Source organism: Mesocricetus auratus, unplaced genomic scaffold, assembly GCF_017639785.1.
Source record: "Mesocricetus auratus isolate SY011 unplaced genomic scaffold, BCM_Maur_2.0 Super-Scaffold_6730, whole genome shotgun sequence".
Classification (NCBI taxonomy): domain Eukaryota; kingdom Metazoa; phylum Chordata; class Mammalia; order Rodentia; family Cricetidae; genus Mesocricetus; species Mesocricetus auratus.
The window spans coordinates 81,805,515-81,949,693 of NW_024429184.1; the positions used below are offsets into that span (position 1 = coordinate 81,805,515).

General features: G+C 41.6%; 2 protein-coding genes across 3 annotated transcripts; one reads left to right on the forward strand and one right to left on the reverse strand.

Annotated features, from left to right (window-relative positions):
• The first annotated feature begins 11,316 nt into the window (after window positions 1-11,316).
• On the forward strand, window positions 11,317-74,614 carry Smad4 (SMAD family member 4). Of its 2 annotated transcripts, XM_040737637.1 has the most exons (12): window positions 11,317-11,430; window positions 27,185-27,560; window positions 29,328-29,502; window positions 30,069-30,098; window positions 40,364-40,576; window positions 44,373-44,492; window positions 44,600-44,716; window positions 46,040-46,090; window positions 49,894-50,077; window positions 50,843-51,011; window positions 67,334-67,472; window positions 68,799-74,614. In XM_040737637.1, exons 2-12 carry the CDS (start codon window positions 27,312-27,314, stop codon window positions 69,008-69,010), a joined length of 1,659 nt encoding a protein of 552 aa, XP_040593571.1. In that variant the 5' UTR covers window positions 11,317-11,430; window positions 27,185-27,311; the 3' UTR covers window positions 69,011-74,614.
• A 45,044-nt stretch (window positions 74,615-119,658) lies between these two features.
• Mex3c (mex-3 RNA binding family member C) lies at window positions 119,659-135,506 on the reverse strand. Its single transcript, XM_005074608.4, has 2 exons — window positions 134,711-135,506; window positions 119,659-122,655 (listed from the first exon to the last, which is right to left on the reverse strand). The coding sequence occupies exons 1-2, from the start codon at window positions 135,447-135,449 to the stop codon at window positions 121,430-121,432; spliced, it is 1,965 nt and encodes a 654-aa protein (XP_005074665.2). The 5' UTR covers window positions 135,450-135,506; the 3' UTR covers window positions 119,659-121,429.
• Window positions 135,507-144,179: the final 8,673 nt, after the last annotated feature.

Sequence of the window (144,179 nt, forward strand, 5' to 3'; positions counted from 1 at the left end):
AAACAGTGAAGATGGAACCTTTGCTCCCCCCATTTCTCTGTTTCCTTTCAAACAGAAAAAGAACGAATGGCTTGATGGTCAAATGCATTTCCAAGTGGCCCTAAGAAATCACCTCCTGGGTATGAAACCAAAGATTACTGAAGCACTTGCTGTCTAGGCTATCAATGTTAAATCACTGAAGGACACACTGGGGTTATTATTTTTTAAGACATTGGATTAAAGGGCTAGGCGTGGTGGTGCAGGCTCACCATCCCAGCATGTGTGAGGATGAGACAGACGGATCTTAAGTTCAGTGCCAGCCTGGGCTACATACATAACTCTGTCTCAAAAGACAACTGGGCTAACATTAAAATATATGCTTGGAGTTAGTTAGGCTGTCTTCCATGGCAGAGTTCACTTTTGCTCCTTCCCAGAATGGGTGGCACTATGGGGGCTCTGTCTCTATCCTCCTGGAGTGTATGGGCTCTGTCTCTATCCTCCTGGAGTGTACGGGGTCTGTCTCTATCCTCATGGAGTGTACGGGCTCTGTCTCTATCCTGGAGTGTATGGGGTCTGTCTCTATCCTGGAGTGTATGGGCTCTGTCTCTATCCTCATGGAGTGTACGGGCTCTGTCTCTATCCTGGAGTGTATGGGCTCTGTCTCTATCCTCCTGGAGTGTACGGGGTCTGTCTCTATCCTCCTGGAGTGTACGGGGTCTGTCTCTATCCTCCTGGAGTGTATGGGGCTCTGTCTCTATCCTCCTGGAGTGTACGGGGTCTGTCTCTATCCTCATGGAGTGTATGGGGTCTGTTTCTATCCTCCTGGAGTGTATGGGGCTCTGTCTCTATCCTCATGGAGTGTATGGGCTCTGTCTCTATCCTGGAGTGTATGGGCTCTGTCTCTATCCTCATGGAGTGTATGGGGTCTGTTTCTATCCTCCTGGAGTGTATGGGGTCTGTCTCTATTCTCATGGAGTGTATGGGGCTCTGTCTCTATCCTCATGGAGTGTACGGGCTCTGTCTCTATCCTGGAGTGTATGGGGTCTGTCTCTATCCTCATGGAGTGTACGGGCTCTGTCTCTATCCTGGAGTGTATGGGGTCTGTCTCTATCCTCCTGGAGTGTACGGGCTCTGTCTCTATCCTCCTGGAGTGTATGGGGTCTGTCTCTATCCTCATGGAGTGTACGGGCTCTGTCTCTATCCTGGAGTGTATGGGGTCTGTCTCTATCCTCATGGAGTGTACGGGCTCTGTCTCTATCCTGGAGTGTATGGGGCTCTGTCTCTATCCTCCTGGAGTGTACGGGCTCTGTCTCTATCCTCCTGGAGTGTATGGGGTCTGTCTCTATCCTCCTGGAGTGTACGGGCTCTGTCTCTATCCTCCTGGAGTGTACGGGCTCTGTCTCTATCCTCATGGAGTGTAAGGGCTCTGTCTCTATCCTCCTGGAGTGTACGGGCTCTGTCTCTATCCTCATGGAGTGTATGGGCTCTGTTTCTATCCTCCTGGAGTGTACGGGGTCTGTCTCTATCCTCATGGAGTGTATGGGGTCTGTCTCTATCCTCATGGAGTGTATGGGCTCTGTCTCTATCCTCATGGAGTGTATGGGGTCTGTCTCTATCCTCATGGAGTGTACGGGCTCTGTCTCTATCCTCCTGGAGTGTACGGGGTCTGTCTCTATCCTGGAGTGTATGGGCTCTGTCTCTATCCTGGAGTGTATGGGGCTCTGTCTCTATCCTCCTGGAGTGTACGGGCTCTGTCTCTATCCTCCTGGAGTGTATGGGGTCTGTCTCTATCCTCCTGGAGTGTACGGGCTCTGTCTCTATCCTCCTGGAGTGTACGGGCTCTGTCTCTATCCTCATGGAGTGTAAGGGCTCTGTCTCTATCCTCCTGGAGTGTACGGGCTCTGTCTCTATCCTCATGGAGTGTATGGGCTCTGTTTCTATCCTCCTGGAGTGTACGGGGTCTGTCTCTATCCTCATGGAGTGTATGGGGTCTGTCTCTATCCTCATGGAGTGTATGGGCTCTGTCTCTATCCTCATGGAGTGTATGGGGTCTGTCTCTATCCTCATGGAGTGTACGGGCTCTGTCTCTATCCTCCTGGAGTGTACGGGCTCTGTCTCTATCCTGGAGTGTATGGGCTCTGTCTCTATCCTCATGGAGTGTACGGGCTCTGTCTCTATCCTGGAGTGTATGGGGTCTGTCTCTATCCTCCTGGAGCGTACGGGCTCTGTCTCTATCCTCCTGGAGTGTACGGGGTCTGTCTCTATCCTCCTGGAGTGTACGGGGTCTGTCTCTATCCTCCTGGAGTGTATGGGCTCTGTCTCTATCCTGGAGTGTATGGAGCTCTGTCTCTATCCTCATGGAGTGTACGGGGTCTGTCTCTATCCTCTTGGAGGGTCTAGAGGTCCGTAGTCATCTCTCCTGGGAAAGCTGCTGTTCCTAGGAGAGGAAAGACCCCTTAAGTTACAGCAGTGCAGCACGAATTCTAATTGTTCTTAATAATAAAAACCCAGAGACAGATAAAGCTGAAGATCAGAGAAGCAGAGCAGCCAACCACTAGTGAGTTCTCACTTCTACCAATGCTTGATGGAAAGGGACGATCCTGCCCTCAGACTGCATCTCCAGACTGCACTGCTCTCCACCAAACCTCAGACTACACTGAGCTCCTGTCTCCTCCCACCTTAAATTCCTCTCTAGTGCTGGGATTAAAGGCGTGGGATCCCAAGTGCTGAGATCATCTTTGTGTGAGCTCTATTTCTCTTTAAGACTGATCAATTTCATGTAGCTCAGGGTGGCCTTGAATTAACAGAGATCTGTCCATCCTCTGTCTCCTGAGTGCTGGTACTAAAGGTGTGCAGCGCCATTGTATGACCTCTATGGCTAACTAGTGTGGTTGCTGGGATTAAAGGTGTGTGCCATCACTGCCTGCCTCTATGGTTAACTAGTGTGGCCAGTTTTGTACTCTGATCATCAGGCAAGCTTTATTCATTAGATCATATACAAAATATCACCCAACAGCAGGAACACAGCACTTTGAAGCCTCCGCCTGTACAGGTCAGAGATGGGGGTAGGAATAGAGATGGTTCATGCAGGAGAGTCCTGTAAAGTGGTGGTTTGGCTCTCTTTGAGTGCTTCGGGGCATTGGTCTCCAAAATGACTTCCTTGCTCGACTCATAAACGAAATTTGAGAAACTGTGTTCCTTGTACTTCTAAAGGTCATATCTAAAATGTTTCATCATAACTTTAAATGATGGTAAGCTTTATTATTTCTGTCATATTATAAGTATTGGCATTTTAAAATAAGACTATTACATCATTCCTTAAGTATATCCAGGGGAATCTACATATCATAACGCATCTCCCATCCATCAAAAAATATATGAACAAGCTTTTCTTTAAAGGAAATTTTATATCACTGTATCTGATCTTGTATTTCTATTACACTTGTTTCTGAGAATTTTACGGTAATATTTTAGGCTGGAAAGTCTTTTATTGATCCACTTATAGTATTTCTCTATGATTTAAGAAAATCCTTATAAAATGGAGTCTCAGAGTCCCTTAAGGTTAAGAAACCCCATCGCTTTGTTGTTGTTTCTTTCTTAAGACAGGGCCTCTCTATGTAGCCCCCAGCATGCCTGGAACTTGTGTAGATCAGGTTGGCCTTGAACTTACAAAGACCCACCTGCCTCTGCCTTCCAAGTGATGGGATCAAAGGCATGTGCCACCATGCCCAGGAAGAAAACCTATCCTCATTGTGTAATGAGTACAATGTGTACTAGTTACTTTTCTGTCTTGGTGATATAACACCATGACGAAAATAAACTTACAGAGGAAATTTCTTTAGGGGTAGGTTTATTTCCAGAGGAAGCATTCATAATGGTGGGGTAGGTATGGCAGCAAGCACCAGAGCAGGATGCTGAGAGATCACATCGGCAACCACGAAGGAAGCAAGCAGAGTGAACTGGACTGGGATGAGGCTACAAACTCTTCAAGCTTTCACTGTGATGTTCTTCCTCCAGCAAGCCTATACCAGCTAAAGCACCACCAACCATAGACCAAGTGTTCAAATACATAAGTCTGTGGGGGGACATTTATCATTCAAATCACCACTAATAATTAATACAAACGATGTAAAATACTACTTAAAAACAAAACTACAGGTCTCTCTGTGTAATCTGGAACTATCTTTGTAGCTCCAAATGGCTTTGAATTTACAATAGTCCTGAGTCAGTCTTTCAAATTCTAAGATTACAGGCATTTGTTACCACGCATGGTGAACAAATTTTGGCATATACCCTTAAAATAAGCATATAGTTGTTGGAGAGATTTCTCAGTGAATCAGGACACTTGCCACCAAGCCCAATAGCCTGAGCTGTCTTTGACCTCTATACTCATGCAATAGTATAGTATGCATGTCCCTGAAACAAACGTGACACTTGAAAATATTAGCAAGTACTATAGCTAAGTCTCTGCCCTTACGGAGCTCATACTCTAGTGTGGAGGGATGACAGACAACCAATAAACAAGGTAAATGCTACGGGAAAAGAGAGAGCAGGGTGACAGTATAGTTAAGATTGGGGATATAGGCCAGTGATAAATGGCTCACCTAGCATTTGCAAAGCCCTGAGTCTGACCCCTAGCTTTCCAGAAAAAAAAGAAAGAAAAAAAAAAGAGGAAAAGAATGGGTTGTGATTTTAGAAAAGTCATGGTGGACCCCATTGAAAAGGTGATTTTTGACCAACCAAAAAAGGCAGGAGTTAGAAATGTAGGTCTCTGGGGGAAATGAGTACCAGGCAGAAGACACAGCCTGTTCAGAGGGAATAAGTGTGGTGTCTTCTACCAGGAAGGTTGGATCAGACTGATAGATGGTGAGAGCAGAGAGACAATAATTAGGGGTGGCCGTGCCAATCTTACAGATCTCTTAGAAGGATGCAGAGTTTTACTCTGAACAAATTGAGGAATACTAATGAAGAAATGAATTGAGATTTTGTTATTCATTTTGGTACCGAGGATCAAACTTGTGGCCTTGTGTATGGTAGACAGGTGCTTTACCACAGAGCTGCACACACAGAAGCAGCCCCTACTCTCTGTGACTATCTCCCTATTTAGCTCAGGCTGGGCTTCAGCTCTCCAGCCTCCTCACTGGTGGGATTATGGGGGGGTTGCCACTATGTTTGGCTGGCAGTGTTGTTTCTAACTATTTTGTTGAAAAAGGGAAAGAACAGAATAGAGACGGAATCGGGTTTGAGGAAGAATAACGTCCAGTTTGTGACATGTGAAGTTTGTGATGTGGCAGATAACCACAATCTGGAATTCAGATAAAAGGGTGAGCTGGTGATAGAAATGTAACAGATGTTATCATGTGATGACATCATATAGCTGCAAAGGTACTGAAAGTCAAGAGACTGGATGAGATCACTGAGAAAATACATATAGATTCTAAAAAAGATGAAACTTAAGGAATGAGCCTGAGGCCACTCAATGAAGGTCAATGGTTTGAGAGAAGAGGTGAAACAAGCAAAATGAGAGGAAAAGTTGCACTGTGGAAACCAATAGGTTGGAAAAACAAAAAACAACAAAAAACAAACCCAAAACACGTCTCCCAACCCAGTGATGAGCTGTGTCATCTGTCATAGAAAATATGTCAAGATGGGACTTAGCCATGGGGTTTAGGCAAAATGAAGCTCATTATTAACCTGGCCAAAAGTAGTAAGGAGTGAAGCATGATGGGACTCACTGAAGGGAGGGTGGAAAACCTATCACTCCAGCTGACAAACAAAAACAAGGTTCATCTATGACTTCATGTGTGCAGTCTTGTGTGTGTGTATGTGTTTGCAGATGCATGTGTATAGAACTATATGTACGCATCTGTGAACATGATTGTGGAAGTCAGAGGTCAGTCTTGGTGTCTTTCCTTAGGAACTGTCCACGTCATTTTTGGAGAAAGGGTCTCTCATTGGGACTGCAGCTCAACTATTAGGTTAATTTGGTGGTTCGGTCAGTAAGCCCTGGGGATATTTTTGTCTCTTCCTTCTCAGTGCAGGATTACAAGAAGATATTACAAGACATCCATAGCTGGCTTTTTAGTAGGTGCTGGGTTCTCAAGTGTCTCCCCAGCTCTTATGTGTTAGTCTTATCACATTATATTACTAGTTCTTGGATTTTATAAGGCAGTGTTATATTCTATGTATGCCACTGAAGAATGGGAGAACTAGGACCAAAGTATTATTAGTGGAACACTCTCATAGGAGTTTTGTTGCAAGTGAAGCAGAGAAATGGTAGCTGATTTTACAAATGGGGCAAAGAAAAGCCCTTGTAGGAATGGGAAAATAATGGCTGTTTGTGGGCTTATGGAGTGACCAGCAGCGAAGGAAACACTAATAGTACAGAAAAGAGGGAATGGTCTGAGTGAAGCTGGTGGATGACTTGGATTAGGTAAGAAGGGATTGGGACCCGCCATCTTTAGTGGAGAGTCAGTATGTGTAGCAGCTTTCTCTGAATTCAAACATTCCCTCCAAGAGGAGGGAGGAGGCTCATGCAACTCAGATGGTAAAATAAAACTCACATGTCTAGGAAAGCGGAAACTTGGAAGATTCTTTTTATTTGCTTTTTTAAAAAATTAAAATTACATCATTTCTCCCTTCTCTTTTGTAACCATTCCCATATGCGATTTTCTTGCTCCCTCTTGAATTCATGGCATCTTTTTCTTTGATATATGTATGTATGTATGTACATATATATGCTTAAATAAATACGACTTGGTCAGTCCATTTTACTAAATACTTTCTTGAAGGTTATGATTTCAGGACTGACCACTTGGTATTGGATAACCCGTTAAAAGACTCAGCCCTGGAGAAGACTATTTTCCTGCTCTCAACATTTATTGTCTATAATTCTCTCTTTAGGGGTAGGGCCCATTGATGTTCCTCTTCCATGTGAGCATGTCTATTGGTGTTATACATGTTCAGGTCTTGTTTAGGCAGCCATATAGTTGAAGTATCATTGTGAAGCTTCCCTGACATTTCTAGGAGACACGATCTCACAGCAGCCTTCCTGGTCCTCTGGCTCTTGCAATCTTTCTACTCCCTCTTCCTCGATGTTCCCAGAGTTTTAGGTGCAGGAATTATATCATAGATATGTCAAATGGGGCTAGTAGTCTATGATCACTCATTTTCTGCATTTTGACTGGTTGTAGTTTTCTGTAATGGTCTTTGTCTATTACAAAGAGATGGTTTTTGTTTGTTTTCGATCAGGGGTGGGAGCTACACTGATCTTTGGGTATAAGAATAAATATTTAGATGTAGGTATGGATTATGCTGGTTTGGTAAAGTGTTGGTATGAGGTTCTCCTCTAAGATCCATGGTCTCACTGGCCCTGGGTAATTGGCTGGGTTTCCAGTACCAGGCATGATTTCCCTCCTGCTGATCAGGCCTTAGACACAATTAGACAGCTGTTACTTACCTCCGAGACATGAGTGCCACTGTTGAGCTCTTGTAGTTACCGTGTCATGCTGGCTGATGTTGTGGCTCATAGAAGTCACAGATTGGTAGAACCGATGGTTGCTTCCCACCTTTGGAAGCTTGCACAGCCCTTCTGGGACTATGGAAGCTAAACTTCAGGCTTTCAGATCAGATCCAGCTCAGAGCTTCTGGGTTTGTGCCTGAAGTGTGTGATGTCTTCTGCAATAGCAACCAACCTTCAACCTCTGGGAGGTAACCAAGGGCAACAACAACAGCCTGTATTGTTTTGGGAGTCTCTTGGACCAACAACTTGAAAGAAGGTTTCACATGCCTGGCATTAAGAGTTTTTGTTAGCTTTAGATTCTTGGTATGTGTGTGTGGGGGGGAGCACTGTCAACTCAAGTGGGAAAACTTCATTAAATTACATATGTATATGTATATATATAAGCTTATATGTATATTTATGTTTAGATAAATAATAGTGATTCCTTGTGGCTTTTGCAGACACCCCCTTCCTCCCTCTCTTTCTGTATTGACCTTGTTACTTCCTCCTCAATTAATGCCCTGCCCCCTTTATCCAGTTTCCCTCTTCAAATCACATGTATCCTCCTAGTCCCTCTCCTAGTGCTTCCCACAATCCCTTTTAACTCTCCTGCTTGGAATATTCTTGAAGGCCGCTTTCCAGGTTTATAGAAGAGAATACAAGTGCTGGAGGAGGATGCTCTGACCAGCTGAGCTGTGGAGAGGAAAACTTGAAGAGTTGTTGAGCTGCTTGCAAGCTGTGCATCGAGTTCCAGGGTTGCAGCTTTTGTGAATCATCACCGGTGTTGGGGGGGGGTGGACTTTTCCAGAAGTAACTTCTCATCCACTCATCCATGCTCCGGTTAGTAACCCCAATACAAACTCCTTGGTTCACCATGTTGGATTGTGTGCAACAGTTACTTTGGTCATTCCTGGGATCTCTTTCTGCAGTGAGTAGATATGTATGTCATTTCTCCCCAGGAGAAGTTTCTCACACAATAGCTGGGTACATGGAAATCTAATTGTGTAATGAGGGGCAAGGCAGAGAGACAGGGCTGGTATGTAGATGAGGGTAGATGTGATTTCTGTCTCACTGCTTCAATGTCCTCAATGAAATAGAAAACAAGGCTATTCCTTGAAGAGGAAGACATATAGATTGGAAGACACAGAGAGTATGGAATCTAGAAAATATGGAGGGGGGAGGCAGCAACCTGAGATTCACAGTGATACAATGAAAATAGAGATTAAGTATTGTGTTTTTCTATAGCTATATTTGGATGCTTGGGTCCTGATGGACAGCCAGCTTGAATCACAATTGTGTTTTCGCTGAACTCAATGAAAGAGGCAGAAAAACAAGGGGCTGAGGTTTTGTGCAAGAGTGACTATAATGGCTGGCCAGAAGCTAGAGGTAGGCAAGGATTTGAGAAGGCAGAGGCAAGAGTTGAGAATTCTTGAGAACTTGAAGTAGTTCAGAGAGTGATCTGAAACAGGAGGTAGTGATCTGAGAATCAGCTGCTTGAAACTGTGGTTATGAAAGTGGAGAGTTTGATAAGATTCCCATAAATAACACCACAGGAGTGCATGGCTGAGTTAGGGCAAAGGTCAAGGAACCAAGAGGTTGGGGAGCAGGGAGCCTTGCTTTGCAGAGGACCTAGCTGAGCTGTGGTTAGACTTGGGAGCAAACAGTAAGTGTGTACTGCTTTAATCCTCTAAACTTGTGATAACGTATTTTGCAGACATAGATACCTGACACAAAAGTTTGATGGTAGCCATGATATTCCATTTTAACATTCTTCTTTCAGAAGTGCATCCTGAAAGATTCACACATTGATCTACAACCAATCAGTGTTAACAATCTGCCAGTTGACAGATCTTCCTTCCATCTTTCAACTGTATTCTTGGGGCATTGCACTGTATATAGTTCTTATCCACCCCGGCCTTCCCTATAGCAGCCCGGGACTCCCCAACCCTCATATCCCTCTCCCCACTTCATCTCCTCCTCTTCTCTTTTTAGCCTACCAAGTCCAATTTGTGCTGCACCCTTCAATTTTGATGACAACAAAGTATTGGATTTGCAAAGGAATTTACTATTGATTCATTTAAGTAACACATTTTCTCATCTCAGACACCAATTTTTGAATCCCTTTGGATTCAAATCCCTAGTCCCTTTGACTAGGCCTGGGGTTTTACATATTGGGCCACCTGAATAGTGGGAGAGAAGTTTGGCTTTTGTAAGGTGTAAGGACAGTCTTGAAAGGAAATGTTGCCCTCAACTGCTTTGTCAAGACCAGGAACTTTAGAAAACAGTACACATGGTAGTGTAGGATCTGGAAATTAACTCTCTGAATAGTCTTGAAAAGTCTTCAGACACCTCAGGGGTAAGACCAGTTTCAGATGACAGCTTCAGGGGCTTTCTGGTTGAAGGGGCTTAACCCAGACTGGGATAGTACAGACAGTGGAAGGAAGGGGCAGAGAGTGTGAACCTCAGGGTATGTGTGGTTTCTCCCACAGGACTTAAAAAATGACTTAGAATGGTCCACTAGCTTGTCTTGAAGGAATCTCAATGGAAGCATTTCCAGGCTGGTGAAAAAAATGAAACAAAAAGAATGTGTAATTTATGTTTCCTGGGATGTCTAAATTAATTATTTTTGAGATAGGGTCTCACTCTTTAGGTCCTGGCCTGAAATTTGCTATGTAGACCAGGTTGGCGATCTCTCTGCCTCTGCCTCCCAAGTGCTAGGATTGCACGAATGTGCTATGAACCAAAGTCAGGGGTATATGGTAAGCCTGTGTTCTGATTGGTACAAAATTCATAAACTTAGAAAACAATTAGAAAGTCAAAATCAAGAGATGAGCCTTTTGCCTCTGAGTGACCAACTTTTGTTTTGACTTTTTGAGGTGTGGTGCTGGGATGGAAACAAGGCTTTGTCCACAGACACCAAATTTTGAATTGTCCCCTTAGGTTTCCCTGGAGGTTTTAGATATCCGGCCACCTAACGAATGGGAGAGAATTTTGACTTTTATTTTGCAATGTGTTAAGTTCTGAAACTGAGCCATACGTCCCTGCTTGCACAACCTACTCGGCAGGTGTAGAATATAGTAGGTCTTGAAAGTCGCCTCTAACTAGAAATTCCGTCTCTTTTCTAACTGCTCACATTTGGTCACACCGGCCAAGGCCCCTGCATGTGTGATTCCTTGGCCGTCCTGCGCGCCTCCAAGTTTAACCTTCGGGGCTCGATTCCGGGTTGGTGGGACGAAAGGGACAAACGCGGTTCCCATACCCGCCCTACAAAGTGAACTGCTACAAACACGGCAATTAGTGCGGCTCTGTCCACCAAGGTCTCCAAAATCCCAACCCAACCGATCGCTCCTCCCAAGCTGTCCCACGCCGCTTGGGTTCTCTTTAAACTGTCCCCGCGAAACAGCAACTCTCCTCCGCCGCCGCTCTGCGCACACAGCCAGAGCCGGCCCTGCTGGGACTAGGGCAGCGCGCAGACCGCTGCTGCCCGCGGGCGCCTGCGCACTGGGACCCTCCCTGATCTGGGCGGGAGGCGGGGGCAGCCGGGAGAAAGGAGCGCTGCGGGGGGAAAAGGGCCAAACCCTGAAATTACCCGGATGTGGTCTCCGCGCGCGCATGCTCAGTGTCCTTCCGACAAGTTGGCAGCAACAACACGGCCCTGGTCGTCGTCGCCGCTGCGGTAACGGAGCGGCTCGGGTGGCGAAGCCCGTGTTTGCGCCCGCCCGCCGTCCTCGGGAGGCCCATCCCGCGTCGCGCTCCGCTCCGCGGCCGTCCCCGGGGCGGGAGCGCGTGACGAGAGCCGGCCGCCCGCGAGCGAGGCCCCCCGCGGCGGGGCGGCTCCGGAGCTCCAGCGGCCCGGCCCGCGCGGTCCTCGGCGGGGAGAGGGGGCCGCCTGGGCCGGACGCCGCGGGCCGGACCCGGGAAGCGACGGCGCGGAGCGGCGCGGAGCCCAGGTAACGCACGGTCCTCCCCTACCCGGGCCTCGGCGCCCGCGCTTCCCCGCCCCGGGGCGGGCTCCCGCGGCAGCCGGCGCGAGCGCGGGCCCGGCGAGGCTCGGGTGGGTCGCCCCCCGCGCGCCGCAACTCCGCGTGCTCGCCCGTGGGTCCCGGGCCGCAACTCCACTCGCAGTTAGGTGAGCGGTCCCGGGAACTCGAGCGCCTTCCGCGCCGCCTCTCTTTGTTGTTCGGGAGGAGTTTGGCCGCGGCCCGGGCCGTCGCGTCGGGCCGCCGGGAGTGCGGTTGTGTCCGGGGTGCCCCGGGTCGGTCCGTCCGTCCTCGTGCCTTTTCCCCAGCAGCAAGTGTTTGTTTTCTCTTTGTCCCCACTTTCTCTTCCTGGTTGTGTCCCTTCAGTTTACGTTCGTAGCTTTGATTTGTTTACTTTTTGGGTATTGTGGGTGATGGCGGCGTGCGGGAAACATTCTTAGCGCCTAACTGAACCACCTCCCTCCCCTAATAAAACGTGTCTCCTAATAAAAGGCATAGTTTATTTTATTGTTAGGGCTACATGCACAGAGCGTGAAATTGGTGTAGGGTGGAGGGCGTTGGCTTCAGCACCCCAAACTGCTGTTATGATTTCTCAAGCCAGATTTTCAAAGACATGGGCGTGTTTAGTTAACTTGAAAGGTTCCTTTGCGAGTTAGGGAGGCTTTAAAAAGCCCCGTTGATTGATAGCTCCTCCCCACTGCCCCCACGAAGGCCGGAGTAAACTTTAAAAAATTTTAAAGTTGGTTTTTTTTCTGTAATTCATTTTAAAATTACTTTTCTTTCAGTGCCATCAGATTTTGATAATTTAAGGTGGGGTTGTCACTCACTTAGAAATGAAGTAACACGATGAAAGAGGGAGTTATTTAAAGTACCCTGAGTTCATGTTCTGCAGGCTTCTAATCTTGGTAAATTTTTTTTAATAATCTTTGACTTTTGCCAGAATTAGCATCTTCCTCAAAGTAGCAACTTGATTGTTTTGATCGTTTTAGGAATTAGGTTGAGGACTTTGTGCTGAAAGGCAAAAACCGCGTGGAATCTTAATTGAAAGTACAGAAATGTATACATTCCACAAAGTAATTAGATTTTAAGCACCGCATTTGAATACTTTTTTATTATAGATATCATGAATTTAACAGTATTTAGGACCTGAATTACTTGCAGTTGAAATGTAGCATAGGATATTCTAACGTAACTTTTTCCTACTATTGTAGACTCTTGTCTCCATTAGGAAGACCTGATAGGATTAATGCGTGCTGTTTCGAAGTGTAAATGATTGATGTAATAATGTATATGGCTTCCTGTCTTCTTGGACTCCTAATAGTCCTTTCTCAGCCTCCTAAGTGCTGGAATACAAGATTGGGACAAGGTGCCCACATGCTCATGAACTTGTTACAGACATGCACAGAGGCAGACTAATACCCATGACTCGATGTAGCTTCAGGTTTTGATGTTATGAATTATGTAGGAATTAAAACCTTTCTGAAGAGAATTGACATAATGTTGACTGTAGTAATAATACAAGTGACTTTTTTCTTTGTTTTCTAGGCTTTTGAGTTCCATCAGATTTGCCTTAAAGAGTTATTGTGTGTGTGTGTGTGTGTATTGAAGTAGTTCATAGTTTTGATTAAATGCTTCCATTGTAAATATTAAGTTTGAAGGAAGAATTAAAGTTGTGTTTACAGAATTAATGAAAATTCTGCTAAGCAAGTCAGTGAAAGTAATTTGGAATATGTTTTATATGGACCTGAGCTTTCCTGATGACTTTACTCTTGAAACAAGATCTGGGTTACAGATCTTGTTTTTTCTAAAGTGACTGTTTCATTTATGCTATCTGTTAAAGTATTTCTGTTTGTGAATTTTGTTTCTGGATTCCTCTACTCTCTCTCTCTCTCTCTCTCTCTCTCTCTCTCTCTCTCTCTCTCTCTCTCTCTCTCTCTCTCTGGATTCCCCTACACACAAACACGAGAGAGAGAGAGAGAGAGAGAGAGAGAGAGAGAGAGAGAGAGAATATTAAGAAGCAAGTATTAAACTAAGAGAGAGAGACAGAGAGAGAGAGAGAGAGAGAGAATATTAAGAAGCAAGTATTAAACTAATTTTTGCAGACCAGTCACACCCCGGCTCAATTAGAACCTATTTTTTTCTGATTGAGCCAGAGTTATAGTAGCATTGGCACACACTCTTCTAATTGAGCTGTTCATGGCTCAGGCAATTAACTCTGTAGAGTCTGCAGAATTGGTTAAATTTAAAATGCATATTTGGGCTTGTTTAAAATTTTGCCTCTTTTGGTGAGGACATACAGTTCTTTTTCTGAAGTTAAAATATTACCCATTTCAGTTCTCTTTTGTCCCCATCTAGTTGATGCCTAGGTTCTTGTTTTTCTTTTCATTTTTCATTCTTCCAGAGTGGATGTCTCTTTAAGCAACTTGTAATAGCTTTTTCAGTGCTTCATTGTGTGGGTGGATACCCCCACCCTCCACTGTATTTGGTTAAAGCCATGAGCAAGAGTGACTTGGGTGAACAGTAATCATGTATGAAACTAACCTGACAAAATGGTTTCATTGTTTTCTGTGCTAATGAAAGTTAAGGAGTTAGACCAGAATGTCACCTTCAGTATAGCTTTGTCAAATTATTTAGAAGTTTGTTTTATGTTGTTTTTGCCTATCAGTTGATGAAGATTCATTTGCTGAAGATGAGACATTCAGATAACTGATAAGTATTGTAGATAGTATGCAAACGAGCCACTTTTGTTACACTGTGGGCATCTTGGTATCTGTCCTCAGCTTATGTTAATAAGTCACAGTTAGAATTGTTGAATTTTTTCCCTTTTATTTTAAAATGTGCAATTTTGGTAATGGAAATTTTGGCTGAATACCAGTTTCTCAGAAACAAGATATTTTAGATTGTGTCACCTTGACACTGTTACATGGTGCAATTGGCATCCAGGAAGATTTATTTTGAATATGAAAGTGAATGAGGACTGAGGTGGTTAAGGACTAGGTGGTTCTTCCTTATGTAAAAGGAAAATGGTGGGTGATCAGATGCTTGATTGCAATTGATTTCCCCTTATAATTGATAAAGTTCATAGGTCAGAAGTTACTGAAGATGATTGTATTAATCAATTTGAAGATGATTCTAAGTCTCTTTCAATACAAGGACTGCATTTTATTATTCATTCTTTAAATAGGATTCTTCCCCCCCCCCCCCAGTTTGGACCCCCTCTTTTTAATTGCCCTCCACTGTTGCTAGGGATAGAACTTAGTCCTCATGAATGCTAGGCAAGTGTCCTGACACTTAGCTATGCTCTCCCAGCTCTTTTCACTGCTTTTTAGTTCCAAGGTTTCAGGGCAGTGATTTTCAGCCTTCCTTGAACATTGAGATTTCTTGGAGAGCTTTACAAAACACTGATGCCTGACTAATACCCATACAAATTTTGGTTGGGTTGCAATGGGCTGTGTAGCCAGCTTAGAAAAGCACGATAGTTGAGCCTTAGGGTGTTTTTAATCTGTTTCATTGTTGGCCTTACATTGTTTTCTCTCTCTTTGTTGTTTGTTTGGGAGAGGGATCTCACTATGTATCTGAGGCTGGCCTTGAACTTTGGGTTATCCTGCTGCCTCTGCCTACTGAGTAATGTGATTACAGGCCGGTTGTCCCATGCTCATTCCACTTTACATGCTTTTTAATGTAACAGTACATCCATGCAGAAGGTAATCATTGCAGGTTTAATTTAGTGGGTCTTCTGAAGGTCCTGCCTTCCTCTCCTTCCCAACCCTCTTCCTGCTTCCCCCCCTTTCCTGGTTTTTCAATGTATTTGTTTTGTTTAGTAACAACTTTTAGGAAGCTGCATTCCTTATGATCTTGAAATTGATCTCTAAATTAGCATCTAAATTCCCAATGAAATTTGATTGCTTTTTAAAGATTTATTTTTATTAATTAAGAATACATTTTAGCCCGGCAGTGGTGGCACGTGCCTTTAATCCCAGCACTCGGGAGGCAGAGGCAATCGGATCTCTGAGTTCGAGGCCGGGCTGGACCGACAGCCTCCAAAACAATACAGAGAAACCCTGTCTCGTAAAAACCAAAAAAAAAAAATTTTTTTATGTATATGGGTGTTTTGCCTACTTGTGACTGTATCACTTGCATACCTGGTGTCTCTGGAGTCCAAGAAGAGAGCATTGGATCTCTGAAATTGGAGTTACAGATGGTTGTGAGCTGCCATGCCAGTGCTTGGAATTGAATCCAGGTCTTCTGGAAGAACAGCTAGTGCTCTTAACTGCTGAGCCATTTCTCCAGCCCCCTATTAATTTTTAACTACACTTATGTGTGTGCCTCTGTGCTGGTGACTAAGGAGGCCACATGCCCAAAGTGTGTGCTGAGAAAGAACCAAACTCCAGTATCTTTAGAAGAAATAGTGTGTTCTCTTAACTGTTTAGCCACTTCATCAGCCCTGGAATTTAGTCATCCTTAGGGGTTAGTCTGCTTGGAAGTGACACGGTTTTCTAACCATGACTTTACTGGGCCTGTAGAGGAAAGTTGCATTGATTAAACCTGGACAGTTGAGGGTTTAATTTATGCATTGTGAGAAAGTTGCTCAACTAGCCCAACTAGTTGGCAGTTGTGTAGAGACATCATTTGGGCACATGTTCTCTTTTTATGTTTTTCCTTGCTGCTGCTGGTGATTGAATTTAGGGCCTCACACTTGGTTAGAATAGTGCTGTCCCACCGAGCCTCGGCTCTACTTTATTTACTCCATCTGAAGTCTCTCCAGAGTGCTGGTCTATAAAGGTAGCTGCATCTCTCTTTTTTGGAGGGGGGGTTTGGTTTTTTGAGACAGGGTTTCTCTGTACTGTTTTGGAGGCTGTCCTGGAACTTGCTCTGTAGACCCAGGCTAGCCTCTAACTCACAGAGATCCCCCTGCCTCTGTCTCTCGAGTGCTGGGATTAAAGGCGTGCGCCACCAACGCCCAGCCAAGGTAGCTGCATCTCTTGTCTTTGGAAGAAGTATTTATGAATATATAACTTTATTTGCGCCCTAACTTCATGCGCGCGTGCGCGCACACACACAGAGTCATTCAGAATGGTAATAGAATGGAGGAGGCTTGGTAATAGCTGTTAGGGAAGAAAGTCCCCCCCCCATTGTGAAGGTTTTGGTTATTTATGCTGCTTATTCTTATTTCTGATTTCGTTTATACCTTTTGATCATCAATATTTTGAGTGTATATGTTTTCAGACAAGGTCTTGCCACATAGCCTTGAATTTCAGGTCATCCTCCCTCAGCCTCTTGAGTAGTGGAATTACACATTTGTGTCCCACACCTGGCTTCAAAATATATTCATAATATTCTGAACTGGATTAAGGGTATTTATTAGTGGTAACTGGCTGACTAGTTAATTATAGTGAGGTTAATATGGCCGACAGTCATTATATCAGTTGACAGAATTAGTGCTCAGTGAGCCAGCTGATACACTGTATCTACTGTTACAGACTCTGTTAAGATCAACTGAAGAGGGGGATGGTGGTACAGTCTTTATAATCTCAGCATTTGAGAGGCAGAGGCAGGAGGTTGTCACAGAGTTCCAGGCCAGCCAAAGCTGCATAGTGAAACCCTTTTTCAAAACAAACAGAAAAAACAAAAAAGATAAACTTAGTTGAAAGAATAATTGTATGTGTTTAGGTATTGAAGTGATACCTTTAATCCCAGCACTTGGGAGACAGAGGCAGGTGGATCTCTGAGTTTGAGGCCAGCCTGGTCTACAGAGTGAGTTCCAGGACAGGATCCAAAGCTACACAAAATCAAAACAAATAAAAAAACCCACTTTGTTATTAGACTTTTCAATTTAGGTGTATTTATTCATGGTGTCATTTGTTTTGCTATATTTTTGGTAATCTGTAAGTTAGATGAATGCTGCGCAGAATTGACAGTACTTGAGACTTGTGCTTTTAAAGGTAAGCCTTCACCTGCTGGAGCCTCTTTGAGCTTCTGTGGAATTCCAATACTGTCCTCTTCCCAGTTGCCAGGTATTAAAATTCAGCTTCCTTTCCAACCTTTTGAAATAGTGGTTCCCAAAATATGCTCTGTAGACTTCTGGGAAGCCCCACGATCCTTTTATTAAAGAGGTCATGAGCTCAAAATGATTTTCATAATAAGGCAGAGACATTATTTGGTCTTTCTCTATGTTCGGCTGTACTATGGTACAGACAGTAGTGGATAGACTTGTGGCTCCTTGGCGTGAATTAATTAAGACAGTTTCTTTCTGTTTTTCACCAGATATATGTTCAGCATTTGAAAAAAAATCCCTTTCACTTAAGAATGCCCTTGGTAAAGAAGTAAACAGTTTTAGCTTTTAAATTGTCTATTTTGTGTGATTCAATAGGAAGTGTGTATTAAGCAGTTTTGCATGTCCAAGTACACTGTTCATGTCTAGGAAATCACTTATGTGACTGAGCTGCAGGCTGGATGCTGCTTTTGAAATATAGTATCATTTTTATTTTTATTTCACAGAATGCCTGTAGATACACTGTGGTCATTTAGACCTAACTATTTGGTGAAAATGAATGAAATGAGCCCACCACTTCAAGGAAAATAACTTAGTTGTCAGTGATAAAGTCAAATCTTTCAAATGAAAATTAGAATTTTGGAAAACCTGGGTCAGCGTGAATTTGCTAGTTTCCTAATACTTTTTTCTAATGATATTGTTGTGTGTGTGTTTTTTTTTTTTTAAATACAAGTATTCTACCTGAACATTGTTGTGCCTGTAATCCTAGTATGTGGGAGATCAAGGCAAAGATTATGTTGGGTTTGAGGCCAGTCTGGTGAGTTCGACAGCCTGTGCTACTGTTTGACCCTGTGTCAAAACAATAAACAAATAATAAAATATTCCCTAAGGAGGATTTGGAAAATCTGAATAACTCACTGAACCAGTGTTTTCCTAAATGAACAATTCTTAATGTTCTAAAATGTTTCCAGAGTTAGATGTAGTGTGTGTGTGTGCATGTGTGCTCACGCTCCTGTGTATTGTGTGCAGGTTCCTGTGTGTGTGGGGGGTACTTCTGTGTATTGTATGTAGGCTCATGGGGAAGCAGATGATTATCTTGGCTGCAGTTTATTAGGAGCGGTCTACTCTGCATTTTTGTTTTCTTGAGTTTGCTTTCATACTCAGCCCCAGAGATTTGTCTGTGTTTACTTCCCAACATTGGTATTAGAAGCATGGCTACCATGCCCAGTCCTTTTTTTTTTTTTTTTTGGTATGAGTTTGGGGTGCAAATGCAGGTCTTCATGTTCATGCACTGAGCCACCTTCCTAGCCCCAACCCACTGGGTTTTTCTACAACAAACCCAGAATCTCAGAATTCAGATTCCACGTAAGTAATCTTCATTTGTTTCAAGTTTTGGCATTGAATAAAAGATGAATATCCATTATTATCTGAGAAGGGTATTAAAATATTCTTTCCAATTATACATATCTCTGTGTCACATTTTCTTCCTGCACTTTAAAATCCACAACAGATTGAGTGCTAAAGAAGGTAGGAGAATGCAGCTGTCTTCAGTTAATCTAGACAGTAATTTACACAGATGTAAAATAGTGTCATTCTTATAACGAATTTTTGTATTCTAGAAAAAATTGTTTTTCATAAAAGTTATTTAGGTTAGCATTAGTGGGCCTGTTGAAAATGAATTAAAATTTACTCATTTTAATTTGTAATGATAAATATTGATGTAACCTATATTAAAAATTAATGTCAGAAAACAGACACTATATAAATAAAGGGAATCAGAAAGCAGTTTGACAGGTGCGGTTTTAAAGTAACTAGTTCTTCATTTTTACTATGGGATATATTACTCATATGTTTTCACTTGGTATTTCTGAGATGGCTACTAATGTAAGTTTTGTTCAGTTCTTGTGTATTCAGGAGCACAGTCAAATATAGGTAAGAAGGGACCTCATAGATGTGACCTCAGATTGCTGGATTCAGGATTTCAACCACTATATCAACACTGCCTTTTAGATTTGATTCCCTGTTCTTTTCTGCTAAACTCTCAGGTTAACTGTTCTCAGCATTAGGTCCAGCATAAAAGGGACTCCCTCCCCTCCTTCCTTTTTAAAGAGGGTCTCATAGATACCAGGTTTGTAGCCTGCCCCAGCTCTCCAGTGTAGGGTTTTAGGCATATGCTACAATACCTGACTTAGGTGGTCCTAGGGACAAAGCAAGGGTATCTTGCTAGGCAGACAATCTATTGACAAAGCTCATCCCTAGCCTTCCTGGGGGCTCATCTTCTTTTCTAACCTCCCCTCACCCCCATTTTTTTTTTTTACCAGAAGTTATGTCACTGGCATGAGTTCTTTCTGTCCCTTGGATGGCAGTGTGGCCAGGGTTTGGTTCTCTGCACTCTGGTTGGGAATGGTCTCACCTGCCTAAGTAAGATTTTTTCCTGGAAAACCAGACTTATCATTGCAAAAGGGGAGGTATATGCTGGCAGATGAAGTAGATGCTAGCTATGGTGTTTATTCATCCCTTTTAAGTGGTATATTTAAACAAGCTCTCTGTGTAGCCCAGGTTGGTTATGAACTTTCAGTGCTTCTGCCTTAAACTCCCGAGGGTGGGGATTACAGGTGTGTGCCACCATGTTAAACTACAATTTCAACTTACTAAACAGAAGGTGTTTAATTCTTTTTTTCCCCTGAAACAAGAGCTTATTCTGTAGCCCATAATGACTTTGAATTTATGGCAATCCTGCTTCAGCCTCCCAAATGCTGAGATTACATATATGCACAATCTATTGTGCCTAGCTTTATAACATGCTACTTTTTTCTGTCTTTTTGTTTTGCTTTTCAAGACAGGATTTCTCTGTGTAATAGCCCTGACTGTCCTGGAACTCACTCTGTAAACCAGGCTAGCATTGAGCTCATAGAGATTCCTCTGCCTCTCTGCCTCTCTGCCTCTGCCATGCTGGGATTCAAGGCATGCAACCCCACTACCTGGCCAGAACGTGCTAATTTTAAAATAAGATTATTTGATTTAAAGCTGGTGTCATGAAAAACATTTAAATCTAAGACTTTGAATAAGCAAAAGCATATGTCCCTATTGTCTCATGGTTCACCCTAGAAGTCATTCATTATGCAAACACTTTTTGTTACATTGGGTGCATTTTTAATACTTAATGCTTTTGGGTGTTCTAGCTACTCTCAAGAGGAATCTCAACATCAGTGTAGCATCTAGGCTGTAAACTTGTTCCAGGGAGCTGAGTTAAGCCTGAACAACTGTTTTACTTGTTTGTGAAGCTAATGTCTAGAATTTCTTCCTAGTTACATCTCAGTAAGCCAGCACCACCACTTCTGCAAAAAAGCAAATGTCTTGATCTTTTTAAAAAATATTTTCATACTAAGTATTGGTTTTATAATCACTCACCAAAACATAGAAAATAATATGCTTGGTATGTGTAATGCAGTTCTCTTTGTCGCTTCTCGCCTCTCCCCCTAACCTGGGGCTGGTGCTTCCATGGAGCTACATGCCCAGCTCTGGAAGTCTATTTGCTATGGTCTGTTGCTTTTACTCCTCTTTCCTAACTAAGCTTGTTCTAGACAAAATATTTGACTCTTACTTCTGTTTTGTTTCCTGTGTTCCCCCATTCCTGTTTAGCCTGGCAGTTCCATTTTGATGTGTGCAGACAGTACTATCCCACCAAGTATTCTGATGGCTCTCCCAGCATGTGATAGGATTAGCTTCTTTTTCCCTTTATTACTCCCTCTCCTTGAAATTTGTGGTAGTATAGGAGTCTTAGCCCAGTTCTTTTGGGCTGCATAGTTTCATTGTTTTGAAGGATGTTTAGCAATGACTTACCCTTTACTGTTAGACGACCACCAGTATTCTGCTTCTCACCTTCTCTTTCCATCTGTGACCATCAAAAAATTCTCACTAACCAGGCCCCACCCTGCTTGACTTGTGATGTCAGGTTCAGGCACATTCCAGGTGTTTCTCTAGACGAGTCGCCAAATATCCCTTATGAGACCAATTCCCTGCTGGGAATCACTGGTATGGCCATTTGACTTTGGCCAATCAAAAGCCAGGAGAATAACCTTTAAAAGATAATCTGTGAGCTGTCCTTTCCCTTCTCCTGCTCCTTAATCTGGAAAGATAGTGCTTCTGTCAGTCTCTAAAGAGGAAAGTAGGTAGGACCACCAGGTGATTTGTGATGAATGAAGAGCTTAAGCAAAATAAATCTTTAAACTTGGGTTTTTGGGGAGTTATAACTGTAACTTGACTTATATCAAGATAGGAACTTTGCATGTTGTTCCATTCACTTTCGTGTCTCTTTTTAGTTCTCACTACTTTGGCAATATGCTTGGGTTTTCTGGATTTGGTGTGCACACACATACTGTAGGGATTGAACCCAGTACTTCGTACAACATAGGTGCACTTTTCACCACTATCTGAAACCCTCGGGAGGCAGATGCAGTCTCTCAGTTTGTCAGCCTGTTCTACAGTGTGAGTTCCAGGATGGCTAAGAGAAATTTGCCTCAAAAAATGAAAAAAGAAATAGATTTTTTTTCTTTTTTAATTTTCTGAGTTGGAATCTTGCTATGTTGCCCAGGTCAACCTTTTAAAACTTTCTGTATTCATGACATGTTTATTTGATTTGGATATAAAAGCATATAAAATAGGTATATGAGACATTTACTGATAAAGCATTTAAAAATTCTTTGCTATACATAAAATTTGACATTTATTGAATATCAAAGTAAATGCACACTAATAGGATGAATGTGTTTGTTGAGTTTTACATAAATAATTAAATCTTTGCTGAATATTCAATGCTGCCAGACAGAACATGTTTAGTATTTTTCAGAATTGGTCAGTGTTTTGATCTTTTGATCAACAGTGCCTAGAACACTGCTTCCCATGCATGCACAGTACAAGTTGGAAGAAGTATGTTTAGGCCATCTCAAAATTATTGGAAGTTTAATCCTAATCCCAAACCCAAATTCATTAAGCAAGTAACTCAAATGACAGCTTTTAAAATCAAACATTCTAAAATAACATAATCCGAAGTTAACACTAACTTGATTGATACATGCTGAAGAATGCTGGTAGGAAGGAAAGTCTTAAGTCTTTGTCCTCTGTAATTAAACCATTTAGTAAAAGCTGGAGACTGCAGTAAGAACACCGCAGTGTATAATAGTCGTCTGCAGTCTGTGTGGCTGCAGTGAAGTAACACATTTAGTGTGGGGAAGCACCACCAGAAACACCTTGGGTTTATTGTTTACCTTGGGTTTATTGTTTTTGTGTGGGTCCAGAAACCTCTTAACTACTGTTGCTTTTTTTCTTTCTTTTTTTGGTGACCTCCACATTTAATTACAGCCCACCCCCCACTACCCCCCCATGGATCATAACTTAAACAGTTTGAGAAACTGTGGCCAGGTGGTTTCCTGTCTTAGCTAGGGCCACTGGTGTGCTCCACTGCATCCAGCCAGAGTTAGTAGTTCTTACCAAGTTAGCAGTGCTCTTTAAAGGGTGTTGTAGAGAGTTTTGTGAGCGGTCCTTGTAGCTGGGGTCTAAGAGATAGTAAAATTCCCATAGGAAAGCATAATTAGTGTCTAGTACAATTCTAGCAATTCAATTTTTTTTAATTGAAGCCTTTTCTTTGGAGGTTTATTTTCACCATTTGAGAAAAATCAGTGTCACCAACATGTGCCAACATAATGTTTGTCTTAAGACGTCTGGATATGGAACTGTCATGTTTATGAGGTTACATAGAATACAAGCATCTTAGCTTCTTTACAAAAGAATTGGGTTCCAGAGTTTAACCCATGTTAAAAACATATTCTGCTGAGCTACTTTCTGGCCCTTAGCTTCTTTATTTACACTTTCTGATTCGTAGATTAAAATGTAGATTTTACTATGTCTTCCTCCTTTATCTAAAGTTAGGACACAGTTGTGTTTCTTAAAATGTATAGATTACATTTTAATTTTAAGCTATCGAAGGAGGTTCCATAGATTGTTACAGAAATGGGACTTTGGTCTGAGAGAATACTTTTTAATACATGCCTACTAGTCTGTCTAGAGCTTTTGCAAGTGTAGATAGACTGTTTTAAACAATTATGGCTCCTACTTTGCTTTTATATACATTGTTGCATTTTATTACTCAGGTAGTCTGTACTGTGGGCAGGACAGATATTGTGCCCATTTCATAAATGGGACCATTGAGAGAGTTAAAGAGATCATTTATGTTGCTAGAATTTCAATCGGAACATAGTTTTATTTAGATCATGTCAGTATTTGCCTGTGTCTATCACATATCCATAATCCAAAGACATATAACGTAGCAATACATTTATATATCTCTGCTGTTATTACTTTCTTGTAAGAAACTTCTAAATTATATTGAAGATCCTTATGATCCAAGGAATAAAGTCCCAGATATCAAAAGACTGTTTTTAAGAAAACTGTTATTTTTGTATTCAAAGAAACTTATAATTAGCCGGGTGGTGGTGGTGCACGCCTTTAATCCCAGCACTCGGGAGGCAGAGGCAGGCAGAGGACCGATAGCCTCCAAAACAATACAGAGAAACCCTGTCTCGTAAAACCAAAAAAAAAAAAAAAAAAAAGAAACATATACTGTCAGGCCCCAAACAGCTTAAGTTTAACAAAGAATGACCCTTAATATTGACACTGTGGCAAAATAAATCCAGATATTTAAATTATGCATTGGCACAAATTTATACTAATTGTGGAATATAAATATGGTTAAATTCATTCCAAGACAGTTCCACAGAATAAAAATCATATAGTCAGTCTGTAAACACTTGCTTGGTATGTTTCCATCCTAGTTACTTTTTTACTGCTGTGACAAAGCACCATGGCCAAGGCAGCTTACAAAAGAAAGCATTTAATTGGGGGCTTGCTTACAGTTTGAGACGGTGAGTTCATGCCCATCATGGTATGCAGGCAGGTAGACAGAACACTCAAGTAATAGCTGGGAACTTACATGTTTAGACAACAACCACAAAGCAGGTGGGGTGTATGTGTTGGGTGGGGGGTGGGGACAGGTTGTGGAAAGAACAAGAGAACACTAAGTGGAAACCTCATGGCCCATCCCCAGTGACACACCTCCTCCAACAAGATCATAAGTCCTGGTCCTTACCAAACAGTTCTACCAGCTGGGGAACAAGTATGTAAACATAAGAGTCTGTCAGGTCTTTCTTATTCAAACCTCCACAGTCAAGAACTGCAAGGTGTTGGGGATTTCTAAGGTGAGATTTTGGCTTGTTTCTTGACCTTCTAAATTTGTGTTGTTATTTTTTTTTTTGAACTCTTAGGACTGAGAGACATATCCAGCGAAATTACTGTAATTTTATTTGTACAGTATAATAAAGGCGTGCCTTAAATTTGAGGGAGGAGAATCAAGTAACATAATAAGAAACAAACATTAGGGAAGTAATTCTCTGGAATTGAGAAGCAAGGTGACAATATAGTAGGGGGAAACTCGGGAGCAATTACAATATTTAAGCTGTAATTTGGAAGGAAGCCTAGGGCTTAAACATTGAGTGGTTAAAATAGGGGTGAATGTTTCAGGACAAAGAAATAGCTATGAATTAAGCTTGTGAAACACAAAATTGCACTTGTTGGCCAGTATGTGGGACTTGTCTTAGGAATGGGTATATAACATTGAGGATGACTAACTAGTTCAGTCTCAGTTCACAGGTGTCTCAGTCAGTGTTCTATTGTTGTGAAGAGACACCATGACTATGGCAGCTCTTATAAAGGAAACATTTAATAGGGGCTGGCTTATAGTTCAAAGGGTTAGTCCATTATCATCATGGTGGGTGCATGGGGGCATTCAAAGAGCTGGAGCAGTAGCTGAGAGCTCAATCCCGTTCTGCAAGTAGAAAGAAACTCTACATATGGTGTGGGCTTTGGAAACCTCAATGCCTACGCCCCAGTGACACACTTCTTCCATCAAGGTCCTCCTAATCCACTCCCTGGTGATGAAGCATTCAAATATTTGAGCCTATGGAGGGCATATTTATCAAGACACAACAGGTGCTTGTAATACAGGAATTAAACTAACAGTGAGAGATACCAAGTCAGATGGAGGGTTTCCCCCTCCTGCAGTCTGAAGATTGACTCTTGGGTCTTGAGCATGCCGAGCAGGCACTTATTACTCAGATATATCCTAGCCTTAATAAAGAGGGGTGCGTGTGTGTGCTTGCACGTGTGTGCATGTGCATACAGCTCAGGTAGATAGCTCTTCCTGAATTGTTCAGTCTGGCATTGAACTTATGATCTTCCTGTCTCCGTCTCCCGTGTAGCTGGGATTATAGATGTTCACTACTTTGCCTAGCCAAGATTTATGCTTACCGTTTTGTTTTCCTTTTCTTTTTTGACCATACAGTGAATTATTTTTTCACCTTTCCTTTTCCCTATGAATAAATTGTCACTGCTTAAAAGTAAGACTTTGTACACTGGTACATGGCCGTTTTTCATTTTTTAAGTTCACAATCTAGTAGCAAATGCTACTTCTGGAAGAGAATCATAGCTTTCTAAGTTAGATGGGGTTAGCTGTCCTTTTACCTAACCTTCTGTTATATGCCTTTGGAGTGTGAGTGGTTACCTCTGTCATTGCCCTTTTATATTTTCTATAGTATGTTTTATTGGGAGAAAATGCAAACAAATGTATAATGTGTTTAGGATAATATACTTTAAAAACAAATGTCTTTGGGTTCAGACAGTAAGTACTTAATACTGAATACTGAGTACTGTATGCAGCATACTTCATATTGCTTTTTCTCCTTTGAGTTCTCCTTTTACTTCCAGATTCAGAGTTTACCTAATTTTAAGTTTAATTGGAGTCCTACTCAGATCTCTGATTGCATCCACCCATGTGCAAATGCTCTTTATCTGGAAAGTGTCTCTTCAGTGACTATTTATTAGCTGGGTATAATCTCAGCACATGGGAGGCTGCTGTAGGGGTGTTGCTGTGGGTGGCAGGCCAGCCTGGGTTACAGAGAAAGATCTTGTTTCAAAACCAAACCTTCCTCCATCTTTTTATTTGTATTTATGCATATGAATAAGTGATGACTATTGACATGAAAATTTTCTGCTTTATGTGGAAATATAATACATTGAGAGAGACATTTAAGAAATAACTCCGGAGGGGTTCTCAACTTGTGGATGACGACCCCCTTTGGGTTGAATGACCCTTTCATGGGAGTCATGTATCAGACATCCTGCATATCAGATGTTTACATTACAATTCATAACAGTAGCATATAAAATAGCAACAAAATAATTTTACCATTGGGGGTCACCACAGCATGAGGAACTGTATTAAAGGATCGCAGCATTAGGAAGGTTAAGAACCATTGCTCTAGAGGAAGTAAATGTTAAATACCAATGATTAACCTGAATTTCAAGATGGCTCAAAATTGCAGCAGTGGCATAGAAAATAGAAAGGGTACAGAAATAACTAAAGAAAGATTTGGGGGTAATGTTATGTTTGGTAAGACTTGATTTAGTGTGCCTTTGCATTAATGAGAAGGGCTGATTTTTTAAAAAATTTTGGAATACCAAAAGAAGCTACATTTTATAGTTAAACTGTTTCGAACTTTAAACATTTTTAAAACTATGAACTCTGAGTTCTTTGACTTAAGTGGAACAGTTTTTCTTTCCCCAGTAGTTGCATCTACCTTGTGAAATGCATTGTCCTCTCTATTTCTCTCCCTCTCTCAGATTACCCTGCTCACCAGATGTCTGGCAGCTCTTCTTGCAGCATTGGCCATTGGTTTTCACTGCCTTCACAAGATCAGAATTACTCCAGAAACTGGAGAGTTTGATTTAAAAGAACAAACTTGAACAAATGGACAATATGTCTATAACAAATACACCGACAAGCAATGATGCCTGTCTGAGCATTGTACATAGTTTGATGTGTCATAGACAAGGCGGAGAAAGTGAAACGTTTGCAAAAAGAGCAATTGAAAGTTTGGTAAAGAAGCTGAAAGAGAAAAAAGATGAATTGGATTCTTTAATAACAGCTATAACTACAAATGGAGCTCATCCTAGCAAATGTGTCACCATACAGAGAACACTGGACGGACGACTTCAGGTTAGTCTTAGAGTTTGGTGTGTCTTCTGTGGTAGAAGAGTAGTAGATATTTTTAAATTTCCCTGTAAGTTACTGCCAATTTAATGTGAGTTCCATCTCTTTATATATTTATTTCATATATTTAATGATTTCTTTTTATTACTTACATATGTATCTGTACATGTGTATGTACAGATACGGACAGAGGCCAGAAGAGCGTTTTCAGATGCTAGGATCCTGCTCTGCTCCTCATAATTGAGCATCAGGTATTGCTAATGCTGGGCCATCTGTCAAGCTCCATAGCTCTGCCTCTTCATACTGTGCATCTGTTGCCAGTGTGTGTGATGAGAGTATGTGGAAGAATACTCCAAAGGTGTGTCGTAGGATTTTGTTTTGTTTTTTATGTTCTTATTCAAAAACAGTTCAATAAAGAAAATTTGAAAAATGAATGAGAAGCCCTATATCTTGAGAACTACCTGTAGCACTGTGGCATTCATCACTTAGGTCACACTCCCCGTATCTGCCAACCTTTTTTGGTATTGTAAATGCCCAAACTGATACGTTGGACTCCTGTAATTTCGGTATGTTGTATTTCCCATTGGTATGAAACATTCACTGGTCATATTTTTTTCACGTAAAGCAATATCATTTATGTGAAGAAGTGTAGAAATATGATGTTAGGTTTTTAGAAGTTTGTCTCTAGATTTTAGGCATAGTTTATAATAAATTCATACTTTTTGCATTTTAAAAACCTGAGTGCAGGCCTTGAAATTGAACTCTGGTTCAAATTCTTGCTCTGGTGTGTGATCCTGACTAGGTTATTGGCCTAACTGGAACTCAGCTTCCAACTCAGCTTCCTGAATGCTGAGATTATAGGTATGTACTCCTTTGCTCCAGTTAGTTTGAGCTTTGGATTTCTCATCTATGAAAGGATAGTTATAATCTGACATTGGTAGTGGAGGTGGGTGGAGAGTGAGACTCTCAAACCAGTTTTTCCTACTGTATGCTCGACGTATCTCTGGTGACCTTAAAAGGCATGAAGGTCTCTCTTATCTTGGTAAATAAATAAGCACGTCTGCAGGTAATGCACCTGAGCATCCTCCACTTTAGTTCAGTTCTGACCCGGTCTGCTCAGAGATGCCAATCATAATCATCTGGTTGTTTTACCTGTGCTTTCTGTCGCCTATAAAGGGTTCCCACAGTCCCATCCATGGTGCACTTAATTTACTCAACCATCTTCCGTAACTGAGGAAACCTTGTTTGCCATTATGAAGGGTATTGCAAAGGCCACAGATTGAAAGCTGCATGGGCAAGGTAAACCTCCATGCCCTCTCCAGGTAGACCAACTTCAAGAGACCTCCACATGCTCAGTCACCCCAAAGTTCCCAAGCCCTGTTCTTTGTTGGTTTTTTCCAATCCAGATTTCATTACCTAGATATAATTTTAAGTCACTGCTTGTGATCACTCTACATATTGGCCCTTTTTCCTTCAACAGAGGTTCCAGCTTCATCATTCTGTCTTAGTCTTTCCTGTGATCAGCCCTATCCTGATGATACTTGGGAGCTGTAGCCTTCAATCAGCTCATAATCTCAGAAAAAAAGACACCATTTTTAGAGCTAAGATTTCAGTTGTGTGAAAGGAAATATGAGCCAAACCATGTGTATGTTTTGCAGTATCACAGATTCTGACTTTGTGGAACTTGAAGTTTAAATGAGAACCTAGATTAAGTCTTTTGTGTAATGTCTAATACAAAACTGATACTTAATCAATGATTGTTTCTTTTCCCAGGTGGCTGGTCGGAAAGGCTTTCCTCATGTCATCTATGCCCGTCTATGGAGGTGGCCTGATCTACACAAGAATGAACTAAAACATGTTAAATATTGTCAGTATGCATTTGACTTAAAATGTGATAGTGTCTGTGTGAATCCATATCACTATGAACGAGTTGTTTCACCTGGAATTGGTAAGTTGACTGTCATTGTAGCTGTATAAAGGGAAAAGATCCTAGTAATATTTTAACTTTTCTAATTTAAGCTTGTATTTGAAAATTACTCAAGACTTCAAATAAAGTTAAAGAATCAGAATTAAAATTTTATTTTAGACAAGGTCTCATGTCCCAGGCTGGCCAAGAGCTGGCTATGTAACCAAGGACGAATCTTGACCCTACTACTTTAGCCTCTTGAGCAGTGGATTAGAGATATACACTACCATGGTTTGCTCAAGATTCAGATAATTTAAATGAAATGTAAATACTTAAATATGAACAAATTTGAGAGCAAATTTGTGCTTTTTGACTTTTAGAACTGAATATATAAAATTGATACTTTGCCTACTTCGTACATTGTTGTTGAAAATAAGGTGGGAAGTATTATAAATTTAGAAAATATATATAGCTAGGATTTACCCTACTTTTAAATTGAAATGGCTCATGAAGTTTTGCAGTTTCTGGCTTAAATTAATGTTCTAAATGTTATAGAAAATATGTTCATGATAATGATTTATGTTTCATTTTCTTTTCCTTAAAAAAAGATCTCTCAGGATTGACACTGCAGAGTAATGGTAAGTAGCTGGTTTCTTGTAACTTTTCCTATTTCCTTTTATCATGTCTTGCTTATTTTTTGTTCTCAAACAAGTGCTTTATATAGGAGCTAGGAACACTAACAAGAAAATAATTGCTACTTTGAACATGTGAATTAACATTTAAAATTGGGCTTATTTAGTTTATTTGTTTTATGCATTTGAGTGTTTTGCCTGCATGCATTTCTGTCCCCCATGTGTATGTCTGGTGCCTGTGGAAGCCAGAAGGGACATCAAATCCCCTGAAAGTAGAGTTACAGATAGCTGTGAGCTACTCTTCTGTGGGTGCTGGGAATTGAGTCTGGGTCATCTAAGAGAGCAGCAAGTGCTCTTAATTGCTGAACCATGTCTAGAGCTCCCTAATAATAGATTTAAATTGGTCTGGGCTCTCTGTGTTTGAAATGCTACTCATGAGCTAAAATTCTTTTAAGTGTGATAGATGAATACACAAGGACACAAGTCTAATTAATGTTCAGTTTTAACAGGGTTTTTGTTTGTTCATTCTTTTGGGACAGGGTTTCTCTGTGTAATCCTGGCTGTCTCAGAACTCACTCTGTAGATCAGGCTTTCCTCAAACTCACAGAGATCCGTCTGCCTTTGCCTCTTGAGTGCTGGGATTAAAGACCTGCACCACCACCACCACCCATTAACAGGTTTTTAATTGACAAAGAAAACAACTCTTTGTAAGAAAATCAGCTGGTGTAAATGGGTATCAGTAACTATAGTGTGTGATAATTTGGAATCATGTGTATCTTACCTTACAAAAATATCTATTTCTGTTTTCTTCATTTCACCCTGATTTACTTTCATGAATGATAATATTGATGCTTTAAAATTATGCATATCAATATTTTAAAAAGTATTCCGTGAAACAAAAGGCTAAAATGTTTTGAGGTGTGAAAATCCACTTGGTTTTTAATTTTGGGTTTTTGGTAAATAGGAAAATGAAATTCTTTAAATCTCTAGCTCTGATAACTTAGACCCTATTAACAAACTAAAATCAGAATAAAACCATTTGTGGAGATGTTCTGATACAGAGCCACCATCATCTTAAAACAGAGAGCTCTTCTGCAGGTAGGTAGTAGTAGTATGATGTTTCATTCTTTAGGATCTTAGAGGTGGGTTGGAGATACCACATAATTTTAAAATTTTGGAAAAGGCGGTTTGGCTTTTGTAATGTATACTCTTCCCACCAGCTGCCTGGGTCCTGCAATTCCCAAATAACACACGAGACACTATATTAATTATAAAGCTATTGACTGTTTGCTTGGTTTCTTATCTAGCTCTGAATTATTAACCCATAACTGCTAGTCTGAATATTTCCACGTGATCTTCTCTTACTGGAGAAAGGGACCAGACCTCTTACTCCTGGTGTCCTACATCGAGAGTGACTGTGCCTCTGTTTCCCAGAATCCTTCTGGACTCTTAGTCCAACCTATCTTGTTTCCCTATTGGCCAACAGTGCTTTGTTAATCAACCAGTAGGACAGCATATACACAGAAGGACTTCCCCCATCAGGCTTTAGTTTCAACTTTACTTCCATGTGTCTGGTAATGGAAGTGTGTTGTTATTCTGGCTTACAGGTTTCTGAGAAGTGTGGTCAGTGGTAGTGGGAGCTGTGGTTGTCTGGGAACGGTAGTTTTAGGGTTGCTGAAAGCTCTGCCTCTGTCAACACAGCTCTGTCCTTCAGCTTGTCACCATTCTCCATTCATAGTTTTTGAGAACTATTACATTTACTCAGTGGAAATTAGGGTTTAGGAAACTCTAGTGATAATTTCAGAATTCCCATATGGGTGGTCATGAGGTGCTCCACAGGGATTGCATGGGTTAGTATTCTTCCTTTAGGGACACTAAGATCATAGTCAGCCTTGTGAATCCCCCTAGTGGTAGTTTTGTAGACGGTCTTGCCTGGCTTATTTTCTTGGAAAACAAATTTTTCACATTTCATTTTTGAATTGGACAAAAAAAGTAATGGTAGTCCAGGTAATGAAAAGTTGAGAACAATGAAGCACTTCCCTTTACTTGTCAGTTGGGATCTTGTGGCTGTCATTTCTAGCATAGCTCATCTCTTTCATGAAACTCTGGCCATGGTGTTCCATGTATTCATTTTACAAATATTTAGTGACATTCAGAATTCAGTCTTTTGGAGGGAAGAAAAAGCAAGAGAGTGGCATGCTCTCTATTGGGTGAGTGGCTTGCCTGTGGCAGTGACAGAATGCCCAGTGACTTTAAGCTTATTCTTTGTCACATATGGAAAATTTATTCTTTACCTCTCATACAAAACTATCTTATAACTAGACATAGTCTTTAAAATATCTAACAATTGCTGAATGTTCATTTTGTGTAAGGAACCGAGCTAAGTGATTTATGAGTAACTTAGTCACTGTTCTATTGCTTTGAGGAGAGGCCATGACCATGGCAAGTTTTATAATTAGGGTTAGCTTATAGTTTCAGTCCACTATCCTCATGATGGCGACCATGGCACCATGCAGGCATACATGGTGGCTTGGGATCCAAAAGTAGCAGGAAGAGAGAATGACACTTGACCTGGCTTGAGCTTTTGAAACCCCAGAGCCCACTCCCAGTGCAACACTTTCTCTAACAAAGCCACACTTACTCCAACAAGACCATACCTCGTAATCCCTCTCAAGTAGTGCCACTCCCTAATGACCAAGCATTCAAATGTATGAGCCTATGGGGGGGCCATTCCTATTCTGACTACCATGAGGAATATTATGTTACATTGTCCACTTAATGCTTTTCTGTGGTAGGTGAGATTATCTTTACTTCTCTAGATTAGGAGACATGAACTTAGAGATCAAGAATCATGCTCAGCTAGGAGTTAGAGTAATGTTGGTGTGCTGTGAAATATTAAACAAGAAAGTGTTATTAAAAAAAAAACTCAGGCTCCATGAAGTTAGTTGTATTTGTTTTTATCAATATATCCCATTTGTTAAAACAATATGTATAACATGGATACTTAATACATTTTTTTCAGTGAATGAATTTATTGAATATAAACCCAAAAAGAGAAATGTTTTACAATTTTGTATTTGTGATGCTATTCTTACCAACTTGTTATCAACTTGTCTATATTTATAATTAACAAAAAAACCAAGCAGCTAGACACACCTGTGAGAGACTTTTAGCTAATTGGGTCAGTTGAGGTAGGAAGAGCCACCTTAAATCCAGATCACTTGAGGTTGGAAGACTGACCAAATCTGGACCACAGATTTATAAAAACCATGGAAGAAGGAAACTTTTGCTTTGCTTGCCCTCGCTCTCACTGGCAAGTTCACTGCTTCACTGGTATTAGAGCCTATTTCTTGGGGATTCCAATCATGCATACTGAAGACCAGCTGACTCATTGAACCTCATAGATGGAGCAACCTACTGGATTCTTAGATTTTCTTTTGGAAGACAGCCATTGTTGGATTAGCTTGACCACAGCCTGTAAGCCACTCTAATAAAGCCATGTATATATTCATCCCCCCCTCCCTTATTTTCCCCCGTTATTCTGTTAGTTCTGTTCCTCTAGAGAACTCTGACTTATAACAGTTTGTGGTTCTACGGACACAATTGTAAGGATGAGTTTGTTAAATATCTGGAGCAGGCTTGGCAACTTGCTAGCATCTACAATTACTGAAGATTCTCCTGGTAGTATTGAGAATTCTCGAAGCCCATGGTTAGAAATGTTGAAAAGGCTTGCTGTATGGAATAGGGAAATTAGTGATTCTGTATATAAAACTTTTTTAAGAGCTTCTTTATTGAATCTTTGGAGATTTCACATCATGCAACCCAATTCTGTCCCCCCTTACTCCCTCTTTATCCCTGTTGCATCCCCCTACAGAAGAAAACAAAACAAAATAAGCAAGCAAACAAAAGCAAGAACAAAAGGAAATACATTAAATCAAAATAGAACAGCAACAACAACAACAACAAAACCACCTGAAACAGCAAAATCTCTGCTTCTTCTCTCTGGCCTCTCCATCACCTCTTCATCCTTCCTGATGGCATGGGAGGCTTCAGTGTGTCCCATCAGCGTAACTAGCAACTGTCCATTGCAATGAATCATTGGTCTGATTCAAGGCCTCTGGTTTTTGGTACACCATCCTCACTGGATCTGCATATAAAGCTTTTGACAATTTGTGGAATAATAAGGAAAATAATGATAATGGTTGGTTGCTTTTAGCATTTCTGCATAAATTGACAACGACAAAAAATGAGCTTATGGATAAAATTAACCAACTTCTAATACCTCAAGATACAGTGGCGAAAGAAAAGAATGAACTTAGTAGAACCAGCTCCAGATATACATAAATAGATTTATGAATTTGCCTTGGAAGATTTCCTCTCCGGCAGCCATAGAGCTCATGTTGCAGAAAAATCAAACCGAAGCCTTCTTAAGATTAGACTTGAAAGATGCAGGCGTGCAGGCATGGTAGTTCATGCTACATTTCCTTTTAACTCTCCAATTTGGTCTGTGGAGATGGATTGTTGGCTGTTGGAAACTTAACCAGATAGTGACTCTGATTGCAGCTGCTGTACCAGATATGGTGTCCTTACTTGAACAGACAAACACATCTCCTGGTACCTGATATGCAGTTATTGATCTAGCAAATGGCTTTTTCCGGGTATCTGGCTATCAGGACCATCAGAAGCAATTTGCTTTCAGTTGGCAAAGCCAGAAGTATACCTTGACAGTTTTACCTCAAGGATATATTAATGCTCCAGCCCTGTGTCAAATCTTAGTTCCAAGGATCTTGATCATCCGTTTCTTTCACAAATTATCACACTGGTCTGTTACATTGATGACATTATGGTGATTAGACCAAGTGAGCAGGACATAACTTTGGACTCGTTAGTAACACATATGCACATCAGAGAATGTGAAATAAATACAACCTTAATTTAAAGGCTTTCTACCTCAGTGAAACTTCTAGGAGTTCAGTGGTGTGGGGCATCCAGAGATATTCTTTCAAAGATTAAGGATAAGTATTGCACCTGGCCCCTTCTACCACCAAGAAAGAAGCACATTGTTTAGTGGTCCTATTTGGATTCTGGAGACTGCACGTTTCTCCCTTAATTGTGTTATTCTGGCCAATATACCAAGTGACTTGGAAGGCTGCTAGCTTTGGTTAGGGCCTGGAATAGATGAAGCTCTTCAACAGGTCCAGGCTATTGTATATACTGCTCTACCATTTGAACCATATGATCCAGAAGACCTGATGGTACTTCAGGTATTAGTGGCAAATGGGGATGCTGTTAGGAGGCTTTGGCAGGCCCCTATTGGTGAGTCACAGAGGATACCCTTAGGATTTTAGAGCAAAATTTACTGTCGTTTTGAGACAGCTATTCTTAGGAGACACTGCAATTTGACAATGGGCCACATTGTTCCCATGTGACCTGAGCTGCCCATCATAAGCTGGGTGTTACCTGATCCACCAATCTCTAAAGTAGGATGTGCACAGTAGCAATCCATTATTAAATGGAAATGAGCAGGTCCTGAGGGTATAAGCAAGTTACATGAGGAAGTTGTCCAAATGCCTTTTTTAAAAAAATCTTGTCAAAAACTATGTTCTAGACTTCTATCCTTATGATGTTGTAAGTCTTACCCGAGGATACACATTTAAAGTTAAATTGAAAAAAAAAAATCCACAAACTGGCAGCAGTTCCAAACTACCTTCCTTTCTTCCGTTTTGAAATTTATGACAATTTTATTTCTTATGCATAAAAGTTGATGAAAAACTATTAGTAGCTCTATTAAAGAAAACCGAGCATTTAAATTAAAAGGCATAGCAGCTGTACTTAATATACTATATTCTAAAATATAACTTGAACACATCCAGCATGCTGTTTAATTTCAGTACAATGGATTCAGGACCAAGTATGTATGTGTTTCATGTATTGCTGCTGGATTATAGTATATTATGGTCATCATCTAATCTTTCTGGGGAAGAGAAGTGAAAAGGTTGGTCAGCATGACACTATATTGCCAATTGTATATCATTAGTCTTTCTTAGCATGGCTTGAATAAATTTTCACGTCACCTAGAACTGTGGTCACTGGAGAGATGGCTCAGCCATTAAAGGCTAGGCTCACAACCAAAACTACAAGAGCAGTCTTCTCTCATATGCCTAAAGTATGCTCTTTTTTTCTTTGTCATATTAGTTAAAGGATAAAATGACTATTTATATTGTGGGGTGACAACCCAACACAGCTGATGAAAAAAATCTGAAGAATAACTAGCTTTCAACTCTGTCACATGCCCTTTCCCTAATGTGGTGTCACCTTTGGGCACAGCCCTTAGACTTGCATAACAGGCTTGGGTTATTTCTCTCTTGATCTTAATATCCTTGCCTGGAGTGGGACTGTTTCAGAAATGATCCATTCTCCTGGTTATGGACAGGATAGCAGCCTTTGCTGAGGACTCTTTGCCAGTCTTTGATTGGATTTATCCAGTGTCTCTTGGAGACTGCCAGAGCTCCTGCTCACTTCTGTAATGGTATTCACCAACTGATGGAAAGCCTCTGATTCCTACTCAAGTGACTTAGAAGAAGCCATTGAAAAAGCCCTGGTTACTATCATGTTGGGGAAAATGGTCTCCTGTCATCCGTTGAGGACACAGAGCTTCCTGTTGGGCCTCTCTAGTCTTTTCATAGCTGACAATAGAATATACATGACTGTTGTGGTCCATAGCTCCATGCTGTTCTAATGTACTCAAATGGAGGTGGATGTTCATGTCATTGGAAATGTGTCACTGAAGCATCTAGTGTTGATATTGCAGGTTCTGTGTTGATCTTTATTGCTCATATTTGGCAAACAGTTGGGCAACATCAGAAACAAGCTGATTAATCTTTCCTGTCACAATTTTGATATTTTGAATGAGGCACCCCTTGTCTGGAAGTTAACTCTTAAATTCAGCTAACCCAGTGGTTAATGTACAAAGACAGCGTTTCTACTTGCTAATATCTTACCACAAGCATTGCACCATTGCTTCAAGTGAGTCAAGACTATGGGGAGATGGAGGAGTCATTGGTTGACCACATCAGACTGGGTGGCTGAGTGTGTGCTCATAGACTGACTCAGTATCTTGATCGTGAGAGGCTCCTGAGGTGTGTGATTCCCCCCCCCCCCCAATTTTTCAAGGCAGGGTTGATAAACCCTGTCTGTCCTGGAACTCACTTGTAGACCAGGCTGGCCTCAAACTCAAAAGACCCACCTGTCTCTGCCCTCTGAGTGCTGGGATTAAAGGTGTGTGCCACCATTATGAGATGTGCGACTTGAGGTGCATTGACTGCAGTGTCACCTCCAAGGGCATGGAGCATAAGGTTAAGCGTGGGAACTCAAAGTTTGCCTATGAAGATGTCCTCAGTGATGTGCACCTAGGCACTTTGCTTCCTGGGGAGGCAGGATTCTTCCTCACGCAGTGAAGGGGGTAGAGACATCTGTGTCTGACCAGGTACTGAACTCAGCACTGGGAACTTTTCCTTAATGTTCCTCCTGGATGAATTGTGATCCTCAGAAGAAATCCCAAGATGAAGTCCCAAAAGGATAGTCTAGGTGTCTTAAAAAGAACCTAATCAAGACACCTATTCTCTGCCAGTTAAAGGGTTAAAGGAAGGAAAAAGTCAAGTGCAACAGATGGCTGAGGAGAAATCTCTTTACACTGCAGACATCAGCAGACAGAATCAGCAGGTATAGAAAGGTGTTTATTGGGGGTGAGGAAACACACATGCAGCAGACACAAAATATTGCAAAGCAGGTGGGGACTTGGGAAGCTGAAAAATCCAAGTTCCAAACTTGTGTTTAGGGGAATCTCATCAACATATGAAGGGAAGAAAACTTAGGATTTAGCTGTTTAGAGAACAGTCACTCATGCAGCTGTCAATTTCACAGTTGTTTCCTTTTGTATTAGTAATGCCAGTAGGTTAAAAGATCTCAGTCACTTCAACAACAAACCAAAATGGCAGTTAAATAGAATTAAAAGGTCCATTAAGGAATTAAATAGATATGCCAAGATCTTTATGAAGAAAAATCCAGAATTTTGTTGAGTATAATAATAAAAAAAAACTAAAGCTAAAGCTTAGCCATCTACACCCAGGCTATGCTCTGAACAGGATTTTGTTGTATTATTATAATTTGTCTAACATTAGTGAGTATTTAGGGTCAACATTTTTATTTAGAATTCTTTTTACATGTAGTATATTTTGTTCATATTCTTTCTTCCCTAACTCCTATACCTTACCTGCCTCCCTACCTCATGTTTGTACATGTTCTGTGTCCCCCCCTCCCTCATCTGTCTCTCTCTTACACACACAAAACAAAACAAAAATAGAGTTCCAAATAAACAGCTATTAAGGCAGAGGATACCAAAACAAAACAGACACACACAAAAAATACGGATCAATTTTGTGTTGGCCAAATACTGTTGGTCATGGGGCCTGCTCTGGAGTGTGGTTGATACACCCAGTGATATCCATTGGAGAACTGTGTCTGCTTCACCCTCTCTCAGTGCTGGGATTTTTGTTTGGTCTGAACTTGTGCAGATCTTGTATGTGTTACCAGTCTCTGAGTTCATATGTACATTATCCTGTTATGTCTGAAAGACACTTGTTTCCTTGGGTCATCTACTACCTCTTGCTCTTAAAGTCTTTCAGCCTCCACTTGAGTTCCTTGAGCCTTAAGGTAAGGGTTTTGATGAAGATATCTGACTTAGGATGCTCATTTAGACAGCTCATTTTGAGTGCTCCAGAGTCACTCTCTGCACATTATCCAGTTGTGAGTTTCTGTTAATTCCCCTCTGATAAGGGCTGAGTGATGCACTGGTCTACGATTGTAGCAGTTTGCCATTAGGAATAATCTTGTTCTGTTCTTTTAGCAGAATAAAGTAAGTTTCTCTAGGGCCTATGAGCTATCTAGTCTTAGACTTTTGGCTACCTTAACAATGCCAGATATGGGTTCCATCTCATGGAGTGGGCCTTAAATCCAATTTAAAAAAATTACTCCTTACTCCCAAAACATTTGTGCCACTATTATACCAATTATGTCTTGCAAGCATACTAATACATGATAATGTATAAGCATCTTTTTATTATTGTATTGGGTCCCATGGAAGTTACTACTTTTTTTTTTAATTGTGTCTATATTTTTGTGTTTCTGTGTGGGTATGTGTACATGTGTGCTGGTACCCTTGAGGCCAAAGGTATATTGGGTCTCTTGGGACTGGAGTCATAGAAGGTTATAAGCTAGTTGACATGGGATGCTGGGAACCAAACTAGGTATAAGCAAGCTGTTCTCTTGACTACTAAGCCATCTCTCCACACCCTACTGGAACATACGAATTTTACAAATACCAACGTTTTCATGTTTCAGAAGTCAAAAAGATTGTATAGAGAAACTTGAGCAAATATGGAATATTTCTGCTGTTAGAAGTCACAATTTAGTAAAAATTATGGATAAGGAAAAAGTCACTAGTTTTTCAGTTAAAGAGAATGTTTTTGTGGCCTTAACTTGACAACTCTAAGAAGTTGATTGTAAAGCTTTATAGAGTAGTTATGTAAAAGTATTAGTTCAGAAAGAATATAGTTTTACTAAAAATAGACAGCAGAACCCAAAACAGTGGGTCAAGACCATTTGAGAAGGTTCTGAACAAAGAATTGATAGGAATACAGTTCAGTCTCATAAAAAAAATAGAGCAAAGCAAATCAACCCCTAGTTTATTAAAGATACCACTTTATGACCTAGACACTAGAATTGCCCCTTAAACTGTGAAAGATTTTAATTATTGTATTCTCATCAAACAGTTTTACATAGATTGGCATACCAAATAATACCGTAAATAATTCTGGGTCTTGGCATCGAGTGCCTTTCAGTTCTCACTCGCATTGTGAAGTTCAGAAAGGCAGAGCTCAGTATCCAGTCTTGGTATACTGTGAGGAGTATGCGGTCGCCAAGACTGAGTGATTGTTTGTTAGGCATTTAGTTTTAACTTGTTTAGATGTATTTCTATGCTTGTCAGGAAATTGAAGAATATATCTTCAAATTTCAGTGAGTCAAATTGATAGAAATCTCTAAACTAGTTATAGCTGATAAATTGTATGCTTTTCTGTAATATGAAAAATTTCTAAATTTGAATTATTTGTACCTTAGTTGATTTTAGATGCTGTTATAGTATTTGTATATTTTTTTGTGGAAATGGAAAAATATAAAAATGTAAATGTGTTTTTTTTTTTTTTAATGCATAGCTCCACCAAGTATGTTAGTGAAGGATGAATACGTTCATGACTTTGAGGGACAGCCATCCTTACCCACTGAAGGACATTCAATTCAAACTATCCAACATCCGCCAAGTAATCGTGCATCAACGGAGACATACAGCGCCCCAGCTCTGTTAGCCCCATCTGAGTCTAATGCTACCAGTACCACCAACTTCCCCAACATTCCTGTGGCTTCCACAAGTGAGTTATGCAGTCCAATGTAGTCGGAAGTTTTCCTAACTATTGAATATCTATGTGTAGTAAGTAAAAATTTAAGCTGTTGTGGTCTTTTCTGGTGTTGAGTATGGTATCAGGGCCAGATGCACGCTAGGTGGATTCTCACTCCTGAGTCTTACCACTCAAGCCGTAAATGTAGGTAAACATGTTAAATTGGTGTGTGAGTTCATTCTGGAGAAAATGATATTTGCAGTTTATTTAAAATTTCAATGTTGATATGCAGTCAAATGTAATGACTTTGATTATAATCTTAAATTAAGATATGTTATTTGCTATTACATGCATAAGTAAGAAGTTTCCTGTATTCTTCAGATAGATTTTAGAGAAATATTTAAGTACTTGGCAAGTAATTTTTTTGTTATTATATGTTTGAGTGTGTAATTGTATGTGTGTATGTGTGCACATGTGGGCCACTGTGTGTTTGTGGAGAATAGAGAACAGCTTTGTGGAGTCAGTTCTCTCCTTGCATCTTCACATGGGTTCTGGGTACCAAACTCAGGTCACTGACCTTGTGTAGCAAGGATCTTTCCCTGTTGAGCCATCTCACTGGCCCAGCAAACAGCTTTGAACCAAGGTGTTTATAAAAGTCTGTGTTGGTGCAATTGAAACCTTTCTTTTAGCCCATTATTTTGTCTTAGAGGGTAACTTTATAATAGTCTTCTCGATTTCCTCTTGTGATTACTTGGAAAAGGGGCTTTTAAACATTCTTGCTTTTAATATTTATTGTCCCAGGTAGGTATCAAGTATTTTAACGAGTTTCAGTATAAAGCTAATACGTATATCTTTAAAAAGGTTGGTAGTAAAGATTTACCTTTCTACCTTTTCCGTAGGAGTTTCTCAGTCTGTGTTCTGTTTCTTCCTTCTTCTCTATCTCTGTTTCTTGGTCATATCAATTGAAACTAGGACCTCTCCCATGCCAGATAAATCCTTGACCATTGAGCTATACCCCCAGGCCGGACTCAGCTTTTCTCAGAGCCTAATAAACACAGTTTATATTGTTATTTTTTCTAATACCAAAGGTTGAACAGCCACCTGCTCTGCAAAGTAGAGTAATTTGCTTGTTTAATTTAAAAATTAAAAAAAATTAATGTGTATGATGTATACATGTATGTGTGATAGCGCGTATGTGCTGTGGTATACATGCAGAAGTCAGAGGACATCCTCTGTTGTTGGTTCTTTCTGTCTATCTTGTTTGAGTCAAAGTTTCATATTGTTTGCAGTTACATGTGCCAGGCCAGCTTGTCTGGTGGGTGGGGGATTCTAGTCTCTTCCTCTCATCTTATAGGAGGAATTACAGATTCACACTATTGTGTCTGTCCAGCTTTATGTGGATCCTGGGGATTAGAGCTGAGGGCTGCATGCTTGCAGGGAAAGTGTATAACCCATTGAGACATCTTTCTAACCCCTAATTATTTTTTAATTTAAATGTTGTAGAACATGCAAATAGTATTAATTCATTTGATTACTAAGAGCATTGTTTTTAAACCTGTATTATCAAGAGATTGTTAGCTGATATAGATAGATATTTGTTACTACCTAACAGTACAGTAGTATCAGTTTAGACTCAACATTGAAGTTTTAATCTTTGAAATAAATAGAAGATTAATTTCTGAAATGTTATTGCTCCCACCCTCCCTAGTGCTGGGTATCCAAGCCAGTATGTCACCCATGATAGGCAAGCACTTTACTACTGAACTATGTGCCTGGCCCCTGTAATTGTTTTCAAAATTTCTCATTAGTCCATTTCACCACCTCAGTGGTCACAATCTTAGAATAGATAATTTGTGTACGCATATGATGTATATGTGTATGTATGTAGCTTTGCGGGGGGGAGGGGTGGTTGATGAAAGATTTCACTCCATAAGCCAGGGGGGCTTTGGACTCCTGGTATCCTTGTCTCAGTCTGTAAAATGCTGGGATTACATGTATGTAGCATGACACCTTGTGCATCTCTGGCTTTCCTGTCTTTTTATTTGCTTATTTGGAGTACAGCTGACAGAAGTGTTGGAGACAGAAAATAAAATAGATGGTATCCACTTATGTGTGGATGACTGCTGAGCCTGGGCATGTACTTGTGTTTTGTATTCTCTAGAGATTGAGCTCTGTCCAGTGATTTACAAAGTGACTTCATTTTTACTTTTCCTCCCCGCCCTGCAGGAAGACTGCTTGAAAGCCAGAAAAAGATGTGAATGAAATATATCCAATTCTGTGTGTCATAATACTTTTTAAAGTAGATTTTTATAATTGAAATATAAATATTGTAGATTTTAGAACTTGCAGTGAAATTTTTCCTTGTTTCTGAAAAGATATGTTGATAGAGTTACAAGAAAGAAAATAAACTAGATTAAAATAGAGGAAGGTGAAGGTTATTTTACATGAGCTGATTTTACATTAACACCTGATCTGTGGTAGTTCTCAGTGTAGATGAGTGCTATGGTTTTGTAGGTAGGTCCTTGTTTTAAGGATTTATGCTATGTAGGGAGGAGGCATTTTTTTATTTATTTGCTTGTTTGTTTATTTTGAGGCAAGAGTCTTACATTACAGCCCAGCTGAGCTGGCCTGAGTTCCTCTTTCTTAGCTTTCCTCCTTCTAGGATTGAGACCATACCCACTGTGCCTGGCAAGTTCCTCCTCTTCTTGTTTAGATTGTGGTGACTTTAGTTTCTTCATCTGATTGCACTCCATTTATGAGAAAAGTGTCGTTGACAGATAATAGTAAGAACATTCCAGTGTTTACCAAACGAGATAAACATGACCTAATGCTTACTCTAAGAAATAGCCTTTTTCCACTTATAAAATAAAAACTATAAATGGCAGATAGTAAAACATAATGGAATATATTTCGAGCAGTCAAATGAAACCATTTTCTTGGCGCATTACAGAGGGAACAGCTGATTTAATGCAAATCTGAGTGGCATTCTGATGTTTTAAAAAAGACATGAAGAGGTTCAAATAGAGTTTTTTGTTGTTAAACCAAGTGCTGTATTGGTTCGACAGTGGAGCTAGTTGTTTTGTTTTATGATAACTTACCATCCTATTCCATTTAAAACATTGTCTCCTGTGTGGTTTTTGTTTTTTGGTTTGATTTGTTTTTTGTTGTTGTTGTTATTGTTATACGCCATTGTCCTGCCATTACCAGCACCAATGCCATGATAATTAACTTTCTGTTGTCAGCATTTGCTTTTCTGGGTTTTGGGGATCCAAATCAGGAAAGTCCAGAGTGGTCTCAGGTGAAGTGCCAAGGTTTGAACCAATGCTTCTAAAGCTGTTGTGATATACTAGACAGGTGGTGTGTTTCTTAGCATTTGAAGAGGATCTATGAAGAAACAGGCCACGAACATTAGGAAAACATTTCCTTTTTTAAATATTTCATTTCATGTGCATTGGTGTTTACCTGCATGTATGTATGTCTGTGTGAGGGCATCAGACTCCCTGAAACTGCAGTTACAAATGGTTGTGAGCCGCCATGTGAATGATAGGAGTCAAACCCGGGTCTTCTGGAAGTGCTCTTAACCACTGAGCCACCTCTCCAGCCCCAGGAAAACATTTATTAAGAAAAGGATAATTTGAACAATTCTGAAGGTTTTTTTTTTTTTAACAAATGCTTTTAGCTTTTTTATTTAATAGACAATGAGTGAGTTCCACTTTTGGCCAACCTTTATAGTTGTGGATTACCAGACATAATTAGACCTTTGTTTTTGTATAAAAGCATAAACTTGAATCTATCCATGTGCCATGTTAATGTCTTCTTATTTCTCCAGGTCAGCCGGCCAGTATTCTGGCAGGCAGCCATAGTGAAGGACTGTTGCAGATAGCTTCAGGGCCTCAGCCAGGACAGCAGCAGAATGGATTTACTGGTCAGCCAGCTACTTACCATCATAGTATGTACATGCTTTTTAAAATCCTTTAAGTAGTTGAGAGAAATAAAAAAAAAAAAACAGGCAGCCTTTATAAAAGCAAATTAATACATATGGGCCTTAATTTTTAGACAGCACTACCACCTGGACTGGAAGTAGGACTGCACCATACACACCTAATTTGCCTCACCACCAAAACGGCCATCTTCAGCACCACCCGCCTATGCCGCCCCATCCTGGACATTACTGTAAGCTCTCGTTTTCATTGTAAGCAGGGCCTTTTATTTTTTCTAGCTAAGACTTTGATTTCTATTTTCTTAAAAAATGGTTTTGCATCTTTTATTCATCTTACAATTTAATTTCATTAAATAATTAGTGCTTTTTTCTTTTTCAGTATTTTTTTGTAAATAGTTCCTTTAAATAGTTATCACACCTTTGTTTTGCACTGAAGTTCACTAAGCACATTCATTTCTCTGTTGCTGATGGTTCATCAACACCACATTGATTTCCATTTGTTTGTTTGCTTTCTGTGTGGTTTTAGGTCTTGTGTGTTATCCACCCACAGTCGACTGAAGCCCTTGAGTACTATGATCTCAAGGTTTCCACCACCATAGAATCAATGCAATAGAGGCTATAGGTACTTAGGTGTTAAACCTACTAATTCTCCATATAGGTGTGATTGGGTAAGATACCCTACAGACAGTCCAGTTTCAGACAGAATAGGAACATTGTTTATTTGACTTTAAATCATGACTATAGGGATGAAGAAAAAAAATATATATGCGTATATAAATAGAAAATCCCTTTTCCTCTCATTTTAAGATTAATAGTATCAAAAATATTGGGAAAGTAAAAAAGGCATAAATAATAAACTACTTAAAATCACCCAGGCATAGTCACTTTTAGTATTATGTCCTTCTAGTCATATAAATGGTTATGTGTGTGTTGGTGTGTGTAATATGTATATAGGGGGAGAGTCATGTTATGTGTATTGTTACTTATCAATTACATTACTATCTTTCCAAGAGTTCAAAGAATCTGATTTCTAATGGCTACCTGGACCAGTATGCAGGGTATTAGGTTTGTGCTATGATTGCTGGTCACTTATTTAAACTTATTAAGCCGCAGGGCTGTAATTTTATCTACTTGAAACAACATTGTAAGAAGTGAATGTAATAACTCTGAAGGTTTTAGCATAATGTGTTAACAAATAATAAGCTTTTAATTATGATAGCTATTGCTCCATTATACAAAAACTAATTTTTTTAATAGATTAGCAATTTAAATAATTATACATTGCATTATAAATTATGCTAATAATATTACACTAACAATTAAGTATTGTATGTATAACTTTGTAAATTGTTAAATTTTTTTTGTCAGATAACACTTAAAAGTTAGCTATCAGTGTCACAAAAAATTCAGAAAATAAGTTTTTAAATTTTTGTACGTGGCATAAACTTGATTTAGACAAGTCTTAAGGCTTATGATATTTATATTTAAAGTTTATTAAGTTTTAGCACTGGAAAACTTTTAATAAGTAAAATGGGATTTTTATTATGTTTCTTTAGGGCCAGTTCACAATGAGCTTGCATTTCAGCCTCCCATTTCCAATCATCCTGGTAAGTATGTTTCAATATTGATTCCCTGTATGTAGATTTTTATGATAATGCTACATGTATACCAGTGGATTATATTACAGAGTAACTAAACTCAAACAGTGTAATATTCATTATGAACTTAATCGGCAGTTTAAAAGTAGCTGTTGGTCACACATAGACTATATTTAATTCATTTTTAACTGTCTGAAAGAAAAATAAAAACTGTTTTAAAATGAGATACTAAGTACAGAATTGCCAGGTTTCTGCATTGAATACATAAATATGCAGCAGAATGAAAGAAACCTTAAGTAACCGGTCGCTTAAAAAGTCAGGGACGAGGCTAGTGAGATGGCTGCTAAGGTGGGTGAAGGTGCTTGTTTGCTGATTATTATTGTTTATAACATGATGTGATGCCCTCATTACAGATTTTACTTATGGGGGCCTGGAGAAATGGTTCAGCAGTCTGGAGCAGTGACTGTTGGCCACATGTAGCAGCTCTCACCCATCTATAGCTGCAGGACTAGGGGGTATGGGCTCTGTGGGCTCTGCATTCGTGATAAACATGCATACATACATGCAGACAAACATACTTGGAAAATACAAATAAATAAATCTAAAAAACAGATTTTTACTATAGAAAATACCTTCACAGATGGATGATGGTGGCACATGCCTTTAATTCTAGCACTAAATGGGCAGAGACAGGCTGGTCTCTGAGGAACTCTGTCGCTAACCAAAAGAAAATGCACAAATAATCTCAAAATTGGTGTTGTAAGTAATCATTTAGGTATATTTTTATTTCCTAAGCAAATATATTTAATGAATTACATTGCAATGAATTGGATTGCTGTTACAAAGTATTTTTAAGATACAGTCTCCCTGTATAGCTTAGGTTGGATTGAAACTCACTATGTAGTCCAGACTGGCCTCATTCACGTCGGTTCTATATTAGCTTCCTGAACATGTGCATCACAGGCATGCATTTATGTGCCATATTAACTCCTCATTGAAAAGTGATCAGTTGCTTGACAGATTTTTGCCAAGCAGTTAGGTGTCTTTTTGTATTCTCTCTCTCTGTCTCTGTCTCTCTGTCTCTCTGGTTTTTACGAGACAGGGTGGGTTTCTCTGTATTGTTTTGGAAGCTGTTGGTCCAGCCCGGCCTCAAACTCACAGAGATGTACCTGCCTCAGTCTCCCGAGTGCTGGGATTAAAGGCATGCGCCACCACCGCCTGGCTCATTGCTTCTCCTATTGCTATGACAAAATACCTGAAAAAGCAACTTAAGGAGGACAGGGTTTTTGTTTTTGTTTTTGTTTTTTTTTTGGCTCACAGGTGAGAATATAGCTCACCATTGCAGAGAAATGGGTGACAGATCTCTTTACTGACTGCTGCTGCTGACACCTTTTCTGCAAGTTCAAGCTCACATTGTTGTTGCTGGTGTTGCCAAACTGCAGCATGTTTTCATATTTTCCTGCTCCACTTTTTGTTCTTTCTGTAGGCCCAGATGATAGCCATGAGCAGTAACTATGCCACAGAGGGAATATTCAGTTTTGAGACTTCATCTACCCAGCACATTAGCCCGTTACAGGTTTGGCCTCACTCAAGTTTCCAGAACACAGGCAGAATCCAGCCAGAGCCTAGACAGGCTCTAGTAGGAATGGCCTCTGCCCAGTTTCAAATAGAGTACCTGGCCTCCACTGTCTGCATTTCTCTGCATTCTACTTTTCCAAACTCATACCAGAATAATCCCCTTAGCTCTACTTAACAGCATTTAGGGCTTTTCTAGATCAAAGTTCCAAACTTCCCCATTACGCTTAGTTCCAGAGACTTTAAAACCACACAGTAAAGTGTATCACAGTGGTCCTGTTTCTCGGTACCGTGTTTTTTCTTTTTTTTCTTTTTTTTTGGTTGTTGCTGTGAGATGTAAAAAAGACAGGTTTAACTTAGTGCGACATAGTTGGGATGTCATTGTGGCAGGAGGATTAGGAGTGGGTCACATTGCATCTACAGTCAGGAAGCAGTACCAATGCTCTGCTTTCTCCCCCTTTGTTCAGCCCAAAGGGGCTGCCTGTATGGATCGATAGCAGCCATTCACATTGAGAGTGGGTCTTCCTATCTTGATTTCCCAATATAGAGGCTGTCACAGACATTCCCAGAACTTTGTCTCTTGGACCAGTGTAGGTCCTGTTGATAGTCAGTTGACATCGCACAGTCCTGTAAAATGTTTTATTTTTTTTTTTCAGATTTTTGTTTGTTTTTAAATTTTTCTTTTGGGTTTTTTGTTTTGTTTTTGGCTTTTGTTTTTTTTTGGGGGGGTGGAGAGTGGGGATAGTGTTTCTCTATATAGTCCCAGCTGTCCTCGAGCTCACTCTATAGACTAGGTTGGTCTTGAACTTATAGAAATCCACATGCCTTTGCCTCCCGAGTACTGGGAGTAAAGGTGTGCATGTACTCCTCCTGCTCAATTAGAGTTTTCTCCTGAGAATTTGATTCATGAGTGCTCTATTTTAAGTTTTAGATGTCAATACTTCATTTTTCCTGGAGGATTGAAATTCGGGCTGGTTTGTGTCATTCTAAGTATCATTTCAGATTGTTGAAAGTTTTTATTCAGATTATACAGAATTTATAACACATTGTGATGGAGATAAATTTGCAGACAAAACTCCCTTCCTAATCTCTCAGAAGTTCTTCCTCTGAGACCAATATAGGACTCTCATTCAGGTCTTGAGTTTTCAGACAGAATGTCCCTCAGCTCTCTAGGCTGAAGTGTTCTTCAATCTCCTCCAGTCCGTGTCTTCCTCATCTTTTCTAATTGTCTTTGTAATGTTGTTCATGATCTGTGTTCCATGTTGATTTGTTTGCTCATTTGCCTGCTCTGTACCTCTGTGAGGGAATGTGAATGGTTTTGTTTGCTGCTTTGCTTATAGTACCAAACAATTCCCCAGATGTCTGTATGTGTCTGTTAAACAAATTACATGCATATGAACTTTGTATAGTAATGGAAACAAAATCAGAAGTAATTCAAATATTTGCAATCTGAACCAAGTATTGTCTCTCCTCCCCACTCCACCTCTGCTAGCCAACTAAGATAAATACACACTGTATTAGTTCACTAAAATGACCTCTAGATATGTGCCTTGCTGTATATATGATATATGTTAATTGGGTAAATGACCTTTGATTTTTGAGACAATTAAGAATCTGTAAGACAATTGTGCATAATTGTAAGTGGGAATATGTTGGCTGTTTTAGGTACTTTCTGTAAAAACATACCATAGACTATGTCTTAGGTTAGTGCACTTTTAAAGAGGAAGGCTCAGACAACAGAACAGATGTGCAATCAAATGAGCTGTCATTATAGAACAGTTTATTTTAAAATCAAATGAGCTGTCATTATAGAACAGTTTATTTTAAAGTCTGACTTATTCCTTTTTTCTTTTCCTTTCTTTTGGGGGTGGGTTGGTTTTTCGAAAGAGTTTCACTCTATAGACAAGGCTGGCCTGGAACTTGTAGAGATCCCCTTGCCTCTGCCTCCCAAGTGCTGGGATTAAAGGTGTGTGCACCACTACTACCCAGCTAGTCTGATTTCTTGTGTTCTTTAAATTCTCAGTTGATTTGGTCCTTAGAGTGTCAAGGTGTAAGTACTGGCTACAAGTAAGATATGAAATCACTATTTTTCAAGTGTATTACATTATTTTAATCCAGTGCTTCAATAATTCCTCTTCTGTTCATCTTTGTCTATGTTTGTTTCATGGGTGAAAGTACCTCTCTCCCTATATTTTTTGTTACATGGACGATGTTCTTTGTCATTTATGTTTCTATAGCTCCTGAGTATTGGTGTTCCATTGCTTACTTTGAAATGGATGTTCAGGTAGGAGAGACATTTAAGGTTCCTTCAAGCTGCCCTATTGTAACTGTGGATGGATATGTGGATCCCTCTGGAGGAGATCGCTTTTGCTTGGGTCAACTCTCCAATGTCCACAGGACAGAAGCTATTGAGAGAGCAAGGTATGTTTAAAGAGTAAAATGATTAAATACGACAGTATCTTTTCTTCAAGATTATTATTTTTCTATGTATATGAGTCTTAAATATGAATGATTAAAGTCATTGTAAATACTCAGAACTTGTAAGCATTCCATTTCAGTTGTAGGCATTTACTAAATATAAAGTTGTAAGAGACTGCAAATTTTCTGTGTTTTTATGATTTCTGTCTGTGCTAGCCATTAGCCACTTGTGGTTTTTGAACACTTAACATGGCTCATGTGATTGAATATCTGAATTTTAAGTGTATTTTACATAGCTGTATGTTGTTAGTGGCTGTTGATTTGGGCACTATAGAAAATACATGTGGCTGGAGAGATGGCTCAGTCTTTCTAAGCATTTGTTATTCTTTCAGCGGACTGGAGTTCAGTTCCCAGTACCCACAGCTGCCTGTAACAAGCTGACTTCTGAGCTGCATGGGCACCTCCCCTAACACACAGACATTCATGTGCACACACGCATGCGCACAAATAAAATTAAAATCTTTTTTGAAAGTAAAGAATTTACCTCATTGAGTTGTGGGGGTTAAATGAAATTTGTGTTAAGTACTTCTGATATAGTAAGTACTGTATGTTTATATATACATTAGTATATATATTATATACAAAAAGGAATTATAAAAGATGTCAATGATGGCTTTCTTTTAGGTATTATATATTTTTTATTCTTGCTGAGTACTTGAATAAAACTTACTTATAACTAATGAGATGTAATTATCTTTCCTTCCTAAGGTTGCACATAGGCAAAGGTGTGCAGCTGGAATGCAAAGGTGAAGGTGATGTTTGGGTCAGGTGCCTTAGTGACCATGCAGTCTTTGTGCAGAGTTACTACCTGGACAGAGAAGCTGGACGAGCACCTGGCGACGCTGTTCATAAGATCTACCCAAGTGCATATATAAAGGTTGGTTGCATTTAAATGTGAATATTTATACTTAAAAACCTCTTTGCTGCTTGAATCCTGAAAATGGAGGTGAGAAGAGTGGAAACCCGTCTTATGTTGGCTTGTTTTGGTCAAAGGTGGTGAGACAGTCTTGATGGGAACATTCAATAGGAGGAGGTAGGAGAATTGTAGAGTTCAAAAACCATTTTGGGCTAATATACATGGTAAATTTTAGACCATTGTTGACTGCCTAATGATATTTTATTTCAACAAACAAAAGCACCACTACAACAAAATATGCATGTGTTTTGAATATAAAACACATTTTCTGGAGATCTGTTTACTGCAAGCAGCTGTCTAGTTTTGCTTCCTAGTGTTTTCAAGTCTGTGAAGTCATTTAGAGTGATACACAGACTCTTGAAAACATTAACTAAAGCCTCCCAACTCTGTTCTTTAACACTAAATTGGTAAAAATCAAACTCTAGAATTTCACTTTAGCAGGTGTTGAGGGGTTTATGGAAGACAGTCCTAAATTCTAAAATTAACAGTTTTTCAAGGGGAAATATTTTTTTTTCAGTGCTAGACACCTGCCCTACCACTTAGCCTCTCATAAAACTGCAAATTAAGATGCCAGAGGTATACTGATTATACATATTCAACACATTTCAGTTTTATTTTTAACATATACTCTTTGGGAAAGACAAAAATAGGCCCAATGAGCTTAAGTAGATTTTCTGTTCTTTTTTTCAATTTATTTTTATTTAAATTAGAACCAAGTTTGTTTACGTGTCAATGCAAGCTCCGTCTCCCTCCCCTCTTCCCCTGACCCCCACTAACTCCCTTGCCCCATTCCCCCTCTGCTCCCCAAGGAGGGTGAGGCACTCCATAGGGGATCCCCAAAGTCTGTCGTATCATCCTGGGCAGGGTCTAGGCCCTCCCCCATGTGTCCAGGCTGAGAGAGCATTCCTCTACATGGAATAGGCTCCTAAAGTCCAAGTCCATTCGTACGCCAAGGATAAATACTGATCTACTACCAGAGGCCCCGTAGATTGCCAAGGCCTCCTCACTAACATCCACGTTCAGGGGGTCTGGACAGTCCCATGTTGTCCTACCAGCCACCAGTCAGTCTGGGGTCCATGAGCTCCCCCTTGTTCAGGTCAACTGTTTCTTTGGGTTTCACCATCCCGGTCTTGACCCCTCATCACTCCTCCCTCTCTGCAGCTGGGTTCCAGGAGATCAGGTCAGTGTTTAGCTGTGGGTGTCTGCCTCTGCTTCCTTCAGGCATTGGATGAAGGCTCTAAGATAGCATATAAGGTAGTCATCAATCTCATTATCTGGGAAGGGCATTTAAGGTAGCCTTCCCACACTACTCCTTAGGTTGCCAGTTGGTGTCTTCCTTGTAGATCTCTCCTCAAACCTATAATGGCTCCCTCTATAATGGTAGTTTTCATCCTGCTTTCCTCTACTCCTCCCTGACTCAACCTTCCTGCTCCCCCATTTCCTTCTTTCCCCTCCTCTTCTCCCTGTCTTTCTCCCAGCTCCCTCTCCCCTCCCACCATGGTCCCATTCCACTCAGGAGATCCTGTCACCTTCCCCATCTCCAGGGTACCATACATGCCTCTCTTAGGAGTCTCACTGTTTCCCAGCCTCTCTGGCGGTGTGGATTGTAGGCTGGAAATCCCATTCCATGTCTAAAATCCATATTTGAGTGAGTACATGCCATGTTTGTCTTTTTGTGACTGGGGATTGCGTCACTCAGGATGGTTTCTTCTAGTACCATCCATCCATTTGCCTGCAAATTTCAAGATTCCATTGTATTTTTTTTCCAATGAGTTGTACTCCCTTGTGTAAATGTACCACATTTTCTCTATCCATTCTTCAGTTTTGGGGCATCTAGGTTGCTTCCAGGTTCTAGCTATTGCAAATAATACTGCTATGAACATAGTTGAACAGATGTCCTTGTATGAATGAACATTGTTTGGGTATATGCCTAAGAGTAGAATTGCTGGATTTCCATTTTCCTGAGTCATCGCCATACTGCTTTCCAAAGTGGCTGTAGAAGTTAGCACTCCCACCATCAGTGGAGAAGTGTTCCCCTTTCTCCACATCCTCTCCAGCATAAACTGTCCTTGATGTTTTTGATTTTAGTCATTCTGACAGGAGTAAGATGGTATCTCAGAGTTGTTTTGATTTGCGTTTCCCGGATGGCTAAGGATGTTGAGCACTTTGAGTGTCTATCACCCATTTTAGACTCCTCTATTGAGAATTCTCTATTTAGTTCAGTTCCCCACTTTTTAATTGGATTATTTGATGTTTTGGAGACTAGCTTCTTGAGTTCTTTGTAAATTTTGGAGATCAGCTCTCTGTCAGATGTGGGGTTAGTGAATATCTTTTCCCATTCTGTGGGCTGCCTTTTTGTCTTGTTGACTGTGTCCTTTGCCTTATAGAAGCTACTCAGTTTCAGGAGGTCCCATTTATTAACTGTCCATCTCAGTGTCTGTGCTACTGGTGCTATGTTCAGGAAGCAGTCTCCTGTACCAATTTGTTGAAGGGTACTTCCAACTTTCTCTTCTAAGAGGTTCAGTGTGGCTGGATGTATGTTAAGGTCTTTTATCCATTTGGACTTAAGTAGGTGTGGGGGTTAATAATAGGGTATTCAATTCGATTCCATTGATCTACCTGTCCATTTTTGTGCCAATACCAAGCTGTTTTCAGGACTATAGCTCTATAATAGAGCTTGAAGTCAGGGATGGTGATGCCTCCAGACATTTCCTTTATTCTACAGGGTTGTTTTGGCTGGGTCTTTTGTTTTTCCATATAAAGTTGATTATTGTTCTTTTTAGGTCTGTGAAGAATTGTGCCGGTATTTTGATGCGGATTGCATTGAATTTGTAGATTGCTTTTGGCAAGATTGTCATTTTTACTGTGTTGATCCTACCTATCCAAAAGCATGGGAGATCTTTCATTTTCTGGTATTTTTTTATTTCTTTATTTAAGACTCAAAGTTCTTGCTATACAGGTCTTTCACTTGTTTGGTTAGCTTTACCCCAAGATACTTTGTTGTTTCGTAAAGGGTAATGTTTCTCTGATTTCTTTCTCAGGCCATTTATCGTCTTTATATGGAAGGGCTACTGATTTTTTTTTAGTTAATCTTGTATCCTGCCATTTTGCTGAAGGTGTTTATCAGCTGTAAGAGTTCCCTGGTAGAGTTTTTCGGGTAACTTATGTAAACTATCATATCATCTGCAAATAGTGAAAGTTTGACTTCTTCCTTTCCAATTCGTATCCCCTTGATCTCCTTTTGTTGTCTTATTGCTCTAGCTAGAACTTCAAGTACAATATTGAAGAGATGGAGAGAGTGTACAGCCTTGTCTTGTTCCTGATTTTAGAGGAATCGCCTTGAGTTTCTCTCCATTTAGTTTGATGTTAGCTGTTGGTTTGCTGTATATTGCTTTTATTACGTTCAGGTATGTTCTTGTTATCCCTGATCTCTTCAGGACCTTTAGCATGAAGGAGTGTTGGATTTTGTCAAAGACTTTTTCAGCATCTAGTGTGATGATCATGTGGGTTTTCTTTTGCAGCTTGTTTATATGGTGGATTACATGGATAGATTTTCATGTTGAACCATTCCCGCATCCCTGGGATGAAGCCTATGTGTGATCTTGGTGAATGATTTTTCTGATGTGTTCTTGGATCTGATTTCCCAGTATTGAGTATTTTTGTATCAGTGTTCATGAGGGATTTTGGTCTCTAGTTCTCTTTCTTAGTTGTGTCTTTGTGTGGTTTGGGAACCAAGGTAATTGTAGCCTTATAAAAAGAGTTTGGCAATGAACCTTCTGCTTCTGTGTGTGGAACACTTTGAGGAGTGTTGATATTAGCTCTTCTTAGAATTTCTAGTAGAATTCTGCACTGAAGCCATCTGGGCCTGAGCCTTTTTTGTTTGGGAGACTTTTGATGACTGCTTCTATTTCATTAGGGGCTATAGGTCTGTTTAAATTGCTTATCTATTCTTGATTTAATTTTGGTAAGTGGTTATCTATCCAGAAAATTGTCCATTTCTTTTAAATTTTCGAATTTTGTGGAGTTCAGGTTTTCAAAGTATGACCTGAAGAGTCTCTGGATTTCCTCATTGTCTGTTATGTCCCCCTTTTCATTCCTGATTTTGTTAATTTGCATGTTCTCTCTCTCTGCCTTTTGGTTAGTTTGGGCAAATGTTTGTGTATCTCATTGATTTTCTTGAAGAACCAACTCCTCTTTACATTGATTCTTTTTATTGTTTTCAGTCCTCAGTTTGATTATTTCCTGGCTTCTACTCAACCAGGTTGAGGTTGCTTCTATTTGTTCTAGAGCTTTCAGTTGAGCTGTTAATTCTCTTGTGTGACTATTCTCCAGTTTCTTCATGTGATTACTCAGTTTTCTGAACTTTTCTCTAAGTACTGTTTTCAAAGTGTCCCATAAGTTTGGGTGTGTTGTGTCATCATTTTCATTGCATTCTAGGTAGTCTTTACTTTCTTTATTTCTTACTAGACCTAGGAATGGTGCAATTGGGCATTGTTCAATTTCCATGAGTTTATAGGGTTCCTGTTATTTGTGCTGTTGTTGAATTCTAACTTTAAAGCATGGCGGTCTGATAAGATACAGGGGTTATTCCAAATTTTTTGTACCTATTGAGGTTTGCTGTGTTGCTGAGTATGTGATCAATTTTAGAGAAGGTTCCATGTGGCGCTGAGAAGAAAGTATATTCTTTTTTTTTTTAAGATTTATTTATTCATTATGTATACAGTGTTCTGTCTGCATGTATGCCTGCATGCCAGAAGAGGGCACCAGATCTCATTACAGATGGTTGTGAGCCACCATGTGCAATGGTGATTGAACTCAGGACCTCTAGATGAGCAGTCAGTGCTCTTAATCTCTGAATCATCTCTCCAGGCCCCGAAAGTATATTCTTTTGTGTTTGGATAGAATGTTCTATAGATATCTGTTAAACCCAGTTGGGTCATAACTTCTGTTAGTTCTTTTGCTTCTTTGTTAAGCTTCTGTCTGGTGGTCCTGTCTTGAGATGAGAGATGAGAGTGGGGTGTTGAAGTCTCCCACTATAAATGTGTGAGGTCTTATGTGTGATTTGAGTTTTAAAATTTTTTTTTTTTTTTTACAAATGTTGGTGCCTTTGTGTTTGGGGCATATGTTCAGAATTGAGACTTCATCCTGATGGACTTTTCCTGTGATGAATATGAAATCATCCTTTTGATTGATTTTAGTTTGAAGTCTAATTTGTTCGATACTAGGATAGCTACAGCAGCTTGTTTCTTGGGTTCATTTGATTGGAAAATCTTATCCCAACCCTTTACTCTGAGGTAATATCTGTCTTTGAAGTTGAGGTGTGTTTCTTGTATGCAGTAGAAGGATAGATTCTATCTTCATATCCATTCTTAGTCTGTGTCTTTTTATTGCAAACAAATACCATTTATACTGAGTGAAATTAGGGAGCATTAAGTGTTCATTCTTGTTTGTTTTTGATTTGTTGTTTTTGACTGTAGTGTGTGTGGATTTACCCCGCATTTTCTTTTGGCTTTTGCTAAAGTGGAATTATCTATTGCCTATGAGTTTGTGAGTGTAGTTAACGTCCTTAGGTTGGAGTTTTCCTTCAAGGACTTTCTGTAGGGCTGGATTAATGGATATATATTGTTTAAATCTGGTTTTGTCCTGGAATATCTTGTTTTCTCCATCTACAGTGATTGGAAGCTTTGCTGGCTATTAGTTTGGGCTGGCATCCTTGGTCTCTTAGTGTTGGTAGAGTATCCAGAACCTTCTGGCTTTCAGAGTTTCCATGGAGAAGTCTGGTGTTATTCTGATAGGTTTGCTTTTTATCTGTTACTTGACCTATTTCCTTTGCTGCTCTTAATATTCTTTCTTTATTCTGTATGTTTGGGGTTTTAATTATGGGACTGTTTTGTGTTTTTCACCTTCTTTTATATCTATTATTCTTAGGTTTGGACTTTTCATGGTGTCCCATATTTCCTGGATATTTTGTGTTAGGGATATGTTGGACTTAAGATTTTCTTTGGTCAATGTATCTATTTTTCCTAGTGTATCTTCAACGCCTGAGATTCTCTTTCATCTCTTGTATTCTGTTGGTTATTCTTGCATCTGTAGTTCCTGATCGTTTACCTATGGTTTCTAATTCCAGCATTCCCTCAGACTGTGTTTTTTTTTTTTAATCTCTGTTTCAGCTTTCAAACATTGCACTGTTTGAATTGTTTCTTGCAATTTTTTGTCTTTTCTTCCATTTCTTTAAAGGATATTCTCATTTCCTCTTTTAGGGTCTCTATCATCTTCATGAAGTTGTTTTTAAGGTCATTCTCTTCCTCTTCATCTGTGTTGGGGTGTTTAGGTCTTGCTGGTAGAGTGTCCCTAGACTCTGGTAGCATCATATTGGTTTTTCTGTTGTTGAATGTGTTCTTACATTGCATCTTCCCATGCCTTCTTCCAGTATGTGCAGGTGGGTTCTCTTCCTCTCCTGGTTGGTATGGGTCCAAGGTTCTCTTTGGTGGGTGCAGATGGGTCTGATACTCTGATGCCTCTCACAGTGGGTGCAGGTGGGTCTGAGGCACTCTCTCTCTCCCAGTGGGTGGGAGCTGGACTGGCACAGTCCTGTCAGCAGGCTCTCGGTTGCTTGTTCCACTGGGGGCAAGTTAACCTACCTGTAGTCCTCAAACCAGGAGATCCCAGAGTGGACAAGCAGAAGTCAGACCGGAGGCTGGGGCTCAAACTCACTTCTTCCCTGAGTCCTTAAGTATATTTTCAATTTCAGATTTTTCAGCCTCTGAAAGGCTGGAAGGACTTCATAGTGGCAAACCCTCGATATCATTTCAGTCACAGTTCAGTCAAAGAATGCCTGGGATGGGGTGAGGTGGGGTTTGGAGATAATGTTTCACTGTATAGCCCTACTTGGCCTTGAAATCCTGATTACACATGGGAACCACCACCTGGTCCCTTCTGTGATGCTTAGAAACATGCCAAGTATAGAGAAAATGACAACTCCCATCTATTTACGGAATTTGACAACTGTGATTTTACCAGTTGTTGCTTCTCCTCATACTTTGTTTTTTTATTAAGTTTTGTCATGGAATGGTTTCACAGCATTTGCATCATTATGTAGTTTTCTTGTAGAATACTCCATTAGAAGTTTATTTGTGTTTTGTAACTTTTCTATAAGGAATTTTTATATTATGTCATTTGTATTACTCTTTTGTTTTTGTTTTGAGGCAGGGTTTCAGGTAGCCCAGGTTGGGCTTACACTCGTTAAGTAGCCAAGATTGGTCTTGAACTGCTGGTTCTTTCCCTCTGCCCTGCCCTGGCCTGAGTCCCAGGATTATAAGCATAAGATACTACATCCAGTTTAATGGGTGCTAGAATCACAGCAGGGCTTTGTCTGATCTATTAGTGGCATTGAATTTTTATGATTTGTACTCCAATTTGTTTGGTTGTTAAATGTGTTTTGAAAGAATTACTCCCCCCCGGTCTTAGTTTGGGTTGCTACTGATGTGAAGAGACACCATGACCATGACAACTCTTATAAAGAAAACATTTAATTGGACTGGCTTACAGTTCAGAGGTTCAGTTCATTATCTTGGTGAGTGGCATGCAGTCAGGCATGGGGCTGAAGAAGGAGTTGAGAGTTCTGCATCTTGATCGTTAGGTGACAAGAAGGGGTCTGTATACATTAAGTGTTTCTTGAGCATAGGAGACCTTAAAGCCCACCCACACAGTGACATACTTCCTCCAACAAGGCCACGTCTCCTAATAGTGCTGCTCCCTATGAGCTTATTGAGACCAGTTACATTCAACCAAACACATTTCCTCTCATTACTTTTTCTTATAGGGCAATTTTGCCTGCCACCATAATCCACATTTTAGAAACAAATCTTAAAAATTAGGAGGCAGGCAGACTTTGTCTTCTGGGAAAATGGAGTTCCTATCTCTGGGTGTGCACAGGCTTAAATTCCCTTGGCTTCATTTCTTTGATACCTCTGCTGTGGGCAATATTTCTTCCTAGGGGCATTTCTGAACTGACTGTCAAACTATTTTGTTAGTACTTGATTCGTTGGCATATGCGTCTCACAGTGGGTGCAGGTTTGACTGTTGTCCCTTTTCATTCTGCAAACAAGTGGATTGTGTCTTTTACCCTCTTACAGTCTTGGCAGTGGTAGTTTTGTCTTCAGTCTTGGCTGTCTGCTATGAGGTTTCCTTCCTTCCTTCCTTCCTTCCTTCCTTCCTTCCTTCCTTCCTTCCTTCTTCCTTCCTTCCTAGTTGATAGTTGGATTCTTTTAGCTACCCTGAATCATTCATTGAACAGTTGTGTTTAAGTTCTGGTAAATCATTTTAGTATTTCATTATAATGAACAGATTTTTATGCTACTCAAATATTTTTGCAATGAACTATATATAGATAATAACTTGTGGGACAGAAAATTTGGCATTACAGCAATATTCTTTGTCCTATTAGCTGCCTAAAATTTCAAAAGTTATTTATTTGTTGGTTTGTTTGTTTATTTATTTATTGGCACAGGGTCTTACTATGTAGCTCTGGCTGTCCTGGAACTCGATATGTAGACCAATTTGGCCTCAAACTACAGAGATCCACCTGCCTCTGCTTCCTGAGTGCTGGGATTAAAGGTGTACGACTTTATGTCTGGCAAGAATTCTTTCTTTTTAACAACTATTTTATGTTCTTGAGAATAATTTACTAGACAGGTGTAACTAAATCTTAAATTGAACTACTGATATTTTCTTATTTGGTAATTCTTTTGGCAGTAGTGAAAAAAGGATATATTCAAGTTACTGTTGTCCAGGTAGATTCTCACCAGGGTTGATGTTTCTAGAGTGAATTGTATGCAGATATTGTAAAATGTAAAACTCTGGAAGAAGTGCCTACACACTGAGGAATACATACACACAGAGATACTTCCCTGTAGAATTAAAACAAGTTAAACAAATTTATTAGTGTTTTGGTTTTTGAGATAGGGCTTCATGTATCCCATGTTTGCCTTGAATTAGCTATGTAGCAATGGATGGCCTTGAATTCCTGATCTTCTAAATCTTGAACACTGGAAAACAGGCGTGCCCTACTACAGGCTTTTTTAAAAGATTTATTTATTACATATTCAGTGTTCTGTCTGCATGCTAGAAGAGGGCACCAGATCTCATTACAGATGGTTGTGAGCCACCATGTGGTTGCTGGGAATTGAACTCAGGACCTCTTGGAAAACAGCCAGTGCTCTTAACCTCTGAGCCATCTCTCCAGCCTCTTAATACAGGCTTTTAAAATGTAAATGAAACAAGTTTTCTTTTCTCTCCTTTTTCTTTATGTGGCCTTGTTCTGTTACTTTAAAGGGGTGGAAGGACTTTTTCTTTTTTCCTTTTATGTGTGTGTTTGAGTGCCTGTGTGTGTGTATATGTACTGCCTGTGTGCCTGGTGTGTCTGCAGAGGTCAGAAGAGGGCGTCATCCCCTGGAACTGGAGTTAGAGTTGATTGTGATGTGCCACGGGGGTGTTCTGCCACAGCAGTGCCTGTTCTTAGCCATGGAGCCGTCTCTCCAGTCACCTTGCCTTTACCTCCAGAAATAAGGTCTGTTTTAGTCCTGGGAATCCGGGCTTTCAACAGTTTTATTGAGATAAATTTAATTCATATGTCATACAAGCCATCCATTTTGAATATTTAGTGTACTCACAGAATTATATAATCATCCCCAAACCTTTTAGATTATTCTAGAAAAAAGACTCATATCATTTAGGGTATGTTAATTATACATAATAATTTTCATGCATATGGGTGATGTATTTTCATCTTTTTATATGTGACTTAGTGTTTCATTAGGATTGATTACAGAAGCATAGGTTTCTTACAGTGGCTGCCCCATTGGAGAAAATATCTCAACAGGCATTAGCTGTAAAGCTGAGACCCCGTGAGCCCCTCTCCCCCTCCCCAGTGACAGGATTAATGGGCCCAATCATGTGTAGATCTTGTACAGATGATTGCAGCTCCTGAGTTAAGAGTGTGTCTGCCATGTCAGTGCTCAAAAGTTAGCACTCAACATCATTCCTCTTTTTCTAGTTCTTACATCCTTCCTGACTCCTTCTGTATTGTTCCCTGAACACTGGAGATGGTAATATAGATTTCCTATTTATGAATAGCATCCAGTAGTTGATTAATCCTTGGCACTTTGATCAGTTATGTGTCTCTGTGGTTACCACTGACTACTGCAAAAAGTTTTTCTGAACAAAGTTGATGGCAACACTAATGTGTGGGCACAAATGTAGGTATTGAGAAGGCAATTTGATGGGCATGTTACATCCATTTAGCGAAATAGCAGTAGTTTCCCCACTAGGGTCTCTGATCTTCCCCAGCTACCAGACATGAATTCCCCTGTAGAGTCTCTCTCGAACATAATGAGAAAGTGGTTGGTTATTTTCATAACAGACTTGCAGCTGCTGTACCAATAGGCACATCTTGCCTGTGAGGTCAGTTGTATCAGCTGTATTGTACTCACAGTAACAGTGTTTATGACGACAGTTCTCCAGTTGCTTGCCAGGCATCTTCCAACACTGGGAGAGCTTTTTTTTTTTGGTCCTGTGACCATGGCATGTGTTGTCTCCATGTAAGGGTTGCCAGATTTTAAGTAATTTACTGCTTGTTAGTTTTATGTCAGCATGATACAAGCTAGAGTCATCCTCTCAATTGAGAGAGCCTCAGTTGAGAAAATGCCTTCATTAGATCTGACTGCAGGCAAGCCTGTAGGGCATTTTCTTAATTAGTGATTGATGGGGAGGAGGAGAACAGCCCATTATAGGTGGTGCCATCCCTGGGCTAGTGGTCCTGGGTTCTCTAAGAAAGTAGGCTAAGCAAGCCAACAAGCAGCACCCCTCCATAGCCTGTGCATCAGCTCCTGCCTTTCATGAGTTCTGCTCTCCTTGTTTTTGATAATGAACTGTTACATGGAACCGAGAGCGATAAACACTGTCCTCCCAAGTTACTTTGGTCATGGTCTTTTATCACAGCAATAGTAATAACCCTAACCAGGACAATCTGCTAGAACATTTTACAAAAAATCTTATTTTTGTTTGATTTTTTTTCTTTTTTTTTGTATGTATGTGTGAGTGTTTTTGCCAGCATATATATGTGTGCTGCATGTTCCTAGTATTTGCAGAAAGTGTCGAGTTTCCCTGGAAAATGGGATTACAGATGGTTGTAAGCTACCATGTGGGTGCTGGGAATCACACCTTGGTCCTCTGCAAGAATTACAAGTGTTCTTAAGTATTGTACCATTCTAGGCCCATATTGTGATCACTATCTTTAGGTCAGATAGCTTAGTAAGTCCTTTATGTAGTCTTGGTACTCAGGTGTTATACATACTACACCACTGTGTGTTTCTCCTTCCAGGATGATGTTATTTCAAGTTGATGCAGAATATAATTTAGCCTTATGAAAAAATTCAACTTTTGGCTCTTGAATGAAAGATAATGCACTGAAGATATTATACTCACATGTGTATGTAATGACTTTGTAATAAACTTACATGACAGTAACTATGGAAAACATGATCATAAATAAATGAAAGTATAATTAAGTTGTTCATTAACTTAGGAGTGATGGACCAAAAATACTTAACAACTTTTGGTTTCTTTGAATTACTTCTATCAACAACTTAGGTGATTGTGAATGGAAGATGGTGCCATTTCAATGGTTGCATTTAATTTACCATTCACTACTAAGAGCTGCTGTATATATAGTCAACCATTTACTGTGGGAAGCCAGTAACCAACACAGGTCCTACAAATGTTTTATAGCTTGGCTGAAAATTTTCTTTTCTAGTCTTAGTAGTATAGTTCACATGAATGATCTATGGGAACAGGTTTACTGAGGTGTCTGGTGCAGCATATTTATCTTCAGATTTGTGTCATCATTTTTCATTTTTGTGGTTTCTTGAAATATTCATTCCACTGGTGTACTATATATTCAGTTGAATTTGTGATATTTTATAACATATATTTTGTACTGTGCCCATATTTGAAGATTGTTTGGTTGATTTTTAATGATTCGTGGTTGGCAGAGAGGAGTGCTGAGCCTTTTTTAAGCCTATGTTTATATACCTTTAGTCCAGCACTAGGAGGCTGAGGCAGGAAGATCTCTGATGTACATAGTGAGTTCTACACTATCCACAACTTACATAGTGAGCCCTCCTCCTGGGTCTGTAGCCCTAACTCTGTTAGGGCAGAGATAGGTGGATAACTCGACTCAATGAGAGACACTGTTTCAGAAAATAAGCTAGAGAGTTTGGCATGGTGGTGCACTCCTTTAATCCCAACCAGCACTAGAAAGGTGGAGGCAGGCAGAACTCTTTGAGTTCGAGGCCAGCCTGGTTTACAAAGTGAGTTCCAGGACAGCCAAGACTGTTAACACAGAGAAACTCTGTCTCTGTAAGCTTTAAGAGAGAGAGAGAGAGAGAGAAGGAGAGGGAGAGGGAGAGGGAGAAGGAGAAGGAGAATCTGAGGAAGATACCCAATGTTGACCTCTGTACACGTTTTACACTCACCTACACATATATGTGCATACATACAAACACAATAATGAGCATGTATGTGAGAGATCCCAACTCAACATTTTTAGACCCCTAGTGACTAGCCCATCACAGAGTGACTTGCCCTTCTGCCCTCTCCTGAGAAACCGGAGACCTCAAGATAAACTTAAAAGATAACCCTCCTTGATCCAGGAACTAGCTCACCACATTCCTGCTCAATGTTTAACTGTACAATGCCCAAAGAATGCTTGCTTGAGATAACCTTCCTGTTAAGACATAAGCTATCATTTAACTTCTCATCCTTTATGATGTTTGCCTAACTCCCCAATTCGGTTTCTCCCTTTTAAAAACTCCTGACTGCAGTTACTAGGGGTCAAATTCCTCTGCCCCTGCGAGGGTCATGAGCTCGGCCCCAGTGCACTGGTTCCCCGAATAAACCTCGTGTGCTTGCAGCAAGAACGGTCTCTCTTGAATTATTGGGGCATCGGCTTATCCCAAGACTTGAGTGAGGGTCTCCACACTCTGGGGGTCTTTCATATGTACACATGTAGTACATACAAGCACAAAATAGCCTCCGTTCTATGAAAAGCAGTGTAAAGGGAGTAAGAAGACAAACCAGAGATGGGGATTCAGTGATACCATTAATAGGACTTTTAACAAAATATGCAAAAACTTAAAATCCAACAGTTAGAAAACAAACAACTCTGCAGGTGAAGTGTTTGCCACGGAAGCCTGGCAGCCTGAGTGCAGTTCTCAGCCCTTCCAGTAGAGGAGAACACCATGTCCTGCATGTTCTCTTTTGACCTTCGCACTCTGTTGTGACCCACACTCACACACCACGCACATGCACATAAATAAAAAATTTTTTATAAGATGCACATGGTAATCAGGCATCATAAACATGTCATTGCTACCATAAAATTATTAGAGTAGTCAGAATCCTAAATATTGATAGTATCAAATCTGGGGAATATGAATCTCATTCATTGCTGGTAAGAATAGGAAATGGAATAGCTTGTTTATTAATAGACAGTTTATATAAATTTCTTATAAAACGTAGCATTTTTCCCATACAGTGATACTCAGCAATCATACCCTTAGACATTCACCAGAGTGAATTGAAAATTTAAGTCTACACATACACGTGTACAAAAACCAGAGCACACAAGTGCTTATAATAGCTTTATATACAATTGTCAAAGACAGCAGCTAGCATGTCCATCAGTATGTGAAGGCTTACACACTGCTGTATTAGAAAGTGGAATACTCAGGGTTAAAAAATAAACTAACTGTCAAACTAGGAAAAGACACAGAAAAATTAATTATTATTATGAAGTTAATACTGCTAAACTATGTAATCTGAAAGAAACAAAACCAGTTAGATGATGTGTGGTTATTAGAGGTTATGGGAGGGATGAGTAAAAGCAGAGCTCAGGTTTGTGACATTGGAAGTACTCTGTATAATGTGTGAGGGGGTAGATATGTGACATGATGCATGTGTACAAACCTATAGAATGTACGTAATCAAGAGCCCTAGACATCAAGTGTTGACTTGTTCATAATGGTTAAGTTAAGGTAGAATTGATGGGTCATAACAAATGAGGCTGATGTAGGTGAAGACGGGAATTCTGAACTTTTTGTTAATTTTTGCTGTGAACCTAGAACTGCTTTAAGAAGTGAAGTGTATCAGTTCCTTTCTTCAATGTCCAATTTGTGTAGAGCTGTTCAGATAGGAAAGGGTTTCAGCATGCTTCCTACTGTGCCAGCTAATGCCTTCTAAAGATAAAACCCAGTGGCACAGTTGAGAATCCAAGAAACCTTTGGGAACTGCAGAAAGTAACACTTCTGTTCTAGGCGTTGCCAAGTTTCTGATCCTAGGACTTGACTTTGACTTTGTCAAGTTTGTCTGGAAGGGTGCTCTCGGGTCTGTTTTCAGGTGTGCCAGTTAAGAAAGGTTTTGCTTCTTCATTTTTAGAAAATGAACACCCTGTTAACGAATAAATAAATGGGATTACGGTTTGTTCTTTGGAGAGGTTGTATTGTTGTTGCATGTCTTTATGATTCACATTTAAGTACCATGGTTAAGACAATTTAAACATCAGAAAATTTATGGATTTGGTTCCAAACCTATTATTCCTGAGTAGAAAGTTATGTACACTTTTTTTTCTCTTTATTTCAGTGATAGAGTAGTACATACTTGGGTTATCTGCATTCCACATTTAAAGAATTAGTTATGTTTTAAATACAAGTCAGTCCACACAGCCAGAAGCTAAAGCGATCCAGTGCATAGCCTTGCTCCTGCCTCGCCTGATCCTCTCTCACAGCCTGGCACTCATTCTGTGGACTCTTCCACAGCTTATTAAAATGGCAAGAGTTATTTTGAGAAGTAAAATTTAAAATGCAAATACTTTTTCTCAGGTAAGGAGGTGATTTGTTACCCATAAGTTGTTGATTATTGAAATAACATTCCAGTACTTACACAAAAAAAGGAGGTAACGTGCCATGAGCCCTTCTTTATTATGTTAATTTTTTATCTTCTTGATGAGAAATGACTTACTGAGTCATCCTTAATTCAACTTGAAAGAAAAATGACTACTAGGAAGACCTAAAGCAAAACAATAACATCTGTTAACAGCAAGCTGTATAGTTCCCATTTGAAAGTATGTGTATTTAATATTCCTATTTCCTGAATAGGCTCTAAGGATGTTAAGAAACAGCATGTGTATGTAACTTGTTGGTGATCAAAATTATAAATATTTTAAAACTTGAAAATAGAAACAATTTTCATAAAATTCCATATAACTATCACTTAAATAAAATAGTTTTTATAGTTGTTTGGTTTAACCTTTAAAAAAATTCCTTCTCTGGAACATTTAAAGGGGAGCCTTAGTTTTGATACTGTGCTGTAGGTGCTAAAGTATGCTTCCTATGAAGATGTGGGATTGAGGCCTGGAGAGATGGCTCTGTGGTTCAGTGCTTGTTGCATCCAGAGGTCCAAGTTGGGTTCTGAGCATCCATATGAGGTGTCCCACAACCCTGTGTGACTCTAGCTATGGGAATCAGACACTCTCTTCTAGATGTCTTGGACATCTGAATACACATTGCATACACGTAGACACACAGAAACATGCACATACAAACAATCTTTCTAATGTATTAACTAAAATCTACATGTTTTCTTATATAGTGACAATGCAGTTTGCTATTTTCCAAATTGCAAGCGTTGTCAAAGACGTTGGCTGGATATACAAAGCTTTCCTTTCTAGCCTAAAGAAAACCAATAATTTGGCTCTGAAAGGATGGGCAGTTTCTTATGTGTTCATTTGATACAGATAGGTGGTTCTCACAAAGCTAGGGACAGCTGGCCCACATGTTTCCTTCTAGGCAGTGAAATGTGCCTCTTGCTGATCTCTAAACTGTGCAATCTACATAAAGATTTTAAACTTCTTTTGAAAAATGTGTCTGAGTGCTTTGTCTTCATATATGTCTATGTACCATGTGAGTATCTGGAGCCCTTGTAAGCTAGAAAAGGGTATCAGATCCCTTGGGACTGGAGATATACATAGTTACGTGTTGTGTTGGGTACTGAGGATCAAACCTGGGTACTTTGGGAAAGCCCTGAAATTTACAAACATCATAATTAGTGAATTTCTTGTGAGAGGCAAATGGAATTCTGAGTTGTTGGTGTATTACATGTTGGCTTTTGACGAATGTAGTCTTTGGTGCTAGACTCATATATTAAATTTACACTTTTGCTTTTAAAAGGTCTTTGATTTGCGGCAGTGTCACCGGCAGATGCAGCAGCAGGCAGCCACTGCACAAGCTGCAGCTGCTGCCCAGGCAGCAGCTGTGGCAGGAAACATCCCTGGTCCTGGATCCGTAGGTGGAATAGCTCCAGCAATCAGTACGTATATTTTTTATTTTTCTTTTCAAAGTGTAGTAGTGGCTTTTAATCTTGACTCACTCAGTTGATCAATTGTTTTAAGCAATAATAGAAATTAAATTTTTTTACTGGGTTATAACATTTGAATTTGTAAAAAACCTTTCTTCTGTAGTAATTTCTCTTTGCCTGGATAGGCGCCTGTTTGCATTAGCTGATAAAGGGGGTTGTCATACTTGGGTTTCCCCTCTTTGGCCAATGCTTATTATAGTTTTTGCCTCACCAGCCAAGGGGTTAATCACAGTGTTAGGCTTTATGCTAATGGGAACAGCTATTGCAGCTTCAGAACTGGACATCTCCATTTAGAAATAGTATGCTGAACACAGAGAACTAAATGAGGGTGGCATTTTATAATTGGTAGAGTTTTTAATTTTAGGGTAAGATCGAACTGTGCCAGGTTTCACACTGATGGGGAATTTTTTACTGCAGAGTTAAACTCCTGACTATAGACTTTTATGATGGAAACACGTGGCACCCATCTTCCACGTCTGAAGGCATAACTAGTGATTCATTCAACCCCTGTTCTTAACTTCTTCAGTGTGGTAAGCAAATCACACTGGCTAAGGAAACTGCAGTGAACCTGCAGGTTTCGCCACAGCACATTGCAAATTTCTCCCGTTAGTTTCATGGTAATACTGATAATGTGGACTGACTATGACTGTATGTTCTGATTGGAAAAATAGATACAGAGTCTGTTGTGACGTATGTTCAGGAGTTTACCATTTAGGTGTATATAAGACATAATCACTAATTCACTTTAAAAAGATTGGAGATCTAAACCATTTGCTAGTTTTAATGCTATAGACAGACATGTTCTATTTTCTTAAGAATTCAGACTAGCATTTTTATCTTCCCCCCCACCCCCGCCGCTGCTATGATCTCAAAACTGAGAGACAGACGCAAGTCAACTGAGAAGTTTCAATGGGGCCAAGTAGATGAGTGTCTGATTATCTGTCGGTCATGGCTTACTCTGGTGTGGCAGTTCAGACACTTAGGTTCTTAGAACCATGACGTGCCCTGACTTTTACAGAAATTGATTCCCTCCTATATCTCTACTTCTAAAGAGAAAAACAGGTGAAATATTGTCTCTGGTAGTTAAAATACATGTGTGGAATATGAACTGTCTTAACCAAGTTTTCAGTCCCGTTGATAAGGTTTAGCTCTGCAGTTACTTTTGACACTTTGACAGAGAAGTTGTATGCTGAGGAAAACAAATAAGGAAAGCAGAGTGTGGGGAGGATGGGAAGAGATGACACTGCTCCCTGACACCTTCCACACTTTTTCTGTTAGGTCTGTCTGCTGCTGCTGGCATCGGTGTAGATGACCTCCGTCGCTTGTGCATACTCAGGATGAGCTTTGTGAAAGGCTGGGGCCCCGATTACCCAAGACAGAGCATCAAGGAAACACCATGCTGGATCGAGATTCACCTCCACCGTGCTCTCCAGCTCCTTGATGAAGTGCTTCACACCATGCCCATTGCAGACCCACAACCTTTAGACTGAGATCTCTCACCATGGATGCCCTAGCCATTTTCAGGATGGTGGACTATGAAATATAACCCTGTTTATAATCTGAAGATCTATTGCATTTTTGTTCTACTCTGTCTTTTCATAAGGGGTTGAAAGATGTGTTTGCTGCCTTGCTCTTAGCAGACAGAAACTGAATTGAAACTTTTTTTTCTATTTTAGAACTTTTCAGTCATGGCTCAGAGCTTGAAGATCAGGAAGAACCAATTCTTGCTAAATCTTCACTGGTTGTTATGTATGAAGGGGTCATTCCAGTGCTGGGAACTCAGCCCCTTAAGTGACTGTGAGCTGCTTACTTGCAGAACGCTGGTGTGTTCCTCTGCAGAGCATAGTGTTGCTGATTTGAAGGCTGAGAAGTTCTCAAAGTTACTCACCTGTTACTTAGTGAGCAAAGTTATTGTTGAACACACTGTGTTCAAGTGCCACATGGGCAAGTCAGTTTTACTGAAAGCAACTTCACTATGTTTAAAAAAATCTTTTATCAACCTTTTATCCAGAATGTTTTTTGCAAGTTAAAAAGTGAAGGTGAATTAAATTCATACTGCCTTGAAGATTTCAGGGTTTTTTTCCCCCCCAAGACAAAACACTAATCTGTGTGCATAGTGACAATTCCTTACAATTATCAGTCAAAGAAATGCGATTTAAAATTACATTTTTAGCCCTAATAGATGACCATTATCAAGATGTGTACTTTTGCCCTGTTAAACAGTAGATGAATTCTTCTATATTTCTAGGCACATGGTTGGTTATAAAAAAAAAAAAAGCCTAGGGGGGATTTCTTTCCCTTGATTCACAGGGAGAAGGTTTTGTATTTATAAAAACACTAAAAGTAGTGTTGCTCTGCCTGATGCTCCACTGTTCTGCAAGATGGCAGTGCTTCAACTAAAATAATGAATATTTTGGAAACTGCTAAATTCTATGTTAAATACTGTGCAGAATAATGGAAACATTGCAGTTCATAATAGGTAGTTTGGATATTTTTGTACTTGATTTGATGTGTGACTTTTTTTCATATACTGTTTAAATCATGTATGTTTTGACATTGTTTAAAATTCAGTTTTTGTATCTTGGGGCAAGACTGCAAACTTTTTATAGCTTTTGGTTATTCTAAGCCCTTTGTTTGACATCATCAATCAGTCAGCAGTGACTTTGTGTAGAGACTGAAGTAGAAAAGTTGCTGATGCGTTGACTGTACCACAGACACAACATGTATACTTTTTACCTAGTTAGTAGAGTAAATAAAACTGAGTCTCAATATGCAAAGTTGAATTCTAGGTTTGTTTTTAAATGCTTTCCTTTTGCACTTTTGAGTCCAATCTCAGTGGCAAGACACCTTCTACTAAATGACAGGCGACAGCCAGTTGGATTGTACAGCTCTGGTTTTCCCCTCACACTCTACCAGGACTTTCCCATGTACATTATGTATCATGTGTAGAGTTGGATATTTTTTGAACTTTTATTTTACTGTAGCAAAAAACAGACCTGGGATAAATAGTGTGAATAAAATCAAAATCATCGAGACTTTTATTCTTTGCTCTGAGAGTTTTCTGTAAATTTTACAGTGCAGTAGGCATTTGGGCTCTGGAAACCCTTGTCTAGCAGTTGTCTTTATGCTGAAGTGATCATCAAGTCCCCGCAGCCTACTTCAGAGGGCTCCAGAGACTACTGAGTGTCGCTGTGATGGGAGTGGACATCTCAGTCCAACTTTCACACCGTGTCTTTTTAAAAAGCTTCTTTACCAGGTCATTTCTACTCTTAAATACTTACAAGTACTTTTATTGTCTGTGTAAGTTTACGTTTTTTTTTTTAAGTATTATACTGGCAGAATTATAAAAAGATACCTTCTCTAGAAATACTTGTCTTTAGATCCCTTTTACTATGGATGGGGAATAGGAGTGAGAGGGAAGAGTTTTAGTATAACAGACTTTTTGAAATCCAGGTTATCTGACTAGAACATTGTCCATGCAGTGGTACAACTTGATGCTTCCTTTTCTACTTATGGAAAGTTTTCCATGTTTAATCATCTTCATAAAGTATGTGGGAAATATTTGCTAAGAAGTGTCTCTTCAGAGCCAAGCCACCTGTCTTGGTTTTCTTACTAAGAGCCATAGAATTTACTTCTAGTTATTGATGATACTTGTAATTTGACTGTCCTATGCCTTTATAAACTGTTTCCTTTTGTTCCTTAGAAGTTGCCATCTTTGATGAGCGAGACTTTAAAAAACTTGCCTAACCTTAAACATTTTGTGTCCATTTGAGGATAAAGTAGTTTCTGTAGTTCTCAGAGTCTGATTGCAATGTGGGTGTGGTTCTGGGTGGTGTTCTTGGATTCATAGCTCAAGTCTCCTAAGACTACATTTGACTGGAAGCTGAGTGACAGATGAAGTAGGCCCACCCAGTTTAAACCCATTCTACTTTTGTCTTGTGCCTTTCTGTGCATGATTAAAGGGAATCCTTAATGGTATTGCCTTTATTTGCTTGGAAGTAGATTCTTTTGTGGGATAGTCTACCTTAATTGCTCCACTTTACTGCCCCTGCTGACAAAGATGGTGATAAACACTGCCATGCACTTGCTTTTCCACAAGCACCATCTTTTTGTATTGTCCTAACCCGTTGTTTCTATAAGCAGTTCAGGTTCACAGATAGGATGAGCTGCCTTAGGGGACATACCTGAAAAATCCAGCAACACATGACTAAGCTATGCTGTGTTTCAAAGTTAAAAATCCCATTTTGTGGGTAACGGTGGTGTTTGTATTAGCAACTTTGAAGGCAAAGCAAACTCGGAGGTTTTACAGTATGGAGAAGAGAGTCTTTCTGAAATGCTTGTGAAGTATCTGTAGAGATGAAATGTATTTACTCCTGGTCTGCTAGTAACTGACTGATTGTCACTCATTAGTTGTTTTTATTTTAATTTGTTGTCCCATTAGTTGAAACCTCTTGGAAGGAGCAGTTTTATTTGGAGTTGGCCAGAGTTCTTTTTGGTAGTTTCTGTAGGTTGCTGTTTTCGTCGCTGGCATTTTATTTAATGATAGAGTAGTAAAGACTTGGGTTAGATTACTACAGTGAAATCAAGCATGAACCTTGTCAAGGAACAACTCTCATAGGTGGGCCTGGTGGAGACTAGCAGGTTGTACCTCAGTGTGAAAAAATGTGTCCCCTCTCCCCAAGACAAACTCATCTTGCTACACATAGTGATCTGTAAATAGCCCCTGAAATCCTCCTTTGCATGGTCATACAGGCTAGCAGACTCTTGTTCAAGCCTTTCCAGTTTTCCCTTCTAATAACAAGCAGTTTCTTCTCTTGTGATGCATTAAGAAGTGTGGAAAAGCCAGTGGCCTTATCATAGTGCGCCCTTGGCAGGGCCTCCTCCCTAGCACTCACTGTCCATGCAGCGAGGTCATTTATCTGGTGTTACTCAAGAATGAAAGTTTCCATCATCTTGCCTTATTAAGCAGTAAAACTTTAAAAATTAGCCATTTATTAGTGGAAGCTATTTAGCAAATCAGAATATACTGGGTATAGCATTTCTTTTTTTCTGTCTCTCTACTGTCTCTGTGGACACTGGACCTCTGAGATAGACAGCACTATGTAGCCTTTCCTAAATGCCCAAGATTGCTGTAGTTTTTGATGTTTTTGTTTTGAATTCTCCTAATCTTCCTTTCTGACAGCTACCAATTCTTGAGTGGTTTGTTAGTGTGCCTCTCCTTAGTGTTTTAAATCCATTGTTCCTAACTGCTTCACTGAGGGAACCACATTATTAGTGTTCACCCAGGACATGGCCCTGTTAGGGTTGAAAAGGACTTTGGTGCATTGCTATTTGGCATTGATTTGATTGCTTCTTGATGAGCTTTATATGGTTGTTGTAGATAGAATTGAGTCATATTCATAGCCCCATAGCCTCCCCCTCCCCCAATGTTTTAAAAACTTAGTTTCCACGTAATTCACTCATAAAAGCTGTACTGTTTGCTAGAGGCACCCACGAACCACAACATCCTTGCTTGTTTTTTTGTCCTGGTGACCCGCACTCTGGCCGCCTTCCTCTATAGATACTTCTGACCTATAGGTGCCTTTATGCGAATGGAGGGTCTAATACCATGCCCCACGGAGTAGCTGATGTAATGACTGATGTTTTCAGGGATTTTAGCATCAGACGGAAATGAATGAATGAAGCTTTTTATTGCTTTTGCAAAGTGGGAAGGACCGAGGAGAATTTTGATGAAGACAATCATTTCTCTGTGTTCACAGTTTGCTTCAGATGGTTTTTTCAGTAGGCCCAGAGTCCACGATCCTGTTCAACCGAAAAATATGTGGCTCTGGACTAGGACGGTGGCACTTGTATTTCTGACTTAGTGTGTCCTTGGCAAGTCGTCTCCCTTCCTGGGCCTCAGCTGCCTCTCCTGTGAAATGAGGGGTTGGACTGTCCTGCCAGCTCTGGCTTCTAAGTGACCTTGCCCGCCTTGCAGCAGTTTGGCATTTGCTCTTTACCTGTGTTCTGCTGTTTGGGGGGTTCTTGCTTATTTCTTTGTTACTCAGTGAGACTAGGCTTCATCTTTCATTATCTGTTCTTCTGTGGACAAGTAGTTACATATGTCCTTACGACTTACTTTTAACCAAAGGCCTAGCACCACCTTAGGGGCTGCAGTAAGAACAGTGTGAAACATAGACACCTGGGGGTGGGGGAGTCTTCATTTCATTTTCCCATGATCTCTGTTCAAAGCCTATCTAAAAGCTCTACTAAGTCATGACATTCTGACTGTCAAGTTGGTGTGTGACACTGTCCTAATGGATTGAAATCCTGTTGTTAATGCCTAGTGATATTAGAGGTCCTTTCTTTGGGTCTTCAGTTGCTTAACTCTTCTATGCTCAAAACAGGAAGGTCTTCAGAATTATGTCAATATTTTAATTGATGCTATGGAAAACTGTATTGGTGAATGATTATTCACTTTATTTTTGCCTCTTTTGTATCCATTTTGATTAGACAACTTTTGGCTGGATCATTCCTTTCAGAGAGTTCTCTTCCAGCCTTCTTGGATGAGTATAATAACTGAGTTTGTTATTTTTAAGGACCTGGGAACCTTTCTAGGGGTGGGCTAGGGGTTGGAGAGTCCTGGTAGAGGCCAGCTCTGGGGTAGCTGGTGACGAAGGGATGAAACCAGCTGCTCTTCCTAAGGCTGCTTGTCATTGGTAGAAGGACTCACAGACTTGGAGTGGTTAAAAGACTAAATATGGAGTTGGCAAACTTCCTCTAAATGAGGTTTTTTGTTCAGTGCATTGGACATATGACTTAAGAGAAAAGCATGACTGCCTATAGATGATGAAAACTGGTGTGCTGCAGAGTCCCGTGTGGCAGAAGTGACTGCAGTGTTGGGGACAGATTTGGTGGTGGTACTTCCAGCTCTCTCCTCTGGGGTCACTCAGCTTGTGCTTTTAGGGAAACCTGGTCAGCTAACGCACCGGTTACTCCCTTTCTATATACTTTTGCCTGGTTGAAGTCTGTGGCTTAAAAATAAAAATAGTTGAAACTTTCTTGAGAACTCTGTAACAAAGTATGTTTTTGATTAAAAGAGAAAGCCAACTAAATCATGTGCTCATTCTTTTTCTTAAGCTCATGGATGTCTTGCATCTGGAAAGAGTTCCTGATTGCTTTAAGAATGTTCATACTTGAGATCAATATTTTCTTTGTGACTTTGAGATGGAAAATAATGGCATTCCAGAGATAACCCTGGAATAGCCCTCAGTCTTGTCTCTCTCTAGAGTAGGATGATGGTGACTGGCGAGCAGTGGGTGCTGGGAGGCGTTGGGGACAGTGGAGACAGACGGGCTGAGGAAAACTGTTGCCCTCTCGGTTTCCAGCTCCACGAGAGGACGAGGCTGTTTAGCAGGTAAGTGTTTCTACAGTAACAGCTGGAATGACTACATCAGCTGTTTCATCTTGATGATGGAGTTTTAGAGATGCTCCCCGGGCCAAGAGACTTGTTCGTTCTTGTTCGCTGACCTGAACTTTGCAGTGAGGGAAGTAGATTGGCAGTCAGTCTTACTGAGAAAAAAAAATTCCTTTGTGGAACACATTTCAGGAGAAGGGGAGTTGTATATTTTTATCTTTCTGCCCTTTGCTCTTTTTATTTCTTATGAGATGAGATCTCACTGCATAATTTTGGCTGACTTTTGAACTCACCATTCTCCTGTGTCAGCCTCTTGTATGCCAGAATTCTGGGTACATGCAATGTCTCAAAAGGGGGTTGGAGGCAATCCATTGAAGAGACAGGAATCCTAGACAGCACGCTCCAAACAGTTGACCTGCAAAGTACGTCAAGCAAAAGGTGCTGAGAAACTTGAGCAACCCTTTAATTAAAGGCCCTGGAGAACAGCACCTGCAGCTGACAGAGTCTGATTGACACTTGGAGGATAAGTCACACTTGTCTTAGCTTTCTGCTGCTGTGAAAAAGACTATGACCAAAACAACTTGAGGAAAGGGAAGTCGGCACAGAAACTCAGGAACAGAAGCAGAGGCCATGAAGGAGCACTCTTACTGACTTGCTCCCCATGGCTTTGACTCAGGACTATCCGCCCAGGGATGATACCACCCTCAGTGGGCTGGACCTTTCCACGTCAATCATTAATCAAGAACATGCTCTATGTATTTGCCCACAGGCCAGTCTGGTAGGTTCATTTTTCCCAACTATGGTTCCCTCTTCTCTGGTGACTAGCTTTGTGTCACATAGACCAAAAAGAAAAAGAAAAACCAAACTAAACATGCAACAGCAAAACGTACACTTCTGGGAATGGAGAAAATTTAAGTCATGGATGTAGTTGGATAAAAGGACTAACTTCTAGTGATGTAGGAGAACTATTTAGAAAAAAGTTGACTATGTAAAATTAACTTAAGATTTTTAATATTCATAGTAGAAACAAAGTAAAGTCTAGTGTGGCCGGGCGGTGGTGGCACACGCCTTTATTCCCAGCACTCGGGAGGCAGAGGCAGGCGGATTTCTGTGAGTTCGATACCAGCCTGGTCTACAAGAGCTAGTTCCAGGACAGCCTCCAAAGCCACAGAGAAACCCTGTCTCGAAAAACCAAAAAAAAAAAAAAAAAAAGAAAGAAAGAAAGAAAGAAATGTCTAGTGTAATAGCGTTGCCAAGGACCCTGTCTGATCCTGATCCTTGCATACTTTATTCGTGGCTGACAAGTCACACTGTCCCCACTTTCCATGTATAGTCACTGTGCCAAGCTTTGGGGTTTTGTGTTTTTCTCGTTTGCTTGCTTTTTTTCTCTTTTTTTTTCTTCTGTTTTCTAGAGGAGGTTTCACTATGTGGCCCAAAGTGTCCTGTGTCCCACTGTATAGACCTGGCTAACCTTAAACTTGGAGCAGTCCTCTTGCAACTGTCTTAAGTGCCAGGATTATAGGCATGTGCTACCATGCTCAGCTTAAGAAAAAGACGCTTTAAAATTCTTCAAGGCTAATATCAACTTGATACCAGAACCAGATAAGGATAACAAAATGATAGATTGTGTTGTTTTTCTTTCTTTTTTTTTTTTGTGGTGAACATTGATACAAGAGTTCTCAATAACATTCTTATCATTGTCAGTACAGTGCTTGGTGTGCAAGTATGAAGACCTGACCTCAGTTTCTAGAAGCCACATAAAAAAGCTTGGCAAGGTGGTACGTGTTTATAACCCAGGACTGGAAGTTAGACACAGGTAGGTTCCTGGGGCTTGCTGGCCAGCCAGCCTGCCTACTTGGTAAGCTCCACATCAATAAGAGACCCTGTCTCAAACAAGTGTTTTGCACAAAGGAACACCTGAGGTAGACCTTTGTCCTTATCCCACATGTGCTTGCACACATGCACACACACACACAGATACCAAAACCCCCAAAAAGATGCATGGTTGGCTCAAAACCAACTTAAGGGCAGAAGCCACATGACCATCCCAGTCAATAAAGAAAAGTCCATTGGCAAAATTCAACATTCCTTGACAAAAAGAGGGATGGGATGGAGAAATGCCTGAGCATTTAAGAGCACTTGTTGATTTTGGAGATGACATAGGTTCAGTTCCTAGCTCCTACGTGATGGTTCACAGTTATGTCTAACTCCAGTTCTAGAGGATGTGGTGCCCTCTTCTGAACTTCACAGTTACCAAGCATGCACACAGTACGCATACACTCACACACACAGAATTTTTAAAGTCCCAAAGAAACTAGGGTTGGTTCCTAGAAGAAACAGCTCAGCAGCATAATACATCATGTGATAGTGCTGTAGCCAACCTGTACCAAGTAGGAAACAATAGCATTTCCCTAAAATCTGGAACAAGATACTATTGTTTGTTAGTTGGATTTGACACAGGGTTCTCTACATAGCTCTGGCATCCTGGAACTCAATATGTAGCCCAGACTGGCCTCAAACCCACAGAAATCCCCTTGCCTCTGCCTTCTAACTGCTAGAATTAAAGGCATGTCCCACAATGCCCAGCAAGATACTATCATACAATATAGTGCTTGAGGTTGTAAAGCGCCAAAACATGAAAGGGCAAATAGGGAAGGAAGAAATAAAATTATACTGATTTGCAGATAACACGATCCTGTTCACAAAAGAGCTAGACATCATAAACACCTGCAAGGTAGGATCCAAAATCAAGAGAGAAAAAAAAGTAGCTTTTCTACATACTGGTAGTGAATTCACTGAAAGAATCTTGGGCTAGGAGGTTGGCAATATTCATAAGAGCTTCAAAAATCCCAAATAAACCTAACCAGGAAGGTGAAAAGCCTCTACAACGAAAACTTCATGACACCAAAGAAAAAAATTCAAGCTACTAAAAGAAGATCTCCTATGCTTATGGATTTAAGATTAAGTATGAAAATTGAAGCTACTAAAAGATAGAAGGTCTCCTATGCTTATGGATTTCAGATTAAGTATGAAAATGGCAAGTGCCGCCTCAGGTACAAGAGTGGCACTTAAATCTTGACAACAACCATACCAACAGCTATCTGATTGGATTTAAAGTCTCAAGGGAAATCATGCCTGGTACTGTGAACGCAGCCACCTACCTGTGGCTCCAGAGATCAAGACAAGAATATTACTGTCACTTTCCTAAACCAATATAGTCCCTAACAGTATTCTGAATAGTTTCACCTACAGTTAAGTGTAGCTCTCACTTGTATTAAAGAAGCCTCTTTTGCAGAAGACCTCTACAGAAAGCCTCTACTGATCAATTTCAGAGTACAACTTACTGGGCTACGCATCTACAACACAACCCCTACACCTGAGAGTGAACATGAAGAGAGGAACAAAAAGACTTTAAGAGCCAGAGAGGACGTCTGCTGCAACAATTGTTTTCCAGATATGACAGGGAAGCCCCACCCACGAAATCTCAACAATATGGTTGCCTAAACAAGATGTGAACAATGAGAACAGCACTATGACAAGGTGTTAGGGACCTATACTTAAGGACTTGTCTGCCTTCGGTGACCTATTGTCACTAGCTAGGTCCCACCTCCTAAAGTTCTGACAACTTCCCAAACAGCAGTGCAGGCTGGAGACCAAGCATTCAATATGAGCTCCCGGGGTCCCGTTCATATTCTAACCGCCCAGGTGCAGAAAGGGAAATTCATAGAACTGAATTAAAAACTGCAAGTTTCAAACCACTGCACTATGCTCCCACTTCCAGCACTTAGAACAGCAAAATAAACCAAAAACCATCAGAAGGAAGTAAATAAGCAGGAGCTTGTGAAGAAAACAGTGCAAGCATGACATGGTCCTTAGCGCATCACAATTCAGTATCTGAAAAGATGGATAATGGGGAGAATTGGTAAACCACTAATTTGGGGGAATGAAATGAAATGTCCTTACAGACTTATACCACACAGATGGTAGGGGCACACTGCAAACACCTGTGTGAATTTGAGAACTAGAAGGAAACTGATTTCTTGGGGTGAGGGGACAGCACTACAGTTCATCCAATAAGAAAGAAACTTTTTTTTTTTTTTTTATGAGACGGGGTTTCTCTGTATTGTTTTTGAGGCTGTCGGTCCAGCCTGGCCTCGAACTCACAGAGATCCGCCTGCCTCTGCCTCCCGAGTGCTGGGATTAAAGGCGTGCGCCACCACCACCCAGCTGAAAGAAACCTAAACAGGCATATAGCTATTAAGAAAATCAGGCTGGTAGTGGAGATGTATGCCTTTAATCCCTGGCACTCGTGAGGCAGAGTTGGGGGGATCACTGAATTCAAAGTCCTCTTGATCTACAGAGAGTGCCAGGGCTACACAGTGAAACCCTGACTTAAAAATCAAAAACAAAACACAAAACCAGGTTTGCAGTTCTTGAAATTTCCCCTACATTCACATACTGGGTGGTTTCGCTGGAGAATTCTTAAAGACTTTTAATTTGGTGTGCAAAGGCGCCTTGGTATGTATGTAGAGATTGGGACAACTTTCAAGCATCCGTTCTCTCCAGAAATGTGTCCTCAGGATCAAATTGAGGGCATCAGACTTGTCAGTAAGGGCCTTTAGTGGCTGAGCCATCTTGCCAGCCCAAGGGATGTGTTTTCTAAAACTCCTAGAATGAACAAGTCTAGCAAAAGTCACTGCATACAAACTCCCTGTCTACTAAAAATGTTTTGGTATTGGAAATGAACATATGCACATGAACTAAAAGTGTAGTCCCGCTGATAATCACTTCAGGTGTTTGTGTGTGTATCAAAGCAATAAGACCGTCATGCTGAAAAGTGAAAGCTATGCAGCACTGAGAAATGGAAGACCTCATAAATGGACAACACCATGGTCACCGTCGGAGCACTAATACTAAAGATGTCACTTCTCTACGGTTTATTAAAGTTTACCAAGTTAATACAATTCCTATCAAAATCCCAACAATTTTGGCTATGTAGATAACGTTACACTAAAATGTATTTATAAAAGACAAACCAGAGAAGCTAATGCAATTTTGAAAGAGGAATGAAGTGACAGATATCAGTCCATATGATTTCAAGATTTTAGAGAGCCACAGTAACCAACATATGGCCTTGGTGGCAGACAGACTCACAGCTCAATGGCCTCTCTCTTGGGTACTGATGAGACTAACTTAATGGTAAAATAAGTCATGCTGACCTTGTCCCAGCTCCCCTAACATGCTTATATTTAGCCTTAGGTCCACAGCTGGGGATGCCCTACATCTCTGATGGTCTCAGGGCAATCTGAACTTTCAAGTCTCAACTGAAATACACCTCTTCCTCCCCCCCCTTCAGAGACAGGGTTTCTCTGTGGCTTTGGAGCCTGTCCTGGAACTCTCTTTGTAGACCAGACTGGCCTCGAACTCACAGAGATCCACCTGCCTCTGCCTCCCGAGTGTTGCGATTAAAGGCGTGCGCCGCCACTGCCCAGCTGAAATACACCTTCTTAAGGGGGCATTTTTCTGACACCTCAGACACAGACCCCTCAGCTCCACACAACTTTGACTAAGGTGCAGAAGTTACTCAGTGGAAGAAAGCTAACCCTTCATGAAATGGCGAGGAAACTGAACACAGAGGAAAAATGAAGGTTCATCCAAATTTAAAACTATATATAGAGCATAGGCATGTGTGAGTGTGTCACAGCTCAGGCCATCTTGACATTAAGCATCTCTCTTTGCTGAGCTTCCTCAATGTCCTTAGACTGCATCTCATACAAAAATGAATGATGGAGCACAGAAACTCAGCCAGCATCCTGGCCTTGCCATTCCTTGACCTCTCCTAATCTTCAGTTCCTTCCTCACTACCATGAATACCAGCCCACCCTGCTAGTATGATGTCTTGGTCCCGTCACTGGTACCCAGATTTCCGTGTGTGACCCTTCAACTTTATTGTCCATGTCTCTCATCCCCAGGCCACATGTGTTCTGGTCTCATGAAGTACTCCATACATCCCCTGTTCACAATTCACCAACCCTTTCTTTGTTCCTTGTTTAACTGATACTGCATTTTATATATTAAAGAAAAATTAACTTTTTCACTTTCGAACTCCCCACTCCCAAACAAAGCCGATTGTCTAACTCTAATCGGTTGTCTCCTCTTCCACATAGGCAACTGAAGAAACCTTGAGGAAAAAGAGGAAGTTTCTGGCTGATCTCAAGTCACAATTAGGATCACAGTGCTGTGTGTTCAAGTCTGCACTCCCACCCCGCATTCCATCCCTTTTGCTAAGCTTCCTTTTGGGGAAAACTTTAAAACTCTCCACTCTATTTCTTTTCCCCTCCCCCTCCATTTCTGTCTTTCCCCCACACCACTCCAGTTGGCTGCTGCCCTCCTACCCTCCTGCGGCTGTGCGGCCAGTCAGCAATGGTCCATTTTCTGTCAGATTTAGTGCCCGATTCACTGTCCTTATCAGACTTCCGGCAGGCGCATGACATAGTTAATCACTCCTCTTTGTACAAACATTTTTACTCGTCATTTTTCTCCTTTACTGGTCATTTCTGTTTTCCTGACCATTTTTATCTGCTCAGACTCTGGCTGCTCCTGGAAACCATGCTTGTATTGGATCCACAGCTGGGAATGCCCTATTTCGAGTCTAAGCTGAAATCTCCCTCTATGATGCATTTCCTGATACGTCATGCTCCCAGAAACACTTATTTTATCGTCATTATATCCGAATATCTTTATATTGGTTTAGAATATAAATATGGCAAAAAGGAAGTTATTTCTTCTAGGCTGTGGGCAATTTCAAATTCTCTTTTTTACAATTTCATACATACAATGTATGTACTTTGATTATATTCACCCATCCATTATCCTCTCTTATCCCCTAATTTCAGATACTACTGTGGATGAGAAGATTAATGTTTCCACAGCAACAAGTATCACTAACACCTGTGTCTTCCTTGTGTTTTTATGCTTATCAAAAGATTGGATGAAATGGGTAAGATTTCCCCATGCATCCACAAGGTAAGATTTAATTTTCTTTTCAATTTTAAGGAGTATCTAAAATTTAATTCAGCCTTAGAAATCACCAAGTACAGACAAAAGATATGGGCATCAAGCTTGATTAACAGTTTAGCGATTCATGAGGCACCTGGAGTTTGAGAATGAAAGAGCAGCCAGAACCAGAAGCTGGGGCCTGACTCATGAGCCTTACAAAGCGAACAGGCGGAGGACAGTGAGCTCCCACAAAAGGCAAGGTCAGCCTGACTTTTCTGACAGTAATGGCCCCACCGCTGCCCAAGAGGGAGAGGCCATATTCCAAGTTAATATTCCATTTTACACCTAATATGAGAGGAAGAAACGCAGGCACTTAAGCCCGGAGTAAACACCGTCATTACTGTGACCACAGAGCATCACCGATGGACCAATAAAAAGGAGGAATCATGGGAGAAGAAAGCCGAGCTCTGCAGTGGTAAAGTATCAGCACGGGTAAACCTGCTGCCCTTTCCTGCGACCATCTGAGTGCATCTCACAAGCCAACTGCCCTTTACTGTTGTTTTGTCTCCACAAAGGACATGTACCTGTGAATGTGACACTGTTCAAGAACAGAGTCTTTGCAGGTGAATATGCGGGAGGGTGGGGACAGTATGATTAGTGTCCTTACAGGAAAAGGAGAGAGACAGACCGACATTCAAGAAGACCGTGTTAGAGATAAAGGTAGAGATGGGGGAAGGGCATTTACACACCCAGGAGTGCCAGGGACTGACCCCAAAACCAGAGACAGGAAAGGCACCCCCTCCCGGGGGTCCATAGCTTGACTCAGGACTTCCTGCCTCTACAGCCAGAGCATAGATTTTATTACTGGGGTGTTTTGTGATGGCACCACAGGTAATTAGTTCAATCAGTGTTCATTTGTTCAGTCTGTAGTCAGTCTGAACCAGGCCCTCCCTGTGCTGGGAACTTCAGGTGACTTTGCTGAGGGAGTTGCTGGCTACACAGGAGGACCAGAAGATGGTCAGGTTGAGAAACACTATGGTGGGATGCAGGACCTCGGGTCAAGACGGGCAAGGCAGAGCTTATGACATGGGCTCAGGGCATGGTTTTTTAACTCCTATGGAAAAGTTAGGGCAGAATTTCCCTTGTTACAACTGAGGACCAGTCACAAGGACTGATGAGAACAGGAAGTAGAGGGACACAATGATGGGATGCCATGGGAGTGGGGGTGACAGGGCTACAGGAGGGGGGCATGGCAACAATGACACCACCACAGCTATAGTGAGTGTTTTCCCCATAGATCAGTTGCTGGCAGACACCCAAAGGTGACCTGCTTAGAGGGTCTTGTCATCTGTCAGAAACTGGCCAGTTACAGCTGTTTGGATCTTGGGCAAATAACTTCTTAAAACTATTTTTTTAATAAAACAGTAATCTTTCCTGGGTTTGACGTTAGAAAAAGTGTATGTAAACTTCTCAACAATGGGCTTGGTGCCTAGAAAGGTGCACTAAACCACACAGCTGACATCTTCATTAGGTGATCCTTAATGTAATGCTAGAGAGTGTTTGGGATGTCTACTGGTGTTTGAAAGAGGTAGGCCTTATCATGTACTTATAGGAGGTGTACGGCCTGGACTCTGGCCTCCAGCTTTGGAACAGGCAAACAGATTGTAAGTATAAGGCAAACCTTGCACCAAGAGGCCAGAAAGAGGTTGCCACGACTGTCTGGAAGACGCTTCTGCACACACATCAGCCCAGGAACAGCCAGGAAAGGGGGTCAGCAGAAGCGATGTCATGCAGAGAATCAGGTTCTCAGGGGACAGGAATCCCAGAGCCTCGAAGGTGGACGAACTGGGGTATCGCACTCCAGGATCCTTGAAATCAGTGCATGGCTGCTTATCAGTTTCTCTGGGTCTTGGTATCCTGGACAGTGGGGTCCCAGGAAGGAGCCACAGCACTTACCTGGAAAGGGTTTGCCCAGAAAGAAGGTGAGGCTGAGCTCTCGCTCAGAGCCTTCCTACGGCCACCACTTGGTGTCGCCATTGTCCCGCCAAGGGCGCAGGAGCGTCAATCTATCTCCTTCACCCCTTGCTGCACAGACAACGTCCTGGCCCTGGGCACCCCGAGGAAGTGCTGCAGTCCTGCCACTGCTCACTCCAACCCGCGTCCAGGACGGAGGCCGAGGCCTGAGGGAGCGCGTCGTTCTGATCCTGCAGAAAGCAAGGCTGCAGTGGGCTCCCGAGGCTCTCGGAAATGTTGCAGACTGTTCCCAGAATCTGGCTCAAGCAGTCAGACTTTTTAGAGGCAACAGGCCCGTCGTACTCTGAGGTGTCAGGTCCCTTGGTGCCCAGTGTCAGTGCATCTTTACATGTCACTCACCCCTGCCGGGACTGGTGTGCTAGGTTGGAGAGGCCCTTCAGTGGGCAAGTGGAAGGGCTTGTTTTGTGGAGACCCCACAGAGAGGAGAGAAGGAAGCTGGGGTGACAGCCGAAATAATCAGCTGGTGGGAAAGTAGCAGAAGTCCCAGGCAGACATTTCTGCAGAGGCCACTGCTCTTTGGGCTGTTTCCTCTTTTTGGTTTAACTTAAACTGTGTCCTTTCCCCTTCTCTGTTAAACGAAACTCAGGGAGACTCACTGGGGGGGGGGGGGAGGGCAGGGAGTGGCTTGCTGGCTTTGTCTCTGAGAGGTGTGTTAATTGTCCTTGTCACAGAAGCACGGGGGGGGGGACTCAGTCTAGTGGAATCTCGAAGTTCAATCCTGGCATGGGAGAAACCCATAGAATTACCATAGTTCAGGAGCCCTGGGGTAGTTCAGGAGCCCTGGGGTAGTTCAGGAGCCCTGGGGTAGCACGCTCCAAGAAGCTCTTTGTTATCAGTGTGTGACTGCTTATCACTGCCTCGGTTTCCTCCTGGGAAATTAGGACACCTTCTTTTGGGTAATGGGATGCGACAGGAAGCCCTGAGATCAGGTGCTTTTCATCGAGCCATCAGGACTGAAAAAAAACTCTTATTTTACTCCTAGAAAGTAGAAAGTGAAGCTTTGGGGTGGGGTGTGTGTGTGTGTGTGTGTGCGCGCGCGCGCGCGCGCGCGAGAGAGAGAGAGAGAGAGAGAGAGAGAGAGAGAGAGAGAGAGAGAGAGAGAGAGAGAGAGAGAGAGAGAGAGAGACCAGAGGACAGCCTCATCGAATACCATGTATTTTTGGTTTTGGTTTGTTTGTTTGTTTTTGTTTTTTGAAATAAGTTCTCTTACTGATTTGGAACTTACCAAATAGGCTAGAGTAGATGACCACTGAGTCCCAGGGATCTACTATGTCCACCTCCCTAGCACTGGAATTACGAGCTGTGCCCTTCCCTCCCTCCCTCCCTCCCTCTCTCCCTCCCTCCCTCCCTCCCTCCCTCCCTCCCTCCCTCCCTCCCTCCCTCCCTCCCTCTCTTCCTCCCTCCTTCCCTCCCTTCCTCCCTTTTTCTCCCCTTGGTCCTCTGGCTTGAGAGGCAGCAGTTTAAGGACTGAGGGCTCCTCCAGGGGGCATCTCTGCCTTTTGTTTTGAGACAGTATCTTGTATGTATCAGGCTGGCCTCTGAGTTGGTATATAGCTGGGGGATGACATTGAAGTTTTGCTCCTCCTGCCTCAGAGTCTTGAGTGCTGGGGTTGTAGATTTACTGCATCACATATATCCAGTGTGTGCAGTGCTGGGGATCAAATTCAGGGCTGCTTGCTTGCTAAGCAAACACTCTGCTACCTGAGCTGTACCCCTAAACCATGAAAATTCTCTTGATTCAGTTTTGTAGCCTTTTGGTAGAGACTGGCAGATATTAAAAGTCGATTTCTCTTCAGCGGTGTTGTAAGAGGCTTGGTTGCTTACAGTTATCCAGTGCTCCAGGGGGCCCTGTGAGGAGGGGACCAGCAGATGGCCTGTGGGGAAAAGAGGTGATGTTCGGCCAGAAGATGGCAGGTGAGAGCAGACAGTAGACAAGGAGTCCTGTGGGCCACTGCCAGAAGGGAAAACCTCGAGCTACTAGATCTATGATTTCAAGGCAAACCAGAAATCTGTATTTTTATTGCTGTTTCCCAATGTTTAAATGTTGGCAAATGATTCAAATAGTTTGTCCAACACTGAAAGCCAATCCAAACAGGTCTGAGGGCCAGATTAGGGGCTCAGACTGCCAGTTAGTTGACCGGAGATCCAGACCTCTGCAGGACCTTGACCTGCCGGCTGGCTCAGGAGCAGGCATCTCTTCAGTCAGTGGGGAAGAATCCCAGTTCTTGCCCCTGGTCTTCCCAGCTACTATGTTGCTCTTTAGGCTTGGATAGATGAAGAATTTTCTGGAGATTTGGCATCCATCTTTTCAGTATTTCCCAGAACAGTTTGATATGGCTTAAGTATGCTGTAATAACACAGGTGACTATAATCTCTTCGCCATTTGTTTCTGGGTCTCAGTCTTGAGTGTAATATGAAAAGTTCTAACTAGACACTCATCACTCAAGCCTTCATTGGCACGAGAGTCAATTTTTTTGTTTTGTTTTTGGTGGCAGTGGTAATTTTGTAACATGCTACTAAAATGTAACACTTCGACCTGTGACTAGTTGAGATAGTCTCACACTATCTAACTGTTGAACATGATGCAAACCTCAGGTGTAATTTTGAATTTTCTAACAGTTACATAAAAATTAAAAAGAATGGGGAGGAGATGGCTCAGTGAAAATGCCAGCATAATTGCCCAGTTACTTGAGTTTGATCCCTAGCACCCACCCATCTTAAAAAGAAAATCTGGGAATGGGAATGACTATGTGTACAAGTAATCCCAGTGCTTGGGAGGACCAGATAGGGGGATCCCTGGGCTTGCAGGTCAACCACTCTAGCCAAATTGTCAAGTCTCAGAGTCAGTGAAAAGGCCTGTCTTTTAAAAAAAAGTAAACATTGATGAAGACACACTTAATGTTGTGAATGTATACTTTTACATATGCACATAAACTAAAGATAGATAAGGTAGATTCTAGTAATACATCTGTCTGTTGCAAATCAGTACGAAAAATCCTAGGAAAATACACTATGTTTAAGATCAATTTTTGGTTATAATTTTGGACAGTACAGCTCTAGAGTAAGTCATGCCAGTGAACCTCAAATTCCCAAGTAAGACCTAAGCAGGAAAAAGAAATCTGCATTTCCCCGGTGTGTGGAAACTCCATCCCCTCTTTCCCCCCACTCACCCCCTGTTTTCTTTTCAAGGAAAAAGTTCTCATAAGGAAAGAAGGCAAAACTGTGTTTGTGTTTGGTGTGCACTGCACCAGGGTCTAGCCTTGGCCACCAGACACCATCTCTCTGTCTCTCTTTTAGGACTTGCTTATTTTTATTTTATGTGTATGGGGGCTTTGCCTGCATAAATATCTCTGTGCCACAAGCGTGTAGTGGCCACAGAGGTCAGCAAAGGATATCAGATAGATCCCTTGGAACTGAAGTTACAGACGGTTGTTAGTCATGAAGTAAGTACTGGGTATCAAACCTGGATCATCTGGAAGAGCAACCAGTGCTCTTGACTGTTGAGCCATTCTCCAGGCCCCAAAATGGCATCTCTTTCCACCATCTGTTCATCAGCTTTGGGGGCAGCTTAGATAGGCAAGACCTGTAGAGAAGAGACTAGAATTTGCACTAGGACTTCCGGGAAAGTGCTACCTGCAGCCTGTACCTCCCAGTCTCCTGTCCTCTTCCATAAGCCCCTAAAAAGCCGAAGGTAGCTAGGAAGAGAACGGGGAAGGAGGGACAGAAAAGTCAGCCTCTTCAGCCCTCTTTGAAGAGGCAGGCTGGAGGTACAACAGCCCTGGTCGTGAGGGTCTGATGCAATTTGAAAACAAGTTTGGGAGTCAGCTGGGTTGTGGTGGTGCATGCCTTTAATCCCAGCACTCTCAGAGGCAGGCAGATCTCTGTGAATTTGAGACCAGCCTCCAAAGCCATGGAGAAACCCTGTCTCAAAAAACAAAACAAAACTAAACTAAACTAAACCCAAATAAACAAAAGAAGAAGGAGAAGGATGAGGAGGAGGAGGAGAAGAAGAAGAAGAAGAAGAAGAAGAAGAGGAGGAGGAGGAGGAGGAGGAGGAGGAGGAGGAAGAAGTAGTAGTAGTAGTAGTAGTAGTAGTTTGGGGAGTCATAGATTATGCTGCTTGGTCTTACTATTAAATTAAGGACTTTTTTTGTTTTTGAAAATAATAAGATTTGCTTTCATATTACATCAAAACACGGTGTATCTGTTTATATCTGTTTGGTAGCAATGGTCACTCATAAAACATAATAGGTTCTGTACACTGCTCTTTTTTCTTTCTTGTCATATGTGAAAATTTCCTTAGTAAAAATGTATAAACAATGCTGGAGATGGTGGCCTATACCTGTACTCCCAGTACTCGGGAGGCTGAGGCAGGAGGATGTTGAATTCAAGGTCAGTCTTGGCTACAAAGTGAGATATTGTCCAAAAAAGTTAATAAATGTAGATGATGAACTTTTAGAATTAGGATCAGGCAGGGAAGGCATGGAACCTTCCTGAGATACACTCCTGGGTGGGGCAGAGCTGTTCTGCAGAGCGAGGCTCCATGGGTACATTATAGAGGAAATTCTAAAAGAATCCTGTTGTTTCCCATGAGAGGTGCTGGTCCAAACTGCTCATTATTTCTCTGGGTGACTGAATTTATGTGTTCCTATTTCAGTATCATGCCTTCTGGCTGAGATACTCACCCCAAAGGGCCTGGGCAGGTCAGTTAATTGCTCCTCAACTCTTTTGGGCAATTTGATGACAGAGCAGACCCTTACCACAGATACCATTATAGCATAGAGTCCTGGAGTGCAGTCTTCTAGAGGCTTGGAAGGACAACCTCTGAAGACACTGAGGACAGCAGAGGGTCATAGCTGCTGGGGATCACTGGGCATTTTGAAATGACCAGACTCTCATAACTATGCTGGAACCCTGAATGATACTGATGGTAAATGGTTACAGCTGGAGCTTAGGGACCCCACACCTCAGAGTGTTAGGGGATGCTTAGACTAACATCTCAGTGCATGGACAATCAGGGGCTGACCTGTGAATGGTAGTCCCCTGGACAACCTGCAGCCTCCTGTTGTAACCACAGGTTCTAATAGCCAGAGCTCTCTGAGAGGTTTCGATTGTTAGGGACATTGGGGACAAGCCTTGCTGGGTCCTCTATATGAATTTACTACTGCACATGAGCCAAAGTCTGTGTCTTCTTAACCCCCTGAAGAATGGACACCCCAGATACCTTCTTTGTTGACAGAGGCCTTCATTCATTCACTTTGAGTCGATCTGAGCAAATTTCATAAGGAGGCCTCCATGGACTGCCTTCCCGTGGGAACTTTGGCCTTTTGTGATTGTTATTTATTTCCTAGTGTAATAGCTAACACTTGGTGGAGACCTCTTCAGTGCTAGGTAATATGAGAGGCTTTGTGTGAACTAGTAAATTCACACAGCCCTCTTAGATGACTTTCATGTCCTTGTCTTTCAGATGGGGAAGGAGAGACATGTTAAAACAGTGGCAAGGTGACATGCCCAAGGACACAGAACAAGTTATGACCCAGATCCAACCTAGCCACCATGGCCTGGTGGTCACCCACTGTTTGGTTTCTGCCTCTCAGGCAACTTTAAAAAAAACAAGTTCTGTGACAGACCCCAATCAGGGTGAACATGTGTGGCAGGCTGTAGGCTGGGCTTTCCACCCTAGCCCTGAAAAACTCTTAGCATCGTATTTTAGATCCCTGCCACCTCCATGTGACATTCTAATCCATGTCTGGTGAAAGGTGACCTTTGCCTAGCAAGGATCTTGGAGGTGAGGAAGAAATTAAGAATAATTTCTGATGAGAACACGTGCTTCCTTTGAGAAGTCAAACAATGTTTTTCTCTAGGCTAAACCTTACCTGAATTTTCCATTTGTTTGACAACATTTTCCAGGGGCCCTGCAGAGGCCACCCGAAGAACGTGAACAGAGAATGCCTGGGGCTTTGGGTTTACAAAGTGCATCCAGTACCCACCTTGGCTTAGCTCTCTGCATGACTTAAGGGCTTCAGTCCCTACTTAGACTCCCCACAGGGACCATAAAGCAGAAAGGAGGGGGCAGAGCTTTTATATGACCGTCCAGATGAGACTCAGATCTCATGTTGTAAACTGGAATTTTCCTTAAGAAAAAAAAAGGGCCAGGCATTGGTGACGCATGCCTTTAATCCCAGCACTTGGGAGGCAGAGGCAGGCGGATCTCTGTGAGTTCGAGGCCAGCCTGGTCTACAGATTGAGTTCCAGCACAACCTCCAAAGCAATACAGGGAAACCCTGTCTCGGGAAGAAGTCACACCTGAGGATGCCATGGGCTGTTCCCAGGAAACCCCTTTGGGGCCTGGTACTGCGGTGCTTTCTGATCCTGTGGGTGACCCTGCCGTTCATCCTCCCAGGCACAGTCACACACTGTGGACATAAGGATGCCATCACAACAGGACAAGTGAGGTCTAGATGAGTGGCTGCTGGCCTCATTTCAATAGTTAAGGCTCTGCCAGGCTGTTGGGAATTGGGGTTAATCAAGCCAGACTTTTCCTTGCAGTGGGGAAATCCCTCACAGAGACAGAATCCATGTTATCTTACTCACTCAATAGCCACTAGTGATCTTAATTAGGGTTTCTATTGCTGTGAAGAGATGCCATGACCATGGCAACTCTTACTAAGGAAAACATTTAATTGGGTGGCTTACAGTTTAGAGGTTCAGTCCATTATCACATCATGGCACATGTTGGCATGCAGCAGAGATGATGTTGGAGAAGGAGCTGAGGATTCTACATCTTGAGTCACAGGAAACAGGAAGTGAATTGAGACAGAGCAAGACTTGAGCATTTATGAGACCTCAAAGTCCACCCCCACAGTGACACACTTTCTCTAACAAGGCCAGACCTATTCCAACAAAGTCATACCTCTGTCAGGATCCTTTATGGAAATCTATTCCATCTTGCCACGAGTTCAGAGAGCTCAAATCACTCCTATTGTCCTTAAGACATTAACTTGAAGGCTACAGGATGCCCTGGCCTTGGTGGAGAATGGCTCCTATCTAAATAACAATAGACTTGGGCCCAGGCGAGTTTACACTCATCCTGAAGGCTAGGTGATACATGCAGCTATGAAGTGCCTGATGACCAAGTAGTATGTGCAGCTATGGAGTATCTTTAGGATTAAGGGACGTAATTGCTATTTGCCCTTTATACATGATAATAGAAGTCTTCTGCCATTGTCCCCACCTTTGGTTGGTTACTTAAGATGATGTAAACAGAGGTGCATTCAGTATGGACTGAAACTGCCCTCATGACACGATCCTATGTCTCCATCTTTCCTTTAACGTTTATAACTAGCCTTCCCTGATCCATGCTCTCCCCCCTCGGGAACGGACCTGGGGTGGCTCTGCTGGCCCCAACTGCAGCCCCACAAACACCAGTCTGAGACACACCTCCTAATAGGGGCACTCCCTTTGAGTTTATGGAGGACAATTACATTGAAATCACCACACTAGCCACTGAGTATAGTTATTTCCCAGGAATTCTTAGGTTTCTGCTTACAAATAGGCATCTTGACGACCCTTAAACCAACACATTCTATTTTGAAACAACAGGAATAGTATAATCAAACAAAAAGAAAAGAAGTTACGTCTTGGGTGAACTGTCTCCTTAGCTTTCCTGACCCTCCAATTCTTCCCTATTCCTACACAGCCTGAGGTGGAGTTCTGTTGTTAAACACTTCACAGATGAATAATGTGGATTTGCTTAGAACACCTGAACCTGAGGAGGCCTCACTTCCTTACTTATATGAAAAAAAAAATATTTTACTTTTTAAAATTTCAGTTATTAAGCTTTTCAAATTAAAATTTTAATTTGCATATGTCTTTATGTGTATGCGTGGGGGGAACATGTGTGCCGTGGAGCTCATGTGGAGGTTCGAGGAAAACTGTTGGGAATTCATTCTTTCTTTTCACCATGTGGGTCCCGGGGATTGAACTCAAGTCATCAGACTTAAGAGCAGGTACTGTTAACTACAGATCAGTCTTCTGGCCCTACTCTGTGTATGCTGGTAGGTTTTTGTTGTTGTTGTTTTGTTTTGTTTTTTAATGAGCTGAAAATAAAACATTGAGTATGAATAAGAGTATAAGTAAGGTGTGAGGTTATCCTGTATGCATCCTTCCCCTTACATGGAAAATGAACATGGTGAGTGTACTGGCCGGATTTGTGTGTCATCTTGACCCAATTAGAGTCGTCAGAGAAGAAGGAGCCTCAGCAGAGGAAATGTCTCCATGAGATCCAGCTGTAAGGCATTTTCTCAATTAGTGATCAGTAGGGGAGGGCCCGGCCCTTGGTGAGTGGTGCCTTCCCTGGGCTGGTGGTCCTGGGTTCTATTAGAAAGCAAGCTAAACAAGCCAGTGAACGCAAACCAGTCAGCTGTTCCCCTCCATGGCCTCTGCATCAGCTCCTGCCTCCAGGTTCCTGCCCTTTTTGAGTTCCTGTTCTGACTTCCTTTGATGATGAACAGCAATGTGGATGTGTATGTCAAATAAACCCTTTCCTCCCCTATTGCTCTTTGGTCATGGTGTTTTGCTGAAACAATAGAAACCCTAACTAAGACACTGAGTTCGCTTTGATGCTCCCTGTAACCACCCATCCTCTCATCTCATTCAGTGACTTTTGGGGATTAATCCACCCTGTTGCATATAGCTCAATCATTTTCAATCAGTAAAATTCATACATTTTATTAAGATTGATTTTCATTTGTGCTGTGTGTGTGCACATACGCACATATGTTTCATGTGCGCAAGTGGTTGTGGAGGCCAGGCCAGAGTATTGACACCCTAGGAGTGGAGTAACAAACAGGTGGTTGTGAGTTGATCGACACAGGTGATGGGAACCAAATTCTGATCATTGGGGAAAGCAAAAAGAGCTCTTAGCTGCTGAACCATTTCTCCAGCCCTAAGTTCATGCATTTTCAAGGCTACAGGTGACTTCAAGTATGAGCACAGTCATCAGCAAATATCTTCTGGTTGATGGGTAACTGGATTGTGTGCACACAGTCAAGTCCAACCTACAGCCCCTGGGCTGATTGTAGCTAGTGGTCATGGATAACTATGATTGTAAACTTACTTAAAATATGAGTTGTTTTTTCATGATTTCTTTTACTTTTGAAAGTTATTTGTGTGTGTGGGTGACGAGAGAGCTGTTCTTGCAAAGTACCTGGGTTGAGTTCCCAGCACCAATATGATGGGTCATAACCACATATAATTCCAGTTTTAGGAGAATCCAAAACTGACCTCCATGGGCACTACACACATACACAGTGGTGGCGCACCTATATAGATTCAGGTAAAACACTAATACACATTCGGTAAAATAAGTCTAAGAATATCTTCAGAAATTACTTTAAAATTGCCGTTTTTATTAAGTTTGGTTTTTGGTAATTTCATACATATGTATAATGCATTCTGGTTTACTCCAGCCCCCTTCCTTTCCCATCTCCTCTCACTGCTCTCAGGCCCCCACCCCCTGCTTCCTTGTAGGTCTCTTTCTCATATACACGGCTTTTCCTTCTGTTTTGTGATCCACTGAGTTTAACCAGAGCTGTCTGTATGGTCATGGGTTTGGAACTGTCCATTGGAGCTTGGTGGGCTCACTCATGGGCACACAGATGAAGACAATGACTAGCAGCTCTGTGCCAGATCCATCAGTAGCCACTAGCTCAGCACAGAGGTTCAGGGCCTGTGAGACCCTCTCCCATCCATGACTGACTAACACTAGGATCGTTTTGTGCAGACTCCGTGGAGGAAGCCTCAGCTGCTGTGGAATCATGAGTGCCATGGCTGCATCACGCCATGTTTTGTTAATTTGAATCTTCTTACTTTTTTGGTTGGTTTAGCTAAGAATTTGTGTATCTTTTCAAAGAACCAACTCTGTTTCATTGGTTTTTTTTTTTGTATTTTTGTCGTTTCTATTCTTAATTTCTGCCTCAATCTTAATGATTTCTTTCCAGCTATGTATTCGGGTTTAGCCTGCTCTCTTTTCCTGCTTATCCCATTCAGCTAGCCTGTCTTTTGGTTAAAGAGTTGAGGTAATTTTTTTTTCATTTTTTAAAAAAGACTTATTATGCATAGTGCTCTGCCTGCATGTATCCCTGCAGGCCAGAAGAGGGCACCAGATCTCGTTACAGATGGTTGTGAGCCACCATGTGGTTGCTGGGAATTGAATTCAGGACCTCTGGAAGAGCACTTCCCCTCTAAGCCAACTCTCCAGTTCTAGGTTGTTAATCTTTAAGTTATTGTTAAGAGGTGTGTGTCAATCGCTGTTTGGAGACCTACTTCATGGGCTACATGTCTCAGCTTCCTTTCTGTTTTTGTCATAAAACACTGACCAAAATCACCTTAGGGGAGGATAGGTTTTATTTGGATTTTATTTCCAGGTCACAGTTCATCACTGAGGGAAGTCAAGGCAAGAACTCAAGCTGAAACTATGGAGGAACACTGCTTAATGGCTCCTTCAGTGGTTGGTGGATAGGCCTCTTAGACAGCCAAGGGCCACCTGTGTAGAGAATGGGACAACCCACAATAGGCGGGGGGGGGGCCTTTTACATCAATTAAGATAAGACAATTCCTTACAGATATGCCAGTAGATAAACCTGATAAAGGTAGTTACTCAGTTGAGACAATTCCCCCTTGCCAAATGACTCAAGGCTGTATCAAGTTGATACTTGAAGCTAACTAGGCTGATGTTATTTTCATAGTGTTAACTTGTTCTCATTCTTTAGCCTCTTGGTTATGCTTACTATTCTCTTCATTTCCAAGTACTCTAGTATTTTCTGCAGATCTGGATTGGTGGACATAAACCTGCATTCCTTTAGCTTGTTAATATCATGAAAAGGTTTCTTTTCTCATTCAGCGATGGCTGGGTAGCTTAGTATGGGCTGGCATTTGTGGTCTTTTAGGATGTGGCACACGTTATTCTTAAACTCTTCTGGATTTTAATGTTTCCATTAGGAAGTCAGCTGTAATTCAGATGGGTTTGCCTTCATATGTGACTAATAGCTTTTCTCTCAAGTCTTTTTTTTTTTTTTCCTGTTTTTTTGAGATGGTTTACCTGTGTAGCCTTGGAGCCTGTCCTGGAACTCGATCTTGTAGACCAGGCTGATCATAAACTCACAGAGATCTGCCAGCCTCTGCCTCCCTAGTGCTGGGATTAAAAGCAAGTGCCACCAATGCCAGGTGTGTTTATTAGTCTTTGAATCCTTTTCTCCGTTAACATGTTTATAGTTATTATTTTAAATTCTGCAACTAGAGAGTTGTTTACATTGTTCTCATTACTATAGGATTGATGATCTTTGTGAGGAACATATTGTCTTATTTTTCATATTGCTTACGTTTCTGTGATAGGGTCTGGGCCTCTGGAGATAAGTTTTTGGCTTGTATATTTGATATGAGTTTTAAGCATACCAGCATTGAGTGGGGTTTGATTCTGTTTTTTTCTTTTTTTCCTGTTATCTTGACTACTTCAGATAAGATAGGTTTGTGTGTAGTTCAGTCATTTCTCAGTATGAGTGGGGAGATTCCAACTCTGTGTCTACCCAGGGTAGCTGGGGTCAAGGTGGCTGTGTGAGCACTTGGGTGAGGTCTCTGGGTAGGCATCAGGGTGGGGCCAAGTAGTCTAACTACTGATGACTGTATGAGTAGTAGTTTGGGGAAGGTTTGGGGCAGGTGACATGGGAGGTGGGGCTGAGGGACATACCACTAGCACCTGTGGGTGTGGCAGGCTGCTGGGGTTGTGCCCAGCTCAGAGGAGGAGGTATATCTGAGGTGACTGACCAACAGGGTCCTTGAATGCTTAGGTAATTTTTCTTTTCAGTTTAGTGCTATTAATCCTTTCAGACTTTTTATTATTTTCTCAGGAATTGTAGGAGAAATGCATTATTGACTCCTCACTGTAACTATGGATTTGTCTAGGTATTTGCTCTTAGTTTTATCAATTTTTGATTTCTTTTTTGAGGCTATGTTGTTATGTATAGATTTATATTTGCTAGGTCTTTCAGGTGAATAGATCTTTCATTATTTTTTGTTTTTCAAGACGGGGTTTCTCTGTGTAGCTTTATAGACCAGGCTGGCCTTGAACTCACAGAGATCTGCCTGCCTCTGCCTCCGGAGTACTGGGATTACAGGCCTGTTCCACCCACTGCTAGGCCAAACTTTCACTATTTTATAATACTTCTTTACCTATAGTGATGTTTCTTGACCTTAAGGTATTTATACTAGAATTCTTTCAGATTCCTTTAGGCATTACATTGCTAAATCTTTTTTTTTTTTGGTAATTTGAATTTTGCATGCTTTATTAGTTAAGTTTGTTTTTTGAAAATTTCATATATAGCAGGGCGTGGTGGCACTCAGGAGGCAGAGGCAGGCGGATCTCTGTGAGTTCGAGACTAGCCTGGTCTACAGCGCGAGTTCCAGAACAGCCCCCAAAGCCACAAAGAAACCTGTCTTGAAAAAACCAAAAAAAGAAAAAGAAAAGAAAAGAAAAAGAAAATTTCATATGTATATAATATATCCTGATTATTCTCCCACCCATCCCCACTCTTGTCTCCCTACCAGTTCTTTTTCCAGTTTCATGATTCTTGGTTTTATTTTATGACATATGTAGTTTAATCATGGCTATATGCCTATTGGAACTATCCACTGGAGCCCAGTGGGGTCACCATCAGGCACACAACTGAAGAAAATGACTCCTTTACCCCTGAATTTATCAGTAGTTAATAGTTTAGTAGTGAGGAGTTGGGTCCCCTGGGCCTCTACGCCGCTGCCTGACTATTGATGGGCCCATTCTGGTGCAAACCTAGTACAGTTGTCTATAGATGCTGTGAATTCATAATCTCAATAGTTGTGTATTCCCCAGAGGCTGGTGTCCCATAGCCCTTCTGTCCAGTTTCCAGCTCTTACATTTGTTTCCACTATCTTCTGAAATGTTCTCTAAGCCTTATAGAAGATACTGTATCTTGATCAAGCTTACAGTACCAGGTATGGGTTTCTTCCTATGAAGTGTGGGCCTCAGGTCTACTCATGGGTGGCTTATCCCCTTAACAATAGTGCAACTATTGCACTAGGGCACATCCTGCCTGGAAGATGGGTATGGTTAAGTTTGTAGGGATCACAGCTGGGTAAGATCACTCATGCCTTTTCCCTACACCTTCTGTAACCATGAAGGCTAATCAGTAGGAAGGAGGCCTCCAACTCAATTCATATTGATTTCTCTTTATCATGCAACCAAGATGTGTGGTGTCTTCAGCAACAGGATCTTGTCATCTGGCTCTCGTGGGGAACTAAGAACAATGGAGAGATCCTGTATTGTTTTGGGGGCCTCTGGGACCTCACTGACCAACAACTCTTAAGGAGGTACCTACTCTGGGACCTCACTGACCAACAACTCTTAAGGAGGTACCTACTCTGGGACCTCACTGACCAACAACTCTTAAGGAGGTACCTACTCTGGTGGAAGAACTTTTGTTTAATATCACACAGCTTCTAGGAGCCGCTTTTTATCAGACATGAAGAGTGTCTTCTTTTAAACTTTTGTTTTTACTTTAATTTTTAAATAGCTTGCTTCACATATCAATCCCAGTTCGCTCTCCCTCCTCTCCTCCCGCACCCCCATCCCCCACAGCCTCCCACCCTATCCCCACTTCCTTCCACATAGGGGATATCCAGAGTCTGTCATTTCTCTCAGGGCAGGGTCCAGGCACTCCCCTAAGAGTCCAGGCTGAGAGAGCATCCCTCTTTGTGTTATGGACACATGAAGTCTGTATGCCAGGGATAAACACTGATCTACTGCCCAGGGCCGCATAAGTTGCCCTGGCCTCCCCTCACTGACTCTCATACTCAGGGGGTCTGGATCAGTCCCATGCTGGCCTCCTAGCTGTCAGTCTGGGGTCCAAGAGCTCCACAGATCAGCTGTGTCTGCTGGTTTCGCCAGCCCATTCTTTGCCAATTTGCTCATTGCTCCTCTCTCTCTCTGTCACTGGGTTCCGTGGGTTCAGTTCAGTGTTTAACTGTGGGTGTTTGCCTCTGCTTCCGTCAGTCACTGGGTGAAGGTTCCAGGATGGCATATAAGACAGTCATCAAGTTCATTATCAGGAATGGGCATTTAAGGTAGTCTCTCCACTATTGCTTAGTTTGCCAGTTGGTGTCATCCCTTTAGATCGCTAGAGGTCTCACTGGTGCTAGATCTCTCTTCAAACCTATGACTCCCTTTATTATAGTATTTCTCATCCTGTTCTCCCCCCCTTCTACCCCCTACTCAACCTTCCTGTTCCCCCATGACATACTCTCTCCTCCTCTTCTTCCCCTCTCTTCTTCCCAGTGTCTTCTTTTTTTCTTAGACTAGTCAAGTATAGTAGTGATTAGAGGGGAAGTGTGGAACAAGAGTTTTCAGTCTGTAATTGATTGTAAATAACTAATTGCCATAACTCAATACCTTCAGACCAGCTGATAAATTGTTTAACTTGACCACAAGACAGGGCTCCATGTGGCCCTTTTTATATTCTGTTCATTTTTGTTAACCCTGCCCCTACCCTCTTGTCTCCCCTATTATTCAAACAGCGCCCCCACCGCTTCAACAGTTCCATCCTCAGTGTTTCCCCCTTCTACTTATGTTACCTACTCTCTGCTCCTCCCCCTCCCTTAAGGTCTCCATTCCCAATGGCCTCGTTCTAGTTCCTGGCTTCCACACGTGCTTCAGGTTGGAATGTAAAATTAGAGAGTCAATGCTGGGATGCATGCATGAGTGCGAACATGTGGCATTTGTTCTTCTGTGTTGGTTATCTTCCTCAGTAGAACACTTTCCCGTTTCATTCACCTGCAGTTATTACAATTCTGTTTTTTGTTACAGGTGAGTAAAATTCCATTGTGTACATGTACCACATTTTTATTTGCCATTTCCTAGCTATTGTGACTGGAACGGCAAAGAACATGGATGAGCAAGTATCTCTGTAACTGGAAACAAAGTTTTTTTGGTATGTGCCATCTGTGTGAACAGCAGTGTCCTTGGCTCTTGATGCTTATCTACCAGGGTCTGCCCCTCCAGAGATCTTGACTTGGTCATTTTTCACTGTTCTGTTGACTCTCTGCTACCTCCAATGATTGTTATTGTTAGTCTAGCTTTCCTAGTTGTTGAAACTATTCCCGTCCACTTATTCTGTCACTAGCAGAAGTAGAAATTTAGTACTAACTGTACTCTTTCTGAGGAAGAACAGGTATAGAGTGTTGCTGCTAACAGAGTAGTCTAACCCATGTAGTTCAGGAGGACCTGGCAGCCCAGGCCTGTAACCAGCTATTAGGAACACTGAGACAGGAAGATCACAAGTTCAAGACCTTACTGTTCAACTTAGTGAGATCCTGATTTCAAAGAAAAAAAAAAGAATAAAAGGAGAGAAGGATATAGCTCAGTGATCAGGTGCTTGCTTAGATGCGTGAGGTCATAAGTAGGTTCAATACTGTCTTAGGGTTTCTATTGCTGTGAAGAGACACCATGACCACAGCAACTGTTAAAAAGGGAGACACTTGAGCTTACAGGTTCAGAGGTTCAGTCTATTGTCATCATGGCATGCAGGAGCTGAGAGTTTTACATCTTGATCCACAGGCAATAGGAAGTGTGGACTGAGACACTGGGTGTGGCTTGAGTATATATAAGACTCCAAAGCCTACCTCCACAGTGACACACTTCCTCCAAAAAGGCCATACCCACTCCAACAAAGCTATACCTCTTAATAGTGCCACTCCTTATGAGCCTATGGGAGCCAATTACATTCAAACTGCCACAAATTTCCACTACTGGGGTAGGGAAATCCCATCAACAATGTCTTGGAAAGGTGACTCAGGGACACAGCACATGATCCTGCATCAGAGGTTGAGGGAGTATTGTTAACTAGACTTGGGAGCTGCATATATTGCTCATCTGTGTAACACGTCTTTTTCTGTCCTACCAGCCAGCTCCCAAATAACTACATCAAGACTTTTAATTATGAAAGCTTGGCTTTAGCTTATATCTGAGTAAACATAATATAAAAACTCAAAAGAGCATCTAGGTGGTCTGTGCCATCCTGAGCAGAATTTGGGTCATGCCCAGGGTCACTGACACTAAGCCCTTGTGAGTGCTTAGGGCTGATTCACCAGCCTGAGCTTCAGAGATAGGAGTCTAGACCAGAGATCAACAGCCAGCCTGTCTTTGTTTAGGGCTAGGGACTAGTGAGTGATTTCTGAACCCTGGAGAACTGATCCCTTATTCTAGACTTCCAGCCTCCCGAATGGTGACGAAATGAATTCCTGTCATTTAAGCACAAAGACACAATAAGGAGGCGGGGTCAAATACTCATGGCTGACTAGAAGGATGGTGAAATTTCTGTTCCCCTGGAAACTGCACTCAAATGCTCCTGAAGCATCCATTTTCTGAGAGACACCCCCCTTACCTTTTCCTTTGCTGCATGTTTATAAGTGTGTCTGCTTCACTCATTGTGTCTTTCTTTACCAACTGTTGCTAGTGAGTTTAGCAACTGTTTGTCTCCGGAGACCGAGAGCCCAGATGAATGAGATTGCTGTCCTCGGGGACCTGTCACCTGACGCCTCTGCTCCATTGCTGCAGGCCCAGGAGACTGTTGGCTGGACTTGAGTGCAGCAGAGCTGACCTTGCACTATGGGTTGTACACTTACTTGTGAACATTACTGCACTGGGATAATGTTTTTATACACTGTGAAGATGTGTCACTCAGACTGGTTTAATAAAAGATGAAGGGCCAGCCAGGCATTGGTGATACATACCTTTCCAGTACTCAGGAGGTAGAGGCAAGTGGATCTCTGAGTTCATGGCCAGCCTGGTCTACAGAGTGAGATCCAGAACAGCCTCCAAAGCTATACAGAGAACCCTGTCTTGAAAAACCAAGCAGCAACAACAAAAAAGGTGAAAGACCAATAGCTAGGCAGGATATTGGGGCCAGAGAGAACACTGGGAAGAAGGTGGAGTTGCCAGCCAAAGGCCAAGGAAGCCTGAGATGTATGAGATGAGTTAACAAACCACAAGCCATGTGGCAGCATGTAAATTAATAGAAATGGATTAATTTAAGTTATAAGAGCTTCTTAGAAACAAGCCTAAGCTATTGGCTGAGCTTTCATAATTAATAATAATAATAATAATAATGATAATAAAATTTTCATGTCATTATTGGGGAGCCGGCGGTCCTGATGAAAATGTCTGATTATACATCATGGTTTCTGCTTCTGAGCCTCTTGGGCTGCCATGCTTTTGGTTTTGCATCCAAGGAAGATTGGTTCCCAGGAAAACTGAGCAGCAACCCCAACAAGGCTGTGGCCTCGCCCTCCAAGCTGTGCCATCCCAGACCTAATCTCAGGGATTGATGGGGGAGTTTTTTTGTTTGTTTGTTTTGTTTTTTGAGACAAGGTTTCTCTGTGGCTTTGGAGGCTGTCCTGGAACTAGCTCTTGTAGACCAGGTTGGTCTCAAACTCACACAGATCCTCCTGCCTCTGCCTCCCAAGTGCTGGGATTAAAGGCGTTTTCCACCATCACCTGGTGATTTATTATTATTATTATTATTATTATTATTATTATTATTATTATTATTATAACATTGATTCCACTTAATTCAACTTGATGTATTTGAATTAGTATACACCACTCAAGGATCAGTTTGGGACTAAAACTGCTCCAGACAATTTCAGACTAGCTAGCTGAGATGGTGCATCTTATAACACTCTGGCCAGAGCTTCAGATAAGAACTTCAGACAAGCATCACCTGCTATAGAAAAACCAGCTACAAGGGATCCTCCAGTCAGTCCCTGGCTTGAGAGGGCAGGGATCAGGGGACTTCACGCCTACCCTCCAAAGTTGTGAAACAGGTCGGTGTCTTAGTGTTCTGTTGCTGTGAGGAGATGTGAGGACCATGGCAACACTTATAAAAGAAAGCATTTGACTGGGGGCTTGTTTGAAGTTTCAGAGGCTTAGCCCATTATCATGGTGGGGAGCATGGCAGCAGACATGGTGCTGGAGAAGTGGCTGAGAGTTCTACATCCAGATCCACAGGCAGCAGGAACAGAGAGAGAGCCACTGGGACTGGCTTGGGCTTTTGAAATCTCAAGGTCCATCCCAGTGATACACTTCCTTCAACAAGGCCACACCTATTCCAACAAGGTCATACCTCCTGATCCTTTCAAATAGTGCCACTTCCTGGTAACCAAGTAACCAAATTTATGAGCCTATGGGGGCCATTCACATTCAAATCACCACAGTAAAAAGGAAGTACTTCCTTGTTGCCATGGCAATGACCTCACCTGCTTATAGGTATCTGCAGTTGCTCTGTAGAGAAGTGTGTGTGTGTGTGTGTGTGTGTGTGTGATACATGCATGTGTATGTATGTGTGAGTGCATGTGTGTTCACATAAAAATCATCTTTTTTTTTTTTTTTTGATTTTTCGAGACAGGGTTTCTCTGTGGCTTTGGAGGCTGTCCTGGAACTCACTCTGTAGACCAGGCTGACCTTGAACTCACAGAGATCCGCCTGCCTCTGCCTCCCAAGTGCTGGGATTAAAGGCGTGCGCCACCAACGCCCGGCTCATATAAATCATCTATTAGCTAGTCATTAGTTAGTACAGATACATGAAATTTACTTTGTCTTTATTGACCACAGCAGTAAAATCAGAACACTTCAAACAGAAAGGATGACCCAAGACAGTGCTAGACAAACTCATCCGAGCCCCACCGGCTGCTTCTTCCCTAACTGCCACCTTTGCCTCTTTCCAGCCTCTGCATCTGTTTCTAGGCGAATGCAGTGGCAACACACCTCCCTAGCACCCTTCCTCTCGCTAGTTCCCAGCCCCCAAACACTTCATCATCCTTCCAGCTGTCACCTTTGTTGTTAATAACTATAGACGTGTGATTCAAGTACAGAAGTAGTAACTTTTTAAACTGAGTAATGCACAAAACTCTGAACAAAGGAAACCGGAACTCCGGAGTTGATGTAAATTATTTTGCTTATCACATTAAACACAAACATTGTTTAACATGAACACATGTAACATCAACACCTGATCTGTCTCTTATTGGTTGTTGAATAAAGCACTGTTGGTCAATAGGGAAGTAAGATAGGTGGGACTAGGAGTCGAGCAGGATTCTGGGAAGGAGAAACACAGGGAGTCATCATGTAGCTCCCATAGGGGTAAGAAGTCTGGACCCTTTTCTCCGGTAAGAGAAATACTTAGATTAACAATTATGGAGTAAATACTTAAGTCAGAGCTAGCCTGTAAGAAACAAGCAAGGCCAACAGCTTCATAATTAATATAGCCTCCTGTGTTCATTTGGGACTGATGCGGCTGTGGAACCAGGCTGGCGGGAAGGCTTCCCTCTACAAACACCACATAAAATTATGTAAGCTATGTACTTCAACATCTCTTCTATAGCTCTGAAACCCCAATAAGTATAGAAATGAACAGTCAAGGTACCCACAAAACAGCCCAGCCTTGTCTGCACCTTCCTAAGAGCTGTTAACAGTGTTTTCTGAATTTCTGCTCTTTGAAGAAGCCACCCTGAAGGGACAATGCCAGTCTCTACTGTGACTTCCCTAGAGAATGACGCCAGCCTGGTGTTTATAAGTGAAGTAGTCCGCTCTACTCTTTAGAATTAACTGAGTTAAAGCAGGGGTCTGTATATGATGTTCAGGCTGATCTTGAACTAGGATCACACAATCTTCCTATCTCAGAGTCCCAAGTATTTGCCAGTGCCTGAACCACTGCCTGTTGTTTTTCCAAGATCAGTATTGTTATCATTTCTGCATGTCCAGGTCCCATGGCCACACACGTGGTTGTCAGCTTTCTAAAATGCTTAGTCACCCCAAGTGTTAGCGTTTCTGGGGTCAGCTGCGCATGTGCCATCAGCATTCAGGCAAGATGCCTAGTCATCCCAGGGCCTAATGTAATCTATACCCATGCATGGTGTGGCTAAGCCCCCATACACGTGTACTGAGCGACCTTTAAAAATGGACACAGCAGCGCCACTCCCTCTCTCTGCCATGCTTCTTCCAGACAGGACTGCACACACCCCCTCTTCCTTTCCCCCCACTCTTCACCAATAAAACTCTTAAAGTGGGTTTTGTTGTATATCGTGTTGGTTCGTTCTTACAAATGCACAGTGAATAACAAGTACTATGTGGTTCTGAAATAGTGGTCCAGCAGTGGTCTGTGAGATTGTTTTACACATGATGTGAACATGTTCGCATTGGTTTTGAAGATTTTCATTGGGATGAAACCGAAATTGTCCCAGACTCTGCGTATGGCATTTTCAGGGTGTTTGTGGACCCCATCTGTAAACACTTGTATTTTTCTGGCTTTCCTTGTGGGAACTGCTTTGGCTGCTTCCTACTGGGCCTGTCCCTAGTCATTCTCAACACCCTAGGGAACTGAGGTTCCCTGAGGAGCACAGGCCTGTTTTTGTTTTGCATTTCCTGGGTGGGGCTGGGTACACACGCCACGCCCAAGTGGACCCCCCACACAAAGGGCTTGCTCAAGGGTGGCTCCTGATAAGCAGGCAGCCTATCTGTGACTATCCCCAGAGTAGCTTGGGAGTGCTGAGGGAGGGCTCCCCGGCTGCTCCTGACTGGGATGCTGGTTGACTCCACCTGAGGAAGAAAAAAATGGCAGTTCAGTCCTTGAAAGAAACCAACAACTCAAAGGACTGACACAGCAACTGAAGATGTACTTAAAAACAAAAGCATCTGTTTTGGGATTGTGACAGGAAATAGGATTTCAGAAATGCTGCAAGAGTCTGGTGACATAGCAGTCCCTATACTTTCTCCGAGTCTCAGCCCCCAACTGACTGCTGGGCCACTGGTGGGAACCCAAGCAGATGACTCTGGGCAAGGGTCCAGTAGCTGCTTATGCCAAGCCTGCCTCAGGTGGGACTCCACACTCCTGGGCTCAGTTCTCACTGGTGAAGACCTATCATGGAGGACAAAGGGACATAAGACCTCCCACAACTTGGAACCCAGCAACCTTCTTTGTAAGTATGCAGCCACGGGCAGATTGTCTTGATAAAACACATCTCTTTAGGGGCCCCTATGTGGTTTTTAGGGGAGAGAAAGGGGAGCAGTGTGCAGTAGGCAGCAGAGGTATGCAAGATGACATTGATGTTATGGGAAGGAAAGACTAATGCACTTGTGAAGACAGTGTTTCACTGCAAGCTGAGAAAGTCCTGCACCCTGGAGCCCCACATTTAAGTTGCAACTTAAATGTCCCCACTGAAGGGGATTTCAAGATTTAGTTTTCTACTTTTAAATAAACCAACTCTCTTAGCTGGACTGTGGTGGTGCACACTTTTAATCCCAGCACTCACCAGGCAGAGGCAGGTAGATCTCTGAGTTTGAGGTCAGCCTGGTCTACACATCGAGTTCCAGGATAGCCAGGGCCACACAAAATACCCATGACTCAAAAACAAAAACAACCCCCTCAAAAACAAACAAAAAATAATAAAAAACAAAATAAAACAAGCAAATAAGACAATGTTGAGGTCGAGCTTGGATAAAGATAACACTAATACAGTGCACAGGCCTCAAATGGCAGGCAGTAAAAACAGTGGCTCTTTAATCAGTAGTGATGATCAGGATTTAGTCAAAACTGAAACAATTCAAGACCATTGAAATATGGTTTCATGTCTGTAAAATGTGAAAAAAGTTGTCAGAATAAAGATGGAGTCACTTATGTCAGCCCTAACAAAAAAATAAAGCTGGACGACTATAAAGTGAGGGTTAATAATGTGCTATGAGAGATGGATAAGACATTGAAAGAGTGTTCATCTTTGTCTCAACCTTCTAACTGAAGGACCCAGTCCTGGCTGGTGGGTCTCTGGCTTCAGGTGAGTTAGAGTCAACAGGAGGCTTGTTCCACTTGCTGACAGGATGTGAACATTCAGGCTTTCACAAACAAGCTCCTAGGAGGAGCTTCGGCTGTGTGGAAGCGACCACAGTCTGAATGGAAGCAACAGAAGTGTTGTGCCCAAGTTGCAAAGACTCCAGAAATCACCAGGAAGACAAACCACTAAACTGCAAAAGCAAGGTTTAATGATTGTTCATCCACCCATGACAGAGACCCAGTCTGGCTAGCTGTCAAAGCAGCCCCCAGAGGGAGTGAAGTTCCCTGTCTACTGCTAGGTTTTATAGACAAAAGTTACAGGATTATATTAGTAGGTACGGGTTGGTTCTGATTGGTTGACGTTTGGGAATAATCAAGAGAATTTTTCAAAGTCATATTTTGGCATGAAATACTTGTGTACCAATTATTTTCATTGGTCAGTGCTGAGAGAGAACATTCTGCGGTTTCTATGGCGTTGTCTTCTTACTTGCAGGTGGCCTGTTGTACATAGATGTCAATAGTTCTCAGAACTATATCCTGGAGACTACAGGGGAGGTTTTGGTCTCCCATGGAGTTTCTTTTGTGGCCAAACAGTTCCCAGGAACCAAGCATCTAGGAGGCTGGAGAGGTGAGGGGGGGGGGTCTGCTGTTTCCTTGTGTGCAGTTTTGGTCCTAGACTCTGGGAGGCTAGGATCTGGAGTTTACTTGTATCAGAGACCTACGTGTTTCTTCTGTAGCCTGTCATGGCTACTAAAACAGGGCACTGACTGAGGGTCTGGTCCCTTTCTTTCTTCCTTTCTTTCTTTTTTCTTTTTTTCTTTTTTTTTTTTTTTTTTTTTGGTGTTTCAAGACAGGGTTTCTCTGTGGCTTTGAAGGCTGTTCTGGAACTAGCTCTTGTAGACCAGGCTGGTCTCGAACTCACAGAGATCCGCCTGTCTCTGCCTCCTGAGTGCTGGGAATAAAGGCGTGCGCCACCACCACCCGGCTTGACTCACTCATTCTTAAGATAATTCGCAGCATATAAACAAAACCACAAAAACCGTATTACCTCTGATCCTGTGTTGCCTTCTGAGAAGGTCTTAGGACTCAAAGGCCCCGTGCTGGCCTGTTAAGTGTAGAGGAGCTAGCACTGCTGCCCAGAAAAGCTGGGTGTCGGGGAACATGTGGTGGATGGATGGTGGGGAGATCTATGAGACCACAGTGGGGCAGGCTACCTCTACGCTGGGTTTCAATCAACCATCCTATTCCAAGGTCAGGAGACAGAGGTTGAGCCAGAAGGTGGCTTGGATAAGCACACAGATGGGCAGAAGTCACTTGTTGGCAGGAAGGCCCTTTCCATCTCTGCCCAACACCACAGTCTACAGGAGGTTAGGGGAGAACCAGAGGAGTCACACAACATGGGATGCAGCCTCGGTGGAAGGATATTCAGCACAGACAAGGCCGTGAGATGGTCAGCATCATGTACTCAAAGCACACTCGTGTTCACCCAGGCTGCTTCTGAAGGGCCTCCTGCGATGGATGTTGGGCTTTTGCACCCTCTTGCATTGACTTCAGATGAAAAACTACAGACCTTGTGTGTAGGCTGTAGAGAGTGGGGACAATTGCAAGCAGCTTCTTCCTGGGCCCAGCATAGCCACACCTGGTGCTCCAGCCGAGGCGGTATGGAAGCCTCTGCTTATTGCTATCTGTGCGGCCTCAGTATTGTCATTAGAGTTTATTATGAAGCTTCCTGCAAAGGGCCAGGAGAACCATGCAGGAATAACAAAATGTAGGTGGTCCACTCACTCCCCACCATGATCAGTGAGCTTGCTTAGCTCAACTCTCAGCTCTGTGAGACAGTGCTGTGGTTGGGCTTTTTGTCAGGACTGTCGGCTCTCCAGTAATGACACTGAAACTTTATTAATTATGAAAGCTCAGCTGATAGCTTAGGCTTGTTCCTAACTAGTTCTTACAACTTAAATTAACCCATGTCTCTTTGTTTTTTTGGGGCAGGTGTTCTCTGTAGCTTTGGAGCCTGTCCTGGACAAGCTACACACAGGACTACATGGAGAGACCCTGTCTCAAAGGAAAAGAAAAAAGAAAAAGGGATTTGAAGTTAGATGTGGATATGAGCCTTACTCTTCTGCTCTGCCTTGAGTGAGCCACTTTAGTTTTTGAGCCTTAGGTTTTCCACCTGTAAAATGGTGACAATATATCATATTCATTCAGGGCAACTGAATGAGATGTGGATGAGTGTTTCTTATCTAGAACTAGGAGCACTAGGAGTAAGTAGCTCAAGTGTTCACAGTCTTGGGGTCTTAGAATATTTCCATAGACCTTGATAGTTGCGTGTCATTTCACTTAAAAATCTGAAATCTAAACACTTCAAAATCTGAAACTTGCAGAGTGTCAAATACCTCAAACATTACGACAATGTGGAACAACCAGGCCTTCCAGTCTTGTAGTGAGGAAGGATCTTCACAAGTAGATGTGTGGGGAGGAAAAGGGGTGAGTGCTGGTACAGCTAGGAGCAGAGGTGAGATAACATTTGAATCATCATGGCTAACCTGTGGATGCCCACATCAGCATCAGATGGAGCCTCTGTTCTCATGAGGTCTGAATGGCTTCTGTGGGTAGCTCAAAAGCAATGGCTGAGAAAAATGGTACAATGGGCAGCCATTGCTTTCCAGACAGTCCCAGGACATAGGAGGTAGCATTAGTCAGTCACTACCCGCCTCCCTGTCTGGGGGCATTCTGTGGTGTATGTGTGATGTGTATGGTGTGTGTGTGATGTGTGTGGTATGTGTGTGATGTGTGTGGTGTGTGTGTGATGTGTGTGGTGTGTGTGTGTGTGTGTGTTTCCTTCTCAGTTTCCTCTCTTAATCCATCATTAAAAGTTTACCCTCAAAGCACAGTTACCTACAGAAGACATCAAGAGCTATAGTCTGTGGTCCAGACATGACCAGAGCTTGTTCAAATATGACCTTTTGAACTGACAGTGCTAAGTTTTGTATTTAGAAATTATGGAAAAGAACTCAGTGATTTATGACATACAGGTAACTTACTAAAGTCACATGCTTGTGTCACTCCCCTGTCGTGTATCAGCAGCCTGTTTGTGTCATATGGACTATTTATGCTTTGACCCTTTATGATAAATATGTCTGTTTATCTCTGAGTTCCTGATACCTTGCCTTTTGGAAGCACTTGCATTTTAATTCACACTCATGCCTTGAGCAACAGTGACCAAAGTTCACATCTATGAGCTTTATTGGAGGGCTAAAGCTTCCCCTGGCTCTTCTTTGCTGGAGAGTGCACAGGATTCTAATTCCAGCCCTAACTAATAAACAATGGAACTTTAAGCAAAATGGTCACTGAAGATCTGCACTCCTGATTTTACAAAGGAAGACAATAGTTAGGAAATGTTTAGAGATGGAAAGGGAGACTCCAACAGAAAGACTGGCCACTTCTACAGCATTCTGCTAAAAATCCAGTTCTAATTTTCAGTTTGATAAAATTATTATAGACCTTTGCATTTGTGCAAGTGATGCTTGAAGCATTTCTAAGGATGTTTCACCTGCCAAGTTACAAAGCTGATTATTTCCTCATACTCTAGTAAAGTTAAGGATGGTTCTCCATCACCTCAGGCCAGCCAGCTGCTCTTTCCTTGTTACGACAGACACAGGACCTACACAGTAGGTAACTAAAGGCTCTATGTTCACCCTGCTGGCCACCTCTAAAGTCTCAAGAGGGAGAATGTCATTCATGAATGACATGGATCTACTTTATAAACAGTCAGGAACTCTGGCTCACAGGGGCTGTCTTTAAATATAACCCCCTGGGAGTTGCTCGTTTTTATGGCAGTCACAGCTTCTAGACACGGCTGATTTCAGTAGCACCCAATGCCCACAAGTCACCTGAGAAGGTCAGGGCTCTGGAAAAAGACAACAATTGCATGTTTTTTGGACACCAAAGCAAGTTGCAGTTTGAAGGGCAACCATGCCCTGCAACAGTTCCAAAGCCTGCAACAAGTAGCTTCAGAAGTGGCACTTGGTTCCGTTTCTGCTCTTCTCACAGAGCACAGTGCTCCTAAAAACACAAACCCATGTTTGAGCCCACGCCATCGATGTTGCAACACATTGCATCACCTGGATTTTTAATTGTTTATAATGACCTATATTGGTTGTACAAATTGGCTGCTTGTGTCCATTCAATTGCCCCCCCCATCACTGCAGCTATTACACAGCTGCCCAGCAGGGTGGGCTTCAATCTCCATCAGAAGAATGCATGGGAATCTTTTTCCTAAACCCCAGAGAAGAGCTGAGTGGGAGGTGAGGACCAAGGTAACTGAAGACCGGGTCTATTTCATGTGTTGGCTTTCTTAGGCTGAATGCTGGGTGTAGCTGACAAATGTCATTGGGCAGATGAGGTGTCTGGGTGCCAAGGAGAGGCCTGATGAGGTGACGTGGCTGGTGATGTACTTTCCTGAGGATACAGGAGGATCGAGTTGTCAGCTACTATTCCCAGAGTCCCATCTGTCTGTTCAAGCAAGGTCTGTGATAAGTATTTCGAAATCCCCGGTAGTGGGTTTCTCGCCGATGCAGTAAGTCTGAACAGGCCCAATTAAACGTTCAGGTTTAATGAGCAAAGCATTCCCTCGTGATCCCGGGGAAACGGAGGGGGAGAAGCACGTGGCAGCTCTAGGGATTGGAGCTTAAGTGCTCTGTAGACCAGCCACGGGGGAGGAGTCACACTTGGCGGATTTTTCTGAGGGCGGGGTTTGGAATTGGGCCTGAGCTGGAGATTCCCAATCGTCTGGTTGACTCTGTCTTAAGGACTGCAGGTGAGACCGGCTAGTATCCCATCACTGTCAGAAAGAATCTCCATTCCAGGCCAGAAAAGGCATTTGGTCAAACTGTTCTCATCATTGCACTTAAGTATCTGGACAGGGTGGCTTTTTCTCTGCTGTCTCTCTCTACCTGCTTACTCTCCAGATTTAATCTGTTTCCTTAGTGAGTCCATTCCCTCCTCTGAAAAGGTTTGCGGTTCCACCCTGGAAAAGCATAGCACTTAGCTGCCCTGCATGAGTTGTTTGGAAGCCCATGTCCTCCCGGATCTCAGTAGTTTCCAGCCTGTGCCTCTTCATGCCAGCTAGTCAAAATGCATGCCATCTGACCAAATGGCTTATAAATCCTTGAGGGTGACAAAGCATAGGGCATCTCCTAGTGGCACTGGTATAGATAGGACCAAGACTACCCTAAAAGCCACTCCCCCTACTGTTTTGATACTGCTAAGGGGACCATGCAGAATGTTCCAGATAATAAGACAGTGTATGGAGCCACAACACATCGGAGGGCCTCAGGGATGGAGGATGACAGGGACACACATCCTGGAGTCTGATTACAACGAATACAGAACAGACAGTATTTTATGAATGAGTTGGTTTGCATCCAAGGGGCTTTGTTTAGCCATATTTAATCCAAGCTGTGAACTCGGAATTAAATGCTGAGATGCTTCGAAAAAGACAAGGTGTAGGTCTGCTCTGGGGTGGGTATGGCCTCAGCTTCCTATTTAATGTTCTAGTACCACAGGTGTGTGGGATCCGTTCTGAAAATGTCTGTTTCCGCCCTTCCCCATCTTTAAAGTGAGGTGACTGCTCTCATGGGTCAGCAGGAAAGTGCCTGTTAATACCGCTCAGAGTGGAATACAAGGCTAAGATAGAACCTTCACCCCCAGGAGCACCCTACCTGGGAACTGAGGATAGAGAAGGCTCTCTCTCCCCATCTTGGACCTTACCATCTCCTGTTGATGGCTGGCAGGGCCCCCATTTGTGTTGCCTTTCCGGTCAAAACAGAATGCTTCAGCAGAGTGCCTCCTGATCCTTTTTGATGTGTTTCTAGAAGCAACTGGCCCTGGAGCTAGAGGAACCTGATCTATTGATTGCAGTACTGGGCAGCCAGAGCCCTAGACAAACAACTGGCAGTCCTGTGAAGCTGGCCAGTGTCCTCCCATGACCCAGGAGCTAGAGGAAATGGTAGGAGGGCTTTTTGAGAGCTTGTCCCTGACAGCCTCCAGTCGGAGAGTAAACAGGAGGGGCGTGAACATCTTCTCTGGCATTGGTTTTCCTTTTGAAAGGTGTGGGGGGGGGAGTTAAGCTATTAAAGACAGTTTATATATAAAAAAGTCCAGAAAATACTCCTTAGTGGTTGAAACACACATAACCTTCAGAGACATCTCAAGCTCTTGGCTGAAAGCAGGCTGGGATTGGTTAACCACCTTTCCCGCAGTGCAGTGGAGCCCTGGCTGAGCTTCTGAAGGCAGAAGTAAGTCTGTCTCTGGTGTTCCCATTTGACTCCAAAGCTCAGGAATACTGAGCTGCAGTGTCTCAAGGGTGTGTTTGCTGTTAAGTCAGGTGAGAGGCTGAGCACACTCCCTCAGCTCGGGGCTTTCCAGATGAGATAAATTGAGTTCAAGATCTAAGTGATAGAGGCAAAGGCCCCGGGAGCTTTGCTGGGTCACTCCCTTGTTAAGCTCAAAGCCCTAGGGGATACACCCACAGGGTTTAGGTTCAAATGGTCTTGGGAGAGTTCTAAGACTCACTTTTAGGGGTCTCTTGACAATGAGAAACAAACTGTGGATGTCAGAGTAAGTCACCATGGAAGGGCTTGCCTGTGAGAAATCTTAAAAGCCCCAAGTGACAACAAACACTCCCAGGACTTATGAGGCCAAAAGGTGGTGACTCTTTCCCTTACTGGGAAAGGGCCAACGGGAAAACCAGAGAAAAAAGGAGACTTCCTAGAGAAGTATAGGAGTCCCAAGTTTTTAAATCAAATCTTGGGATCTAAAGAAAATAGATTCATGGGAAATAGATTTATATAAAACATTTAGTGGTATGCTTAATTCTGGTTTTGTTCCGTAAGCAGCAGAGCACCTTTTACCAAACAGATTGATGCTGCAAGGATCACTCCAGATGGTGCTCCCGTGGCTGTAAGGCATGTCCTAAGGGCTCTATGGCAAGCCGCTCTGGGACATCTGGGATGTGTAAGAGACAGATTGTAAAGCAGGCCTCAAGAAGGCCAGCTGCTCAGGGCAGGAAGCAGTGTGGAACCCTGTGAAGGCCACACGTCAGAATCCCACAGGCATGGACTCAAACTCCCACACTGCATGGCAGTGGGAAAGCTCACTATTTTGAGCCTTCTCTTCTGTCAGAGGGTACTGTTTGCCTTCCAGAGTCTGACGAGGCGTGGCTGCATAGAAAACATTTAGTGGCATGCTTAATTCCATACTTAGGCAGATTATTTTAGCTCATTGAAAGCCTCTTCCTTCACTTGCCCTAGTACCTAGGACTTGTTCATAGCAACAGGTCAGTGAGGTCTCTAGTTTCCATTTGATGCAAGTTAACAGTGAGAAGGGACACATTTACCCTTTAGGATGTAATTGGCAATGTCAGAAGTCAACAGTGTCTAAGTACTACTGACATCTAGTGGGTAGAAGGCAGGAAACACTGGGAACGCCCTACACAGTACAGGGGAGTCTCTGCTCACACCCACCCTGCCAAAGTATCCAGTCTCCAACGGCAGTAACGTTAAAGCTGAAACCTGGACAAAATCCCGGCTTTGCGAAGCAGAGGAGCTGGAAGCCAACAGCCTGGCTAAGTGTGGGATCTGGTAACATCTGAAGACGTCAGCCACCCAAGGCTTTTCAGCATCATCAGTGGAAATTCAAGGGAACACTCAAGACAGTAGAGTCAATTAAGATGGACTCCTTGGTGGATGGATTCAAGTAGACGTTCAGCAAGTTGTTGCTCTAATTTGGTCATAAAATGCTCCTGAAGGCTTAGGTGTTGAAAGTTTGGTCTCCAGCTGGTTGTACCACTGAGGTGAAGGTACACGAGGGCACTAACTTCACCAGTGGACAGTTCATGTCTGAATGGTCTGTTAAATGTGAGGCATGGTGGGGAGAAACTGATGCTTGCAGTGTACCTTTGAAGGGGGCATCTTTTCTGCAGTTTTTTGTCTCTATTTCCTGTCCACTATCGAGTTGAGCCGATTTCCCTCACCTCATGCTTTCTGCCAATGATAATTCTGCCTGAACACAGGTTCCTAACAGAAACCAAGCGGCAGAGAACTCTGGTACTGAATCAAAACAAATCTTTAGTCCTCTACCACCTCAGGTATTTTTAGAACATAATTTTGTGTGTCTGGGTGTTTCGCCTGCATATATATCTCTGCACCGCATGCATGCTGTATGCATGTTGCTCTTGGGGGCCAGAAAAGGCATCACAGCCTCTGGAAATGAAACTACAGCATGTTGTAAGCCACTGTGTGGGTCCTAGGAATTGAACTCAGGGCCTTTGAAGAGCAGCAAGTGTCCTTAACCACAGAATCATCTCTCTAGCCTTACCTCAGGCATTTTGTCACAGCAGCAAAAATTAAGTTTACAAAGATGTGAAAAAATGGAAACGGGAGGAAGACAGTAGGGACTGAAATGTACAGTTGGAGAAAATGGGGGTGGGTATCATACAGTAGTAGAATGTGAGCCTCAATCCTCATGTGCGAATGCCTCTCTTGGATGAGGCAAACTGCTCAGTAAAGCCTCTGAATACAAAGTGGAAGCTTGCACAGCTTTGGAAACACACAACAAAGTTATCTGGCTAAGCCACAATTTGCTCATGTATACTTTAAAGACAAAGCAAAAAAAAAAAAAATCCCAATTCCACCACAATTTCACCTTAATAACTAGTGAGTTTACAAATCAACTCTGGAACAAGACTTGGTCCCTTAACAAAGGTCAAATCTTTCATGGTCATTACTATCTTGAGAATACAAATTAACCTATCTTATTGATGTTGCTAATCTTTTAATTGACATTTCTAGGAATTAAAAAATAAGAATTAAAATGAAAAATAGTTTAGCAATAAAGGAGACATTGAAAATGCACTCAGACTTCAGGGATTTTAATTTTTATGGATTAAAATTTTTACCTTAAGCCAATTACTTAAATTCTTAGGTGAGCTTTATTGTCTGCAAAATGGAGATAACAGTGCCTACACTCTTAGGACCATGGTTGATTAAACAAAGATTACACCCAGGAAGTTGATTTTGTATTATGACTAGAGGCAGTACCTGAAACTCAAGGCTTTTTCTTTATTGTTTGCTAGGGTCAGAGTCATGCTGGACTTTACAAACAACCAGAACCAGGGGGCTAGCTAGGTAGAACAAACTAGCTACTTCCCAGCAGGACTGGGATTCTTTTGACCTTCATACAGTCCCTAGAGGTATTCCAATTCACAGATGGACAAAACAAGACTCAAAAGTCAGCAAGATAGGGAAGTAGATGCCCTTCCAGGAAGGCAGAAAAAAAGGAACCTGAATTACAAGGGCTGGAATTCTATCCCTAGGCCTACCTCAGAAGCAACCTAGGCACAATTCTAAGACCTCAGATGTACTCCAAAAGGTGGTACAACTGTCTGTGCTGGTCAACTTGAAACTAAAAACCTCCGAGTGACAGAGGCATAGTCTGAGTGGCGCCATCTTCTTGGAGAGGGTTGCACCAAAATGTGTCCAAATTGTAGTTGTGGTAGAAGGGATGCCCATAGATGCTTTTCCTGAGGAAGGTTTTAAAAGCTGAGTTCCTTGGAAAGAGGTTATACAAAGAGCAAGAACTGAAATCATCTAAAAGGTTGAGAAAGGAAAGAGGAACATCAAAAAAAGCCTGTTCACCCTGTGCAAGCCTTGATTATAAGCTCTGACTTGAAGGTTTATCTTACACAAATAACTAGGAATCACCTGCTTGGGAAAAGATGACCGTGAATTCTCACTGCCAGTCTCTCACCTTGAGAATGAGACCTTACCTCACTGGTTTAAATGCAGTCAAGAACAGTCCAGGGGAAGCATGGTTTTTTGAGACGGCCTTCTCAAATTTAAATGACAGCAGCTTTCAAAATATGAGTTCGGGGAACCTCCATCCTTATGCTGAATGATAACACTAGACAGATACGGATCTGTCTAGCTTCTAGTTAAGATCTTCCAGAATTCCCATGCTGCATTTCCACTGGAGTGGTAACAAATGTGTGGCACATCATCTTGGTCCAATTGACATTTAATCCAAATATAATCAAGGGCTCATTCATAGTCCAATCTTGGTTTTTATGCAGCCTCCATACAGAAATAATTTCTTAAGGTGGCAAAGACTATTTAAGTTAAGTAGTTTTAAAGACTGGGGCATAGTTTGGTGGTAGCACCTGCCTAACATGTAGCCAAACTGAAACAACACTTATATTCCTAGTACTCAAGAGGCTGGAGGAATCTGAGTTTGAGGCTAGCTTGGGATATGCATAGCAAGATCTTGCCTCAAACAAAGAGGTGGAGTAACGTCGAGAATCATTTCTAACACCCACATGACTACTTACACATAAAATTTCTTGACATCAAAGCAAGTTTTTGCAGTTAACATGAAGGAAATAAGAAGCACATCTAGTTTTCTGTGGTTTTAAGTGGGCTTCAAGGAATTTTTACCTTGTGAATATACATTTATTAGCAAGTATGGGCTATGTACTTTTTAATTTTTATTTTTAAATTTAAATTAGAAACAAGGTTGCTTCACAGATCAATTCCAGGTCCCTCTCCCTTTCCCTTCCCTCCTCCTACGCCCTCCCACCAACCCCTCCAATATCCCCTCATTTCCCCAGGGAGGGTGAGGCCCTCCATGGGGATGTCCATAGTCTGTCATTTCATTCAGGGCAGGGCCTAGACCCTCCCCTGGGAGTCCAGGGTGAGAGTGTATCTCTCATTGTTGGATGGACGCCCAAAGTCCATTTGTATACCAAGGATAAATACTGATCTACTACCCAAGGCCCAATAGATTACCTAGGCTTCCTCACTGACACCCACATTCAGGGGGTCTTGATCAGTCCCATGCTGGATTCCCAGGCATCAGCCCAGTCTTAACCCCTTTGCTCATCAGTCCTCTTTCTCGTCACTGGATTCCTTGAGTTCAGCTCAGTGTTTAGCTGTGGGTTATGTACTAACTCCTATTGCTTAGAGATGGAGTGGGTATAGCTAAAGCATGTATTGAGGTCATATAATTAGCTTTATTATCTATTAAACTTCAAACTTTCAATTGGGATAATTTACAAATGCTTATTAGAATTAGTTAACTATAAAATTAGTTATCATTTCTTGAGATTATTTGTATTTTAAATTGCATTTATCTGCAATACCCAGTAGCATATCGGACTCAAAGTAGACCTCAAACTATCTCATTTGTGTCTTGGCAATTTTCCTAAAATTGCGGGAAGAAATCAGGTCAAAACTTCAATGACTTTCGTCTTGGGAAATGTCACGAAAAGTTATGAGTCCTGATGCTTCAAAATGGGAATAACTACATTTTCCAGCTTAAAGTAATTATATTCTTAGTCTCAGGATCACACAGGCAAATAATTATTAACTTGTCCAAGAACATTATAATTTGTCTAAGTTGTCTGACATTTTAAGGATTTATTCAGCTTTTAAAATGTGACTGTAGATGGCTCCAAATCTAACCTGTATGTATACAGGCAGCACTCAGTGGACATATATGTATATACATGTTCATGGTGTGTGTGAAAAGGTGTTTGTGAGGGCTAGGGAGATAGAAAAATACATTTCATATGTATATATATATGAAGTTGTCAAAAAGTAATGTTGGGAATTGAACCTAGGGTCTTATCCCAGACCAGTTCTCTTTTAGCTCTGTTTAAGAAATTTATACTGTTACTAAGTCAGTTTTTAGTTTGCTATAGTGAGTCCAGCTCAATATTTCTCCTTGAGCTCTCCATAGGGAAAAAGGAAGGTATTCATACAATGCTTTGACAAATATGAGATAAGAACACCCAAAGGCAGCCAGAAAAGGTCATTTTATAATCCCTTTATCCTTGGGTTACAAACACTCCATTTACCAGGAGACATGAGATTTAAAATCATGAGGGCCTAGGGATATGTGGTTTCTCTTTATGTATTTTCTTTTGCTTAATGATCTCCATCTTTGACCAAAAAGTTTTGAGATTTTAAAATCTCTGATTACTTTTCTCCCTACTGAAGTGCTTTGGCATTGCATGATGGTACCCTTTAAAACGGAGGAGACACAAGTGAATATGAAGGCAGAGATCTCTATGAGGCCCTGGCTGGTCTTGAACTCAGTGATCCTCCCGAATGCTGGGATTAAAGGTGTGCACCATCACACACTGGTAGCAGAGACATCAATGGCAGGAAAATTCAATTACCTTTTAACTTTTTATAATTCCACATGGTCAGCTTAAATAGAAAGTTACTGAGAGATACTCTCATGGGAAGGTATTCTTAGTATGTATTAAATATAATCTCATTAGACTTTCCAATGTCCTACATCTTTTCAATGCCCCATTTCCCAGTTACTAATGACCAATAATACATGGCTGAGGTTTGGAATAGTCCTAACAGCAACCATTAAATTGTAGAAATATATTGACATGGAAAAGATACAACATATTGTGCCTACTTTTAACCCATTGATGTTTCTAAGGTTATTGAATGAGAAAAAAAGAAATTTAAGGAAGTGGTAGGCAGGTAGCAGATGTAGTGTTCTGGATGAAAATCTACCCCAGATTAACTAACTTAGCTCCTAATAGTATGTCATTATGTCTACTGTTTCTGTTTCCTAAATCCAATTATTCTAGTCTTTTCCACTTTTGCTAAATACTTACTTTGCATAGAAGTTGTTGAAAAATCTTGATAGAAGTGTCTAATTTCAGAATGTAAATGTTTAGCTTATTCCTGCCTACGTTGTGAAAACAGAAATAAAGTTCTCAGCGTTTGCTAGCCATCTGATTGTTCATGCTACAGACTATCCAGAATGGGGTAGAAACCCCAGCTAAAAAGGGCATAAGTTCCTGGAGCCTCTCTTCCTCAGTACTTGTTTTGCTGACACTGGTGCTAACCAGTTCAAGCTAGCCCTGGCAAGAAAAGCCTTTATTCATAATATACAATCTGTTCTTGCCCATCAGTTTACACACCCTGGTCTTCCAGCAGTCTCTGTCAAAAACCTACAATGAAAAGACCTGCTATAGAGGTGTTAAATCTCTATAAAGGTTTTTTGTTTGTTTGTTTGAGACAGGGTTTCTCTGTATTGTTTTGGAGGCTGTCCTGGAACTCGCTTGGTAGACCAGGCTGACCTCGAACTCACAAAGATCCGCCTGCCTCTGCCTCCAGAGTGCTGTGTGCCACCACCCCCAGGCTAATTATAAATCAATCTTAAAGACTCCTTTATTCTTTTTAACCAAATGGCAAAAATTGACTCCAATCAAATCAATTTTGCAAATGGTGTAATATTTTTGTCAACCATATGTGGTCTTTCAGAAGGTAGTTTTAATCAAAAGTTTAAAACCTGTACTTTCAGGCTGAGGAAATGAAAGGCTGGCGAAGCCTGCTATGAAAGGATTTAAGAAAGCCCTCAGCAGCAGTGATTACTTGGAATGCCTGTTCTGGGTGTAGAGTGAGGCAGGCCCAGAGAGGTAGATCCTTGGAGCTCTATGGTCAGCCAGTCTACCAGAATCAATGAGCTCAGTCAGAGACCTCGTCTCATAAAGTAAGGTAGACAATGACAGAAAGATAAATGTAGACTAGAAATGACATATTTAACATCAAGGAGCATGTGTGTATGTAGACAGTGACAGACAGACACACTCTCATGACACTACAACCAAGAGCATAAGTTAGAGTGGGGAAATTCGATAAGAAAATTTTAAGTAATTCCTTTTGTGTAAGACTAAATGATAGTCATTATATGAAAAAACACCAAGGAGAATACATTCAAGTTAATGGAAACAAGTCTTTATTAAGTAACTTTTAATATCAGAAAAATAAAACTCTTATAATTCTCTTTACAGCAAATATATAATATCAGTGCTTTGGCCATCTTAAGTTAAGGGCCCTTTATCATAAAATATATGGTTTTAAACTTTACTCAAATTGAATTTATAATCCCTATGACTTCCCTACATATACATAACAAAAGAGTGTAGTAAAATTAGCAAATACTAAACTATATCGATAATTTATCATTCTTAGTTTGTGGTTTTTAGAAACAGTACACGCACCTAATATATGTCGATTCCTTGGCTTATTAGTTGCAGTGTACGATGCAACAAAATATAAAACACATGCTTGGTGACATTTGTCCATATCTACAAGACGGCAGCTAGAGATTAAGAATTCAATACTGACAATTAACTATCCTACAAGCAATTAGCATTACATCATAATATGCCATCAAGGCAACTTTTTTATACTGAAAAATCAAAATAAAAACCGTTATTTGTAAACTTTATACGAAATGTAACTCTTCAAGTGGAAATAAAAAATAAAGTTTGTCTATTTACTATTGAATACACATAAGATTTCAATTTTTGTTATACTGAGAAAAAAAGCTCTTTTGTGTTGGGAAAATAATGCTTCAAAAAATAATTAGTAGAAAAACCCACCAGTATAATGTTTTGTCCTTTCAATGCCAGCAAATTTGGGGACATACTGAGGATGAAGTTAAAACATCCACAGGTGAAATGTACAAGTGTGTTTTAAAGAAATCTTTGTTGTGATTGGAAATAGGTTTGAAATGAAGTAAACTGATTGGAGGTTGTCAGAGCTGCTTTCATGAATTTATGCCAAGGGCATTATTATCTCCCTCCCCATCCCCTACATTACTAAAAAATAAAAATATATTTATAATGTGCAAGACAAATATGGATTGAACATAAAATGTTTCACATTTTGATCTACAGTCTAAATATTAATAGCTTGATCAGACTAATGAATGGAATGTTCGCATTCTCAAAATTTTCAGCCAATATAGGTGCATCCCAAAGCCCATCCTGAAATGGGAAAACCCAGGCGGCTATTTCCACATTCACCAAGGGAGGCAATGGGTAGGAAGGAATTCACAATCAAAGACAATTGTATTCCTGATCCACTGAACACACCAGCCTTGAGCAGCACTCTGGGCGAGATGAAAGTCAATGTAGCAGTTTTTGTCCCAAATTATAACCAGTGATCTAGTAAACTGCCATCAGCCCTATTATTACTAATAAGTAATCACAATGCTTTAAAAAGTTACTTGCAATCCTGTAGAATTAGGCAGAAGTTGTAAAATAAAAAACAAACCTGTTTTGTCAAAACTGGCAGTGTAAAGAAGGCAGCACTGGAAGTGTCAGTCATCTGTAATGCCAGGCACCCTCCATAAACTCTTCATGTGGCTAGGCTTTGGGACCCACTGACTATAATCTCAGATGTATACATTTTGCTCATAGGTTACACAGCACTTCAGTTTTAACAACTCTTATACAAGCTATGTCTCTGAGTCTATAAGATAGTATTAATAATTCAAACCAAACTGATAGACAAGAGACCACTTAGGTTTAGTGTTACCATAGCAGCCTTTTATAAGTGTACTAACAACTTTAGCCTAATCCCAATAAAGCCTGATAACAGTCATAAGAATTCATTAGGAAGTTTACTGGGGGTACCATTATACCCATGCCTTTACGAGTCCATATAGAGATATAGTATTTATGTATATATATATAGTTAAGAGTGAATTTGGATTGCCTGAGTAACAGCTGTCTGGCAAACTGGACATGATGGCGTTCTCTTTTCACAGATCTTGTTGGCACATTCCATGCAGAAGAGATTGTGGCCACATGGAACTAGGGCAGCAATAACTTCATTCTCAAAGCAAATCACACAGTCGTGCTTTCTTCTTGATTCTGGAGGTGAGCTAGAGGTGGAACCACCATTGGAAGAGGAGTAACTATTGGTACCATTAGAAAAAGCAGGGATGTATATTGGAAGGCCAACATGGTTGCCTGTACTAGGTGGGTCGCTCCTAACCCTGCGAGCAAGTGGGTGTTCTATGCTCTCAGGAAATGTAGGAGACAGACGAGGAGTTGATGGCTGACTTCCTCTACGCTGAGTCTTCATGTTACCAGAAGGATCACTCCCAAAGCCAGAGAGTGGGTTAACTGGTTCAAATGGAGTCCAGATAGTTTGAGCAGATGTTGGTAAAGAGTCAAAGGCAGGAGAGTCTACTGCAAGATCTTCTGAGCCCACAGATGGTAGTGTATCTCCAAACCAAAAGTTTCCTGTACTAAATGGGCTTGTTGGACTAAAGTCAGCCAGCCTATTGCTTCCAAAATAGGAATCAGTGGAACCACTTCCTAGAGAACTAGAACTATCATTTCGATAGTTGGACATCATTCTGGCACGGCTAGGAGGAACTGGATTGGAAGAGAGCCATGCAGAGCCAAGCGTGCCACCTTCAAAGCTCACATCGGTACCATTATAATGAAAATCATTTTCTTCATTGAGCTCTATATAGTTTCCTGTACGCATGGCGATATGCATTTCTATTTCTTCCCGTGCTCGATCAACATTTTCGGGCATCCCTGTCACTTCAAAGACTGGCTCCTTATCTCTGCTTGGAGTTACAATGTATGTGTGGGTCTGTTGCTGAATTCTCTTAATTGTTGCTCCTTTTGGTCCAACTACTAGTCCTACCACACGATAGGGAACCCTGACTTGAACCGTAGTTTGACCAGGCAGATTAGGACTACAGGATAACCCTCCCAGCGCAGGGCCATTTTTGTTTCGAGATGCACGAATCATAGAGAAGTGCTCTGCAGCCGAGAGGATTTCTCTTTTGGCCATGGCAACATCTTCTTTCCGTCCAGTGACAACAAAAATGGGCTCTTCACCACGAACAGGTGTCTTGATATATGTGTTTGTCTTGGCTCTCAGTGCTTTGATTTTACAACCTGTTAAAAGAAAACATTTCAGGATCAGTATCTACTTTAAAAGTATTTGTAAAGGCAAGCCATGAAAAGTTCTTTTCAAACTAAAAGCCCTTTAACATGCTTTAACATGACTTTGTAAATTCTACTGAAAGCAACATCCATGGCCAGTGGCTATCTTTCTTCAGAGCCCAGTTAAATTCTAGGCTTAGTAAAAAACAATTATTTATTGCCATCTAGTTAATGATAGTTGTACTCAGGCAAATAAAATTTGTAAATTAAAAACTAGCTTGAATATTAAAATGTGTAATAAAAAAGCCTTTTTAAAAAATATATGGGGAGACAACCACAAAAGTGTAGGATTAAAAAAAGTAATGCACAATGATTTTGTGCCTGCTGTAAAGTTCTTGATCCATTTGAGGAAACAAATATTGCAGACTCATGGGAAATGACTAGAGGAACACCAGCTTTAAATCTAAACTGAAAGCTTTGGTTCCCAACCCCCCAAGTGTACATAAAATACAACATGGGAGACACATTTACTTTTTTATAATCAATTCTTAAGTTTAAATCAACTGTTTTTGATCACAGAATTATAGTACCAATTATGCAGGTTACATAAATCTCCAAACAAATCTCTGTAGTTTTCAAAGAAAGTAACAAGCAGATTCCCAGAATATATTCATTCTCATGATTATATCATACCATTATTTTCTCAAAAAAGGTGGTGCTATATATTGAGTATAGGAGCCACAATTTGGGCAGATCTTTTTTCTTAAGCTCCTTTCCCCCTCTTGTCTCTCAAGTCATTAATGGGTAAAAACTAAGGCTTTATATAGTTAGATATAATTGAGCCCACATGCCTACAACTCCAAATGTCTCCAACCTTACTCCAGTTATTTCTCTTTATTTTCTCTAGTAAGATGATTTCTCAATATAGCAAGGGTTATGGTCACTTCTTTGCACAGAGTATTTTACTGGTTTCTTGATAGTCCAAACAATATGGCACACAAACCATTTCTTCAGCTGGTTCTTGAGTTTTTAACTTTCATTTTTCCTATACCAATTCCTCTATTCTTTTAAACTCTATAGTACAATACTTCAACCTATGGTACATTCATGCTTTCTTGTTTCTATGACTAAAATCTTCTTTTTGCATCTTTAGTTCCAGCTCTGTTTTGTTCAGCTCTGATTAACCCTCTGGTTTTGGTTTAGGTACCTTGTCCTCAATAATGTTCCTTCTCTGCTATGGCTATGTATCTATCTTCTAAATTACCAAATCAGGAAATTGACTATCCATATATACTACTTGGTTGCCATGTATTATTTATGGAAAGGAAGGTTGTTGATTTTCTGTATTAGAACACTGGGCCTTTCTTATATGTTATTTTGGACCCAAATCTCCCTTTAATCCCTGGCCTTCAAGATATTCACCTTCTGGTCCCATACTGAAAGGAGACTGTCCATGCAAATTAAATTACAGCATATTTAAAAGAGCTTAACCTACTATGGAACTTCTGGATCCTAACCACAATCAATCAGGGTCTTGTTCCTCAACTGTGGAACTTACAAAGAAATGGCTACCTTTCCATTCTGGGTCCTAGATACATTACCATGAAAACCCAGTCTCAGGTTCTCTGAAACCAAAATGTATTCAAGCACCAACGAGTGTGACATCACGATGGAGCAACTCTTCCTCAAAGAGCTTTCCCAGGTATCTTATTATTTCCCTTTCATTTTATTTAACTTTTAGAAATCTTACTGCTGGCTACATAGTTTAAGAGAACAAGGAGAACTTAAGAACTCTACTACTAGACAAAGAAGAAACAAACAATGCTCCTAGCTGTAGGGCTCAAACCAAAAATTTAAGGAAAGCATTTAATTTAGTACATTAGGGCTATTTTGGTGGGGGATCTATCAAGAAATCACAAGCAAAACATATTACTGTGAAACATGAAAACCTTTCTAAATGCTACAGTAAGACTACATCTACAGTCAACTACATTAAAATCAAATGGGTGATGGTTACTTTTGAATAAAAATGAGTTAGAATTGCTTTTACTGTACAATAAAAATGAACTGGGTGATCAAAGTAATTTATTTTTGTCTCTATACAGTCAAATCTTCCTCATAGTAGGTATTGCTTGGGGCTGAGAATTGAGATCACATCCCTTGGACAACATGCAACCCACAGAGATGCCTAAGAAAATCTGAAAGGCAAAATACTTCAAAGATTATGAGTATCATTCAGTTACACAAGTTTACACTCCAGGCTACAACTTGGTAAGAAGGCAGCCTCCTAAAACCTCATTCCTGAGCTGCAGCCATGGCTTGGTGGGTAAGAGCCCTTTTGTTGCATAAGCATGAAGACTTAAGCTCAAAGTCCCAGTGCTATGTGAAAAGTCACTGCAGGTACACTTGCAACCCAGTGCTAACAGAGGGTGGCAACAGGAGGATCTCTGGAGTTTGCTGGTTATGAGCTTAGCTCCAAGTTCAATAAAGAGATTGTATCTCAAGGAAAAAGGCTCCTGCACATATGGGTATATAACACACCACATAGAAAAATAAAACCTCATTCCCAGTAACAGACAGCTCTGGTTCATCCTGCAAAAAACCAGGCAATTTTTAAGTTTGTCTCCTTTGATCTTTTCTAGTACCAATCAACAGATAATTAAGATACCTTTCTAAATAACTACTGCTGAGGGCTGGGAGAATAGCTTAGTGGTATAGTGGTTGCCCAGCATGCAGGAGGCCCTTAGGTTCAATCCCTAGCAGTGCACACGGCACACTCCAACCAAGACAACAACAATAACAAAAAACACCACAAAGACAGTATGAGTAACTGTCAGTTCTAACTTACAAGCATAAGACACCTATTTGACCTATGGTTAGTACTAAAAATTTAATGACTAGTCAGAGAAAAAAATAGGATACGCTAGCTTTGAATCACTTGTGATATAGGAAGGCCATTGCCCACAAACAGTAATGTATGTTGGTTTTGCAGAGCAGGGGAAGGCAGTAAAACAAAGTCAGTAAGACCAAGCCTTTTAAGCCACAGAGGTAAGCACTCCTCTCCCTAAATTTTATGACAGTTCAACACAGACTGTAGGGAAACCTCACTACATGGCTGCTATATGACATAAAGATATTGAGTTACAAACATGAGTTCTACAATCACATTATGAAGATGAGGACTACTTGAATAGGTAGTTTTCAAAAGGTGAAATTAACTTAAGGAGAAGTAACAAAATTTTATAACGTCTTTGTAGGCAGAGAGGAAAAGAATGAGCTTTATGGAGTATCTTGAATTCCTGTTTAGAAATTCAGATATTTAAAAAAAAATAATGGAAGAATTGGTTAAGTCCAGAGGTATGCAAAACAGAAGCAAAAGGGTAATGATAAATTGTGGTATATTTTAAAAATAATTGCTGCATGGCAACAGCCATCAAAAATGCTAAAAAAGTAAAATGTTTACAATTCATCTCACAAGCGGCTAATTTCTCTCTTGCAACCCAAATGTCTCCATTATAAACACTAAATCCTAAGAGACAAACAGGAAAAAGAAATAGCTTACAGAAAAGCAAACAAGTAGCTTTTAAGATGGACAATTTTTTCCCCCAAGACAAGGTTTCTCTGTGTAGTCCTGGCTGTCCCTGAACTCACAGAGATCTTTCTGCCTCTGCCTCCCAAGTGCTTAGATTAGAGGTGTGTGCCAGCACTGCCCTGCTAGATGGAAATTTTTATCTATGCAGTAACTAAACTAATTTTCCTACATACTGCTGTCAATGTCAACATTGTAAGACTGAAAGTGAAAGTGAGAGGAGGAGACCACTATTTAGTTGGTCAAGGTGGACAATTGTTTAATTCAGTTTGTATATCAAAATTATCTTGTGCCCCGATAATCCCGCTCGTAGAGGTGATCCTGCAGTAATACTGGTATAAGTGTAAAGTACTCTCAGTATTTTATTACTTATTGCTTGTGTATGCATGAGGCTAAGACAGCTGTAGAATGGAATATAATGTATTCATAAAATTGGTCAACTTGTAGGCCGGGCGTTGGTGGCGCACGCCTTTAAACCCAGCACTTGGGAGGCAGAGGCAGGCGGATCTCTGTGAGTTCGAGACCAGCCTGGACTACCAAGCGAGTTCCAGGACAGCCTCCAAAGCCACAGAGAAACCCTGTCTCGAAAAAAAAAAACAAAAAACAAAAAACAAAAAAAAAAAATTGGTCAACTTGTGTACTCAAAATATAAATATGGATAGAACATATGAATAATATCTTACTATTTTTGTTCAAGACTTTTAGCTATCATTGCTGTGATTTTATATCAGCAGGATAAATGATTTCAAAAAGTCAAACTCAAATTTGCAAATCTTAAATGTACAGTCTACTATTTGTTTTCTTATAGCTATAGATAAACCCCAAGTTGTCCCCTCCCTCCTTGATATAACAAAACATTCTATCTCAATTCTCAAGGCTGAGACCTCTAAATAAAGGGAGGCTCCGTTGGGAGGTGGGGTAGAGGTTGCTCACCCCTTTAATCCCAGCACTCCGGAGGCAGAGGCAGGTGGATCCTTTGAGACCAGCCTAGTCTACAAGAGCTAGTTCCAGGACAGCCTCCAAAACCACAGAGAAACCCTGTCTTGAACCCCCCCCCAAAAAAAAAGAAAAAAAAAAGGGAGGCTCTCTGCTTTTGGGATTTGGAAGTAAGAGGAAACTCAGCTCTCAAGCCATGAGTTATAGCAGTATCAACTTTGCTGTTTTGCACGTAGCATTTTAAAACTAACCAACCAAACCATGACTCTTGTGTGTTCCCAATGCTTCTGTGGACCATGTGTACAATGGGTTGTATTCTTTTTATCACGGGTTACCATCATTAATGCATAAGGCCTCCAGATTCGATTATTTTGAAGACCACCTTTTAGTTCTACGAAGTATGACAAGATATAATTGTCGACAAAAGAACTGGTGAGAAGTGGAAGAGTCACCAAGAGGAGTTAGGTTCAACATCCCATTTGCAGATGGAACTTTCCAGATTGAAACTGACACTGTAGTTCTGCTCTATGGTCACATAAACCAGAGACTCTAAATACATCTATAAAGATGAACTTAAAAAGTCAATCTTTTTTCTAGTTATCAGAAAGATACCTTGGATATCTAGAGTAACTGTACAAACTGTTTACATTTTTCTTAAATGAGTGGTTAATTCAGATGGTGGTAGAAAGACCACATGGCCCACCTATACCATCTGTTCCCATTTTTCAGTTAAAAAAAAAGCATGACAGGGGCTGGGGAGATAGCTCAGTGAGTAAGGTACTTGTTACACAGCATGAGGACTGGAGTTAGATCCCCAGTAAAAAGCCAAGCATGGTGGCATGCATATATAATCCTAGTCCTTGTGGAGGAAGAGACAGAAGATGGCTGAGGTTTGCTGGGTAGTGAAGCCAGATTAGTCTAATTATCTCAAAAAATAAGGTGGCTGGTTCCTGAGGAGTAAAACCCCAACACCCGATGTGGCCTCCTGACACTTGCACAGAAGAAGAGAAAAAAATAATGTATGATAAAAAAAATTGAACGACTGTTTATGTTACTACCAATGGAGTCTATAGTTAATAAAAATCGATCTATAATGAGTTGATTATCTTTCCCTCAAAGAAGGTAGCCACAACATGTGTAACAAGTATGGTAAGCAGAACTTTTGTTTGTTTCTGATGGAGCATTCTAGTACACAGCCCAGCCTGGCCTCAAACTCAGACAGACGAGTGCCACATGCTTTGCTGGCAGATGGAATTTAAGATGACCCTCTGCTTCCAGATTTGCAGGTTAGTGGTACATGTCTTTAATCCTAGCATTTTGGAAGCAGAGGCAGGTGGTTTTATGAGTTTGTAGCAAGTCTGGACTTTATAGCAAGTTCCAGGCCAGCCAAGAGTGCACATAATGAGACTCTGTCTTAACAAAAGAAATTCCTGGCCTGAGTTAAACACAAATTTAGGTACTCTTGGAAAGAGGTTTTATAGATGTAATTATACCCGTGGGAACACACAGAAGGAGATCAGCTTTATTGCTTTAAAACATGAAAGAAAGCTTCAAGGGCCCAGAGATAGAAGGTGAAGAACTTGCTACACATGCAGGAGAACCTCAGTATCCCTGAGGCTAGCTAGCTAGAAGTTAATAATCTAGATGAATCAGTGAACTCCAGGTTCACTGAGAGATCTTGTCTCAAAAGATAAGGTGGAGAGTGATTGAAGACAAGACCTAACACTGATCTCTGCCCTCAACACATAAGCACAGGCCAACTTCAAAGACATTTTGAAAAGAGGACTAGTAAAACTTTTTAGATGTGTTTTTTAGTATTCATGTGGGTGTATGCACACATTTGTGTGTACAGGTGCTCAAAGAGGCCAGGAGAGGGCATAAGATATCTTGGAACTGGAATTATAGGTATTTGTGAGCTCTTAAAGCAGGGCGCTAGGATTTTCACCCTGGCCCTCATTACAGAGCAGCAAGTTCTTATTTGCTGAGCCATTTTTCCACTCCCAAACTAGTGACTCTAAAATTCACCCTTAAGTATGTTAGAGAAGTAGTGTAAATATTTATTGAAAAAAAAAGCTATACTTGGGCTTTTATCAAAGCTGCAACAGCAAGAAGATGTAAATTAGACAGGAAAGAGTTTTTCTTACTAGAGATCTTATGCTCATACCCTTTAAAAAATGTTAATAGAATTCCAGAATTACCAGGCTTGGGATGTGGTTGAGTGATAGAGAACTTGTCTAGTATGTATGAGTCCCTGGGTTATATCTCTAGCACCATTAATAAACCAAAACAGTACACATTTTAAGTGAAGCCAGTTATCTGGAAGATTCTCTTCTAGTTTACCTTAACCCTTTGCTAGAAGTACACACTATAAACTTAAAAGACTGGTTATTTTAGGTAAAACACTAAAATGAAAATTTTAGATTTCATCTAGAGTTTGACAGAACGTAAAAGAAACTTATTACAAAAATTTTACACATAGGGCATAGCTGGCATGTACTCAACAGTTCAACGTCAGCCTGGGCAATACAGAGAGACACTTCTATCTAAAAAGTTCATTATTTTACCTTATTCCTTATAGAAATTGTCATCCTGTACTTTAAATTGCACACTGAGTTTATACTACTGACATCTTAAATTTTACCCTTACAGTACAAAGTAGGGGTTTTGGAGAAGTCACAACTGAACATGGAACAGGTTTTCTCCAAAGAGAAAAAAAAGGAGGCTTAAAGGAAGTGATTTGTCCCAAGTTACTGGTAACTGTGATGAAGTTAACATCAGAGGAAAAGGCAAAGATGAGCGGTATGGGGGAACAGTGTCATGACAAATCCTTTATGCCTAATTTCAACGGCACCTGTGATTTTTAGTAACAAATTCTCTAGTATTTCAAAGCAAAGTCTTTCTTTCTTACTATTTCATGCTACTATGCCTGGTCAAGTAAGTCTTTCCTTACATGCAATGATTTGTAGTCTTCTGCTTACTAGACAAAGGCAATAACTATACATACTTAACTGTCCTAAATTCAAACACTGGCGTGAAAGATTCTATAGTTACTGAAGAGTTACATAAAATCCTTAGAATTGGTCACAGACAACTATTCAAACAGCATTATGCTATGCATATATTTAATTTAGCTGGGTTTGGTAATTCTAGTACTAGAAAATTACTATCTGGGTGTGATATAATATGCTTGTAATCTCAGCACTCATAAAGCAAGGGCAGAGATCTGGAGTTTGACTTGGGGTGAGCCTGGACAATATGGAGACTTTCCCTCAGACAAAAACATTAAAAACAAATAGCTTAAAGGCTTAATTATCAAATTGAATTTTCTGGCCTATATCCCCAGAAACTTTTTTTTGTTGTTGTTGTTGTTTTGTTTTTGTTTTTCAAGACAGGGTTTCTCTGTAGCTTTGGAGGCTGTCCTGGAACTTGCTCTGTAGACCAGGCTGGCCTCGAACTCACAGAGATCCATCTGCCTCTGCCTGGTGTACACAGCAAGTTCCAGGACAGCTAGGGTTGTTACATAGAGAAACCCTGTCTCAACCACCCCCCCAAAAGTATCCAGAGTTGTATGGTAATTTACCTTTGATACTTAAATGGATTGTAACAACTGAGTTAGAATAAAACCTGTTGACTTGCCAACAACTATTAATGTCTTGCAAGCACTACACTTAAAAACAGACATATTCTGTATTTATAAAACAAGATTTTACAATACTTTTAGTATGTGTGTATCTGTGCATGCCCCTATGGAGGCTGGAGGTTCATGATGGATGTCTTTCTTTATGGTTCTTTACCTAGTTTGAGACAGGGGGCTCCTATGGAACCTGGAGCCCTGTGCCTGGTTAGACTGGCTGGCCAGCATGTCTCAGGGTCTTCCTGTCAGTCTCACAGAACTGGGATTACGGCTCTAAGGCACAAGATCTAGCTTTTTATGTGGCGCTGGGGATTTGAGCACTGGACCCCCTGAGGATCTTCTCAGCCTGAGACTTAATTTTGATGTCTATATTTAAATTTTTTATTAATATATCTCTCTAGTTCCTAATTTATAATATAATCAATAAATTTTATTACACTATTAACAATATTGTTATTTCACAAAATTAAAAACATACTCAAGGGTGGAAATGAGAGGACAGGAGGGAGGAGGAACTGGGATTGGTATGTAAAAAAATAAGACTGTTTTTAATTTAAATAAAATTAATTTAAAAAACACTTAAGAAACACAACAGTAACAAGAAGACCAATTTAACATGTACAAAGGCCATATGCTCCTGGAAGTAAAAAAAGGAGTTCAAATGCTCTGCCAGTTTTTATCACCATTATAAGTGGTCTGGGGAGAAGAGGGATGAAGAGAAGGCTCAGAGGTTAAGAGCACATACTGCTCTTCCAGAGGACTCCAGTTCAGTTGCTAGCACCCACATCTGGTGGCTACGGCTCCACCTCCAGGGGGATCTGACTCTAGTCTCTGCATGCACTTGCAGTCAGTCGCTCACATACACAGACATAGACACATAATTCAAAAAGAAACGTGGTCTTGGGGTTGGAGAGATGGCTCAACAGTTAAGAGCACTCAGTTGCAGAGGACCTGGGATTAGTTCCCAGTACCATATGGTGGTTTATAATCATCTTTAACTCCAGTTCTAAGGGACCCTACACCCTCTTCTGCCTCTTGGGGCACACGACACTCATAAACATAAAATTTAAAAAAAATTGGTCTGGGGATAGGTGTAAAGGCACATGTTTGTGCTCAGTCACCAGGCTATATGTTATTTGAAAGACAACGGAACAAGGGGCTATCTGCAAGTTATGTACATATGACTCAGAATTCCATTTAACCTATACTCTTTGCTTCAGAGCTGAAGTTATGAATGTCTCCATTTGTGACATAATTATTTCCAAAACCAATTAAGAGATGTTAAATAGAAAATTAGGACGTCAGGTAACAAATAAGATGGCAGGAAAGGCTAATTCTTAAGGATGAATGTTTAGCTCTTCCAAAGCAAAAAAAACCAAAACCAAAACAAAACAAAACAAAAAAAACCCTCAAAATGATTTACCTTTTTTGTTTGTTTGTTTTTATAGACAGGGTTTCTCTGTGGCTTTGGTGACTGTCCTGGAACTAGTTTTTGTAGACCATGCTGGTCTTGAACTCACAGAGATCTGCCTGCCTCTGCTGGGATTAAAGGCGTGGGCCACCACCGCCTGGCTATGATTTACCTTAAAAAAAAAAAAAAAACTCACTTTAAAGAAACACCCACTGAGCAGCTACTCTACCACTCAACTATATGTATCCCTGTCCCAATACCATGCATTCATTAGTGTACTGTACTTGGTACAGGAATAAAAAATAGAAAAATAGCTTATATTAAAATTTCTATTATGATAATAATAAAAAACCTATTTAGGACAGCTATTGTCACAAGGAGAAATTTTCACATAGTAAAAGGACGTGACCATTAGAAACCCTTAGTTCTCTATAGAAGTGAGCAAATACAGGCTTTATAACCACGCTGCTGGGGTTGTGGGGGTGGTAAAGGGTCAATGATCCACTAGTTGAATGGTGCAAAACAGGAAAAGGGCAAGACTTTCTGACCTTAAGATTAAGATAGAAGGTGGCATACTTTTAACAGTACCGGCAACTCTGGGAAATAGTAAGTGCAAGAACAGTCAGCAATTTGTCTCCATGCTCTAAGACATAGATGCCTATATCCTTATTAACCAATAAGCACAGCCCTAAGAAGAAAAACTAAGACATTTATGATGTAATAGTCAAAATAAAAACCATGCAACTTAAATCTGTATAAACACTACCAATTTACAGTTAAGGTGCTTAAGGATGTAAACGACAAAAGTTCATGTTAAACTGGCAAGCAAATGAACATAGAATTAAGTTGTGTTATGTTTTCCAGTATGCCTTTCAAATCTCCATATTCCACAGCCTCAACAATCACTTCCAAGGCCCTTTCCATCACCCTAATTTACCAGACCCTAATCATTAACAAAATTTGGGCGATTTTCTCTAGCAGGTACTGATCTATGTTGTTCAATACTTGCATCCTTGTTTGCAAAGCTGCATCCTCCAAGGGTCATGTTCTCACGTGCATGATTTGTTTGCCTTGGCGTAGTTAGTACCGCCACTGTCACATTACTTTAGAGCCCTTCTACTACACTGTTAGTTTCTAATAAGGAGCAGAAAGTCTGTCTGAATCAACTTCAAATTCTTGGCTTACTCATTACCAGGCCAAAAAAAAAAAAAAAAAAAATCAAGCACTCAATGATTTTTAAATCAAAAGCCATCTCATTCTCTATAAAAAATGCATTTTTATTTCATGTACAGAAAACAGTCTTCTCACGATCTATTATCCTGATCAGCTCCAACTGGCAAGTCAGGCATATGAAACTGATTATAGTCAATCTGAAACAAGCTATTTTGTGCCCAGATATCATACAGGCTTTTCTTACCAAAATCCTAGCAAAGAAGCAAGCCACCTCTTACGTGCGAAGTCACCGCCTCAACAATCTCATTATTTATGTGTACTTTAGACCACTTGGGAAAATGAGATCATTCAAGCAGCAGTGCCACGGTCTCTATTTGTCCTCAACAGGAGGCATGTATCAACCAGGCCACACCATGTCGTATCACGGCAGCAGCAGGTAGTTCCCTTTTCGTAAAAGGGGCAAAAGTTGCACCTAAGCATATAGAACCTTCTAAAAATGTCGGATACAGAGGTACTCTGTACACCCCCTTCCCCCACCTTCACAAACCTACTCCTGGAATCTGAGACATAGGTCCTTTGTCTGAACAATGTGGGAGGAGTCTGTCTGCAGACCGGGTGTGCTGGCAAGTGAAGAAAATTTATCGAAAACTGCACTAATGCATAAAGTTCCTTAGTTTCCTAACTGCCCAGTTTTCCCTTCACCGTACAGGCTAAAGTGTTCTAAAAGACTGACAGTGTATCTTTTTGAGAAGAGCAAAGTGTCCACTGAGTACCTGAGACCCACAGAGTTGGGGTGCTCTTCTAAAGCCAAGTTTCTGACTAGCGGAGGAGGGAGGTGGCGATAAGGCCGCCTGAACATCTCTTCCCTCCCGATTAGGTTCTTTGAAAATGCTGCCTCCATGTCGGTCTATTTCTCCCTCATCTGCACAAGCTGTTCTAAGGAAGGGTGATCATTTTTACAGGCCACTCGGCTAACACAAACTTGCCACTTCGAAGCTCTCGGGAAACAATACCGTACCCACAACTTCTGACCTGACCTTTTACCACCCTGCTGAGGTTTCTGGTGCCTGCCACGACAGCCTGGTGTTCCACGAGTACGCCGAGTAAAGTGAACACTACTAGACACGGTGGCCCGAGAAACTTAACACTTCTTGCCAGGCGTGGGGTTTTGGAAGGTGACCCACCTCCTCCTCGGCGACCCCGCGGTCCCTCCCGGACCCCCTTCTCGGTGGCCTCTCCGGGTTCGCTTTTCCGCCGCACGCTCGTCTTTTCCATCTCCCACCCACGCCCAGGGCCGTGCCCAGATGGACCTCGGCGCACTCACCCTGGCGTCCGACAATCTCGGCGACATGCTCGGAACTGGGCACGGGGACGCACTCGGTGGTGTTGACGCTCTTCCTCCTCAGCAGGGCCGCCTGCTCCCCGTTCAGAGCGGCAGCGGCGGCCCCGCCACCGCCGGGGCCGTAGGCGTGGGACAGCATCGCCGCCATCATGCCCTGGGCATCGTCCCCTCCGTACAGCACCCCCGCCGCCGCGGCCGCCGCCTCCCGGGCATCGAAGCCCGCGGCCGGCAACAGCACCGACCCCAGGGGCCCGCCCGGGATCGACTGTGTCTGGGAGGCGGTGGCCGCGGGCGGCGACAGCAGCAGCAGCGACGGCCGGTCCTCCTCCTCAGCCTCCTCCAGCTCCTCCTCCTCCTCCTCCAGCAGGTCTCCGTCCAGCTCCGCTTCTTCCCCCTCCTCCTCGTCCTCCTCCAGCTCCAGTTCCGCCGTCTCGGAGGTCGCCGGGCGGCCGGGCGGAGCGGACTCCTCCGGAGCCAGCCCGGCCGCCCGCCGGGCCTGGCACTGCGCCGCCGCCGCCGCCGCCGCCGCGGTCCTGAGCGCCGGGGCGCCGGGCTCCGCCGGGCTGGGGTCGTCGAGGCCTAGCGCGGCCAGGCGTTCCCTCAGCAGCAGCCCGTCCCCCTCGAGCTCCGGGCCTCCCGCGGGCGGCGGCAGCGGAGGCGGCTGCGGCAGGGGGGCCGGGGCCGCCGCCAGGGCCAGGGCCGCGGAGCTGCCGCTTGGCATCGCGGCGGCGCGCTGTCAATGGCGGCGGCGGCGGCGGGCGCGTCAGGCGCTGCGGGCGGCGGGCCCCATGGCGGACAGGGCCCGGGCCCTGCTCAGCGCGCAAACACCTTTCCTCGGGGGAGGCGGCGGCGGCGGCGGCGCCCGCGCCCCGGGCTGAGGAGCGCCAGGGCCGCCGGAGCGCGCGAGGGCGGGGTGGAGGGGCCGGGGAAGGAGCCGAGCTGGGTAACTAGGTGGGTGGGTGGGAACGACAGCGGCTCCCCTCTCAGGGTTTCTTTTGTTTCATGGCCTTAACCAGCCCCCGGCGCGCGCGGCGGCGGTGGCGACGCCCCACGCCGCTCTCCGAAGGAAGCCGGCGCGCTCTGATTGGCTGCTTTTAATCTCCGGGAGCCCGCCCTCTCGTCCCGCAGCCTTCTAGTTCCTTTCCCTCAGCCCCACCCCCGCCCTCTTCTCGGGCCCCGCCCCGCCGCACCCCAGACCTCTCTGATTGGATGACGAGAACGAGCCAGTCCTCGAAGCCGGCTCTTTCCGTCTCCTCCCCACGCCCCGCCCTCCTCTCTCCCGAGTGCTCACGAGGGAGCGACTGTGATTGTTCGATTTATACGCCACTCTTTGTGACGTCACCAGGCGCCTTAAGGGAAAGAGGGAGGGAGGGAGGCGAGGGAACCGTGGACGCGAGGGCCGAGCGGGTGTCTGCGCAGGCGCGTGCGGTTCAAGCAGGGGCTGGGGATCTTTTCCCCCCCCCCGTCTTCTTCCCGTCTCTGCGGCCCATCCGAGGCCGTGCTAGGGAAGGCGCTGGGTGAGCAGCCCGGCTTTGCGGGTGTGGGCCGCTGGGCGGTGTGCGGAAGCGACTGCCGTCCTAGCCACTCGCGGGGGTGGCTTCCTGAGCCGCGTGGCTCCGGGACTTGCCCTGCCTCTCTCCCGGACTGCTCCTCCCTCAGGTTGGCCGCCCACGCCCGGCCGCACGAGCTTCCCCTGTCGGCGCTGTTTCTTACTGTCGGGCCCGGAGGGCTGAATGGAAGTCCTCGGTGATTTTGAAAGGAAATTAGTTGGGTGTGCCGTGCCGGACGCTCTTTCCCTCCGTTTAGTGCCAGGGAGGCCTTTCCAGGTCAGCCTTAACGTCCCGCGTGGTCCCAGTGAGAGAATTCAAGCGACCGTGGAGTCATAAAGTTTCTCATTAAAGTAGAAACAACTTCAACATAACAGCTACTTCAGTGCTTTACAAGTATTGCCATTTCAGCATGCGAGCAATAAACAATTACAGTATTTTAGCCCCGCCCACCCCACCCCTTGCTACATCTTTGAGAACAGTGCAGTGCATTTTCACCCATAGCACATGTCGATTCATTTTGCTCCACACCAGCCACGTTGCAGGTTCATTTTGCCATGATAGCCTCCAGATCTCGAGTTTTGAAGTGTAAGTCCCCCCCGCCCCTTGTCAACTTGCCTAAAGTTTGTTACGATGCAACTGTAGTAGTTTTTGGCCCCTATCACAACAGCAGTACAAAAGAAAGCTGAATTCTGGTTTCCATGAACTATTTGGTGCCTTCACGGTGTTTTGCAGAGACCTCTTCCCATCTCCTCCAATCAGAAGTGCTGGAGAATTTTAGCTAATACTAAACCTTCCATTCCAACTCAACCATCATATGTGCTTGTTTATAGCCAGAGCTGTGGAGTATGGATTCCCAACCCTGGCTGTACATGAAGGGTGTGAAAGAAACAGTACCAGCAAGGTGGCACAGACCTGCAATCAGAGCTCTCAGAGAATAGGTTCTTGACTGCCTCAGGATCTAGCCAAATTTTTAAACACAATGATCACCACCACTCACAACAGGCAGGAAGGGGGCATATTCCTGGCTATATTTCTAAAAATCAGCCAGGCTGCTCTCCAATTGCAGTAGGGTTGGAAACACTGATCTAGAGTGTGACTGGGTTTACAGAAGTCTTGCTATTAATTTTATGAAATGTGGTCTTGGCCACTTTTGCAGTGAGGTAGTCTTAACTGGTTTGCTACAACTGAGACTTGCTTCAAGAGCGAATTTCATGGTGTCTTAATTAAAGGGGCCGAGTCTTTTAAAACGTTATCAGTGAATAACTGGTGACTTGTCATTCGCTTACAGAGTATACACTGCTTACTGCCTGACGTTTCAGCTTATTTGGGCAGGATTTTTTTTTTTTTTTTTTTACAAAAGCTTATCAAAGTATACCAAGGGAGAAGGCCAAATAAAACATGCAGTATCATTGGTCACTGGAAAGGACTGCAAACAGAAACTTTTGACAGCCTCTCTTCTTGTCAATTGTCTTAAATCCTCTGCCCCAGGACCCAACACAGAAGCTGTAGTAGGAGCCGTAGTCCACCACTGAGAGGTGGAAAGGACACTTCATGTACATTAGGTCCACAATGATAAGATTCATTTAAGAGTTCTTTTTAAAAAGAAGCTAAATGGTTCTAATTTAGGTGTTCATAATGTAAAACTTGCTTTCTATCTCACCTTCATATTATAAATGAGGTTTCATGTGTCCCCATACACAAATATATACATTCATGCATTAATTTATATGTGATCAATATTGTGATTTATGAACAAGGCAGGAGATATTGAAAATTACCAACCTTCTCATTTGGCCTAAAGTTATTGTCTTGTGTTAAATCTAGCTTATGAAGCAATTTCTAGATTTTCTTTTGCTATAAATATGACCGGGCTTTTCATTTAAATCCACCAAACCAGCCAGTGCCTTGACTTTGCATCTGAATATGATTTCCCTTTTATTGCTTAATTGCTGATTACGATGCAGTTTGATGTAATGGGCTGTTCTTTTAAGGCTCTTTGAAACTATAGAATTCCCTGTTTACCCAAGAGCAGACGGATTGTTGAACCTAGCCTTTTAAATCTAATTCAGTTTTAATATTAAGGCTGAATCAATTACAAACCAGACAAAACTCAAGATGTCTGTCCTTATAGGAAAGCAGCTGACATGAAGTTTGAAGCTGTCATGAGGACTGCTACTACCAGTGCATTGCTGAAACTGAGACTTGCTTTCCTGGTAGCCTACACTTTTTTCTTTTCTTTTCTTTTTTTTTAAAGACAGGATGAGTTTCTGTAGGATAGTGATCCGCAAGAGTTCCCCCTGAAGGAGGGAGTCCTTAACCTGTGGGATATGTGCTTCTTTGGGTAGTATAAAATATAAGAATATAACAGTTTGTGCCTAGAGAGTTACATTTCCTGGAAATGGCTTATTCTACCTCGTATTCCAGGCCTTCCAGTTGCTCAAAATTGTCCCAGAAACATGATCAAGTCTCTGTTGTATTACAGAAGCTCCTTTGATATCACCCTCCCACTCACCACACTGTATTCTTACTCCAGTGAGCTGTCTGTACTCAATGTCTGCTTCACTGTACACTGCAATCTAACCATGGCTCTTGATGCTTCACTGGAACTCTTTTTTTTTTGGTTTTTATGAGACAGGGTTTCTCTGTATTTTTTGGAGGCTGTCGGTCCAGCCCAGCCTCGAACTCACAGCGATCCGCCTGTCTCTGCCTCCCGAGTGCTGGGATTAAAGGCGTGCGCCACCACCGCCCAGCTCCACTGGAACTCTTTTTACCAGCTCCTTAAGTTTGGCTTTGTTTTGTTTTGTTTTTCAGGTCTCATGCAGCACATAATGACCTTGGACTTGTTTAGTAGCCAAGGATGATTTTGAACCCCTTATCCTCCTGTTCCCACTTTGTGAGGGCTGAGAGTATAGTCATGTGTCACACCCAGTTTATGCAGAAACTATGCTGGGCATTGGACCAAGGGCTTTGTGCTTAGGTAAGCATCTATTAACTGAGCCACATTCCCAGTCCTTAGTGACTACTTTTTTATCCTATGGAGCTTACTTTCCCCATGTGGACATGATAATTTCTTTGGCTTTCCCCAAAGCATTTCTCCATTTTTCTGTTTTTATTCCTGTGTCCACGGCGTGCCTTGAGTTACTTTCAAAGCTCACATTACATTTAGTATGCATCTCTCTTAGGTTTGCTTTCTGCTTATTCCATCCTTTCCACGTAAAAGATTTGCTTCATTCCCAAGATTCTTAACTGACAATTCTTAGAGCTCCCAGATATTTGTCACAGAAGAAAACAACAACAAACAACAAAGACCAAAACCAAAACAAAACAAAAGGCGGATGCATTTGTTACAGCAGTTATCTTACCTAATATATCAGGCTAAAAACTTACACAAAAAGAGAGTGAAAATATTAGTGATTTCTAAGGGTTATGGAAGAAAGAGGAAGGAATAAGTGGAGCATAATGGATTTCTACGGCAGCGAAAGTACTCTAGAGAGACGTACAGAAACTATTTTTTGCTTTTTTTGGGTTTCTATAACTGCTTTAAAAATGAAGTGAGCAGAAAATAGAATTTCTGCACATCTCTCTAGAGTAGTTTAATAACCAAAGTTACAAAAATGCTACTTCAGATAAGTAGACTAAGATAACATATTGTCTTGACTGTGAGTTCACCTAATGAACCTTAAAACACACATGAAAATGTGACAAAATTGAAAGGAGAAATAAATAAATCCCTAACTGTAGTTGAAGACTTGAGCATGTCTGTCTCAGTAATTACTATTAAGTACTTAGTATTACTATTAAGCACACAGAAGAATAACATTAACAAAATTAATCAAGCAATACAACCAGCCAATAGGTTTTAATTGATATTTACTTACCACTTCACCAATAGCAGGGATATAAATTTAAGTACCTGTTGTAAAATTCACATGTGTGAATCTCATCTGAATTATAAAAACAAACCCCAATAAACCTGAGTTAAGATTATGTGGAATATTAACTGGCTATAATAAAATCAAGTTAGAACTCAATAATGGAAAGAGAATAAGAAAATATTAAATACATAGAAATATTTCATGGGAAATGAAGTATATTAATCTTTACAAAAATAAAAACACAGCTATGAAAGTTAGTTTTTCTGTGGATTTAACAGCCTAGAACCTCTTAGGAAGAGGGTCTCAGTGAGGGGTTATTTGGAGCAAGTTGGCCAATAGACATGTCCCAGAGGGATTATCTTTTTTTTTTTTTTTTTTTTTTTTTGGTTTTTCGAGACAGGGTTTCTCTGTGGCTTTGGAGGCTGTCCTGGAACTCACTTTGTAGACCAGGCTGGCCTCGAACTCACAGAAATCCGCCTGCCTCTGCCTCCCGAGTGCTGGGATTAAAGGCGTGCGCCACCAACGCCCGGCTCCAGAGGGATTATCTTAATGTTAACTGATGTGGAAAGACCTGAACTAACATTGAGCAGTGCTATTCCTTGGGTTTGGGTCCTGGACTATAAAGGAGAAGGTGAGCTATAAACTGGCTGGCGTGAGCATGTGAGTTCTTTCTCTGCTTTTGACGTGGCTGTGATGTAGCTGCTGAGTTCTTGCCTCTTCCCTTCCCTGAAATGATGGACTGTAATGTGAATCATGGACTGTAATGTGAATCATGACCAAATGAACCCTTTCTCCTTTAAGGTGCTTTGTCAGGGCATTTTATCACGGCAACAGGAAGCGAAACCAAGACAATTTATGCAACAGCACTTCCAAGTCTGTGGCACTAAATCTATCAGAGAAAAGAGGCCTCAAAACACTGGAAAATGAACAGCAAAATAAACCCACAAGAGCAGATAGAAGGAACTAATAAAAAGCAGAAATAAAATGAAATTCAAAACAAGGAAAACAGCAGAAAATCAATGCCAGTATTTCTTAGAAAAAAATCAATAAAATTGACAAACCTTTATCAAGATTTGCCAAAGAGAAGACACAAAGTGCCAGTATCAACAATGAAATGGAGGTAGTCAGTGTAGGTTCTGCAGCCACTAAAGAGTTAAAAGGAGATCACCTGTGACAACTTTAGTTCTTAATTTCTACACCCTGGAAGATGTAGACCTTTTCCTTGCAATTTACAAACTGCCAAAATTCAAGTAAGATAAAACATATAATCCCATGAAATGGAGCTCACAATTGGTATGTACAGCAAAACCAGACAAAGACAAAAACAGAATTAAGTATCAAAATCTTTCATGCAAACAGACACAGAAATCTCAACAAGATAATACCAAACCAAAGAAGGTTTATTGCAGATATTTGAAGCTTACCTAGTAGGTAAAAGTCCACCAGTGGTACCAAGTGTGGCAGAGGATGCCTATGATCCCAGCTACTTGAGAGGTTGAGGCCGGAGGACCACAAGTTTGAGGGAATTTAGCAAGATCCTCTTTCAAAATAAAAATATAGAGGGCTGAGGGTATAGTTCAGTAATAGAATACTTTAGCATTCATAAGATATTGGGTTTAATCTCTACTCACACACACACACACACACAGAGGGGGGGGAGGGAGGGAGGGAGAGACAGATACACATACAGAGACAGAGAGACAGCAGAGGAAAGAGGAGACTAAATTAAAAATATAATGAGGTCAGTCAATCAGTGGAGGAAGCCATATATATATATACACATATATATACATATACATACATATATATATATAATCAATACAGAAAAAACCATGTGATAAAATCCATTCATGTTAAAATCGTCCAGACTTCGAATAGAAGGGAACTTCAAGATAATTGAGATTATCTACAAAAGGACCCAACAGGAATGGGGAGATGGCTCAGTTGGTAAAGCCTCTGTCTTGCAAGCTTGAGGACTTGGGTTTGATTCCTGGAATGTATGTTAAAAAAAAAGCTGCAGGTGGTTGTAATCCCAGTGCTGAGGAGACAAGCAGGGCCCTTGGAATTACTGGCCAGTCAACCTACCTACTTTTAGGCCAGTAAAATATACTGTCTCAAAAAACTGGCCAGAGCTTAGAACAACACCTAAGGTTGTCCCCTGGTCTCCATATCCACAAATACAAACTACATTTTGTCCTGGCTGGTTTTATATCGACACAAGCTAAAGTCATCGGAGAGGAGGAACTCTCAATTGAAAAAAACGCCTTCATAAGCTCAAGCTGTACCCAAGGAAAGTCTGTAGGGCATTTTCTTAATTAGTTATTAGTAGGGGATGGCCCACCCTATTGTGGGTAGGTACAGGACTGAGCTGATGGTCTGGGATTCTCTAAAAAAGTAGGTTAAACAAACGAAGAGGAGCAAACCACTAGGCTGTACTCCTTTAGGGTCTCTGCATCAGATCCTACCTCCAGGTACCTGTCCTGACTTGCTTTTATACTGAACTGCGATATGAAGTGTAAGCCAAGTAAACCTTCCCTCCCAAGTTGCTTTTCATCATAGCAACAGAAAGTTAACACACACGTGTTGTGTACTAACACTAGTTAAGAGTGAAAAATACCTTTTCCGCTTAAGAATGGGACCTGGCAAGAATGCATGTATCCTTACCACTCTCACTGACACAGTAGGAAGAGTTTTAATAATTACATAAGAAAAGAAATAGGCATACAAATTGGAATGAAAATACTACTAATTTAGATGGACTTTCCTAATATATGTAGAAATTTAATTGGGAATCTAAAAGGAAGGACAATCTTAACTTTAAAAAAAGTTCAAATTTTGAAGTAAAAGTGGGAAAATTAATATGATTACCCAATTTTAAGGGAACCGATTTAAAATACTCAATGTAAATGATTAGTTATTATAATATATGAAAATACTTTAAAATAAAGCGACATATACTCACAGAAATGTTAAGAAAAGTAGAAAACTGTCTAAATAAGGTATTAAGCTGTTGAAATGAAAATAAGTTACAGCAGACAGAACATGCAGTGTATAAAAGAACAAAAAGTAGCATGAGAAGCTAAAGAAAGTAATAAAGGTTGTAAGAAGCAAGGAAGGATAAAAATGCTGTAATCAGTCTTGAATATATATAAATAGTAGTTGATAGTCAAGAAAAATGTCTTTATACCATTCAAATAAACATTTAAAACTTACATTAAAAATACTAGATTACACTAAAGAAACTTGGCCCATCAACACAAATGTAATATCACTTTGTTTAATCTTTGTTCTTTTGAATTCTATCATCTGAGTTGAGATTCCTTACTTTCCTTTATTCTCCACTTCTAAATATCTCCTTGAGTTTTTATTATGTAACCATTGTGAAATGATAGTTTCTCTCTTTGTTAGACAGTCTCATGTAGCCTTGAGCTCACTATGTAGCTGAGAATATCCTTTAACTTCTAGTCCTCCTGTCTTCATCTCCCAAGAGCATCACCATATTCAAGTTTTTCCCCCCCCCCTTTTAACTTCTGAGGCTTGCTTATTCAGTTTAGCATTTTTCCCAAATTATCAGTTTGCTAGAATAACCTATTCCATAGAATATATTTTTCTGAGATCATGGAGAAGATTAACCTAAGGGAATTGGATACTTCCTAAGGAATTTGATACTTAGTAGTTTGGTAAATCACTTACACAGTCTGTACCTCATTTATTTATCCAGTAGATTCCCTTTCAGCCTCTGCTATGTTCCAGTTGCTGTTCTAAGTATTTAGAAAAAAAAAACAGTGAGTAAAGAAGAGCTCCTTTATCTTATGAAACTTATACATTCTACAAGGAAGACAAACTAACCAGTGAATAAAGTACTCACTGTGTTAGGAGGTGATATGTATATGTATCTATGGTTAGAGATTCAGATATAAGTATCTCCAACCAAAAGTTAAGAGTGTGATAGAGGAAAGAGAACACCAGTCACAGTGACTTTGCCAGGCTCTACTTCTAAGCGTGGTGACCCTGAGAGGATGATGC

What these genes read in the sequence shown, in the direction of transcription:
- Smad4 (XM_040737637.1), top strand. Translation starts at nt 27,312, where the DNA reads ATGGACAATATGTCTATAACAAATACACCGACAAGCAATGATGCCTGT. An exon ending in CATTCCTGTGGCTTCCACAA is followed by an intron (nt 40,577 to 44,372) that starts GTGAGTTATGCA and finishes TTATTTCTCCAG; the next exon opens with GTCAGCCGGCCAGTATTCTG. An exon ending in GCCAGCTACTTACCATCATA is followed by an intron (nt 44,493 to 44,599) that starts GTATGTACATGC and finishes CTTAATTTTTAG; the next exon opens with ACAGCACTACCACCTGGACT.
- Mex3c (XM_005074608.4), bottom strand. Translation starts at nt 135,449, where the DNA reads ATGCCAAGCGGCAGCTCCGCGGCCCTGGCCCTGGCGGCGGCCCCGGCC. An exon ending in CGAGATTGTCGGACGCCAGG is followed by an intron (nt 122,656 to 134,710) that starts GTGAGTGCGCCG and finishes TTCTTTTAACAG; the next exon opens with GTTGTAAAATCAAAGCACTG.